General features: G+C 40.5%; 1 protein-coding gene across 1 annotated transcript; it reads left to right on the plus strand.

Moving 5' to 3' along the window:
• The first annotated feature begins 494 nt into the window (after positions 1 to 494).
• On the plus strand, positions 495 to 66,016 carry LOC149321489 (protein Wnt-7a). The gene is made up of 4 exons (XM_089523090.1): positions 495 to 658; positions 3,135 to 3,361; positions 32,147 to 32,418; positions 63,587 to 66,016. The coding sequence occupies exons 1-4, from the start codon at positions 588 to 590 to the stop codon at positions 64,064 to 64,066; spliced, it is 1,050 nt and encodes a 349-aa protein (XP_089379216.1). The 5' UTR covers positions 495 to 587; the 3' UTR covers positions 64,067 to 66,016.
• Positions 66,017 to 144,179: the final 78,163 nt, after the last annotated feature.

The raw sequence follows: 144,179 nt of genomic DNA on the forward strand, positions 1-144,179 counted from the left end.
ATAAGCAGAAGAAGCGAGAGAGAGGGAGAGCCTGATAGTAGTAAGCTTGAACCTGAGGGGAAACCTTTCTTCTTCTGCTGCTGCTGCTGCTGGTGCTGCGCCTGGCGCGAGGGGAGCGCGAGCGTTAAGCGGCGAGCCCCGCACAGCCCCCTGGGCGCTCTGGCAAGGGCTGCGTGTGACCGGCATACCAATCCGGAGTAGAGAGGCAGGGCAGAGAGAGAGAGAGAGAGAGAGAGAGAGAGAGAGAGAGACCCAGTGGAGGGCTCGGGTGCTGCTCTCTCGGGATTTACAAACACCCACAACGCAGGAGGCACGCTCCGGGTGCCCGCTTGGCTCTGCGCTCTTTTGACCCAGGCATTGCTGCCCAGCAGCGCACAAAGGAGGAGGAGGACGAGGAGGAGGAGGAGGAGGAGGAGGCAAGAAGAGAAGGAGGACGCGGTGGAGCAGGAGGAAGGAGAGGAGGAGGAGGAGGAGGAGTGGGGGGCTCCCAAAGAGTCATTTGGGAGCTGGATTCTAGATATCTATATCTACATCTATAAAGACACCGTTTCGCATGTTGATCTGAAACCCGACAACCACCGAGGAATATGAACAGGAAAACCAGGCGCTGGATATTCCACATCTTGTTGAGTCTAGGGATTGTCTATATCAAAATTGGGTAAGTCTCTCTCTCTCTCTCTCTCTCTCTCTCTTTCTCTCTCTCCGGTTGCCCCCGGCTTTTAAACGTAAACACGCGGCGCCCAACCTGTCCAGACCTGTTCGTCTTTTCCATCAACTTGGGGACAAAGTCGGAAAGAGGCTCTTCTTCTGGCTTTTATTTTCAGGAAAAACAAAAAACAAAATCCGAGCTAAGATTTATAGCCCCCCCTGACCTTCCCCTCCTGGCTGGTGCCTAGTTCCAATTAAATGCAAAGTGGGTTTTTTGTTTTGAGGGGGTGCGAAACCCTTTGGCTGGGGAGAGAGTCCTGCCGGAATAGCAACCCTCTAAGCGCTGCTTTCGAGGACCAGGGGCGCTTGGGTGGGCGGACGGACGGACGGACGGAGTAGGGGACAGGCAGTTTTGGGGTCGAGCGCTGCCTCCCTCTGCTCCTCTCCCGCCTCCTTCTGTTAAAGGCGGCTGGGGAGGGTCTGCAACTTCACACCCCTGCTCTAGACCGGCTTTCTGTTGTTGGGAGTTTCATATATTTATTTATTCTCGCTCTCTCTAGATAGATAGATAGATAGATAGATAGATAGATAGATAGATGTGTGTGTGTGTGTGTATTAGGTGATGGAGGTGGGGAATAGATTCATGTCCTCGCTGCTTAATACGGGCTCCACTTCAGGAGCGTGGCAAGAGCACTCTGCATATCCTCGCAGGCACCTTGAGTTTTAGACTGGCTTCTTACACAAAGGTGATGGTGTGGCCCTGGGAGTGTCTAGAGCACTCTGCACATGCTCGCAGCAGGCCCCGTGGGCTGGCGGACGAGGCAGAGGCGTCCGGAGCTCCCAGAGCCAGCGGGGCCTTCGGAGGGGCGCACCTGTGTGGAGCCGCTCTCTCTGCGGGTTGCCAGCATCGGCTGCAAGCCTCAAAGCCTCAACCGGAGGAAACGTTGCCCCGCTCGGCCCGCGCTGGCTGGTGAAGCTCCCTCTCCAGGACCTCGTGCCGCAGGGCCCATCGGGCGCAGTAGTGGCTCCAGTGTGGGACTACCGGCAGCCTTGCCCAAGGCTAGTGATGCTTCCATGGGCTGAGTCGGGATTTAAACCCTGGCTGCCAGAGAGAGATGCTCAAACCACTTCGTTGTGCTGGCTTTTGGGGCTTAACATTGCAGCGGCCATGCAGCCTGTAAGAGCTAGCTGGTTTGAGTGTTGGACTACGACTTTGGAGACCAGGGTTCAAATCCTATTCAGCCGTGGAAGCCCATTGGGTGACTTTGGGCAAGCCACACTCTCTCAGCCTCCTCAGGGGCAGGCAATGGCAACCCTCCTCTGAACAAATCTCGCCTCCTCCCAATAAAAGAACCCCATGATCTGGTGGCTTTAGGGTCACCATAAAACGACTGGAAGGCACCCAGCGGCGACCCTAACTCCAGCGCCCATTAACGCGTTAGTTATCCAAAACGTTTTAGGAGGAGATGCGGCTGGGAGAAAGGCAGGTGCAAGTTGGGTTGTAAAGGGGGCAAAAGCGCCTCGTGCGCAGGGAGGGCGCAGGCGGATGCCCCAAAGTGTCTGTCTACTTGCCTCTCTTTTTGGGAGGCTCTCTTGGTTCCTTACAAAGATGTAAGAGGGATCCGCGACCACTTGACCAGGCTTTGGCATCTCTCCTCTTTCCGCCGGCGGAGGAAAACGATGTTTTTGGTTCCTCTGGAGTATATGCCACCTGACATTATGACCAAACAGCAGGATGGGCGCCGGGGGGAGGGAAACTGCGGGGGGGGGAGGAGTAGCTTTGGGGAAACTACAACTTCCCAGAGACCTTATCTGTTGTGTCTGCCCCCAAGACATTTCCATCTTATGGCGACCCTATCTATCATGGGGGTTTCTTGGCAAGACTGGTTCGGAGGAGGCTTGCCCTTGCCTTCTTCCCCTGAGGAGGCTGAGAGAGTGTGACTTGCCCTAGATCACCCAGTGGGTGCTGGTTGGGCAACCCCAGGAGATGTAGTCTTCAGAAAGGAATTTCCTGAAGTTCTTGGGGGAAAGAAAGGCAAGATGAGCGCGTTCTTCTCTGATTCTTTGACTGAACTCTTGGGAGGCGGGGAGGGAAACAGGTGTCAGTCAGAACTTCCAGAAGAACGGTACAGCAGTCTCTCGAACAGGGGTTCCCAAACTTTGGTCCTCCAAGTTTTTTTGGACTTCAGCTCCCAGAAGCCCCATCCAGGTTGGTCAACTGTCAGTAATTCTGGGAGCTGAAGCCCAAAACATCTGGAGGACCCAAGTCTGGAATCGCTGCTCTAGAAGAAACTTCTGTCCCTCCTTTTTGGACAGATCAAGAGAGATGCAGGAGACCAAAAAGGCACCCACCTGCCACCAGTGTGTTGGTGTCTTGTTGTTTTTGTTCCCGAAGATCATGGTGGTCTGATCTACTTATTTATTTGTTTGTTTATTCTTCATGCTCTCCAACGTGCCTCCCTTCTTCTTTTTGTCCTCTTCGGCAGGGGTCTTTCCTCCGTGGTGGCTCTGGGAGCCAGCATCATCTGCAACAAGATCCCGGGCTTAGCGCCTCGTCAGAGGGCCATCTGCCAGAGCAGGCCCGATGCCATCATCGTGATCGGAGAAGGCTCTCAAATGGGCATCAACGAGTGCCAGTTCCAGTTCCGCAACGGGCGCTGGAACTGCTCCGCCCTGGGAGAGAGGACCGTCTTTGGAAAAGAGCTGAAAGTGGGTATGTTACTTCTTGACTCTCTCATCTGGTGGTGCCGCCATTGCTGCTGCTGCTGCTTTTGCCAGAGTTTTTGGGAGCCTGAGCTTCAGGGAGGGATTTCCAAACGAGGAGGGACAAGGGATGCAGTGGCATCTGTGGGACACTGCAGAGGAAAGTCATTTATTTCTCATACTTTTAGAGCCCAAGCTGTAAAAGGACCTGGCCTTCCTTTTTAACCTTCAAGGTAGGGGAGGCTGAGAGCCAAAGATCACCCACTGAACTTTATGGTGGCTGCAAGGATTCGAACCTGGGCCTTCCCAGCCCTGGTTCAACTCTCTTAACTCAGGAATGGGCAAACTGCTCCATTCATTTTGTGGTCCAGACTCCCCAAACCATCCTGGCCATGAAGAGGGATGCATTCCCTTTCCCAGAAGCCTTGCAGGCTTCAAAAAGTCTGCTTTTCAAAACCAGATATGCACTTTGAGGCTTTTTGGTGGCATTTTTGAGCTTGGAGGTTCCCAGTGGTAGAAAGCTTGACTACAAATCCACAGCAGTTGCCACTATCCCAAACTTAGTGGAAGTCAAGGAAGACCCTATGTAAACATCTCCTTCCCTATGGAACATGGGAAGCTTTAGGGCCTTATATTAATCTATTTAGAGTATTTGTACTCTGCTCTTCAGCCACAAAGGCTCTCAGAGCGGCTGACAGATTGTCAAGTTGACAGTTCCCTGCCCTTAGGTTTACAATCTAAAAAGACATGGCATAAAAGGAGAAGGCCTTATCCTTAGTGTGCAGCTCTGACTTTAAATATAGGTCTGATTAAAATGTTGGTTTTGGTGCCCTGATGCTCTAAAGGTGGGGCTTAAAAGCCCTAAAGGCACCATTTCCCATCTTGGATGCTAAGTACAGACAGCCCTGGTTGTATTTGGATGGGAGACCAAGTATGTATACCAGGTGCTGTCAGCTATATTTCAGAGGGAGGAACTGGCAAAACCACCTCGGAGTACCTTGTTATAAGTTGAGAGGCATTTTGAAAGTAATCATCCCAAGTCTTTGTTTTCTGTTAGTAGCAGAGTGCCATTTGCATATCTTAAATTGCTTAAATTCCTTCCTCCAGTTTTCACACCTCCTTCTTCCATATCTAATCCTGCTTTACATATGATATCTTCAGTGCAGGAGTTAAACAGATAAAATGCAGTCTTGCTCGATCCCCTTGCCAACTGGAAACCATTCATTTTCTCAGTATTCTGTCTTGATAGTAGCCTTTTGTCCTGAGTACAGGACAATCAAATGTTGTGACACACCCATTTCTTTAAAAGTCATCCATCGTCTTTCATGATCTACACAATCAAAGGCTTTGTTATAATCTATAATGCACAGTGATTTTCTTCGGAAATTCTTTAATGCGCTCCATTATGCAAAGTATGCTTGTAATATGATTCCTAGTGCCTCTTCTTTTCCTGTTTTGTTTTCTATATTGGGTGACAGATTTTAGTTAGGACTCAAGTAGATTCTTTCTCTGTAGCTTGAAGCAACACTGTTGGTATGCTATCTTTTTCTGGAGATTTATTTATTTTTTCCACATGCCCTGAAAGCAGCTTCCACTTCACTTTCTAAAACTGTAGGTTCATCTTCAAATGATTCTTCCTTGAATGAAGCTGTCATCCTTTAATCGATTGTATATGATTCTTCAGAGTATCATTTTCAATGTCCTTTTATTTCTACTTGGTCATGTAATAAATGAATCTGCATGGTGCAGTGGTTGGAGCATTGGACTATGGTTCTGGAGATCAGCGTTTCAATCCTGGCTCAGCCATGGAATTTCATTGGGTGACCATGGGCAAGTCACACTCTCTCAGCCTCACAGGAGGCAATGGCAAACCCCCTCTGAACAAATTCTGCTAAGAAAATCCTTTCATAGGGTCACCTTATGGCCACCATAAATTGGAAACATGTTCAAGGCACACAGTAACAACAACATGTAACGCATTCGCCTGCTGATTGTACAGCATCCCTACTCTTGGTACAAATTTCCTTTGATTTCTCAGATGTTGTGGAAGAGGTCTCTCATTCTTTCTTTTTTGTTGTCACCTTCTATTTCTTTGCAGTAATTATGATAGTTTAATAATAATAAGAATAACCACTGTAACAATATATTATAGTTATATAATACATTATAAATAATTATATGATTTCAACCATATTAGTCTCTTAAAAGGATATTCCCCATGATAGTGACTCAGTGTCTTTGTAACTATATGATTATGCTGGCTTTCACTGTATCTTTATCTTCTACCTCTCCGTTTAATTTGTAAGAAATATGATTTTATAATGTCATGACTATGAATGAGGGGAAACTCTTAATATCCCAGTCATTGTGTGCTTGCCATCGGAAAACATTTTCTGTATTTGTTGCCATTTCTGAAGACAAGAAGACATGTTAAAGGCTGTGTTCCAGGCATGTGATCATATGGTACTTTTTAATCCACCATCAAAATTGTGATGTATAATGGCATGAATTCCACTTTCAGAGGTGTGGAATGCATTGCATCTATAACTCCAGACCTGGGGATTTTTTGGAAGCAAGCCAATCCAAGTTCAAAGACTCTTCAGGAGTGAAGGAGCCTTGTCAGAGTTCTCTGGTAGCCTCAGGACAGAATGAGAAAATGACACTAAGAGACAGGTGTGCCCAAGGCACATCTGGGCAGGGCTCCTTGATTTGTTGAAAGTGCTTACCCAGAGACCCATCTAGTTTTAAACTGTCTGTACTTAAACGTGAATCAAAGTCAGTAGATGGTTGATCTAAAATAATTATGGACTCAATGCACTTGAGAACAGTCTTTTTTTTTTTTTTAAATAAAAAACCCCAAAGAAAGCAAGTAACAAAGAAAAGGACTTCTGTTGTTTCAGCTTCTTACTTTTTTCTTTGAAAGTGTAACAAGCAGGTAGCTCTTTTTAATGTAACAGAATGACAGGAAAAGTGCGGGATCTTCAGAATTTTTGAAAATCAGGCATTATTTTTCAAGCATTTTATTCCACAGCAAAGGCATACATACAAAATGTAAAGAGGGGTGCCAAGGAAACTCTCCCCTGATTTAATAATATTTTTAGTAAGAATAATGTCCGGATTATGTGTCACAATGGTGTGTGTGTGTGTGTAAGATACTACTTATATGTTTCAGACCATATGTGGTTATAGTTATGCTAGTTGTAATCACTAGGTAGGTTTACTGTAAATTGAAGAAAACAAACCAGGAACCATCTCCTAGCTTCGGCTTGCTTCCTCTTTGCCATCTTGATCATAATCTGATATTGTATGACCACATGTGTCCCGGTTTTCATTCATGAAATGTTACAAGGTATGAGTCTACCTATTCATTTTGCAATTGCTTATAGCTGGACAACAGTCATATGGCCTTCCAAGAGAAATGCTGTGTCCAAGAACAGCCTAAATGTATTACAAAAGCATAGCATCCTATTGTTTCAGGGGGAAAAAAGGGTTCAGAAGGGTTTGCCCTGTTACTGAGAATCACAGACACACTGGCTTTTGTACATGTATATAAATCTTCTTTTAGTATTTCTGACAGCACCTCGGGAAAAGCCTTGAAATGGTTCTGAACATGCCTGCAAGAGGCTTGGGTGCAGCTAGGAGCGAGAAAGTGCCCCTACTATCCTCTGAAACTATCAACTAATCAGCCTGTGTAACTGACTTAGGTCTTCCATAGTGACTTAATCAAAGAAACATTGCCCTGCTGCAGTTGCTAAAGCTTGGGAACTCATATTAATGTAAATACTTTCTGAAATAGAGATTTTTGATATATACTTATATAAAGTAATACTTTAACCAACTGGTTTATCTTGAGGTAAGTTTGCTACTAGAAGTTTCTCCATAGTGCTCCTAATATATACACATGCACGTAGACACAGACATAGGCACACACACACACACACATATATATCTCCAATCTTATAACACTAGAAACTTCCTGTAGCAAACTTACCTCAAGATAAAACAGCTGATTAAAGTATTACTTGGATACTTGTCATGGTACTCCTTTTGTTTTAAGAACTATTACTTAATCATGTATTTGAATAATGGCTTTTGTAATGCTTTCTCACTTTTCTTTAACTCAATCAAGTAATCAGAGTCCAAGTAAAGTTTCTGATGACATGCAGGTCCATGCTCCATGTGAAGTCAGACTCTCTGCTACATTGATCCAGGGCTTTGTTGGGCAGGCACTTCCAGGCATCTTCAAACAGAACATTTTCTTTCTTTCATATCCAAGATGGAACCAATATTCAATGTTTCAGGCTCAGAGCTTCCCTCTTTGCTTGTTGTTGTGAAAGCCCAAGTAGACATTATGCTAGGTTGGAAGATACACATTTTATATGCAACCCCCCCCCCCCACCCATCAACTAGTTGGCAAAAAACAACAACCATCCAACACACTCACTGGGATCCTAAAGTCACATCCCCTGCAGGGTGAAGTCCACCTTCTCAGGAAGTGTAATTGTTTGACATCAGAGGTATAGGAGAGAATGTTTCTCTTGTGGGTGTATCCATCATAGGGCTATGTATCATAGTGACTAGAACTATCCTCTTGGGATTTATGGAGTGCCCATCTCCCACTAGACCTGCTCAATATAAACATTGCAGCTGGTCTAATGCTACGTGGTTGGAACACTAACCTTTCTTTTCTGTAAATATGGTGTAACAATGAAATTATATTATTTGTTTTTTCAAGCTTCACGAGAATTAATTTCAGCTATGTTGTTGAATAACAATGCACGGTCTGAGCTTTAGTTCCTCTGAAATCAATGAAGCATTAGGAATGACTCATGTAAATCCCATTGATTTCAGTTGGACTGAAGCATGATTTATTTTGAATCTAACCCTTTTTGCATGAAATAAAAAATAAACACAACAAAAAGTTTTCAGATACAAAGACTTTGTTGTACCTTCCTCATCCACATGCCTAAAATTTGTTGCCTCTGACCTGATGAAGTCTAAAATAGTAATCTCTCTAGTAGGGTTTGTGCTAATTAGACTGCAAAAATAGATACAGGTCTGTCATGTTTCATTCACACATATAAATAATATTTGCACATGTGTGTGCATATGTGCCTTCAAGTTGCCTGTCAATTTTTAGGGTAATCTCATGGATTTCACTGGGTTTTCTCAGACAAGAAATAATCAGTGGTTTTGCCAGTTCTGTCTCCTGAAATATAGCATACATCACTGGGTATTCATTGGCAGTGTCCCATAATTGCATACCTATAATTGATTTCTTAAGATGTATGCTCAGTACACTATTACAGCAATTTCCTGGCCTCATTCTATGGAATCTTGGGATTTGTCATATCATAAGGTGTTTAGATTTTTCTGCCAGAGAACTCTAATTCTATAGTTTAAGGTGCATACTAGAGAATTCTAAATATTTCACTAAACTACTGATCCCAGGATTTCATAGGATAGAGCTATGGGGGTTAAAGTGGTTTCAGACTGTCAGAACTATACAGTGTGGATACACCTTTAATACCCTTTGAAATTCTCACAGGTTCCAAACTTCTTCTATTTTTTGCTTTTTGGTTGGTCTTATAAAGGTATCACTATTTTGTGAATTTTGAATATAAACAGTAGAAACAATTGTCTTCATTGTTAACTTCAGATATCAGTGAAGGAATCAAAAGTAAATGAGACTCAGCACAAGTGGAGTAGGAGAAACCAAGAGAGTAGGAGTTAGGATATTTCTCAAAGAATAAATTAGTAAGTAGTTTTAGCAGTGTAGAGTAAGAATACTGCTGATGTAACTTGTGTTTACATTTTGTCTTATTAGTGAGAGTATAAGAAATAGGATCTCCCAGATCTGAAGTGATAGGATGAAAAATGCACCTGGAAAACAAACAACAATCAAGAATACAGCAGAATATTAGTTATGAAAATTAAGTTATTTTGCACTTCTTTCAGCTATGAAATGGTGCAGCATACAGCAATACAATATAGCTTACATTTTACAAAGATGGCTGGAAAACCAGTAAAGTTCCAGTCTCTAAATATGCACATTTCATGCATATTAATATGACAGACAGATTCAATGCCCATAGTTAGGATGAGCCTTTATATCCTAGGGCATGCAACTTATGGCCCTTTTGGTGGTACCCACATACCCTGTTGACATATTCACCCACCCTCATTTGTGGCAAATGAAGGCTAATTTCATCCCTATGTCAATATATAGACAGCTCTTTTCCCACTGTTGTTAGCAGTGAGGGAAACAGTAGTCTATGGTCCCTTTCACATTACATGATTATAGCACTTTTATACCATTTTTAACTGCTACAACTACTATGGCATCCTGAGATTTTCAGCTTAATTCTTCACCAGAGCGCTCTTGTGTCTCACCAAACTACAAACACAAACAGGATTCAATAGGATGCCATCATGGCAACCAAGATGGAATCATAGTGCTATAAATGGGTAGTCTAAACGGGCTCTTTGTCAGGTTGCTGAAGTGTTGTTGCATACTAGCATTTGTCATCTCATGTATACCACCTCCAGTACTATTGTAAAATTTCCCAGATAAGAGATGCCAGCCAACAAGCAACATGAAGTTGTTAGTGTAAAGATAGAGTTTTCTGGGAGTTTCTCCCACAGAAGTCCCATTGAAAAGAAGGAATGTAACTTGAGTATAGTCCATTTTGTGGCTCCCTTTCATTTCATTAAGACTAACTAGGTGAAGAGAATTTCCCACTGAGGAGGTACTCCAAATCCCTTTGACATGAAAAATTTTAATTGTTCAGAATTTAAAATAAGGCAATTGTATAATTTCCCCTGCTCTAATCACAGTCATTTGAGTATGATTAGCATCTGAAGCAATTAATATTACGAGCAGTATCTCCTAACTTGGCTCCTTCCAGATGTGTTGTACTACACCTCTCATCTTCCCCAGGTGCAAGGTATTTTTTTAAAGAAATTGTTTCTGAGTGTCCATTTTCTTATTCAAATGGTTTACAAGTGGAAGCTTCTCTGCATACAACTGAAAAAAGAAACAAGATGTTTGCAAATACATTTATGCACATTTTATCCTAGCATAAAATGACAAAGAAATGCAGTAGCACCTTTGAGACTAGCAGGGAAGAATTTAGTACTGTCACTTAAAAAAATACTTTGTCTAGCTAGTATGGCAATGCAACCCCCACCATCCAAATCCCAAGAGTTTCCCAAGATTTATAGTCAAGCATATCTGGAAGGCACTGATTGTATTTTTTAGCCATGCTCTCTTGGAACAGTATAGACCGCCATCTTGAGGGGGAGAGAAGCAGGCCAGCAACAACAGGCCTCTGCCTGCCAAGAAGACAAGCCCTCCTCCTGACCACCATCTTGCTTGTCTTATTGCATGTTGTTGTTATGATGTCTTAATTTTTATTGATTCTGTGAACCGCTTTGATCACCTCAGAAAAGCGGTATAAAAATAAAACATATTATATATTATTATAGAAAGCTATAGATCCACCATTCCAATTTCTCATAATCAGTTAGGCCACAAATCTGATTTGCATAAGGTTAGTAATTTCAGTTTGCGTCTGAAGCTACTCTAATGTGCTGACTCTGAAATGAGGATATTGCAAAAAGACGACTTTACTAAAGCATATTACTGTTATTCTGCAGTGGAAGAAATGCAGGAAGCATACTAACCACATTGAAGGGTATTTTGTTCTTGGTTTACAAGGATTCACCTACATAACTTTAGTGCCTCACCAGACTACCAATAACAGAATTCCATAGGATGGAACCATGATAATTAAATTGAATTTATAGTGCTATATTTGTATAATGTGAAGGAGCCCTATTGACTGGATTCAGGAGAATAAATCCAAGAATATGTACTAGTCATGATCCCTAATGTCCTCTGAGATTTAGGTGCCAGCAACTACATGGGGTGGCCATTGTATTTAAACCCTGTTGTGCTCTAGAGGAATCTGGGAGTTGTATTACTACTGCTGCTACTACTCCCTTTCTGGAAGCAGACTGTTTCAGAAAGCATCATGAGTGTGGGTACGAGGAAATAGACAGAGGCAGGAATTGGTGAATTAATGGCACATCAAGGTTTACAGTAGCAGAAGGGGAGAGGAAAGAACTGGACCCCATGAATCGAAATCTCTTGAGTTGGCATTATGGACTTGGATCTGATTCATATTCATATACTTATTATTTTAACAAACAGCATCAAAGATCTCCAGTTGATGAGGCTAAACAAGCATTATAATATATACCAAAATCCTTTTAAAAGAAGAAAGAAAGAAAATAAATAAAACCAATTATTAGAAGTTACTAAACTATTAAAACAAGTTATTCTCTTATCTTAAGAATTTTGCATTAGGATAGCTGCCCTCTATAAGGAAGCTGAGTGACTGAGCACATGATTTATATACAGAAGGTCAAACATCAAATTTCTAGCATCTCCAGTTTTAAGAAAGAATTAGGCAGAAGATGACAGGGAAAACCTTTACCCAAGAATCTGGAGAACTGCTGGCAGTTAGAATAGACTGAACTAGCTTAGACTGAATAGCAGTCTGACCTAGTATAAAATATCTTTCTTTTCATAGCCATGTTAGTCTGGAAAATAAGTATGCAAAGGGATCTTGTAGCACCTTTGAGATGAAAAGAAAGAAGTTGGTAGCATGAGCGTCCTTAGACTTGAGCCTATTTCCTCTGATGCATGTTTGCAAACATGCATCAGAGGAAGTAGGCTCCAATCTATGAAAGCTCATGTTCTAACTCAAAAAAAGAACTTCTTTCTTTCAGTTAGTCTCAAAGGTGCTATATTATCCCTTTGTATACTGATGGCTTTCTGTGTTATTCATAATAATAAAAGAGGACATATATTTCTCTGTCGGAACTGTACCATAAAGAACATGAAACTTAGTTGCATGAAGCAAGGCATGCCATATTAACATAACTTTACAACTCTTTACAGGGATTGATTGGTTGTAAAAATATATTATATAATGTAATTTAATTTAAATGTGTTTGTACATATAAAGCCTGCAGTATCATCTTCAGTCACTAGGTAGTACACTTCCTTAAGCAGTACATATCTTTTAAATCAGTACAGTTTTAAGCCAGGGGGAGTGGAATGAAGGACTGATTCTGGAATGGATATGGGGTGGACATAGGCTGTTAGTTTGCATGCCAGTTAGGTGATTAACTTCTTATGGATTTTACTTTGAACTTTAAAAGAGCTTATTCAAGGTGTTTGGCCTTATTTGGAGGATAGGTTTCAGCACTTTGCATAGCCCCTTTAAAATTCAGATGAAAGCCCAGAGTGGATTCTCCGCCTCAAGCCATGATGTCACCAGTGACTATGTCTTCACTCAAAACATGTGAGAACACCGTGTCCTGTTCTGGCATGTAGGTACCTTTTTTGAAGGATCACAATAAGGACTATTCCAAGCCATGCAAAGGTAGATACTTTCACTAGTAATGAATAACTAAGATAAAAGAGGACACCATAGTGCATAGAGAAGAATCTTTAGTATATGTAGTATCCATACGTTTATTGGTGTACACATATTACAGGCATAACTAGGACACAATGAAGTGATACTGGAGCTCTCTGGTGTGGTGGTGCTCGTGAACCAACTGTATGATTTGCCTCTGATGGAGATTTATTTTGACCAGGCAGGCCCAGCTCCATCAGGGCTAGCCTGAAGAAGAAGAGCCCTCCCTCCAGTCCATCTGCCTTGGTCCAGGCCTCAGAGGGAGAGAAGTACCACTGGACCTCATCCCCTCCCCCTCTCCCCATTTCCTTCTCCTTTTGTGTCATGTCTTTTTAGATTCGAAGCCTGAGGGCAGGGAATCGTCTATTATCCCCTCTGTTGTAAGCCGCCCAGATTCCCAGTGATTGGGCAGCATATAAATAAATCCTATTATTATTATTATTATTATTGGTGTCATAGACAGTCATAATGACTAATGAAATGTCCCTGTAATCCTTAGGACTGCTCTTGAACTCTTGGGAGATTTTTAGCCTAATCCAAAATACAGTTTAACTGATGTATTGCTTCCATAGCCATAGCCACTTCAGTGCAATTTGAATAGATTTGAATCCAAGTATTTATGACCATCCATACTTAATGAAATCTCCTATGTGCGCACATGACTTTGGCTTACAGTTTAAATCACCCCCCCCCCCCCAGTGTTGGGTGTATAATCTTCACTAATTTAATTTATTCTTTTAAAATAGTATATGTAATGTTATTTTAAATCTAATGGTCCATCATAAGAAGGGTAATAATGGTTTGTGGCAATATCAGTGTGGTTTTAATCTTTCACTGCTGTAAATGATTCTATCAGATTTACAGAAATATGGGGCATGTGAATATCTGGTCCAATTAATTAGAAGTGATTTTGATGATATTCTAACTTGAAATTACACAACGGAATTCTTTCAGCAAAATACTATATGGTAATCCCATTACAATTTGAATGGGCATGGGACATGAATTTTATTAGAATGGTTGACCAACTGTGTGGTTGGGTGACTCATTTATTAAAGAAATCATAACTGTCAGTCACCATCAAAGGTTGATGGACTCCACTTTGAGATGATTCACACAGAGTTGACTTATTGCACATTGAAACCTGGCATGAAAATAATTAGTCTGTATACAGCTCTGGAGACCAGAGTTTAATGCCATGAAACTCACTGGGTGACCTTGTGCAAGTCACATGCTCTCAGCCTCAGATGAAGGCAATGGCAAATCTCTGAACAAATCTTGCCAAGAAAACCCCATGATAGGTTCATCTTAGGGTTGCCATAAAACAGAAATGACTTTAGGCAGCAGCAGCAGCAGCAACAACATCAACAATCTTAAGTTTCATACAGAAATAGTCACTGATCACATGGCTGCTAATACATGTCACATCAGTGGAAGAACATGAGGAAAGGTTGGCCATTTATTTGAACTGAATGCAATAATCTCAATCCACTCTAAACAAAGTAAAATGAAGTTCCTGGGACCAAGCCATGCTCTTAGAATGGAAATGCCACCCTCCCCTCTCCCCCCTGCAAAAAAAAAAAAAAAAAAAAAAAAAAAAAAAAAAAAAAAGAAGGAAGAAGGAAGAAGGAAGATAAGTGGAAAATGTTTATTGTCATGGAATGTGTATTGATACATTAACATTGCAACAATAGTGTATTATATATATTATATGAAACTACAATGTCAGTACAGATGTACATTTGAATAATAATAATAATAATAATAATAATACTAATACTAATAATAATAGAGTGGGGAGAAGGGAAATGCCACCAGAGAGATGGAGTACAATATTGTACTACAAAGATGAGATGGTTTCTGGGAATTAGAGTGGTGTCTTCCATGTGTCTTTCACTCAGGGTTTTCCATGTTGGTGGTGGCATTGATTTCACTCAGGGTTTAGGCTAACCATAAAAGGAGCTGTTGAAGGTTCTGGGCCCTAGCCCCCAAATGGTTTCAGCACCTTGGATAGCTTTGATTGGTGCAAATAACATTTATTTCCAGAGGGCATTTCACTGTCTTTTGTTCCTTCTTTGACAGTACAGTAGAAAATAAGCATAGAACCCTGTATCACCTTTCACTACACTTCACTTTATGTATGCTTAGCTAAGTATCAGAGGTGCTAAGGAACCCTTTTAGTGAATTGCAAAGATGTGTATCAGGACACTGGCAAGAATGCCCAATGTACCTTGGGACTGATGTGCACAGGTACACAATGCACAGAGCTACATGATGTGCATCAGTGATCTATATGCATTGGTGCATTAACCACATCACTGTGTGATATGAATCGATGCATGCTGCACATTAGTGCATGATGTCAATTCGTGAACAATGCACATTCTTATGCAGTGAACATCAGCACACCATCCACATTGGTGTATGATGCACATTGGGCAACTTGCTAATTCAGCTACCTAGTAATGTAACAGCAGCTCTCTGTTGGAGCATGTCCAGAGCAGGGTGACCCAAAAGGTGAAAGATCTGGAAACTGTGCTCTATGAGGAGTGGCTTAGGGAGCTGAGTATGTTTAGCTAGGAGTAGAGAAGGTTAAAAGGTGACAAGATAGCCATGTTTAAATATTTGAAGGGGTGTTATATTGAGGATGGAGCTAGATTGTTTTCTGCTGCTCCAGAGAATATAACCCAGAGCAATGGATGCAAGCTACAGAAAAAGAGATTCCACCCAAACATTAGGAGGAATTGTCTGACAGTAAGAACTATTCAACAGTGGAATATGCTGCCTTGGAGTGTGGTGGAGTCTCTTCAGAGGTTTTTAAACAGAGGCTGGATGCCCATCTGTCAGGCGTGCTTTGATTCTATGCTGCTGCTTCCTGCATGGCAGGAGATTGGACTGGATGGCCCTTATGGTCTAGTCCAACTCTATGATTCCACGATTCTAGTTTTCTACTGGATACAAACATTACAAAACTACTCAGTTCTAATTGCCATGTACCTAAGTCCAATTATGAAGATGCAAAGCTGGTCAATAATTTTAATATTCAGTCCCCATGCAGTTTGAATGGGTTTTATAATTTAATAAAATAGAAAGAAGAATATTATTAGTCACCAAAGGAAGAATACGTCACTATCTAATTATTAGGATGCATTCTCAAATTGCAGCATTTCAAGGGGAACCATACTCTCTTGACAGAATGTTTTTTTCTCCTGAAACTGAACATAGAACAGCATCAGATGTGAAATCAGAACCTGGTTCTTCATTTTGACAAAATTTTATATACAGGGACATCTGTTTAGTCCCTTCAGCCCCTCTACTTTGTTCTTGTGACCATCATCTGCTATAAGGTATGACCACTGAAATGGCTTCACATTGCATCATTGGCTTTTCTTGGTGATGGTGACTTTTCTGCAGTCAGCTTTCAAAGAAGCTACATGGGGGTCACTCATAGAAAACAAGTTAGATCAACCTCACTTGCCCTACATTTGTGTTATTTCTGTGTTTAAATTATGGGGAGGGGGCTGAGGCCTTTTTCAAGAGGGGGGGTTTCAGCTGTTTTAAGAAGGCTGCCATGTAGTATGTGTTACGGCTAAATTTTCTGGAAGGCATGTGAATTTCCAGAGCCTGGAGTAGTTACTTTTTAAAGTCTATGATCTGCAGAATCTCTTTGAATTTGTGTATTGGGAAATTCTAAGCATTTTTGTCTAGAAAAGTAAACTTTTTCAAAGATCTCCCACACCGTTCCCTTCAAAATTTGAGCCCTGTAGTACTAGAAACTCCACCGGAACAGAAGGAGTTGGAAAGAGCCAAACATATTTCTATTCCATCACAAGACTGGGATCTATGAATGCTAAGGTTGAGGAACAAGCAATATACAAATGAAATTGAAAACAAAACAAAATAAAACTTTAACTGGTGTTTCACTGCAATGCAACTACAAAAAGTTGAGATTTGATATGCAAACTGGCTGCATGAATTCTCCTTTAAGTATAATATGCTCACACTGTGTAGATTTATTTTCAGAGCAGAATAGTGTTGTTTTTAGAAAATGAACACTAATTATGTTTTCTCCAGAGCTTTTGGAAATGCTTTTTTAAAGCAACAACTTCCAGAATCCACTTCTGCCTAGCCAGTGGATTCTGGTAGTATCTAAAGTGGTTTTGACCTCAGTGGAATCTGTATAGGGATGTAAATAATTTATGTATATGGCATTTTGTATCTACAGAAATAGAGGCACAGAAAACTTGTATTTTTTTTCCTTTTTTTCCTTTTTTGTTTTAATTTGTTTTTGTTTTTTTGGTAGGCAAGAAAGTTTTCTTGCAAAAGCAGAGGCTAGGCTGGAAATTTGGCACTGTGTATCTAAAAGCCAACATGACGTTTTACGCCAAAGAGTCAATCTTCCCAGGCAGTGGCTGTCATAGTTAGATAAAAATATTGCCCTAAGGTCACTTTTGCAGGAATTCTCATTTCATACCTGCCTTCAAATGTATCTTGTGAGTACATGTTTTAGAGAAACAAAAAGATTACATTACACTATGTTAGAGGGGTTAGGAGATCTCTTTCATGCCTGCAAAAGTTATACTTATAGCTCTCTCTAAAAGAAAAAGAAAGTACAGTACAAACAATAACAGCAGCAGCAGTGTTCTGACACAGTGTCATGGAGGAGTCAAGAGGTATACTGGAGAAGCCATTTTCCTGAAGTGGAAAATAATAGTTTGTGATTATTTATGTTTTAGAAACAGAACAGCTTTAAAAAGATTAAGTGTTCAGTACAGACGGTTACATTTACATCACAATGCAGAGAGACAGTGTGGTGAAGTGTGGTGAACTAGGCGTTCTGGAGACCAGGATTTGAATGCCTGTTCCGCTATGGAAAATTACTGGTTAATCATGGCAAGTCACACTTTCTCAACCTAAAAGCAAGAAGCTAATGGCAAATCCTTTCTGAAAAACTGTGCCAAAAAAACATCTAGAATAGGCTTGCCATTACCTTGGGTCAACTTAGATGCACAGAACAACAAACATTACTATATTATGCCTGTTGACTCAGAAGTAAGTTCCACTGTATTGAATAGGATTTACTCTCTTTAGGACTGCACATTTGAAATGAATGGTTGTAAACATGTGAAACTCTATGCTAGATTGTGACCATTGTCTTTGGCATTGTACCTTACATTTCCCTTCTGATTTTGCATTGTTGCCATTTTTCCTGAAGGGTTGTAAATGGGAAAATTTAGATTCATGCATTGAGATTTACAAAGCAGGCAACAGTTGCATGGCTAATATTTCTGAAAGGTAGCATATCTCACTGAGAACTGTTCTTCTATTTGATTCTACAAGCTGCAAAACAGACTCCCCACCTCATGTAGTGATTTCAGTGACATCATGTAATGAGTGTTCTGCACCTTGTAGGACCTGACTATTTATCAGAGCAATGGGCATTTTGTATAACTTCCAAGGCCACCATTTTTTACTGTGCTGGCTTTGCTTAATGACCATGTCTGGAATGGATGATGGAAGAGAAAGAGAGAGATACAGATAATGTGGGAAAAGAAAGGTTTTCATCTCCAGTTTGCTCTCTATGAATTATGACTTATATAGAGATGTGAAATAATGTACTTTATGGCACATAACTGGCAAGCTCTGCTGGATTTTCCATCTTTTTATTTTCACAATCAATGTATAATTCAGCACATGTCTCTTTAGATAACTCCCTCTCTGACCTCTTGGCTTTAAACAGCAGAAAATACAACACATGTTTTCCAGAGAGATAATTACAAATTTGTCTCTTTCTTTAATAAAATTCCCAGAATATCTCATCTATGACACAGCTGCTTCAGTGATGCTAAATATTTTCTAAGCCCCATGTCTACTGTGATAGCAGTTGTGCTACTTAGCAACAATACTCCCCCCTCCTTTCATTTCTCTTTTCATAATTGAGACTTGTCTGTACAAGGCCCCAGTAAGGCTATTTCCCAGTCAATCCTTTGTATGTTTTTTTTTAATGTCTGGAAATTCAGTAGAACGTATCCCCAATTTTTACTGAAACTGGGGTGGATGGAGGGGTGGGGAAGCCAGTACAAGTTACTGGGCCCTTCAGCCTGAAAAGGGGCCCTTGGCCTATGTTCCATGTGTTCTTCTTTCTCTTTCAGTATTTGTTGATTATTCTTGACATAATTATAAAATAAATGAAATTCAAAGAAAACAATAATGATATACAAAATTCTGTGTTACATGGCATAAACTATTTTTTATTGTCTACCCTTGCTGCAAGAAAGGGCAGAACTGAGGCCCAAGTGAGAGAAAGGGAGCGGTGGGTCAGCAAAGGAACACAGTCAGGCCTTTTGGCAACCAACAAGGAACATGAAGATGTTAGTGTAAACATAGCTTTCGGGCGGGTTACGGGGTTGAGACGGCCATGGTCGCCTTGGTTGATGATCTCCGTCTGGGCATCGACAGGGGAAGCGTGTCCCTGTTGGTGCTCTTGGACATCTCAGCGGCTTTCGATACCATAGACCATGGTATCCTTCTGGAACGCCTGGCAGAGGTGGGAATCGGGGGCACTGCGCTCCAGTGGTTCCGGTCCTACCTCTCTGGGAGGTTCCAGATGGTGCAGCTGGGAGACGTGTGCTCCGATAAGAGGGCCCTCACAACTGGGGTCCCTCAAGGAGCCATTCTGTCTCCCATGCTATTTAACATTTACATGAAACCACTGGGAGAGATCATCCGGAGACATGGGGCGCGGGGTTATCAGTACGCTGACACCCAGATAGTCTTCTCTATGTCTCCGACTGATGCAGTGACCGAGGATGGCGTCTCTCCTCTCGTGGCATGCCTGGAGTCAGTAATGGGCTGGATGAGGAAAAACCGACTCAGCCTGAATCCAGAGAAAACGGAGGTACTCGTGATAGGTTCCCCTGGTCCAGGAATGGCGGTGGTTCCACCTGTCCTGAACGGGATCACGCTTCCTGTGAAGGACTCCGTGCGCAGTCTGGGGGTGCTTCTTGATTCGTCGCTTCACCTAACATCTCAGGTGAATGCGACGGTCAGGAAATCTGTTATCAGCTTCGGCTCATTCGCCAGCTGCGCCCATACCTGGCCCAGAGGGACCTTGAAACGGTGGTACATGCTCTGGTAACCTCTAGATTGGATTTCTGCAATGCGCTCTACATGGGGCAACCCTTGTATCACACTCGGAAGCTACAGTTGGTACAGAATATGGCGGCCAGGCTGGTCACTGGTACTTCCAGGACCAGCCATATTACACCAGTGCTTGAAGAGCTGCACTGGTTGCCTATTCGCTTCCGGGCACAGTACAAGGTGTTGGTGATTACCTATAAAGCCCTACATGGCTTGGGCCCAGGATACCTGAAGGACCGCCTCTCCCCATACATTCCGCCCTGCACCCTCAGAACTTCTGGGCAGCAATTACTTAAGGTCCCTGGGGACAAATTCTCTTTATTATTATTTTATTATTATAGAGTTTGCTGGGAATTTCTCTCATAGAAATCCCATTGAAATGAAAGAGTTTTGTGGGAGGAGCAAACAAAAGGGGTAGGTGGGAGGGTGACATCAGAAGAAGTCACTGGTGAAATATGAGACCTCAAATGACGGTTGCAGCTGGGAAGAGAGACCTAGAAGGGATCCCAACATGGCCTCAGCTGCCTGGAGAAGAAGAAGCAACAATAGCAGCACCTCAGACTCCATGACTTAAAAGTTAAAGGTTTTGCCTTGACATGAACTGTAGGAGGTGGTGCTTATCTCCATTACTAAGCTAAAGAGCCAGCATTGTCCAAAAGACATCTCCCTGGTCATGTGGCCAGCCTGACTGCATGGAACATTGTTACCTTCCCACCAAAGTGGCACCTATTTATCTACTTGCATTTGCATGCTTTTGAACTGCTAGGTTGGCAGAAGCTAAGACTAGTGATGGGAACTTACTCCATCATGTGGCACTTGGGCCTTGAACTGCCAACCTTCTGATCTTACAATCATCAGAAATGGCATCTTAACCACTAAGCCACTGTATCCTGACTTAGACACTCACAATTCTTCACCAACTCCTCTGCATGTGAGAACAGCTCCTGAACATCTTTTGGCTGCTCTGCCACATCACCAAGGGACATGTGATGTGGCAGAAGCAGACTCTGAGTGCAGACCAAAGAATGATATTAGCCAAGTGGCTAGTGGGAAATGGACTATCTGTGCTTCCTCCCCCAAAGACTGAATAGACTTTGTGAAAACTTCTGTCCTCCAGTTTTTTCACTGTGGCCCAAATCAGTGGCTCTGATTGAAATGAGCAGGATTTGTTTGAAAATGCTGTAGATATGGCTATAATTTGGCTGCAAATCTCTATTATATGTAAACATTTAATCCATATTTATCTAAAGAGCCAAATTCATAGAAAGAACTGAGGAGAGTGATGTAGTGTTGAACTTCAAATTCCCACATGGCCATGAAGCTTTGGGTGAGTCTGTCTCTCAACTTAACCCATCTCACAGGGTAGTTGTGAGAATAAAAATGGGGTGGAAGACTCTGTAAGCCTCTAGGCTGCCTTGAGCTGCTTAGAGGAGTGGTGGAATGTAAATATGTATAGCAATAGTAGCAGCAGCAGTAGTATTATACTTGCTTCTCTTGGCTCCACCCTCCCCCTTTTTGGTCATGTTTTTAAGTGATGAACAATTTTGTTCATGCTGGAAAAGTTTTACATGCTTGGCTTGTATATTAGCATGGAACTCAGTTGCACTGTTATTTTTAAGGTAGATCTCATACAACATGACTGTAGAATCTTCATGTGGTTCAAGGAGGATGGACAAGCAAGAGCTTAGGTTGGATCAGCCAGGGCAAGAAATTAAAATTGGATATGGCTAGCAAACTGAGACTTAGGCGGGTTACAGACCGCCCGTTTGGGGCGGGCTGCACCCGCCCCTTTCCCCAGTGTATCGGGGCCTCAGCTGCCAGACCAGCAGCCTCCGAGGCCCCGATCCGCTGCTTTGCAGGCTGTGGGGAAGCGGCAAAAGGCCGCTTCCCCGCAGCCTGAAAAGGGGTGTCCTTGGGGCTTCAAGCCCCAAGGACACCCCGCGGGGGCGGGGAGGAGGAGAAAAGGGCCGCTTGGCCCCTTTCTCCCTTGCTTCGCTGGGCTCAGCCATCTGAAGGTTGCGCCCAGTGATGCAAAGTGGCGCTACAAACCAGGAAGGAGCTCCGAAATGGAGCTCCTTCCTGCTCTGCGCTAAGGGCGCACTAAGCGCCCTGGCGCAGAGCAAGGACGTCACATCTGCGCCGCCCCGTATAGAGGCGGCGCGGTCGTGATGTCCTCATGGTGGCGGCCGTGTGGAACGGCTGCTGCCATTTTGTACACGCAGAGTGCGCACTAGGGTTAGGGGGGTGCGGAAGCACCGCCCATTTCTAACCCTAGTACGCGCTCCGTGCGTACTTTCCTGCCCGTTTGTAACGGGCCTTAGTCAGTCCAGAAAACACAGAGGTGATGTTGGCCTGCAGCTAAACTAATTGAAGATTGGAAGCGTGGCCTTTTTGTTACAGGGTGCACTCTGTTTGTCTCATCATCACTCTGGCCACATACCCTCCCTTAAGCTCCCCAGAAAGCCAAAGCCCTTTATTTGACAAGAAAGCATTCTGAGGAATGGTCATGTCAATTAGTAGGCTCCAATGGTGGAGAAGTTTAGTGTGTTTCCCAATGCCCAAAGAGGGTAGAAGTGCCATCAACTCTAAGTGGTTTGCAGGGGCAGCTAGTGGCTCTCATGTCAGAAGGGTGGTCAATCCACTATGGGGTTTATTATGAACTTTAAATGCACTATTAAAGGTGCTGCACTATATTTCCACAATAGTTTATTATCTTGGATAGTTCCTTTAAGGTTCATACTAAAACCAGAGTGGATTAACTACTCCATTGACATAGATGTCTCCTGCCACTGCTGTTGATTCATCTATGACAGTGTAGTTCTTTTCAGACACCAGATCTTCATCCAGATTTCCACCCTCTTCCTCCACCATTTTTCTTATTCTCCTCTCTCCTCTTGCCTGCTGTTTGTGGGCATAAGAAGCAATGGAATAATGGCAAGGGAGGAAAAATGTCTACAGCCAATATTTATGCCTTGAAATATTTTAAGGTGTTGAATTTATGTTTTTGGAAAAGTCATGCTTTTAGACTACAGCAAGCAAAGTAAAAATAAAAATAAAAATGAACATTTCCAAGTTAGGAGTGAATTACAATTTGTTTAATTATTTCTGATTGCTTTTCAAATAGCTAGGTTTATAACTTAGTGCTGGGCCTGTTGCTGAATATATTGTGGATTTCTTTTGTTGATGTGTCCTGGGGAAAAGGAGATTGATTGCGGATAATAGACAAAGTAGGAATTTATTGCAGCCCTTACCCTTTCCATCTCTTGAAAATTTCTTTTAGATTACAGCCTTGGGGCTCTTGTTGTTTTGAATTTTGGGGGCTTCTCTGACATCTTTATGACATTTAAGCATTTTATCTGCTTATGCCTTGAGCATTCAGATAAAGTGGGATGTGAAACTTTTAATAACAGGAGACCCAGCAACTATGGTGAAACTGACCACCTGTCTAAGGAAAGGCAGGCAATTAGTGAACAACTTCTTATGAAAAGAATGCTTGTTTGGAATGTACAAAGATGCATAATATTAACTCTTGCATTAGTGACTTTGTTACATGACTGAGAGTCAGTGGGGTGAAGTGGTAGGAGTTTTGGACTAGGTCTCCAGGAGACCAGGGTTCAAATCTGTACTCTGCAATGGAAACCCACTGGGTGACCTCTCAGCTTCAGAGGAATGATCTGACAACCCCCCCCCCCTCTACCCCCAACAAATCTTGCCAAGAAAACCCTGTGATAGGTTTGCCTTAGGGTCGCCAAAAGTCAGAAACAACTTGAAGACACAGAACAATAAACAAAATCAGTAATAAAACTTTACATAAATATGGCAACTTCTTTAACAGACAGTGCAATCCAATACCTGTCTACTTGGAAGTAAGCCACAATGAGTTTAGTGGGCATTTCATCCAACTACACATTTGTAGGAATGCAAGTATGACAATATAATCTTCAACACATTGTTTTGGGACTAAATCTTCTGAACAGCAAGGAACATTTTCAGTAAAATTTAAATAATAGCAGTCTGTACCTTAAAAAAAATCAATGACAGTGCATATATTTCAGGGATTCTCAATTTACATCACAATAATTTTGTGTGGTTCTCTGCTCAGCAACTCACAGGTGGCTTCAGAAAGTCAGTGCTTCTCATTGTAATTTAAGTGACTTATACTCATATCACTAGTTCACAAAGATGGCATAAGAACATAAAATACATATATAACAAATCCATAACTAAGAGCTCTGCAGGATCAGTGTACCCTGGCTTACCCAAACTAGGTATTTCCCTGATGTTTCTTCATTCTCTGCCAAGGTTTATCAGTAGATAAGAGTTGTAGTCCAGAACATTTAGACAGCAATAGATTAAACATCCTGCTTCCTTCAGGGATCAGTCTGATTCCTCTGAGAACCCACACAGAAAAGCATGAAAGTAACAGTTCTCCTGTGGTGGTGCCCCTTATTAACAGCGGCATATTTTCTTTGAAGATGGAGCTTCCACTGAACCACGATGACTGATAGTCATTGACATACTCACTATGAATTCATCTAACCCCATGTCAGACAAATGTTAAATGTGTTGTATAAAGTTAGTAACATCAATATCATCAACAGAAGAAGCTAACTAAGAACAGCAGCAACCATCTAAACAATGATTATAATCACTTTGGAGGGTAGCAAATTCTTGTTCAAGCAGGGCTGGCCTTTATATCTATAGGCTTGGAGGTGCTCGCCACTTTTTGTGGCCAGTTTTCCTGCAGCTGCTCTGTGTTGCATAGGAGCCATCCAGGTGCTGGACCTGTTCCTGGCAAAGATTCAGGCCTGTGAGGGCTGTTGTAGAAACAGGGGAGTTTATCAGACAAGGGAAATTGGAAGTATAATCCAATGGCAATCTGAACGCAATCATGGGGTTTAATGTTATTGCGTGATAACCCACTACATGCAAATTCGGGCAATGAGAAGTCAGTCTGAACGCAATCATGTGGTTTCACGTTATTGCGTGATAGAATGCCACACGCAAATTCAGGCAATGGCATGCTATTTTCGGGCAATGGGAAGCCAGTTCGAATGCAATGCGCATTCACATAATTGCACTAAACTAGCAACTTTAAGTGAATGTGTTCTAGCCCCACTTTCTTTTCATTCAAATTTAAGCAAAATTCCTCCTGTTTGATAAACTCCAGGAACAGCTACAAGAGTAGAAGCCATAACATTGAGAGGAGGCTCACAGTCTTGGAAGCAATCATGCATCCTGTATGATGTTGTGGCTAGAGTATTGGCCCAGGAGTTGGGAGGGGGAGCTTTTAAGTTCTACTGAGCTATGAAATTCAAAGAACCAATCAGTCTCTCTTAGAGGTGTTACAAGGCTAACATGGAGGTGAGAGCAGCATGTACTCCATGTACTCTTGGAAGAAAAGGTGGGGTATAAATGTGATGAAAAAAATAAATAAGTAATGCATACATTAATTAGGTGTAAAATGAAGAGCTATTTTTTTCTGTCTGTCCTGAATTTTCTGCAAAATGATGTTCCTAGTCTTAATTTTTCCCTGAGAATGTACTGTTTTTTTATTTTTCGAATAATGTTTTAATTGAATTGATCATTTAATGCTTTTAAAAATTTCTGTAGCATATACTGTTTTAGCCATGTTGTTTCAATTTACACTGTAATTTAGTTTGGTTCCCATATTGGGAGAAAGACAGGATATCAATCAATCAATCAATCAGTCAATCAGTCAATCAAATAATACTGAGAGCAAAGCCATTTGATCTACATGTTAGCTTAAAATCACTTGAGGTGGACACTCCTTAAAATATTCTTTATAATTATGATTTGCATTGTTAATGGAATGTAACTTCTGGAAGGCATTCTTTTCCCTCTTATCAGGTATAAACAAAATTTAAAGATATAGCCGTGTCAATCTGTAGAAGCAGTATGTTGGAAGATCTTGTAGCACCTTTGAGACTAACTGAAAGAAAGAAATTGGCAGCATGACCTTTCATAGACTAAAGTCTACTTCCTCAGATGCAACAGGTATAAACAGTGAGGCTAGGCATAATGGTGTGTTCCTGGGGATTGTTTTTATTTTAGAACTCTTTTCACTCTGGAGATCCAACCAATGGAAGGGGTTTTCAGAAGGGTTTTGGCAGCCACAGATTAAATAAGAAATGCTTCACCAATATTTAAAAACATACAGGCCCAAATCCAATTGATCATCCCAGCTAGAGTAGCAGAATCATAGGATCATAGATTCTCAGAGTTGGAAGGGGCTACAAGGGCCATCTAGTCAAACCCACTTCCATGCAAGAATTTGACATTAAAGCACTCTTAAGAAATACTCATCTAATCTCTGTTTAAAGATCTCCAAAGAAGGAAAGTCCACCACCCTCTAAAGTAGTTTGAGGCAAAGTAGATCCAATTAATTGTTACATGAGAAAGCAACACTTAGGTAAATCTAATTGATTCAATAGGTCTGCTGTAGTTTGATTGGCAGTTCAGTTTGGGCCACACTGAAGTAAAATTTGAGATCAGATTAAGTTAACTGTGATACTGAACAAAAGTACAATAATATTAACAATATAAATTATTATTATTATTAATAACAACAATAACAGTAAATAATACCAATAAAATTATAAGCCCTTGAAGTGCCCTCCAATAATTTTTCCGCACAGTTTTGTCTCCTCTTCATGCTCTTCTGTCTTGTGTGCTATTGCTGGCGATAGCTGTTGTATCTACAAAATACCCTGGATTATAGCTCATATTTCAGAGTAAACAATGTTTTCAAGGGTAAAACTAATATGTTGGATGCAAGAGGATAGTCAATGAAATAAGAAAGCTGAATTTAAAGTACCAGTGCCAGATAATTTTCTACTTAATTTACATTCTAAAGAACAAATGTGATCATGCTCTAAATCATGAGTCACTGTGTTTTTAAATTTAATGAGGCAGGAGTATGATGTTTGATCAATAGGATATCAAGCTTTTTATAACTCTGGTGTGGTAAATTGCCTTGGAGTCTTGTCTTTTCATTGTCCTTTCCCTTGTCCTTCAATACCAGAGAGTTTTTACTAAAGGAGAAAGCATATGGATCTTTCTCTGTTAAAGGAATATCATTTAATGTAGAAAAGTGAAAGGTAGCCCAAGTAGCTAATCAGAGCTCAGAAAAGTCACTTTTTGGGCTAGAACTCCCATACTGGGAGATTCTGTGAATTATAATAAATAAAAACATTACTTTTCCAAACTCTGGTCAAAAATGGAACCACTAGTGCTCTTTGGAAATGTGGTCTGAATGGTAGGATATGACAGGAAGGGTGTGGTACAGAGGATATGTAGTTAAATGACAACAGCAAACCCTGGCCTCTATTGGTAAGCATCACATTATACTCTTGCTGGGCTAATGAATGTGAAGACCATAAACGGAAGCCTATTCTAGAGCAGCCCAGTTCATTACAGACTGTGATGAACCCATCTTTCTTCTTTCCCCTGCTAGAACTGTCTCTGAACAAAGAACATGGCCAAGCATGGCCAAGAAACTAAAGGAACCCAAATCTGCATTTCTACACATTCCAGGTTGACACTCTTCCTTCACCACTCCCCATGATCCATGCTTATGTTAAATAGGTCATCCTCAGTCTGTAGTGGTAAATTTTGAAGTATAGGTGGTCATCATGACTGTCCCATTGCCACGCCTTCAAGGAGAGTGCAAAAATATAGGGTAACTGTGCCAGGGCCCATTTTAATACATTAGTACTATAAGTTTTCATCTCTTAATTTAGAATGTCTTTTGTTAAGCTATTTGTTTTTAGTTGTCCATTCAGGAATGATCTATCATAAATTAATTTGAAATTATAACAGAGATACATCATGCTAATATATTATTCCTAAGAGAATCACCCCATGGCTATTGTGAGGTTTGTACCTACACCAAGAAAAAACAGAGACTTGTAGAGTGGTGGATGTTGGCAGACAACTTCAAATCATTCTTCTATGCTCCTGCTTTGATCCCTTGAGCTTAACTAGTCCTTCTGGGCTATTGACTGTCCTGATTGAATTTTCCTCTTGAAATCCCCAGTTTAAAAAAAAAAAATGGGCCTTTGAGATCTTCCCTTGTCTTTATATCGATGACAAAAAGGCAGCACTGGCTAAGCTGTGCACAGAAGTAGTGATAAATACCTACAAACAAAGGCAGCTCATTTTCTCCTTTCATGCTCATATTGCCTGCATTGCCCTTGAGGTAAAATTCCAGATAACCAAATTCAGGAGTGGAATTAGAATTGTGAAACTGGAGGGAACAGAAAGCATGTGGAAGGACTTGGAGAGGACAGCAGAGTAGTCATCGCATCAAGAATTACTGGTTGGCAGCCTTGATGGCTCAAGTCCATTCACGTGTGCTCAAAAGCTGTGTTCACTGTGTTCGGTGATGCTTCCTTTCAAGGCACAGCCAAACTTTCAAAGCAGTATCCATCCTACTGCAAGAACAGAAAAGTTAAATGTCTACAATTGCCAGCAACAACAGGATTGTTAGGTAGTGTTAGATCTTGAAGGAGCTATCCAAGGTACTATACCCTATCAGACTAAAATCTGCAGCACACTCACAGCCCCACTGACATTGGAATCACCACCCACCACTGCAACACTACAGTACAAAATGCATTCTCTTCCTGTCCACTTAATGGTCACCTCAACATTCTCAACAGACCCTGAGGTCTCACCCACCACAGCAATAAAAGTAGCTTAAAAACTGCAGTTATACCTCAAAAGAGGTGGTGGGACCTTGAGTGAAGTTTTCTTGGCAAGATTTATTCAGAGGGGGTTTGCAATTGTCTTTTTTTAGAGGCTGAAAGAATGCTTGTTTCTCAAGGTCACCCAGTGGATTTCCATAGCTGACTGGGATTCACGAGTTGATTCAGAAGTCCTAGCTTCAGTATTGGCTTCAGTTGTATTTCTCCACTGCAGCCACTAGAATTGGACTATCCAAATATGCTAAGCAGCCTTCCCCCTATGGGTCACTTGCAAGCTACCATGAGTGGGAATGATGAGGGAAGCCAACACATCTGGAGGGTACTGGGTTGGTAAAGAACAATAAGAGTTTAGGGGTAATAACTGGACATACTGTAAGATGTAAAATTTGTTCAGAGTCCCTTATAGAAGAGCAATCTTTTTCTAGGTAGCTTGTAATAAAATGAGAAGGTTATCTTTTGTGGTGGGAAGTGGAACAAACAGGATATAATAAACAAGATATTAAATAATACAGACTCATGTTATCTTTAATGGTATGAATACGTTACAGTCACTGCCAATGTAAATGGCAAAACCTTCACTCTCTCTGAAGTCATAACCTGTAAAGTCTGTGTGACATCCTGATGAGATGAAATATGGCAATTAAAAATTCATACATTTAGACCTTTTTCACTTACTGTAGTTTAAGTTACTCTTACATTATATTTATGGTAAAGCAGCTCATGGAAAGTTTAATATTAGTAGAGTTCCTATATATTTCAAAAGTCCAAGATTCTTATGTCTATAAGCAGTTATATAAATGTAAAACACTAAACATTAAGAAGAGTATACAGTTCTATTAATACATATCCTGCAGCTAAGTGGCCATGAAGGGTAACTATTAGCTGATTTTGTTGATGTCATCCTTGAATCCATTATGCTACAAGCTATTTGTGGCATTTGATAAGGAAGTAGATATTTTCAGTAAAATAACCACTAAGAGGCAAGTATTAATATATAGATCGCTTGTGGGGAGTGATTCTGCTGAGAATACAATGCTTGAGGCTTAAATTCTAAACAAACATGCCTGTGATCAAGTCTTGTTGAACTCAGTGGCTTCTTTCTGAGTAGACATGTACAGGATTGAAGTGCATTGGGACGGTTTATCAGAGATACCCATTATTTCAGGTATATGTATCTAAATGTTGTTACAGTAGGGGCTAGGTACTAAGATGGGGGTGGTGAATTGATTGTCTTCTAAATATTGCTGGACTATAATTTCCACCAAGCCTGATCAAAGCCCACACTGGCTGGAGCTGAGGGGAACTGGGAATCCAATAAGTTTTGGAAGGCCATAAGTTACCCTCTTACAGAGTTTTGCCTAAGAGTTAACAGAAAAGGTAGGTTTCCAGAAGAGATTTGCTGGAAGTAAGGGAGATGGCATTGTATAGGTGTCCTAGGAGGCAATGCAGAGAGCGTAGCAAGGGAGAAAAGCCAGAATAGCCCTAGGAAATAGGAAACCTATAGATGGCTAAAGGGGGGTGGAAGTGGATGAACAAAGACCCTGGGAAAGGATCTGACTGGCTATAATGGTAGGGAAATATTGGAAGAGGGCCTCTTTTTTTTAAAAGTAAGCATTATGTCAGGGACGTAGCTAGGATTTTAGGAAGGGGGGGGGGTCCAGACTAAGCGCCACTATTATAATGGGGCTTGGGTGCGGCGGCACAGCAGCACACACCATTCATTTTTCTAATGGAAGGGGGGGGTCTGGACCCCAAGAACCCACACCTTGGCTACGTCCCTGATTATGTGTTGTTCTCATATAGGCAGGAAGCCAGTGTAGGGATCTAAGGAGTATGATGTGTAGTCAGAATATGAGAGACGTGAATCATTTGGGCAAGAGTGTGAGGATTCAAGGTGAGTCAATTCAAGGTTGACTGTGGTCCAAAACACACTGCAGAAATAATCCAGTTTGAGACTACTTTAACTGCCCTGGCTGAGTGCTGGGTAATCCTGGTATTGTCATTTATTTTGGCACCAGAGCTCTCTGACAGAGAAGACTAAGTGTCTCACAAAACTACAGTTCCTAGAGTTCCCTAGCATTGAGCCAGGGCAGTTAAAGGGTTCTCAGACAGGATTAGTTATGCAGTCTGTTTTGGACCTGCATCAGTCAGTTCTTATACAATTAACTGGTATAGGCTGGAAAGGAATATATTCACCCATTGTATCATGACCAGAAGATCTTACCTTAGCCATGTGCTAATGCATATTATACACATATCAACTACAAATAAATATTTTGGGGTGGCAGTCAGAATAACAACAAAAGATGGCCAAGATCCAGCACTAAATCTAATGGAGTATAAAGTCCCCCTAGTGTTTTCTGTGCTGGATTTCCTGGTTCCTTGGTCATGAGACACAACTTGATGGTGCCAGGGTGCATCCCTATGGACAGTTAGGTACTGAGTACTTCCTTGCACAATGAACATAAAAGCACAAGTGCTTGCATAATCTGAGCTCCAAGGCCGTTGTCCCAGTTTATCCATGCATGTATCAGCAAAAGGTTTCTGGCCCATGTGCCTTTCTTTTTAGAGGGCAGTCTTTTAACTGAAAGGTGGTTTGTCTGATGGTGGCCTTTTATACGAATGCAGCCTCTGTTTGAAAAGTTGTCCAGTATAAGTCCAGGAAGGAGAGCAAGAACATTAAAGTTGATCATCAACATACAAATAGATCTTATAGCACTTTGTAACTAACTGAAAAAAAGAATCTACTTCTTCAGATGCATGGGATGGGTCATGCTACCAGCTTCTTTCTTTCAGTTAGTCTGAAAGGTGCTACAAAATGCCTTTGCATACTAATTTTACAGATTAATATGGCTATGATTTAGAATTCTTGACCATCAACAGTAATTACATAGATGGGAAACTCAGCAGGCAGCACACATGTCACTCGGTGAGAGTCTTCTGCTCTGTTATAGGAGGTCCTTGATTACTTTTTAAATCTGAATAATTATTTCTAAAGGTACATCTAAAGAGAATTATTTGCACATGCAAACTGTATGCAATTTATGTCCCTTTTTGTCCTCTTCTTTGGTCCTGCTTGCATGGCAACCCTGTGTGAAACTAAAGTATAGTAAGAGCAGCCTTGCTTGCATCATTAAGTACTGACTACTTGACTTTTAGTTTGGTAAATTCAAGCACATGGACATAGCCAAATGTGTTGCCTTCACTACAACATGTGTACTGATTCTTTGAGGAGTGCTTGAGCATCCACAAGAGACTAGTATTCCAAAGTATCAGGAAATGCTAATGCTTGCATACCTATAGCATGAATAACCTTGCAACATTTCCATTACACAGAATTGCACAAGTTGTTGGTTCCACCACCCCATCCCACCCCACCCCACCTCTTTCCTCCAAATGTCCAATCCTTGACTGAGCAATGTGTCCTAATTTCAGGGAGCAGAGAAGCAGCATTCACCTATGCCATCATTGCTGCTGGAGTAGCACATGCGATCACTGCTGCCTGCACCCAGGGGAACTTGAGCGACTGTGGCTGTGACAAGGAAAAACAGGGACAGTATCACAAAGACGAAGGATGGAAATGGGGAGGCTGCTCCGCAGACATCCGATATGGAATAGGATTCGCCAAAGTGTTTGTGGATGCAAGGGAGATTAAACAGAATGCCAGGACCCTCATGAACTTGCACAACAACGAGGCGGGGCGAAAGGTAGGCACCTGTGCTCACCTCCTCAGGTGGCCATCCTATATCTCTACAGCAACTTGTATGCACATTTTCTTTCACAGTAATGCCATTTTTCAACTCCTGGCTATGAACATTTGGACAGCATGATCAGACAGATTATCCTTCTGGCAAATATTTGTCCAGACCAGCACTTCACAGTAATAAAACATAAAGTAAAAACTAAGAAGGCATAATGAAAGCATTTTAAGGTTAAATGTGTGGTATTGTGGATGCTGACATCTGGGTAAATGCATCTTAATTTGCCTGATATAGGTGACCGGCAGGATTTTCTTCCCCCAAATGTGGCAAAGACTGGTACCATATCTGTGCCCTTTGCTACCACTGTTTCTTTCTTTCCTGGAAACTCACCTTTGGCTTGCAGCCATTAGCTCACAGAATGACACAAGTTCACAGGCCACCACTGATCTAGATTAAAAGGCACAAGGCAATTCTCACATTGTAGGAAACTCCTGAGCTAGCCTTTACAACATCCGTTCAGGGTGGCAGGTATTGGCTTACATGATTTTTCTGCCCATCTAATGTGCTAACCCTCAAAAGATCAATAATTAGTTATTTTCTCTCCCAGTAGTGTTTGCTCTCCTGGACGTGGGGGTGGAAGGGATCTCTTTTGTGGGAAATTAAGCATTGTGAGTCCTTTCTGTATTCAAACATTATTAATCTTTTGTCATCATACATGATAAATGGAAGCTCAAGTGCCATGTATCATTGCAGGCTTTCTTTATCTGTAAGTCAGAAATCTCTGGTAGGTAACTTTTTCTGTAAAGGGTAAGTGCTGTATTTTTGTTAGCTATCACAATGCCATTTACTTGCTAGAATGTTTTTTCTATCTGTAAATAGAAAGTTCACTTTGGCAGATTTGGATTGGAAGGGCAGGGTGGTGGCTGTTGTTAGTAATTGTTCTTGGCAAGATTTGTTCAGAGGAGGTTTGCCTTCCTCTGAGTCTGAGAGAGTGTAACTTGCAAAGATTTACCAGTGAATTCCAAGGCTGAGCAGGGATTTGGACCCTGGTTTCCAGAGTTGTAGTCCAGTGCTGAAATTACTATGCTATGCTGGCTCTCATGTGGTGGGACTTGTTAGTCTTACAATAATATTAGGTGATCTTCAGGAACCAAGAGCTCCAGCACATCTTGAAATTTAGAAAGCCTAGTTCTCTAGTACATTTATCACATGATCAGATAGGTGGAAGCAGTTTCTTTTCTTTTCTTTTAAAGCTATAGTCATTCTGGTATCTGCCAAACTGTACTGCAGGTATTAGGTTTCAGTGAACAGTTATACTGATGATAGATATTGCTGCTTAATATGCTAGAATATCTTTATCATGAGGTTTAATCATGGATTGCTGCTGTTGTGAATGGTTACTATGGCGGGATACAGACCGCCCAAAGCGGGTGGTCTCCCGCCACCCTAGTTTGCTCCGCAGGAAGCCGCAGCCTCCAGACCGCGGGGCTTCCCCGCAGAGCAAAAAGAACCCTTAAAAATCAGGTTCTTTATGCAGCGCCATTGTGATGCCACAATGTGCCAATGGTGCACTTGCGGCATCACAATGGCGCTGGGATGTGTGGATGCTAAGCGTCCGCCACGTCAAAATGGTGGCACCCATGTGTACTGGGTGCCGCCATTTTTACGTACAGCTTATGTACTAGGGTTGCGGGGCGTATATAAGCAGTGCCCCGAGGCAACCCTAGTACGTATGCAGGCCGGCGCTTTTGCCGGTCTGTACAGCACCTATGTTTATTTTCTTGGAGGCTATAGTTAACACTGGCTACTAGTGATGACTGTGGGATATTCCAGTAAGATATTCCAGAACACATTACACATGGATAGACTGCATAAAGGAAGCTATGGCTCTGAGTCTGCAAGACCTGAGCAGGGCTGTTGGTGACAGGGTGACTTGGAGGTCTCTTATTCAAAAGCTCATCATATGTTGAAGTTGACTTGATGGAAGTTAACAACAACAAATAGTGGAGACAATATTCTTTTGCTTTTGCACTCACTCATGCCCATAGTCTTCCCTCAGATAGCTGGATGGTCCCTGTGGAAGTTGAATGATGGGCTAGACAGGGGTTAGGTCTGATATGCTGTGGTTGTTCTTATGCTCTTATGTTTTACATGTATTTAAACTTTAATGAAACTACTAGTTGATGTATTTTTTTTTTGCATTTAACTTGCATCTGACCTCTCTATTGATGTGTCCCCACCTCACCACCAAGTTCAAACAATAATTCATGAAAGCTCATACAGATGTTATGCTTATATACTTATAACAAATAAATTTACAGTAGTACAAAAATCTTTGTTGCTCTTGTTATCTACATTTATGTACATACAGTTGGCTCTTTATATCCATGGATTCTTTATCTACAGATTTGAACATCCATGGCTTGAAAATATTTAAAAAGCATATACATACCAAAAAGCAAACACTGATTTTGTCATTTTATAAGGGAAACCTTATCTATCTATTGTATTAATGGGACCTGAACACCCACAGAATTTGGTATCCACAGGGGGTCCTGGAACCAAACTCCAGCAGATACCAAGGGCCCATTGTATTTGTTGTTGTTGTGTGCCTTCAAGTCATTTCTGATTTATGGCAACCATATCACAGGGTTTTCTTGGCAAGATTTGTTCAGAGGAGGTTTGCCATTGCTTTTCCCTGAGGTTGAGGGAGTGTGATGTGCACAATATCACCCAGTGGGTTTCATGGCTGAATGAGGATTCAAACCCTGGTCTCCAGAGGTGTAGTCCAACACTTAACCACCACACCACGTGTACCTGTTAATTAAGGAGAATACTTCATCTGATGAAGGGGAATCTAATTTATGAATGCTTAACAATAAATTTGTCCAGGGGTACAGCCTAGTGTTCAGGGGCAAGCAATAGAAAGCCCTTTTTGCTCCACAGGTCCCCCCTAGCCTGAAGGAATGAGCTGGTCAGTCTACTGGAAATTCCCCAAGGGCTCACCTGCTGCTATTGAAATGAGGGAGGCAAGATGAAGACGTCTACCCAAAGGGGACAGGAAGGAAGAGTGGTGCTGGGAAACAGTCAACACCAAGAACAATAGCATAGTGGACAGGAGTATGTGGGTGGACAATTTTAAGCTGGGCAGAGCCTGGAGCAGAACAGGTGGTGCCCGGTGGCTCTTTTGGCTTGCAATGCAGATGGCATCATGCTGTCCAGTACAGCCTAGTTATGCCCCCAAATCTTTTAGGCCTTCAGTTGACAAAATACACTTTTGTCTTTAATCCAATGTGACTTAGTGGACATTGGCTAGTATCAATGATACTTTTGTTCCTCCTTCCCCTGTGATCAAGTACACTGCCCCCCCCCCCCAAATTCTCTGTAGGGTCTCTAAGTTTCCTTCCACTGGTTTTGAGTATTTACAGGGTTTATAGAGGGAGGAGGAACCCCCTCCTCTTCTGGTCTTGCTCACAATACCATTTTCATATGTAGAATGATAACTCCAGATCTCGCCGTTGGTCAGTTTTGGTGCAACAGATTTAACCCAACTGTTCCTATTGAAACTCTGCACAGGTTTTGCTGGTGAAGTGTTTAGGTCTTATTTTTGTAGCCCAGATGCCTTGGGTTGTCCTTTACATACAGAAATGATCTCCCTAATAGCTGGTCTGAAAAGCAAAATATTAATGTTTTTGAGCTTCTCGTTTTGATTGATTTAAAGACAATTTTAATAACTTCTATGCTGCTCCAAAACATTGGATCAGAAGACTGAATTCAGGCTTTTTGAAGTGGGAAGGAATGATCATACCCAATCAAATCTGAAGGGTCATGTCTATTATGCCAATTAAACATAATTGTAGGCAGTAATTAAATCATAGATGTGCCAACTATTTGTGATACCCGAGTAAGGTTTTTGTTTAGTTTTGCATATAGCAAGTAATAGATGCATAATAAGTAGTCTGGTTTACTTTGAACTGGGCTGGTGTACTGCTTCCTTGGATTCAATTTATAAATGAATCCCTATTTATAAATGGGACCAATTTATAAATGAACACAATAATAAAAGTTCAAACAATGTGCATGCATGCACACACACACACACACACACACACACACTCACAGAGCAATAATATTGCATATTTTATACTGAACCCAGAACATTTAGAGTCTCCAAAAGTTCCATGAACCTCACAAAGTACCAGTGTAGGACTGATTTACAGAAAATTTTGTTGCTGAAAAATCATGGGAACTAACTTCAAAGCTCTAAATAAAAATAAAGAAATAAAACATACAAATGCAAAACTTCTGTAGGGAATGTACTCTTCTTCCATCCCTCCCAAATCCATACATAAAGATCATATCACCTCTTTTAAGTTTAATTTCTTATTCCTGAAAAACACAGCTGCTCTCTGCTCCAACTCTCTCTTGTACCCAGTGTGCCAGAACCAAAACATATGCAGGATGCCCTGGCATCACATAATGAAGTTTTTAGATCTCTGAACTGAAGGATAAATGCATAGTACTGATAACATTGCCTATCAATAATAATTGTTCCATCTGATTTCTGATTTCTGAATATATCAAGCTTCATTGCATTCATATAACTAACTGTACATGTGCATGCACGTGTCTTCAAGTGGCCTGTCAACTTATGGCAACCCCATGAATTTCACAGTTTTTAAAGGCAAGGAATACTCAGAGATGGTTTTGCCAGGTCTTTGCTCTGAAGTATAGTCTACAGTACTTGGCATTTGTTGGCAGTTTCCCATCCAAGTACTATCCAAGGCTGACTCTACATAGCTTCCAAGATCAGATGGGTCTGGGTGCCTTTAGAGTATTTAGGCTGGCTATATGCATGGAGATAATTCAAGGACTCTAGCACACTTACAAAATGGATTAATACATGAAAGGCTTTATTAACTGACCAAAAGGTACTCACAGAATTATTTTGGATGTGACCTTTCTGATGATAAGCAGAAGTGCAAATAATTTGCATTTTCTGGTCCTTTCCATCTCTATATTATCTGCAACTCTAACCTTTTCACAATTTTACCCACTAACGTGCTGTCTGGTCATGTGTAATTTGTTTCCCATCATTAAATGGGATCATTTAGCTCTTAGGGTGGGCACAGGAAAAATTGTATTTGGGGTAAGATGGAGATTCAAGAGGACAAGAATTATTTGTTTTACCTTACCTTGTATTCCCCTCCCTCCCTGATGTGACATCTAGAGCCGTAAATGCAGTTTGAATTTGCCATTATATTTCAAAGGTCTTGTTTATATTTCATATTTCATTGTGTCCTAGTAAAAGTCTGTAACATGTAAATGCTTGTCTCGTTAGAGTTTCAGATCATCCTGAACAATTGGAGCTGAGGGTGTAAAAGCAAAACTCTTTCTCTGGCTTCATATACTTGGAAGCCAATCTGGCCTAAATCCAATTTATTGCTAGTAGAGTGAAAACGCTTGCTAGTAGAAACACAGTGGATTATATCTTTGCACAAATTATTGTCCAAAACACCTGCACACTTGGCAACCAGATATAAAATAGATAGAGCAAAGTGGTTGCACAAACAGTTGTGCATCTGGTTGTAAACACTGGTTGTACAACTCTTTTGCACAATTAGTTATGCAGACTTTAGCACAAAAAACCCTATATTGGATCTCACCCTTGTACTAGTTTTGAAACTGTTCAACTGCAAGCACAAACATCCTTGCATTTGTCTAATGACAGAAGTGAACACTGCCAGGAGCTCTATAATGCACACAGGTGTTTTTATATGGTTAAGAAATACAGTAGAAGCATGACAAAGCATGAAGTGCTTCAGTTTATAGAGGCATAAAGTGCTCCACTTCTTTGAAGTGAATGAGAAGATTCTGCATGCAATAGACCTTACCCCAACACCACCTGTTTTAAGAGTCAGAATGATGTATAACAAGTGCATGTGTGGTGTGTGCCTTCAAGTTGTTTCTGACTTATGATGACTCTAAAGCAAACATGTGACAGGGTTTTCTTTGCAAGATTTTTTGGTGTGGGTTGGCTTTGAGGCTGAGAGTGTGACTTGCCCAAGGCTACCCAGTGGATTTCCATGGCTGGGTGAGGATTTGAACCCTGGTTGCCAGAGCTTTATCATGCTGGCTCTTAGTGCTTAATATTACAGTGTTCATAAAGTGTGTGAGAGCCAGTATGGTGTAATGGTTTGAGTGTTCAACCAGGACTCTGGAGACCAAGGTTTGATTTCTTGCTCGGCAATGAAACCCACTGGGTGACCTTGCATGAGAGACATGTTTTCAGCCTCAGGGGATGGCAATGGCAAACCTCCTCTGAACAAATTTTGCCAAACAAATCCCATGATAGGTTTACCTTTGGGTTGCCATAGGTCATAAACAACTTGAAGGCACTCAGCAGAAACAAGTATAAAACCTGTATATATATGAAACATTGTTCTCCTCCCTCCCCTTGACTGAGTGAATATATAGAGTGAATATGTAGAGTGGGAGATAGGAACAAACTAAGAATTATGAATGCAATAGTACAACAGCTTGTGTGGAAAGATAAAGAAAATTACTACAATGACTAATGCAGAAAAACAGAAGACAACAACAAAAAGGGAATAACAAGAGATCTATTTCACAAGATCTGGTAAATCAAAGGAAAATTGAAACTAAGGACTGACATGCACTATGAGAATAAAAATAACATAATTCAAGACCAGGAGGGAATAAAAAGACGTTGGATGCAATACACAGAAGAATTATACACAAGAGATGACAAAATGAAGGACACATGGAATGAAGAGCCAAATTCTAAAAAGAGAGGTGGAAACTGCAATAAGAGAAATAGTGAAAAACAAATCACCAGGAACATATTCCAAATGAACTGCTGCAATCCACATTGTCAGAGTCAACTCTAGCACTAACCAACATATGACAACAGATATGGAAAACAAAACGATGGCCAACAGATTGGAAGCGATCAATATACATATCCATCCACAAAAAGAGAGACACAAGAGACTGCAGCAACTATAGGACCATAGCACTGACCTCCTATGCAAACAAAATCATGCTCAAAACTCTGCAACATAGACTCCAACCATACATGGAGACAGAAATCCCAGAGGTTCAAGCAGGATTCAGGAAAGGAAGAGGCACTAGGGACCACACTGCAAACATAAGATGGCTGATGGAGCTCACCAGGGAATTCCAATAGAAAATCAAAATGTGCTTTATAGACTATAGCAAAGCCTTTGACTGCATAGGTCATGAAAGGCTATGGAATGACTTAAAGACATGGGAGTGCCAACACATCTGATAGTCCTAATGGGGAATCTGTACTCAGGACAAGAGGCTACTGTCAGAACAGAACATGGAAAGACAGAATTGTTTCAATTGGGAAAGGGGTCAGACAAGGCTGTATCCTTTCACCCTATCTGTTCAACTTGTATGCAGAACATATAATGAGAAAATCAGGCTTGGACACAGAAGAAGGAGGAGTGAAAATAGGAGGAAGGATTATCAACAATCTAAGATATGCAGATGACACCATAGTACTAGCAGAAAACCCCACAGACTTGGAACACCTACTAAGGAAGATAAAAGAAGAAAGTGCAAAGGCAGGCTTAATGTTGAACATAAAGAAAACCAAAACAATGACCACCAATGACTTTCATGAATTCAACCTAGACAATGAAGAAATAGAAGTAGTAAAAAAATGCCCATTCCCGGGATCAAACATTGATAGAAGTGGGGATTGCAGTTAGGAAACCAGAAGAAGATTAAGAATGGAGAGGGTAGCCATGAAAGAACTAGAAAAGGTTCTAAAATACAAAGATATATACAACTGAGCACAAAAGTTAGAAATATACAAACCATTGTATTTCCTATTACTATGTATGGACATGAGAGCTGGACAGTTAAGAAAGATGATAGGAAGAAAATCAATTCATTTGAGATGTGGTGCTGGAGAAGAGTGCTGAGGATCCCATGGAGAGCCAAAAGGACAAACAAAAGAACATATCAAGCTGGAAACCTCCCTGGAAGCCAAGATGACCAAACTGGCCATCTTGGCTCTCGTAATTTGGACACCTCATGAGAAGGAAGGACTCAATGGAAAAGACAATAATGCTGGGAAAGGTGGAGTGAAGTAGGAACAGAGGAAGGCCACATTCTAGATGGATGGACTCTGGTAAGGAGGTCACAGGTATGGGGTTGCAGGAATTAAGCAGAGCAGTGGAGGACAGAGGGTCTTGGTGTTGTCTTATTCATAGGGTCACCATAAATTGAGATTGACTCGAGGGCAGTTAACATAATCTGTATTTCACCAGCTGGCTATGCTCCTGATGCTTGGGGCCACCCTTTCACCCAATGGCTGTTCACTTGTCTTTAGTTATTTATGCCATTATAACTCTCTTTTACCCAGTGAGCTCAAGGCAGTGTACATTTATATCTTCACAACTCAACTGAGAGAGAATGGCTAGCCCAGGGTCCTCCAGTGTGCACAATTGCTAAGTGAGGACTTCAGCTTGGGCTTCCTGAATCCTAGTCCAACATTTTTAAATATTACACCATGCTGATTCTCCTTAAACTAGAGAAATGAGTGTGAACCTACCTGCCTGAAATGCACAATTAGGAACTTCTTTGCACAAATGCTGAACGTTCAACTGCTAGTAAATACAAGCAGTAGCACGTTGACATCATGGATCATAGTCAGGGAGTGCAATCTCACTATCCTATCATGTGTTCACTGGGTGTTCATGTGTGTATACAACTACTGGTTGTATATATTAGTTATTGCAGGTTTTAATGTAGCATTCTGAATACATAGTGTGGCTGACATAGATTTGAGTGGGCCTATTAGTATAACATGTGAAGAAATTAACTATATCTTGGAAGGAAGGAAGAAATCAGCTCCAGGTCACAAAACACATTGCAGACTCACTCCATTCTTATGAAAAAGTGTTCATACTGGCATTTATTTCAAAGACATTATGCAGATGCACAACATGATGATGGAACTAGCTCCAAGGCCCTCGGTATGCACTCAACACTAATAAGCTAGGCATGAAAGTTTTCACTTTGTTGGCAGTATTAGCAGGACAGATAGTGCAAGTGCTGACTTTAGACCTCTACTATTTTCCCAACAGGCACAGAAACTATTTTGATGTGGAGATCTTTACATGCCTGTCCAATGTAGAACCAATGAACTACTTTTGGAGCGCTGCCAGAGTCTGTTGGCTCTGTGGTTTAGCAGAGGGTGATGATGACGACGATGATGATGATTCATATTTACTTATATCTGACTTTCTTCCAGTATAGGGATTCAAGGTGGCTAACAATCAATTTAAAACAATACAATTTAAAAATAATACAAAAACATTAAAAAGCATAAATAAAAAGTTAAAAACAATGTTAAAAACAATTTAAAATGTTTAAACAGTTATTCATTAAAATATTAAAATGTATTAAAAACTATATACCAACTTTGCATACAATATACAAACCTTGCACAATATTTCAAAGCCCAATTGTTGTCATTTTAAAAGCTTGATGGCACAAAAATGCTTTTTCCTGCTGCCAAAAGGAGAATAGGGATAGGGCCATCCTGGTCTTTCTAGGGAAGAAATTCCAGGGCCTGGGAGCAGCCAGCAAGAAGAAAAAGATATGATTGGAGCTATATGGATAGGTGAAAGAATAACAGGTAAATAAAAGGATTGAATATGGATGTTATTTCCAATATATTCTTACAGAATTTAGGCATTTGTGAGAGCCACCATTGTGTTTGCTCATATATGATAAAACTTCAGAATACGAAAACTCATATGTTTTGTTACAAGACCAATTTTCTATAACATCATCTACTTTCCTAACTTTCAATTAAAGAGGGAGTGACTGTTTAAATGAGTGCAGCAAGTAGTGGCTTCCAAGACAATGAGGTGGTAAATCTGCTCTGGGATTCAGTCCAAACTATCCAGGAGCTATCCAAGATGCTAAATCTGTTTTGGATAGTTCATTTAAAGTTCCTACTAAAAGCTGGATTACAACCTCATTGACATGGAAGCTACCAGCTGTCACTGTGAGAGGAGAGGGATAAGGATGGTGGGGCAGGGAGTTTGGGTGAACATAAGGCTCCATCTGCACAGAGAATCTTCCTTTTTCTGCAATCATATTATAACAGCAATCCTCCTCCTCCTCCACTACCACCACCACTTAGGACAGGCTTGGGCCAAAAAAGGTCTTAACTTTAATGCACAGATTGAATCCAGGATCACCTTCCCTTTGGTTGATATAATAGCCATCTGTTCTATATGACAGAGTCATTTAGGACAGGAGGGCAACCCTGATTGTTGGCCATGGTGGCTGGGGCTTCTTAGAATTGTAGCCAAAACATCTGGAATATTAGAATATGTAGAAAGTCAACCTCACTGGCATGCCTGGAGTAAAGATTTACCCAGATTATGTGAGGGTAACTGAAATCATTATTCATCTCCAGCTCATACTGAACATTCTGGTCAGATAGACATTATCATGTCTCCAGTATTACATCATCAGTTTAGTTATCTGATGTTACCACCAACAGTGATTCTCTGAAGGAGCATGCTTTATTGGAGGTTTCTAGTTTGTTTGACTATGCTACTACTGATATACAGAACTACAGTACCCCAATATAATAATAATAATAATAATAATAATAATAATAATAATAATAAATTGTTTATTTATAAACCGCTTTTCCCAAGATCAAAGCAGTGTACAACATATCAATAAAAAACAATACCGTGAATAACATAGTAAGAATACACATTAATACAAATTAAATTCAAAATGTTAAGTAAAAAACGTATAATTTAACATCATTAAAATCCTAAATATCAGTACATCACAATCAATAGGGGGAAAACATTATTACAAGGAATTGGGAGGGTAGGCTTGTAGGAAGAGATGGGTTTTTAATGCCTTTTTAAAGGCTTCAACCATTCCACTAAGGCGGATCTCCTCAGGTAAGGCATTCCAAAGAGAAGGCGCTACTGCTGTGAAGGCCCTTTGCTGGGTAGTCGCCAATCTCACCTTAGGATAACTGAGTAGTAATTTACCAGTTGTTCTGAGAGTGCGGGGTGGATTATGCAGGGAGAGGCATTCCCTTAAGTAACCCGGGCCCAAGCCATTTATGCCTTTCACTGTCCTTCCCATAGAGTTTATATCCTTAAATTGAAGTATATCATTGGTCTTCTGCTGTCAGTGTTTCTATTATGTCCACTTGAACTCCCTTCTTGTACTGGAGGCATCTAGCACTAGCATTTAAACACATATACAGGATGTCCCTCTTAAAATGTCTTTGGTATATACATTCCTCCTTTGGATTTTTCTGGATCCCTGTCCATTTAGACTTTTGGCTGCCATATTCCACTGAACCTTTGTGGATGACTTCATCAGAACCATATGTTTCCATCAAATTGGGAGTGGAATGCTGGTAGCATGCACCTCTATCACAAACCTCTGTCTCACACAGTGTCTCCATGTCATCACACTGGTGTCAACAAAATGAATTTGTTCCTTGAGCACTAGGAGCAAATTGCATCAAGCAAATGGGGATAAGCTGGTTGAGTAAAATGCTATATATATACACACACACACACACACACACACACACACACACACACACACTCAAGGTCCTAGGTTCAATCCCTATCATCTCCATGTAGGTTTAGAATAATTCATGCCTATAACCCCTGAGAGCCATTGCCAGTGAATGATAGGGATAAGCTAGATGGATGCAATGGAAGTGTAAGGCATCTTTCTTTACTGCTGTGGCCTCAGCCCAGTTGGCAGATTGTTGTTCATGCTATGTGTGATACACAGGGCATATGTCCTCACACCCCAGATAGTTTTCTACCTTCTTAACTTTTTTGCGTGGCTATTTACATGTTTTTCTAGCCACAAAAGATGACTTCTTTACAGTTTTAGGAGGGACATCTTTTGTGGATTGGCACACAGGTTCGCATGGTGACTATTGCATGATAAGATGTTCCATTTTGGTTACTGTTTGTTTTGTGTCTGACCTTTCCCCCATAAGAATCTAATTCTGGTATTTCTGAGAGTTTTTATTGGAAATTCTGCCACATTCAGAATCTGCCTTCTCTTTCACATTTTTCTTTCTCGCCTTGCCTCCTGCTCCTACCAGATTCTACCTAAGACCAGCCATTTAAAAGTCACACTCATAGTTAACAATATACAACACAGTGCAATTCTCTGCCACAAGGTGGCTGCTTGAAAGTCACTTTGTGGTTGAGAAATGCTCCTGTCTGGTCTTTAGCAAAGTCACCCCCCTGTTTGTTTATTTTTTGCTGAGGCCCTGTGACTATAGCAGAGGAAGTCTGTTATTTATGAGTTATATGAGAGAAAACAGCAATGCATTTTCAGACAGTGAATAGGAAAGGGCGTGTAAAAGCTGGAACCTTTCAAGGAACAGTCTTTTAATTGTGACTTGAAAGAAATTATTGAATTGTACTTTCTCCTGCTTTCTCTTTAGTGACATTGAAATTCACTGAATGGCATTTTGCATCAGCATTACATCATATTAAATATAATGCCACATTATGAGTCATTCTTATAAATCATGACACAGCCTGCATTAGAAGGCTCTTGCAACCAAGGGCATATCAAGGTGGCTTTTTATTTGATGTGTCTCTTCACAGAGGAACATAGGTGTGCTGACTTAGTAATCCTATCATGTCCTCCATAAGGAAGCACTTTACTTTTCCTTCAGCACTTCAGTTGAAATCTGAGGTATGAAGCAGTGCAGAACAAATACAACAAAGAATGTCTTGTGTAGCTATCAGAGATGAGGTCATAACTTAGAAAATGAATACACTGATTGTAAAGGAGATGGAAGTAAGATCAGTAGAGGTATCTGCACTTTCTAAACTATTGTAAAGTTATGACTTTATACTGAGTTAGAGGTTCAATTATCTCAATGTTGTCTATAGTGACTGGCAGAAGCTTTCCAGTGTTTGAGATAGGATCTATTCCCATCCATACCTGGTGACCTTGTGCATGTAAACTTCTGTCCCTAAGCTACAGTCTTTCTCCTCTTCTCATTGGATGCTTTTTCATTTTGGTTTGTTTGGTTTTTGCTCATGAAGCACTGAATCTGATAAATAGATGTACAGTCATCCCTCCATATTTGCGGCTTTTATTATTCATGGATTTCATTAATATGTTCTCTCTAGGACTGTTTAGGTCGTCCAGTGCAACTCTGTGGTCAAATTTAACTAAAAGTTGCACTGAAAGACCATTTGTAGCTACTCCAGTGCCATTCTATGGTCAGTGTGTGTTGGACATTGACCACAGAGTTGCACTGGAGGACCTAGAGATATGGTTTTTCCCATATTCACAGGGGTCTTGTTCCTCTAACCCTAGCGAATATGGAGGGACAACTGTATATCATTACAGATTCTAGGAATGATTATTAATAGTGTTGCCAAACTAAAAATTATAGAAGGCTCCTGTAACTTTAATGGTTGTGCAGAAGAGGGCATTTCAGCAGATGATGTTTGTCATACAACCAGATAAAACAACACCTGCTGATATCCCCCTCCCCCATTAAAGGCACAACAGTTCTCTCCAGTTTTTACTCTGGCAACCCTATTCATTCATATCTGCTTACCATACTTCTAGAAGGAATCTCTAGTATCCGTATGTCATCCTTTTCAGTTCAGCTTGTTTTATAAAACAAGTTACACTGCTGTTCTCTATAAATTGACTTGGACTTTGGTGGTCCCAACCCAACAATCTGGGGTTCCCCAGTTGGTATACCCTTTCCTTATGATACCATTATTTGAAAGGTTCCCTGTTTTTGTACAGAATGGGTTGAGATAGTGTCATGTAGTGATCTGAGTGTTGGACTAGGACTGCAGAAGGCCAGGGTCTGAATCCCCACTCAGCCATAGAAACCTGGGTTATCTTGGGGAAGTCACAGTCTCTCAGACTCAGAGGAAGACAAACCCCTGCTGAACAAATCTTTCAAGAAAACCCTGTGATAGGTTCACAGGGATGCCATGAGAAATGAAGGATGCCAGATTGAAGGCATACAGCAAAAGACTTAAATGCTAAAATCCCAAGGCTTAGTTACTGGCAGTAACAGCTTTAAAATGAAATATGTTGGCACTCTTGGTCTCATTGGGGTTCAGTCTCTGAGAACTTCTCTGAAATTGAATTTGGCTGTCAGGTTGAAAGAGGCTCCTTATTCCTGATGCAACATTATGTGCCAAGGGCTTCTGTGCAACTCAGCTGTACCAGTACTTTTAGCAGCAGCAGAACAAATCAGTGAGGATAATACAAGGAGGTTGAAGATAAACCGAAAAATTAGATAAACGGCCAGGCTTTCAAAGGATTTCCAAATGGCTGTATACTATAGCTCCTGACTGATTCTGCTCCTAGAATTTTTCCCCCTAAATTGTATGAAATCTACCAAGGGGAAGGCCTATATCTGTTATTTACACTGAATACTGTCTCTAACCTAGTACATCCAAGTTAATTTCATCAGAAATGAGACTGTACATATTTCCCCATCCCACTTTTGTTTTTAGAGTCAAGCAAATTGATTGCAGTGTGATGGGGATCTACCATTGTAATAATAGAAAATAATTCATTCTGTCCTCAGAAGTACATAGGGAAAAAAGAAATGTTAATAATGAACAGTCGCTATGCTGGAATATGTTTGTGGAAAATTCATTTTGTACACGAACAAGCCTTAGTCTGGCCTTCAAGTCAGAGAGCTTTGAACAGAGAAAATCTGATGTACAAGCTGGTAATCAAAAATATGTGCTATAACATACAGCTATGGCAAGTTATGCCAGCAAACATTTTTTTAAAAAAATAAACAAAAATACTTTAAATGCCCTCACGTGTCTGAAACTTTTGAAAATTACCATAGACTCCAGGAAGTCTAGAAGAACATCCTACTGTTGAATAATTAAAAACTGACTGAGGCTGCTCTGATACCTCAGGAATCAAATGATATTATGGTATCAACAGCAAAGCCATCTAGGCCTTGAAGCTCAGGTGTTAATTGTGCCATTTAAAATGTTTTCTGACTTGGCTGTTGTTTGATTAACATTGCTGATCTTTGTTTGAAAGCCTTCAGGTTTTTGGCCACTGTCCAATGAAGCGGTGCTTTTGTGTATGGAGAACTGCTTATGAAGCCAGAGGTTTATTCCAAACTCTCACGTGCAGCCACTGCTATTACTGAAGAGACTGAGCCCAAATGTCAGAGTCTGGGGTCCAAAACACACTGCAGAAAAAATCCAGTTTGAGACTGTTTTAACTGCCCTGGCTCAGTGTTAGAGAATCCTGGCAACTGTAGTTTATTGTGGCACCAAAACTCTGACAGAGGAGGCTAAATATCTCACAAAACTATGGTTCCTAGAATTCCCTAGCATTGAGACAGGGCAGTTAAAGTGGTCTCAAACTGGATTATTACTTCCGTGGGCTTTGGACCCTGATCCCATTCTGGAAGAAAGGTGGGGAAATAAATAAATATACATATATATACATAAGTAGACCCTTCCAACAATGTGTGTGCAATTATTCTCTAGCTTTCCATACAGCATTTTGATCTTTTTAAAAACAATGCTACACTGAAAACAGACAAAGGAGCTAGATTTTCATCGTTCCTGTTTTGGCAAAAGTGACTCTTCCTTGCTAGTTCTACCTGGCCCCTTAACTAAGTGTATGTGCTCACAAATTATGGGCTGACTGAAGTACTGTATATATGAAAATAATCAGGCCAAACTCTAGATAATCTTTAGACATGCTTAATCTCCATGCAGATCAGCTCATGTTAGCTCATATTTCTCTTTCCTGTTTGTATCTCGTATTTGATAAAGTGTCATTGGTTTCAAGTAGCCCTCTTGTAGCTCTAAAACTTATATGTCCATGGCTGTAACTAGAACACAGAAAAGTTAATGTGGATATTTTCAAAATCAAGAAAAATATATTCTGCATCTCTTTACAATAAATATTTAGCATAGTCTTTATATGTGTCTCATTTGGAAAGATGAATAAACAATATACATTCAGAGATTTCAGTGCTGGAGAAGCTATTTTTTCATAATAATTTATAGTAATATGTAACGAGTTAACAATTCATTGCTATTACAATTTCTAAAAACAATAGTGATTCTACATTGCTCATTATAATACTTATTGGCTTAAAAATACATTAAGGTTGATACCCCATGTTGCCTAGTGTAGTGTAAGAGGTCATCAGGTAGACCCCATTATGGTTCCCCATTCATCACCCCAGGATTCACAGTTTTGCTGTGATAGCCCCCCAGAATGGCCATCCTGTGTCTGGCAGACTGAGCAGGATTTGGAAGAGCATCTGGCTAGGCCTCATAACCAAACACAGCCTAATAACATCTTCCCACTGGACTGGAGTATAGGCAAATGCTTCTCTTCTCCCACCCTTCATTTCCGACTTGCTACAAAATGGCTGTTCAGGGTGGCTCTTGCAGAAAAAAAAAATGCATTCTTGAGGGTAGGGCTTTAATCATTATAGGAGCTGGAAGAAAATACCAATCTCTGAGATGACTAAAAACAATATTCACAATCATAAGGTGGACTTAGATGTTACTAATAGGATGCTGCCCTAGGACTGATAAGATTAAACTTGAAAGATTTTGCTCAAATTTTCTCTTAAAAATCTCCTTAAAAGATAATATTATAAGTAAGTAAAGTTATTACTCAAAACACATATAAGCGCACACACACTCTGTTCCCACTTGTTATGTTGCTTTGAAATATATATTCAAAATGATCGCATTGTCCCCTTAACATCGGGATAATTCATTAAAAGTAACTATGCCACTTACAACCTCCTGCTTCCAATTTTAAGAATATCTTTGGATCCTTGGTATCTGCTGGGGTTTGGATAGGTATTCTGTCCCCCTCCCTTTCAAACCAAGATCCATGTGCTCAAGTCCCATTATATACAATGGCATAGTAAATTGTGTCCCTTATATAAAATGGCAACATGAAGGTTTGCTTTTTGGATTTTTTAAAAAACATTTTCAACCTGCAGATGGTGAAATATGTGTATGCAGAATCTGTGGATATGTGGGGTCAAAGGTTTCAAGATTCTAGCATAGAATTTTTTTTCCAGTGGCTTGAAGTAGTTTAGCACTTCCTTTCTTCTTCATTCTCCCATCTGAAATATGGGAAATAATAATACTGATTTACCTTGCGGGGTGCTTATAAGAATGCCAAGTAAGTAATGCACAGTGGCAGCTGGTGGCTTCCATCTCAGTGGGGGAGTAAGTCCATTCTATGGGTTAGCCTGAACTTTACAGGAGCTAGCCCAGGTGCTGAACTCATCTGGGAACTGAATTCAGCACTTTGGACACTACATTTCACATTAAAAGCTGGAACAGATTCTTCACCCTCACTGACATGAAAACGCCTAGCTGCTGATTGTAATAACAAAAATTGTATGAATAGGCATAGATTTATACATTACATTCCTCAATGAATACATATCTGTAAACTGTTTACAGAACCTAAGCAGAGCAGTGGAGGACAGGGAGTCTTGGAGATGTCTCATCCACAGGGTTGTCATGGGTTGAGATTGACTTGAGAGCAGTTAACAACAAACAACAAAACTGTGCTTTACTGGTTCTTCTAGTATGTGAGTTTAGTTAAAAAAGCTAGTGCTCAGACACTTTTGTACCAATTCAGGTAGAACTTCTTATTAATTTTGAATGAGGAGAAATGATTTGTCTGTTTGAGATTAACTCATCTGTAATGACCAAATCAGTTAAACAGCCAAGTAAAACAGCTTTAGCGATATGTGACATATTGTAACTAGCAATTCTTTTGATTATTTTGCAAGGCTGTTCCGTAAAATAAAGTGTTAATGGGCAGTTCAATCAAAAAACTGTTCCTGGAGCTTGATATGTCTAGCATCTACCTTTCTAGAGATTTGTCTCACACTACTTGGAGTCCAGTGTCAGTGAAATAAAACCTTATGAAAGTTGGCTTTCAGGGTGATAAGGAACAATAAAACAAAATAAATAAAACAAGAAGACTGCTATCCCATTGGCTATAATTGAGTTACCAATGGTGTTCAATCCCTTCCCCCCATTTTTGCTGTGTGTGATGAAGAATTGCTTGAGTCTGAGGCTTCATTATACCTTGTTTTGAGTACATTTATTAAAATAAATGGGAAAAATTGTTAATGGAAATTAATTTTCATGAATTTTTCATGAACTCTTTTTACATTCCTGTATATAGAATGTTTCTTCACTGACAATGAGGAGTACAAAGGAAGAGAGATGAAGGGAGTAAAAACTACAAGATTAGGAATAGAGCTGTTTTTGTAACTCAGACTTTTCCCTGGACCATACATCCTGGCATGGCATATCTCAACTGCTGACTCTGCCCACACATTCATCTAGGTAATGTCATCACAAGACCTATGGCATCACCCACAATATTAGGGAGGCCTTCACATGCTCTTCCTCCAATGTGATTTATGCCATACTATGTCATCAATGCCCATCATTTCTCTACATCAGGCAAACAGGCCAATTCCTGTGCCGGAGGATAAATGGACATAAACCAGACATTAGGAATAGGAATACACAAAAACCAGTTGGAAAACATTTCAGTCTCCCTGGGCATTCCATCTCAGACCTCAGAATGGCAGTCCTTGAACAAAACAACTACAAAGGTAGATTGGAAAGAAAAATAGCAGAATTGGAGTTCATCCACAGACTACCATTTTTCAGCAATGAACTGAACAAAGATGATGGCTTCCTGGCTCACTACACACATTTCAACACTATCTGACCCCCATCCTCATCGGGGCATCCTGCATTTATCTATTCTCTTCACCACTGGCTAGTTCCATTTCCAAACTGGATTTGCCACTCCATCTCCATGCACAAAGGCTAGTTCCCAATGCCTTTGTTCACAAATGACCATTGTTAACACTGGACTTGCCACTTCATTTCCATACACAAAGGATTTGTAATTTGAATTGACATTTTCACATACCAATTGCATATATATGTTTGTCCCTGGCTTCAACTCCACCAAATGCATCTGAGGAAGTAGAATGAAATCTATAAAAGTGCATACTGCCAATTTCTTTCAGTTAGTCTCAAAGGTGCTATATCATCAGGGGCTGTCCTTGTAATATCAGCTTTCTAACAACATCAGGACTGGGTCCCCTGTGATATCACAAGAGATCATCCCTAGGTCTCAGGTTTTGGCTCTAAAATATCAGGGCTTGGGATACCCCTGAATTGCTAATTCTAAAGATAAGACATGTTTAATAGTTCATTTCTTCCCATCATGGATTTTTTGCTGAATAACCTTTCCCATGGCATCTGCTTACCTCTGCTTTCTCTGTCATTTCTTTTCCTGAAGAAATATTGTATCCTGTGTACTTTATTGTACTCTTGCACAATGTGACTTTTTGATTTTGCAAAATTACAACCATTTTCAGTCAAATTATTACAGGAAATCTGATCCTCCAGGCTTACCAAGCAAGTCTCTGGGAAAGATAAGACATCCTCAATGTCACAGCACAACTCCCATGGCTGCTGCCTTGTTTTGGGGTGGGTGGGGTAGGAAGTCAAGCTGGACCTTCCAGTGTTGATTTCATCTGTGTATAAGCAAAACTTAGAAAGGAAAAGAAGAGAAAAGAATACCAGGCTAATAATAATTAATTTTTGGAAGAACTGATTTTTTTCCCCTCAAAAGAAGAAATCTCTCCTTCTCGCTGAGGCAAGAAACTGAGTCCAATGTTGCAAATGTCTTGCAGTTTCACTTGATTATGCATTGTGGGAATATTGCATTATAGTTTGCAGATTTTCCAGATTGTAATAGTATTGATTTCTCTTCTTTAGGGAACAGGTTTAAGTCTGAATTTTAAAGGAGCTATCCAAAGTGCTGAATCTGTTTTGGGAATAGAGCTCAGAACCTTGAAAAACTTCTTTAATGTCTGATTAAAACACACAACTTATTCGGTATGATATAGAGGCCATAATCCACCCAGATACAATGGATGGGATCCAGAACTGTGTGAAGTGGAACTCTTCAAACCAGATAGAAGAAAGACGGACAGATTTTTGCTTATTGCGCCCTTCCCAATGCAGTCTCCTGACCCTCTAGGAGGGAGACTCTGTTGGTGCCCAGTACCTTTTGGCACTAGAAGCAGCCTTGCTGTTTAAGGAGAGTCAACACTGGCTGCACTCCAAGACCCAGGAAACTTGATGTCATCTTCAAGACCACATATGAAGCCACCACACACAGAATTCATAGTATTGTTTACTTTCACTGGTAACAGCTCCACACTGTCAAAGGTGGGCACTTGAGAGATCTTTTAGCTGGAAATATCAGGGCTTGAAACTGGGACTTTTTGGATAAACCCTCTTGGCTTTCTGAAAACAGCAGCACACACAGATCTCCATCCCATTCCTACACTCGGGTACAAATTTACTGGGCAGAAAGATGTGAATCAGTGTAGGGACAGGTGCAGCTGAGAAACTCTATTGGTTATTAAGCCTAGAATAGTTCTTTATAAGGAGATTAAGGTGGCCCCACATCTCAAGGAGGCCTCTTCTGCAAAAATGACATTACCTTCCAGATCACTCACATGGCCTATTTGTGCTGAGCCTTCTCACTTGATAGGTTGCAATGGGAGTGCCTCTATAGTTAGCTCAGGGTGAGAATTATACAGTCCTCCAGATGTTGTTGATGTGCTAGTACCAGCAGCCCTAGCTAGCATAGTCAATGGTAAGCAATACTGGGAACTGCAGTAGGACAACTTTGGGGGAGCTGCATGATTCTTACCCCTTATATTTTCTGCTAAAATTTCTCCCAAATAACCTTCACATTTTCATCCTGAGTAGTTAAAAGAGTATTTGTGAATATTTCAAAAAGTCTAACCAGTAATTCCCAAGAGTGACTCCAGACCATTTATACAGGATGTGTAAATTAAAACATTGTTGTTGTCTATGAGGCTGCTATAACAGTTTCTGGAAGAGTGGGTGTTACAGCATCTGTCTATTTTATAGGTAAGGTTGGCTTATGGATGTGCTGAGTTCAAAATTTTGCTAGGTCATAGCTACAGAATAAATTTCCACAGGGTTCGAAATGGTTTAACATATCACTTTACATTATATTTTAGGAGCTAGGGTATTGCAATGGTTAGAGTGTTGGACTAGGACTCTGGGAGACCTGGGTTCAAATCTCTGTTTAGCCATGGAAACTTTTTTACTCTTTTACCCTTATAGAAAGGGAAAGACCTCTGAAATAATCTTGCCAAGATAGAGTCACCATAACTCAGAGGTATACACAGTACCTGAGTGTTAGATACTTAAAGGTATGTAACAACCACAGATGTATTATTTTCCTCAGAAAAGCTAGAAAACTGAAATTCTGAATATTTCTGGGGCACAGAGAGGTATCAGTACAGTCACATAGGAGTCATTTGGAGGGAAACCTATGCATGTTTTTGTAGATGTTGGATAGACCTCTCTGGACGTAATGGTATTTTGCTCACTAGACCTTATTGTCTAGGAAAAAAAATATTTTGTCAAGGGATTCTCTTCTACAAGTGGAAGAACTTTTTTCATGAAAGAGATGGGAACAGTTTCTATGGGAAGACATCAGGGAATATGGGTGGTCTTTTGGGGTCAAATTTCTCTCCCCCAACCACAAAGCATCCCATGCTATATCCCATACTATTCCAGAAAACCCCATCTGTCAAGGAACCTTCTTAGGGAGCTGCAGCAAGGAGGAGGAATTGATGGAAATTACATCCCACCTCCATTTTCCTCTGAAACATCCTATGAGCTGAGTTCCACTTACTGGAATTCTGGATCCAAGCCAATACGTCTGCAATATGTGTTGACGATAAGAATCCTAATTTAACTTAACAAGTTAACAGCAACCTGATATAAGTCAATGTTTTGTTGGTACTTGCTGTAAGAAATGACAGCTCCTAAAAATATTTTCAGAATATTTTTCCTTAGGGGATGTGTAATACTATAGAATGTCACTGAAGTAAATGAAAATTACTAGTTCATAAGCATATGAAAGGCTGCTTATTTTATAAAACAGCATGTGTGGAATATTCAGAAGTGGCATAGATTTGCTATGCACTAAGAGTACAACTTAAAACAGAAAACCCATGGTATAAAGCAAAGCGTTTCCAAATGCCCACTGGGAAAAAAAAGTATTTACTTTATGGTGGAAAGAGGGAGTCGGCTTAGCCTTCTGAAGAAGAGAAGTCCAGGATGTAGGAACAGCCACAGAGAAGGCCCTTTCTCATGTGTCTGTGAAGGTGGTGAGACTGAGAAAAGTGTCTTAGAGTTTGGGGAAGCTCATGTGGGAAGATATAGTTCTTTCACCTCTGAATCACCTGGGTCTACTTTCTCCCATGAATCACCTGGATCTACTCTTTGCAAATATCTCCTTGCACACATGTGTTAGCAGCGCCCAGCATGGTCATGCACTGATATGTGGCATACTGTAGATCAGCATCTCTTGTATTGAGGAGTTGTGCCAACTAAAACATGACAAATATTTTTACAACTCTTTTTTTAAATTCCCTGATGTCTTCCCATAGAAACTGTTCCCATCTCTTTCATGAAAAAAATGATTTTTTTAAAATGAAAGAAAGGGCCTGGAACTCTATCCTATTGTGTTCAGTTTGCCTCCACTAAGCCAGTACAAAAATGTAAATGACAATAAAGAATAGCCATTGCAAATAGTATGGTATGTGGAAAACAGGCTAGGTTTTCCTATTTTGTGTGCTTCCAGATGGAGTGCTCCTCATCCTAACAATTAAAAGGCATAGTAGTGATTTGAATGTTGGGCTAAGACTGTGGAGATGATGGTTCGAATCCCCACCCAGCCATGGAAACATACTGGGTGAAGGCACACAATAATAACAACATTTATATAGTTATTCCCTATTTTAATCCTTAAAATGGAATTAATGGTGAAAAATAAAGGGAAAGTTACAAGTGAGGGACAATGGCCCATAAACCCCTGTAAATTTTTATACCCTCCAATTTTGCCAATTTGGCAGGGACAGTCACAATTAATTAATTAATTAATTAATTAATTAACCAATCAATCCCAGTTAGTTAAAGTCTTCATTTCTCTCTCCTCCTTTTGTCCTCAACTTATTTCCATTAGTTAAAATTAAGTTCAAATTTCAAAAGAGGTTAACAGTCAGTTCACTCAGTGCCTGTGTGGGGAGAGTAACAGAGGGGTGAAATCTTACCTTTTCCATTAGGCTCAGGCAAAAGCATACTGCTGCAGCATCTCCTAGCTTGTGTGTTCCTCTGAATGTGTTCTGGAAGTGTTGAACTATGATTCCCATAGTTTTTAAATGCTCATTACTGAAGGGTTTCAAAGCAAAATGTAGCAATTATGGTGCTATCAGTTCTTTCAAGAATTTAGAGAATATAGGTATCTGTGTGCATATGCCTTCAATTTGTTTGATGACTTTTGGGAATCCCATGAATTTCACAGGGTTTTCTTAGGTAAGAAATACACAGAGGTGGTTTTGGCCAGTTCCTTCCTCTGAAATCTAGCCTATAGTACCAGGTATTTATTGGCAGTCTCCCATCCAAGTATTAACCAGGGCTGACTCTACTTAGCGTCCAAGATCAAATGGGGTCTGACACCTTTAGGACATTTAAGCTATTATAAAGGATATATAAGCAAGGTTTAACTGTATCAGAATTTGGAATAGTAGAGACAATTTCCTTTCTAGTCCCAGTTTTGTTTCTGCTAGGGCAGTGGTGGAGAACCTATGGCATGAGTGCCAGAGGTGGCACTCAGAGCCCTCTCTGTGGGTACACACGCCATAGCCCCAGCACAGAGTTTGCCAGAGGTTGTTACTAGAAAACCAGAGGGATGTGGAACTTTGTGATAAATAAGTGAGTTTTGGGTTGCAGTTTGGGCACTCGGTCTCTAAAACGTTTGCCATCACTGTGCTAGGGTGTACGCGCACCATGAGAATGGTGCATGCCATATTTTACTGTGGGTGTTAGATACTGGTATGCTTTTAATTGCAGGATTATATTACCTGTGGCAAAATAGTCAGGTCATTCAGGCTCTGACGGGACCTTGCAGGCAGCAGCAATACTGTGTTATCTGTGCATTTGCGTCAAATTGCAGCTCGATATTCCAGCTCGGTTGGTTTGCAGTCTTAAACACATACACATTACTGGGACTTAACCATGTTGGACACAGGAAGACATACTTCCAAGTAAATGCACATACCATTGTGCTGTTGTCACCAGTCTCTTCCAAACTAGCATGAGTACCCCAAAACTTGCTTCGAGGCTGCATGTGTCTCCACCAAGGCTCTCTTTGCATTCTTGACCCTTTCCATCCTTCTTCTGATGGAAATAAAAGGTTAAGGAGATTCTTGCAGAGGCTTTTATCCCCCCTCTAGGTGTGGGATGCAAGCACAAAGGGACGGATTGTATCGCATAGTGCCATCCCAGGGCAGTACTCATCCGGTACCCAATCTGGGCTACTCCTGGACCTTTTAAAGAATGGAATTTTCCTGTCCTTTAAAAGGTGTGGGAGAAGCCTGGGTCGATACAGGATGACCACTGCCTGGGGATGGGACTATGCAATAGAATCTGTACCTGTGAGTTTACCTAGCATGGGAATAAATGCTGGTGCAATAATCTCCTAATTCTCACTCTTGGAAGCCTCTTATGTAGGTTGCTATTTCCCCTTTGTAGTGTAATACTTACTTTTTCAAAATTAGAAGTAGACTTCTGCCCACTTCCAGTTGTGTGGTGTTTTCTTCTCAGTTGAATTTTGGGAGTTTTGTAGTTCCTAGAGCAGTGGTTCTCAACCTTTCTAATGCCACAACCCTTACACAGTTCCTCATGTGGTGACCCCCAACTGATGGTTTCGGTTCCTAAGACCACTGGAATGATAGAATCATAGAATTATAGAGTTGGAGGAGACCGCAAGGGCCATCCAGTCCAACCCCCTGCCATGCATATTTTCCGATGGTCTTAGGCAACCCCAAAGGGCTTGCGACCCACAGGTTGAGAATCACTGTCCTAGAGGATCCTAGGGCACAAAATTCTCCCCTGGAGGTGTCAAAGTTGCTCATCCTTGGAATAGCATGTGTGACAGAGCAAAGCATGGAAATAGTACTTTTTTTAGACTATCACTCACAGAATCCCCCAAATAGCATCGCCACTGAAGTCTAAAAGATAGCTTCTTCACTCTTGGTCACAGAATTATATATAAAAAATACTATCCAAAAGCTAAATAATAATAGTGAAGAGGAGAAGTTTTTTTTTTTTTTGGTCTGTTTAGAAGTATTGGCTAATGTGTTTTCTCACTGGTAAATGTGATCACTGCTTGCCTGGAAGCCAGAAATATTATGTTTAGTTATTTTACATCTGACCTTTTTCAATGAGAGAAATGTTTACTCCAGGAGTGGAGGGGACAAAAATAGGAAGAAATGCACTGATAGGAGAATGTTTAAAATAGGAAGATGTGAAGAATATGTTTTTAAAACAATTTTATCTCCTGGATCTCAGGACACACAGTCTGCCAACCAAGCTCAGATGACATCCTGTTAAGTGGAAATTCTGGGTCACAAAACAGGCACCCACACTACCAGTAATCTATAGTTTGCCTCCATAAAAGTCAGAATAAATGATCAATATAAAAAACAAAATTAAACAAAAATGGGCACAGAAACTTGTGCCCACCCCTGATTTAGACAGGGCAGGTTTCAAAGCTGGTTCCAGCTGGCATCCAAGATACATCACAGAGAACAGTAAGCTCAACACATGTCACAAGTCCTTTCAGCTGTTGATCCATTATAGTAGCTTACTCAGCTCTTTCCAATGGAGCTGTTTATTCCCGCCATGCTCACTGTCTTTCCACTGACTGAATTGGAACTTGGACACTCTAAAATGTAGACTGCTCTGAATAAAGCCACAAAGTTAGCCAGAGTACAAAACTGCTGGGAAAGGCTGGCATTTACATTTCAGGGTAATTTATACCAACCTAATTTATATCTGGCTCTTTGGGCCAGAGCAGGCAAGTAAAAAAGAGTGGCCTGAGTGTGCACTGCCTGGAAGCGGGTCCAAACTTTGCCTACTGCACAGCCAGCTCTGAATATGGGCCGTGGACACAGGGCCCAACCTATGGTGCCAGGAGCTGAATTATCCGGACAGAAAGATCTGAAACAGAGAAGGGGAGACATCAGAAAAGGGGCAGGAAAGGGTGGTTTAGAGCAAAATACTGATTATTATTATTACTATTATATTGATTACTGCCACTCTATTACATTTCATTTCATTGGGCTATATTATAATATATTAGGCTATATAATCTATATATAATTGATCCGAAGGGAGAAGCGGGAGATATAAATAAAAATTATTATTATTATTATTATTATTATTATTATTATTATTAATCTGATGGGAATTAAGAATTAATTTATGAATCTTGTGGATGAACTAATGGAAATTTGAAAGGAGATGATGAATTAAGGAAATGTCAACTGGATGATTTGACTTGACCTAGACAGGTTTGGATTGATTACTTACTAATCCACTGAGGAACCCAAATATTTAATGGAGTTGATTTGATTAAATAGTATAGGGTGGAATTTAACAAATGAGAATAGAAGGTTTGGTCTGGAATTAAGTGTTATACTGACTGAATTGAGTGAACTATTAGGGCCAATTGATAATAAATCAAAATTTGATTTGATTGATTGAATCAACTAATTAATTAATCTATTGATTATTGATGATTTAAATAAATTTGATTAATTTTTTTTTTTAGATTTTTGAGCATATAGGTGAAAGTGATTGATTAACCAAGGGATTTGATTGATTAAGGGATCTGAGAGGAAGGAATACACCTACAGTAGACCCTTGTAATACGCTGGGGTTTGGTTCCAGGATCCCTTATGGATAACAAAATCCATGTATGCTCCACTCCCATTAAATATAATGACATAGCAAAATGGTGTCCCTTGTAAAAAATGGAAAATCAAAGTTTGATATTTGAAATTTATACTTTTTTGGAACATTTTCAAACTGTGGATGCTTGAATCCGTGTATAAGAAGGGCCGACTGTATAAGGAAAAGGTGAGAAGGTGAATATATATATATATATAGGTAGGAGAAGGAAATTAGAATTAAATCATTGCAAAACAGTAATTAATGGCAGTAATCAATAGTAACTAATAGCAATTAATAGGAATGAGCTAAGATGGCTACAGGGACAAAGATTCAAATTGCAAAGACCCAACAAGTGAGTCAAAGGAGTCCATTGCTAGAGCAGCTGAAGAACTCGGATGCTAATCTGGTAGTTTTAGAGGAGATTTACCACATTGCCACACTACATTATTATACTGCTGCTATTCCACTTTTACTCCGGCTCTGGCTGCCTTCTCTTGCATTTTGGGGCTTGCAGTTCAGTGAGGCCTAAGAGCTCTCTGGATGAGAATTCTAAATGCCTCTCCTTAAACTGCAAATCCCAGAATGCAACAGGAGGCAGGCACAGCAGTTGAAGTGAAATAGTAGCACTATAAGAGTGTAGTGCAGTAATCTAGTAAGAAGCTCAGACAAGACAACAGCTCCTTTCTGTTCTGGTCCAAAGGACTGGAGTGTGGCTTTGGTGTAGTTTTGGGCCACTTTGGAAGTGCCATTTGTATGAACGTCATACTTCCAAAGCATCTGGAAGCAGCTTCATTTGTCCCATCTGTTCGGGGCAAGCCATACCTGCCCTGCCTACTAGACTAATTCCAGAAGTCTACAGGTTGATGGACTCTTACTGCTATGGCCCACAGTTTTGCTTTTTGGCACAGTTAAATGGCTCTCTCTTCTTGACCAGCCGGTTGAACTCTGGCAAACTGGTTGAAATTGTGCATTTTCTTTTCTAAGACTTGTGGTGATGACAAAGGTATACACTATCCCAGCTCCCACATATTCTGGAGAGTTGCTAATTTCTTCTTGTAAGGAAGTATCCCAGATTCATGCAGGAGAAGCAAATCTGGATTGGACTCTAGTCTCTGAAAATGTATGAGGTAATATATTTGGTTTTTAGGTGCAACACCTCTCTTGGCTATTTTTGGATATATCATTTTCCATGTACTTGCAATGGGATCTATACAGAAGAGTCATTGGCTGATTCACTGGAAAGTTATTTTCAAAAGATACTTTAGATTTCCAGACAAGTATTATTGAAGATGTTTCAATGGAACAGAAAAATTAAAAACATTAAAATCTTATTTAAAAATATTTTTAGACCAAGAAATATTTCTTCTAACACCGTTTTTTTTAAATGGACTGAGTTATCCTAAAACCATCTATAACAAGAATGGGAATTCCAATTCAACACAATTCCTACTTCTGATCTATAGAATTATGGCTGCTATGTATCTTCCTACAGTGCATGGCTGAGGGTCATCTTTCACATGCTGTTGGATTGCAGTTTCCATCAATCCTAGCCAACATAGCCAATTATGAAGGATGATAGGAATTTACATCTAACAATTACACCCCTGACCACCCCCCCCCCATCCATGCTACAATGCACTACTGGCTACCACATATTCCTAGTTTTTGAGACATTGCAGAAATAATCCCATTTGAGGCTACTTTAAATGCCCTGCCTCAATGCAATGGAATTGTGGGAAGTGTAGTTTTGTAAGACATTTAGCTTCTCTGTCAGAGAACTCCAGTGCCACAATAAACTACAATTCCCAGGATTCCCTAACAGAGCCAGAGGAGTTAAAGTGGTCTCAAACTGGGTTATTTCTGCAGTGTGTTTTGAACCTTAGACATTGCTTCATTATGTATACTTGATGTAGACAAATGTTTCTTTTATCTATAGAAAGACTGATGCTGCTTTTTCAAAACCTCAAGCTCTGCAGACAGTGTTTCTCATTCCTCCCTCACACTGTCCCTGGATTTAGTCCAGAGTTGTGCTGTCTCTGACCCATTAGGTGTAATAGTGCAAATCTATTCTTTACATTAACTTATGGGGATGTTCTTCAGGTTGTATTTTGACATGGTGCTTAGTTTAATTTTCATCTTTAGCTTTCTTCTAATTTTTGATATTAGCAGTTGAGTACAACAATCTGATCCTGGTCTTGTTTTTGCAGAGAGTGGAGCTTTTCCCTCTTTTGCTTCTGATTGTCTATTTAATTTCCATATTAATCATCAGGTGATGTCCAAGTAAACAGTCACCTCTTTGATTGCTTGAAGAGCATGTTTGAACTGAACAAACTTTGATTTTGTTCTCTTTCCTACTTTTACATTTTAATTACCTATGCTTAACAAGAAGTCCTGTTTTTTTTAATGTCTAATTTACAATCAATATAAATCAAACAACAAATCCTGTTTTGGTATGTGATCAATTTCCTCCTGGACTCCAGCATAGAATCTTTCTTCTTCTGTAGTTGGGGCATAATTTTGTATTATGGTTATACTGATGAGTTTTTCTGAAGTCTTACTGACATGATTTGGTCAGACTTTGCATTATTTTCTTTGACTGCTTTTGATACATCTCTCTTCACTTTTCTTATGTCTTTGCACTATGCTTTCTGTTTTAGTTTTTGCAAGCCACCTTAATTTCTAGGTTTGTGTACAAGGTTGGATGTAAACAGTGGCGTCCTGAACTGTGGTGTCACCTGGTGTGGAGGGTGGGGCTACTGGGCATGGCAAGAGTGGGGCTTCAGAACTGGAAGGGGTAGGGCTTCCACAAGGAGGTGGGGGGCTCCGTCAGGGCGAGTGCACTCGCACCCCCTGCCTCTCCTTGCCATGTCTTGGTTTTCATCAGGGGAGCACTGAGCTGCAGCAAGGGTATGTGTGTGCGTGTGTACTCGGCTCAGCTCCTTGACGCAGCCTGGTTCTCCCCTAAGGAAAACTAAGCTGTGACAAGGAGCTGGGCTGAGCATGTCTGCCCCACCTCCACCCCTACTTGCCATGGCCCAGTTCTCCCTTGAGGAAAACCAAAACGTGGCAAGGAGGCAGGCTGAGCATGTGTGCCCCCCTTGCCCCTACTTGTCGTGGCAAGGTGGTGTGGGATGTGTGCATGCACTTGGCCTGGCTCATTGCCACAGTCCAGTTCTCCTGAGGAAAACTGAGTCATGGCAGGGGGGTGGGCAACCAGGTATCACCCCCCTCCGTGGTCTCACCCAGTGCAAGGTGCACCCATCTCGGCCCCACAGCGAGGCTACTGAATGTAAATAAAGTGATAATAAGAATAAGAGCATGTCAAACTGTCCAATAATATGTCGCTGATTTCTAGATTCTTGGATAGATTCATTGATGATCCACTCAGTAATTGTTTGTAGACTGAGAAACTGCTGATGATGGCTAAGAACATAGTCTTTTTAGCTACAAATACATAACTAACGCTGCATCCACAGTGCAGAAATAATCCAGTTTGACACCACTTTAACTGCCATGGCTCAATGCTATGGAATTCTGGGAACTGTAGTTTTGTGAGTTATTTAGCTTTCTCTGTCAGAGAGCTCTGGTGCCACAACAAACTACAAATCCCAGAATTCCATAGCATTGAGCCATGACAGTTAAAGTGGTGTTAAACTGGATTATTTCTGCACTGTGGATGCAGCCTAAGTCACATCTCCTGACCTGACTCTTGAGACCTATGTTAACAGCCAGCAGCTGCAATGAGCAATGCAGATCTGTTCTGCTGTCAATCAGGGTGCAGCAAAGTGATGTTTTCAACTGCCTTCTTCTAGCAAGCAAAACTGAACAATGAGAAGCAAGACTCTCATCATAATTCCTCATTACACTACAGATTGCTGGTGGGAGTGGGCTAGAAATGTCATCAGCGCAGCTTGTAGATGGTATGTTAGGTTTTGGGCGATATTTACAATTGTGGTGATACTGGCACAATCATGAATACTTAGTATTAGTGAAAACAGAGCAGTTATGGATTATTGATCCTAGGTTATTATGTTACAACTGCAATACAGGGTTATCAGCAAATAATAATAATAATAATAATAATAATAATAATAATAATAATTGCAGATTCTGAAATAGTTTAGGTATCCCCTTTACTTCTCCTTCTTCTCGTGTTTTACTTGCAACATTCTCTCTTCTTTTCCATCTAGATCCTTGAAGAGAACATGAAGTTGGAATGCAAGTGCCATGGCGTGTCAGGATCTTGTACCACGAAAACATGCTGGACAACTCTTCCTAAATTCAGGGAGCTGGGCTACATCCTTAAGGACAAATATAATGAAGCTGTTCAAGTGGAACCAGTGAGGGCAAGTCGTAATAAGCGTCCCACATTTCTGAAGATAAAGAAACCACTCTCCTACCGTAAACCTATGGATACAGATTTAGTGTACATAGAGAAATCACCTAACTACTGTGAAGAAGATCCTGTCACTGGCAGTGTGGGAACACAAGGCCGGATGTGCAACAAAACAGCCCAACAGACCAATGGCTGTGACCTGATGTGTTGTGGCCGAGGGTATAATACCCACCAATATTCACGAGTGTGGCAGTGCAACTGTAAATTTCATTGGTGCTGTTATGTTAAATGTAATACATGCAGTGAACGAACAGAAGTGTACACCTGTAAATGAAAGTGTGGCTTGGGAGGGGGAGCTGATAACCCTGGAAGAAACACATTTTTGTTTTGCACATAAGCTCAGTGTACCTACACAAGACTGTAGTAAAGACCCACTCTTCTTCCCAAAAGAAAAGCCAGCAAATGGATCTCATCTTACTCTCTTAACTTATCAACATTTTTGTGGATATCCATCAAAGACTTAGAGGAATAGTCCAACAGTTGCAGCAGACTTCTAAAAGAAAAAAGAAAAAGAGAGAGAAACACCATCTCATTCAAAACAAATGGCGGGTGGGAAATGTTCTTAAATAATCTGGGCTTTCAAAGTATAATTTATTGACTGCCTTAGGTGAAGAGAGGAGGAGAGTACATATCAAAATATTGGCCAATGCGGGACTTTGGGACTGAATGAAAGAGACTGAAATACACAGGCCATCATGCATAACAAGAGGGCTGGAGAAAACAAACAATACTTTAACATGATCTTTGCACAGGAAAGGGTGACAATGCGCCAGTGTGAATTTCAATTTAAAGAGTGTGGATTATGCAGATTTAGGGATTCCTTCACTTGTGAAAAGCTTCTGAGGGTCCTTTCTGGCCTTTCCATTCCCCCCTCCCCCAAGTCAGTCTGTCTGCTACTGCGAGTAGAATTGTTGTGTTTTCCATATAAACACTGGTTTATCTGCCTTTTATTATTGTTTTTGTCGTGCTGCAGATCTTAGCACAGGGATTTGGAATGTCTGGGCATAATAATAATAATAGCAATATTTAACAATTTATCCAGATAAAACTAATATTAATTTATTTAATGAAAAAATAATTCTACCAACATTTTTGGAACCACTCTGCAAGTAAACTGGATAGCCTGCTTTTTTGTGGAATAATTTTGTAGATATGAAAACTGTGGGAGGATGGGGAAACCCTTGAGTTGTATATATTGTTGTTTACTTAGATATTTCTACTAGTTGTAATTGCAGGACATTTTCCTACAGTAATAGATATTAAGTACAAAAGCAGGCATCTTTATATATATATATATATATATTGTTTTTGCTCTTTGCTGCTAGTTGTCTGGAATCTCAAACAGATACTCATCTTTGCATAGTTATCAGTACATAATCTTTCCACATTTTTTTTAAAAAGGAGCATTAGAAAAATCCAGCTGGGAATAATGCATCACAACATATAAATGCAAAACTCCAGACAAGTTTCCATCTTTGGAAAAATGAACCATAGGATAAAAGAATATATTTTCTAAGAGACTATTTTTATATGAATATTTTATTTATACTATATCTGCTTGTATAATTCTGTAACCTGTACTTTTTCTCAAAACAGGCACATGATTTGTAATTCTTAGGCTATTTAACAGATAAAGGCTGATTGCTTTGTTGAAATGAAAGTAGCAAGCTGGATCCATTCAGTTGCTACAAGTGGATGTACAAAATACAGAGTGAATTTTCTCTCCGGATGTATGTACAAAGTGGCTCTTTTCGTGCTGTTCAATTTGCAGAATATGCAGAACAAGAACAGGGTATGTAGCATCAGTTTTGTCACATGGCTTGAATTCATGGTTGGAATTAACTGGATGCTCCTTTATCCCATTCAGGAAAAAAAAAAAATCTGAATTAGCTTCCCAGATGCGTCAGTCATTAAACTGTGGCATTATGACTAGCAAATGTGCTGTGTGTGCTGTCAGTTAAACCTCTATATTGTGCTACTGTCAAATTTGATTTTATCACTGCAAGACTGTAGACTATGACTGTAAAAACTAGCATGACATGCACAGCCTGATTCTCATAGATAAGACACAATGCTTACGGGTTTTGTCCAACTGGTTTTTGCTATTTGCCTTCCTCTTCCCCTTGCCAAAAAACCCTTAGCTAAAAAGATCAACTCATCTTTAGATAAGCTTTCAATAATCCATTTTTCCCTTCCTTCTTTTGTACCATTCAGTTTCTACACTTTGGCATTTCCTTTCTTATCCCTAAGATTTTATCCTACAATTATGTTCAATTAAAGAGTTTGCTTTTGTGAAATCACTGTGATCGTTCTGCCAGCATTGTTAGGATTTGATCCCCACATTTACCATTACCATTTCTGCCTAAACTGTGTCACATTCTGGAACCAGGCTTCCATACTATAGGAGTAACAACCCAGGAAACCTGGATCCCATGGACAGCATTTGATTTCATTACCAGCTTTTTGCAGAAGACACTTACCTATGTTGTTCTGCGGGGGCAAGCTCTTTTAATTGGGTGGATACTTGGCTGTCTGTACATTCCATAGGTGAAAAAGCAAGAACATTTTTTTTTTGTCTTATGCATGAGAGCTATCACGGGGATCAAGAGATCTAAATCCAATGACTAGTCCTAGTACACCTAATAAATCAGTGAGGTTTATCTAGAATAGATGTTGACTTCAGCAGTTTACTCTGTGTGCCTACTCAAGTGGATTTAGAATTTTGAGTCCCAAGTCTAAGACATATGTGCACATGGAGGGGCTGTCCTGGTGATTTCCTTTTCTGGCTACAGTCTCTCACACCATATCAAATCCTGCTTTGTTTGGTCCTTACCTTTCAAGAACATTGCTTTTGCTATGTAGGTGTGGTGGAGGAAAGACAATTGGTGTTCCATATGGTGCACTTTAGATCTTGGATTCTCTTTTTGGGATTTCTAGGAAAGACAGGCCTTGGCTGTTAGTGACATAGATGCAAACTGTTATGATGCATCTCAAGGCTATAAGAAAGGGTAGATTGTGAAGTATCTATCCATATCTGTATCTAATCATAAATAGATAGACAGATGGATAGATATAGCTATGTAAACATATTATGAACTGTATCATATGTTTCACATACCCTCCAACTATCCAGATTTGGCAGGGATTGTCCCAATTAATCTTCTGTTGTCTCTTTTTAAACTACTGTACTTTTAAAATGTTCCTGTTTCTCTCTCCTCCTCCTCCCACTTTCCTTTTTTGTCATCATTTTTGGAGATTATGACATGAGCCCCCATTATTGCTGCAAATGTGTTAATGAAAAAAAAAAATGCAACCACACCATTTTAGGAAGAGTAGTCCCTGTCACGTGTGTCTGCAAGCACTGTAGGAGCCATTTGCAGTCTGGAACTTTGTTTCTAGCATGCTTCTTAACCTCCTCCTTCCTCCCCTGTTGCTTTGCCAGCATGCCTTTCAAATTTTTAAAACTGCTTATTTTTCTCTTTGTAAAACATTTTACGCATTATGGCAACACAATTGAGGTGGGGAGGAAATAAAACAAAATAAAGGTTTTATTAAAAAGGAAACAGGCTGCTTGGGAATTTTGGGGGTATGGGGTGAAGAGGGAGAGAGGGGAAACTGATACCACGTGACTGCCCAAGGCTGGGATTGAAACTCAGACACCTGCCTAGATCCCAGAAGGGAGAGGCAGGATATAAATAAATATTTTATTATTATTATTATTTTATTATTATCACACACAAATCTTGTTCTATAGCAGCAATATTGGCAGCAAGTGATGAGGAAGTCCATCAGCGAAAAGGTGTGCGATAGTCATTGATGGAGGACAGTTCAGCCATGGCATCATCTGATAAGGTTCAGCCATACATGTGTCTATTCTGCTTTACTTTCACTTTTTAGTATAATCGGATAATCTCCTGAGTTTGCTGAGTTCAATGTGCAAAAGTAGTTTGCACTCAAATCAGCAAAGGGAGGAGGGATATATGCTTTTGCTTTTCATCAGGTTCAGGCAAAGCAAACTACCTGAAATATTCAGCCTCTCATAGCTGGTTTGTTCTTCCTCATTAACCTTTGCCATCTTGACCATGCTGTGATGTTGGCTGGCCACATGTATCCTGGTTTTTGTCTGTGAAATGTGTTCACTATTCTTCTTGGCTTTACTTTGCGAACGAAGATTCAGGAAGGATTCATCTGCGCTTTCTACAAGCGCGTTGATGATGTTGCAATGGATTTTTCTGGTGGAGTGCAGCATGCACAGAACTGGCTTCACCCTTTAAACCAGAGGTTCGACTGCTGAGGCCTTGACAAGCATGGACGGTGGCAGCGAGGTCCTCGGGTCGTAGGTTTGATTAGAGTTTCCTTCTCTTAGATGGTTGACCTTACAGGGTTAGATGAGCACCATCTGCCCGGGTTTGGGATTAGTGTTTTCCTTCTCCTAGGATGGTTGCCATAAGGCTAGAGAGCCCATCCTGCCCTTTGGCGCTTTTGGTCAGACCCTTCGGTTGTGACTTGCCTGGCATGGGAGGCCCTGCCAGTGACTATTATACCACTGCCAGCATAGCTCACAACTTCATTAGGGTACGCAAGCCTCTCCCCCACACAGTCAGAGCATAGCTGGAGGGGAATAGGAGGCCGTAAGATGACAGTTAAGGAGGGAGGAGCCTCTTCCTTCAGGCTACCCCTGATAGAGCTGGGTCTGCCTGATCACTCCCTCTCAGGCCGGAAGATGAATGTTCACTATTAACAGATATGACAACCTGTACTCCATCACACAAAGTAAGTTCAGTGAGATTTTGCTATAAATTAGCACACCTAGGACTTGAGTGACAGTGGAGACACAAGTTTTGAGATCATCCCATCTCATATGTCGAATATAACCTAATATTTCCAAGTTTATGTAAATTCATTTCAAAAACACACTTTTCAAAGCATCTCTCTTGCCCTGAAATTCCCTTTCCTTGACTGTGGACTGGAGAAGAAGGGCCACGGCCAGAGCCTGCTCAGGATCAGAGCCTGAGAACTGGGATCCCTAATCAAGACAGGATTCATAACAGGATTGCCATGGTGCAAAAGTGGACAGAACACATGTACATCAAGGATAAGGGAAAGAAATGAGAGATTACAGGCAACATCATCAAAGGGGCAGGGCTCTTGACTTTTTAATAACTTTAAGGGATACAGAACTTCCCAGGTAGGATTTTGCTGTGACAAAGAAAATAGGAAGGGAATTGCCCAAAGTAAGACAGCCAACAGCGAGTAGAAATCCAAGAAATCCAAGGGAATCTTCACTTATCATGCTAAAGTTTTTAAGTGATGGGATTTCTTCCCTTTCTGGAATATGCTTACCCTCTCTATTGGAAGATGTGACTTGCAGACTGTAGTGGAAATTGAAAAGGGTCAACTTCTCCAGCACAAAGATTCATAATTGGATTTAGCCAATAATGTCACATTTTATATTACTATTTACTGCATTCCCTTCAGTTTCAAACATGCTGCCCCGGATGCACAGAGAAAGAACACTCCCTGGATTACTAAATATCCAGGATAGTGACAGGTTTATAATTCATGTACAAAATATACTTTGAGGAATATATAACCCTCATATTTCTAAACTTGTTGTGTTAATAGAAATTGATAATCTTTTTTTTAACTGGAAAATTAACTGCACAGTGGACAACATAAGGTTTAATAATACAGGTAATTGATTGACTGCGAGTTGATTGCTGTACAATATACAGTATGCAATGGACTTGATAAAATGGACACATCACATTCAAGAACTTTGCTGTTATTCATAGACTTCAGAAAATTCCGACTGTTATGTTTGCAGTAAGTTTTACTTTACAAAATCATTCTGTAAAATTATTGCTTTTTGTATTCCTTGACATATTGCTGATACATAGGGTACAACTAGCACACTAACACTTAAAGATCTGGTTTCCTTAGACAGATTTATTTGTAACAATAAAGAAGTGGATGAACAAAGAAAAGCCATTTTGAGAAAATTCACAGTAGACTAGGAAAATTGCATAGGTTGCTACATAAATTTTGCAATAATTTACATTCTGGAAATATGCTTGAACTCAAGTAGCACGTTGGAAAGCATGGTCTTAAATTGTGCCTACATTTGTCCCAGAATACTATCTCTTCACTTGCTTCAACTAGTTTACAAGTACTCCTTTTAATTTATGCTGTAAGGTGAATGCACTACATTTCTTACTAAGGTCAGTCAAGTACCTGAATTGGATGTTCTGAATGAGATGAAGAATAAACAGGAGGAAGAAGTACTGGTTATGGTTTTGTGAATTTTTCTCTTCCTCCAACTGACCATTCTTCGTCTCTCTGAGCCAGAGATGGAGATTGAGTGGCCTTGAAGTTTACAATTCTCAGCAGTAGTTATAGGAGTATGCATGATAATGATTTATGGGTGCTATAGTTCAGCAATATCAAGAGGGTACACATTCTTCAAGTGTGCCCTAGATTTCCTTCATTAAGATCAGCAAAGTAGAAATTGATGCTACAGTCTTAAAGGTATTTGCCAGAAATTCTGAGGACTCCATAGGGAAGTCTTCCCTCCTCCCTGCAACCCAAAGTAAAGAATATGGTGCATTATTGTACCATTGGGATAGTTTTTCAAAGAAAATCTGGAACAAAGTACCTGACCATATCACAGAGAAATGTTTTTTTACATGCACACACACTGCCAGAAACATTCAGTGTGTGTTCCAATAGTAACTCTGGACATGTACAAATTAAAAGTAAATAGAATGTGGGGAGGAATTTTGTCTTAAAGATATGCATGGCACCGGCTGCAAAGCTCACATATAGGCTTATACCAGTGTAACCTTGGTTATATTCTGTACGGAGGGAATTTGCTTCACTGCCAGGATGCCTATCAACTATAATTACATTAAGGTTATTATCAAGAACCATAATTCAGATGCTCCCATGATAACTTGGACCTGGAATTCACAAATAAATTTGCTCTAGTCATTGTGGGCTCTTCTCCCACTAACCCAGACTGGATTCACAAGTACTGCTGGCCAGGTGGCATGCATGTAGACAACTCATGTCTAGACTCACTCCATACTGAGACCATCTGAAGAAGAGAGTGTAGGAGACAAGCTAGCTCCCAACAGATGATTGATGTTACCATTCTGATCAGGTTTTGGTGATCTATGCATATAAGTGGAGTGAAACTCAGGTCCCAAGCAGACTGGCAGTAAGCGCTCACTTGGGGGTGGCATGGGTTTAGATGATGCACACCAAATTGAAACACTATGGCAGCATGGCGTTTATACGCTGCATGCTGGCAGGAGCACCACAAAGCTGTGGTGGTGGCTGAAAGGGCACATGTGGTTGCCACGCCTACAATCTGGTGCTCAAAGGGGTTTTAGGGGCTGTTTGTTTTGGCCCTTAGTGTTCAGTGATCAGGACCATTTGATTTCAAAAGGTGTTCCCAACTGATTCCTGAATCCATTAAGGATTATACTGTTAAGGATGCCAGCAAAACTGTATGTTTACATTTGAAAAATATTTATTCTTTTATTGTTCAAAAATCATATTAAAACAAACCAAGGGGATTTTTTTTAAAAAATGTAAAATTAATTAATTAAAATTAATAAATTGGCAAACAATAAACTGAAAATACAACAAGGACAAACAGCTTATGCATAAACAAGCCCTTGTCCCCCAACCCTTGTCCCCAGCCTAGCTGCCCCACAGGAGACAGCCAGGGTGGGGAAGAGGAGGGAAGGCAAGCACTAGCCATCCCAAGCCTCATCCCCAGCCCCACTGTCTCCCGAGGGGACATTCAGACTGAAGAGGGGGAGGAAGGGTGCCGAGACCGTCCTCAACTTCTTCTTCTTCTTCATTTTATTTTCTTATATCCCACCTTTCTCCCAATATAGGGACTTATCCACAGGTCTTATAAAACCCCATAATTTTGCCCCCAAAACTTGCTGTTGACTTATACATGATGTTGACTTATAGTCAAATATATATGGTATGTATTATAATCCAGCCTGAATAAAACTGTTTTTGTTTGCCGAGGAAAGGAAAGCAGGGAGGGGGGCCAGCCTATATTGAAAGGTATAATTTTAGTTTTGTTACTTGTTTGTCACAACTATTGCCATTAAATTCAGTGGTATACAGGGATTACAATTTATGAGTAACATGAGTACTCAAAACACTACTAAGGTTTCTGTATGGTGTGGCATGAGAGGAGGTCAGTAGGGGGGTGACACTGTGAGTTAGCATCAGGTGACATGGCTCATAATGATGCCACTGCTCTCACCAAAATCATATCTATCTTATTGTCCTGATGTTCTCTTGATTACTTCTCATCCCATCTTTTTTCTTACAAGCCCTTTGAAACATGATAGAAAGATTTTAGAAAACCTGAAACTGATGAAAAGGATAGATTGAGACAGAAATTTTTAGTGTTTGATGATACCTCATTCTAAATCTGTGGATTTTCTCATTCATTGGTTCCAATGTTAAATTTTAAACTGCAGAAAGAAGAGAGCTCAGTGGCACACCTGGAGCATGCCTGGTTTGGGGTAAGAGTGGGTGGGAATTTGGTTTGGGGTAAGAGGAGGTATTTATTCTGGTAGGAAGAATGTAACTGGAGCCCTGCTTCCTGCTTCAGACAGCTGCTCCAGAAAGATGCTGTGGCTAATTGTACTGAAACCCTCCAAGAAAGTCACAATGATCAGCAAAATGGTCTAGCTGTTCCCCATGTTCTTCTCCTGACAAAGGTCACAGCAACAACAAACAAACAAAAATCTGAAACCAGATTTGAAATGACTCAAATGAATGGAGTTCACGCAGCCTAGTTATTCTGCTGCTGCCTTAATAGGTAACATCAGTTTACTGTATATTCCTTCAAATGGAATGGCAAGGACTCAGGCCAGTGCAGTCCTTTCCTCGTGAATAATGCGTATCATTCTATGTAAGTAGAATAATAAAACTTCAAAGCAATATAATCCAATAGAGAATAGACACAGTGTATCCATTGTGTTTTGCTCACTGATAGTGTGCATTTCAAGATATGGGGCCAGGGGGGAGGAATGCCTGCCCCTGACAAATACAGGAGCTTTCATTTATACCAGCTGAAATTCATTTTGTCAGTTCTGGTCAATTTCTTTGCTCCCACAAATTTAGAAGTGGATTACCAATTAAGAGAATGCTTCCTCCTGCTCCCAATAGAAAGCAAAAAGGCAACAAGCCATAAATAAATCTATTGAACACAGTAGATTAAAACTTAAAACATCATCCTAAGGAAACTGAAGTCCTACTCTGAATGCACCATGACTCCTAACCCTGCTGTTTAATAATAGTATTATTCAGCATAATTCACTTATAATCCATTTAACATAAGGCATGCACAACACTCATGAAATTGGACTTAAAGCAAGTAACATGGCAGCATGAATTGAAAAACTTGGCTAAATGTGGTGTTTTGATGTAGTCTGTGAGCCTTAAAAACGTACCATCTTCCAAAGACAACTATGAATATTAATTTAAAAGGATTCAAAGCCTACTGTTTTTAAGAGCAGAGCTGATTAAAGAGACGTATTTACACAATCTAATACAAATAAGGCAGATTTTACATGCTACTGGTTCTGGCCACAAGTTTACCAGCCAGCATTTATATGCAGCACATGCCAATGGGTAGCTTACATTATTTATCCCTGTACTTGGATTTTATCAAACATTATGACCCTCTTGGCATAGAGTCAGCCTAAAGAACTCTCTCTCTCTCTCTCTTGATCTTTCTCTCTCAGTTTTCACAACACAGAGATCTCTAATTGGCTACTAAGGAATGCTGAGTTCAAGGCAAAGTATGGTGTTCCCTTACTCTGAATGCATATAATATCAAAGCAGAAATAAAGCAGAACATTTGACAAACAAAAGATGAACAGCTTGCAGCAAATAAGGCTCAGAGAAACGAAGGCATGTTTTTGTTTGTTGCAAGCAGGGGGGTGGGAATTGTGTTTTCTAGAAAAGTTGCCAAAGCCTCTCAGCCTGCCAATTCTCTCACCCTTATCAGTTCAGAAAAGATTCTTTTCTACCAGCAAGTTTATGGTGGGTGACGAAACCTTCAGCTTTGAGAAAACAGGAGATTCTGTACACTGTGTACTCCTGGAAATGCCCCAAAGTGAAATGCTCTGAGAAAAAAAGCTAACTACTGTCATGTATCATTGGGCAGACTATTCAGGGGTACCTCACTGAGGTACCCCACTCATATTTTTGTTAACCATGACACTTATGGCCAACCACAGCTATTCTCCTCCAAGAAGAGAGTGAAGTCATCCTCTCCCTTATGCCTCTAAAACAAAAATCACTCAAGGCCCAAAGCAGATAAATGGCTGAGGCTAATGGGATACAAATAGTAACATGCATATCAGAAACATCACTTTCTATATTATGTAATATACTCTTAAATAATACTTATATGGTGCAATCATATATACAATGAATGCCATATGAATGAATGTGTGCGCATAAATATATATATATATATATATATATACACACACACACACACACACACACATACAGTGCACATATGTACACATGATCACAGAGTAGTCTCTGACAATGCTGGCTCTTCTGCTTCGGGTCACTTTGGAGGTATGCTGTTTAAATGACACTCGCATTTTAAGAGGCCAGAAGCTGCTCCAAAGCTGCTCTCCAGTCCTTAGTACTGGAACATGGCTTTGGCACGGCTTCCAGACTCTTAGGACGCATGCAGCATTTAAACAGCATACCTCCAAAGTGACCCGAAGCAGCTTTATTTTGGCCTGTCTGTACAGTCCCAGAGAAGAGCATCTCCTCTATGGTCGGACATGACTTGACAACCTTGTAAATGGGGAATACCTTTTCCTTTACATGTATTATATACAGAATATATACAATATTATATATAATTACAGACAAATACATAGTAAGGTAGGTGGGACCTTGTAGCAAACTCTGCAATCCCCTTTCCCACCACCATTCCCTTCTCCTTTTGTGTCGTGTCTTTTAGATTGTAAGCCTGAGGGCAGGGAACCATCTAATTAAAAATAATAATTGTAAGATAGATAGATAGATAGATAGATAGATAGATAGATAGAGTATGCACATTACTTATACAATCGATACAGAAAGTCATGAAAAACCACTTATTTCATTCAGTACTATGGCTCATTATTTTGAAGCATATCTTCTCAAAGACTAAACATTTTCATTTTTGCCTTTGAAAGCACTCTGATATCTATAGGAAGCTAAATAATTGGCCTAATAAAAATGGCATGCGTCTAGCAGGGCATTGGATCTGCCAGTTCTTCTTCTACCAGCTCTGCCAAACCAAACAAGCTACCTGAGAATTTTTTTTTTGGGGGGGGAATTGGTATAAATGTGAATTGTCTGGTTTCTCTTCAGATCGTATAATAATAATAATAATAATAATAATAATAATAATAATAATAAATTTTATTTCTACCCCGCCCTTCCATAGGTATGATCAGGGCGGCTTACAAAATTATTAAAACATTCCAATACAAGATAAAAAATACAATATAACAGTTAAAAACATTAGTACAAAAACGGGAACAGGAAGACAATAAAATATACATGTCAGGGGCAAGGAGAAGAGAGAAGGAGTTTACAATGGTCCGGGGTCGAAAGGGAAAAGGAGAGCAGGAAAATAAACAGACAGTCTAAGGTGGGAAGGCCAGCCGGAATAGATATGTTTTCAGCTGTGTCTTAAAGACAGCTAATGAGGCGGCGGAGCGAAGCTCTGCAGGGAGCTTATTCCAGAGAGACGGGGCAGCAGTAGTAAAAGCCCTCTGTGAGGTCCGCATCAAGTTGGACCTAGGGACCTCCAACAATTTGGTCCCGGAAGTTCTGAGCGTGCGAGGCGGATTATGTGGGGAGAGGCGGTCCTCCAAGTACCCTGGGCCCAAGCCATTTAGGGCTTTATAGGTCAAAACCAACACCTTGTATTGAGCTCGGAAGCAAATAGGCAGCCAATGAAGATCTTTTAAAATAGGTGTTATATGGTCCGACCTGGAGCTACCAGCGACCAGTCTGGCTGCCATGTTCTGCACCAATTGCAGCTTCCGGGTTTGGTACAAGGGTTGCCCCATGTAGAGCGCATTGCAGAAGTCTAATCGAGAGGTTACCAAAGCATGTACAACAGATTCAAGGTCCTTTCGGTCCAGGTAGGGACGCAGCTGGCGTATCAGCCGTAGCTGATAACAAGCACTCCTGACCGTCGCATCCACCTGAGAAGTTAGCTGGAGCGACGAATCAAGGAGTACTCCCAAGATGCGCACCGAGTCCTTCAGGGGGAGCGTGACCCCATTCAGGACTGGGTGACAGATCTCACCACCCGATACCGGGGAACCTATCACCAGTACTTCCGTTTTCCCTGGATTCACACTGAGTTTGTTCTCCCTCATCCAGCCCATTACCGACGCCAAGCAGGCATCTAGAGGAGAGATGCCATCCTTAGTTACTGCATCAGTCGGAGACATAGAGAAAATTGTCTGGGTGTCATCAGCGTACTGATAACACCGCGCCCCATGTCTCCGGATGATCTCTCCCAGCGGCTTCATGTAAATGTTGAATAGCATAGGGGACAAAATCGCTCCCTGAGGGACACCAGATGTCAGGGCCCTCCTATCGGAGCGACAGTCCCCCAGCTCCACCATCTGGGATCTGCCCGAGAGGTAGGAACGGAACCACTGCAAAGCAGTGCCCCCAATTCCCAACTCCCTCAGGCGTCCCAGAAGGATACCATGGTCGATGGTATCGAAGGCCGCTGAGATGTCCAGAAGCACTAACAGGGACACGCTCCCCCTGTCCATGCCCAGACGGAGGTCATCAACTAAGGCGACCATGGCAGTCTCAACTCCATAGCCAGCCCAGAAGCCGGTTTGAAATGGGTCCAGAAAATCGGTGTCATCCAACTGAAGCTGGAAGGCGACTGCTCTCTCGATCACCTTCCCCAAAAAAGGCAGCAGCGAGATGGGTCTATAGTTATTATGAAGCAGGGGGTCTAAGGAGGGCTTCTTTAGCAGGGGTTTAACCACTGCTGATTTTAATTTAGCTGGAAACTGACCCTCACTTAGAGATGTGTTGATTATGCGGTGTAACATAAGTCGCACCGCATCTCCCCCCTGAGCTGCCAGCCATGAGGGACAGGGATCAAGAGAGCAAGTCGTCCTCCTAACACTTTGGAGGATCTTGTCCACTTCATCGGTACTAACAAACTCAAAGTGATCCAGTATAACAGTGACCACGGACGCTTCGGACACCTCTCCTGTATGATCTGCATAAGTACTGGCGTCGAGATCAGCCCTTATCCGAGAGATTTTATCCGCAAAGAAGTTGTTAAAAACGTCGCAGCAGGCTTTAGATGACTCCAAAATAGGGCTCAGGGTGGGAGGAAGCCGAGTTAGCTCCCTCACAACCCTGAACAGCTCTGCCGGACGCGACTCTGCGGACGCAATACGTGCAGCATAGAAAGAATTCTTTGCTGCACGTATTGCCACTCCATAGGCTCTTAAATGAGAGCGAAGGAGTGTCCTGTCAGACAAGCGCTGATGTCTTCGCCATTTGTGCTCTAGTCGTTGCGCGACCCGCTTCCTTTCCCTGAGATCTTCCGTATACCAGGGTTGTTTATTGGAAGCAGGCCGGAAAGGACGCTTGGGAGCGATACTGTGTATAGCCCTAGAGAGATAAGTATCCCAGATGTCGGTTAGGGCATCAACAGAATCGCCGTCAGAGCCAGTCGTATATCCCTCTAGGGCTTCTTGGAACCTTATGGGTTCCATCAGCCTTCGAGGGTGGACCATCCTAATAGGTCCGCCACCCCCGGGGGGGTTAATGGTAGAAGCCTTGATTCTAGCCTCAACCAGGAAATGATCCGTCCATGACAAGGGAGAGACACTAGAGATCTCAACCCACGGAACCTCCATATCCGTACTAAAGATCACATCAAGAGTATTACCAGCACAATGTGTTGGCCCTGAAACTAATTGAGACAGGCCCATGGCTGTCATGGTAGTCATGAACTCCCGAGCTGCACCTGTTGGAATATCACTGGCCTCGAAAGGGATGTTGAGGTCCCCCAGGACAAGAAGCCTAGGGGACTCCAACACCAGCTCCGAGACCAGCTGTGTCAGCTCGCCCAGGGAGTCTGTTAGCGCACGGGGTGGCCGGTAGACCAACAGAATCCCTAGACTGTCTCTAGCCTTCAGGGACAGGTAAATACATTCGATGTGATCTGTTTTCCGGACTGGGATCCTGGTTAAGGAGAGGGTGTTTTTATGGACCAAGGCAATACCACCCCCCCGCCCACCTAACCTGATCTGGTCCTTAACTGAGTACCCGGCTGGAAGGGCCTGGGCCCACACTGCCTCGCTCTCAGGCCCCAGCCAGGTCTCAGTAATGCACGCCAGGTCGCAGTTTTTATCCTGCAAAAGTCATACACAATGTGGGTCTTATTTTTTATAGACCTGGTGTTGCATAGGAGCAGAAACAGGGTTTGTGGTACGACTGGGCTGACCCTCAGGCCTCTTTGGTTAGGAAAGTGGAAGGAAGGAGAGATAGGTATCACACATCGATCTCTCCTTCCATTTATACACCTATCCACATTCCTACCGCCATACCTCCCCATGCCCCGCACAATCTCAATTGGGGCTCCCATCACATATGCATCCGCCACCATAGCTGGCCACCCATATCCCATTCCCACCCCCAACTCTAATAATAACAAAAAAACCCAGTAACAGCAAAGGAAGACAGCAAAAGATGTCATTCCTAAAAATACAGACTAATCTATAAATCTTTAGCCTTTTAATATTTAATTCTTTGTGTCCAATCTGTTTAATTTTAGCATTAAAGGTTTTTGCTATAGAGATGCAGAATGGAACTGAAAGTCAAAATAAATGGTTTACCAGGTGGTTTCTTAAAATTAGAAATCATGACCTAAGGCTGTGTCTCATTTTCTTATCAGTGTAGCACTTCCTCTTGCTAGGAAGTTCTCGTACATCATCAATAGAACCACCTAGTAAGTAGTTCTGAATTTACCTCCATGCAGGGACTGCATCCTACCCTTAGGTAGGTGGGACCTTGTAGCAAACTCTGCAATCCACAGTTAAATGCCAGTAAGGACTTGCACCAAAAGATGAACCCAACAAGGATAAATTGGAAGCAGTCATAGAACAGGGCCAAGGTAAAAAACAAACTCAAACCCCAGAGTTTTACCAAAGTCTAAGGTAAGCCAAAATGAAAGTAATCCAAAATTAAAGTCAAGTAACATGTCAGGGTCGAAACCGTCTAATTCTGAACAGCATCCAAGAGATGAAGTCAAAGATAAGCCAAGGTTAGGCACTAGCAGATCAAGTGGAATCTGAATAGTAGGCAGGATCTGGTGATCAGAAGATCTATTGCCTTACATAACTTCACATATACTTAATTATTTGGCAGAGATGCCAAGAAACTCTGTTAGTGAATTGTAAAGATGTGTAACAGGATACTTTAGAGTGTCCCAATGTGCACTGACATGCTAGCCAGTGTCCCAATGCCCATTGGGACTGGTGACCATTGGTCCAACTGCATATCTGTCCTGTTGTGCATCAGGCACTGGCTTCCCTATGTAATAATGTATCATCAACCCTATGTTGGATGTGGATGTTACAGAACTGTCCAATTCTAATACCCCTAAACTTAAGTCCACTTACGAAGATTTAGGTCCCCAACAAGATTTCAGCCTTTGTGCTTGGAGGCCCATTCTGCATACTGAACTCCTCTTTGGCAGACATTTTGACAGCTGGTTTCCAGGGGAGGAGGAATCTTTACTTCCCTATTCATGGGAAACTGCTACTGCTGAGAAGTCTTCCCTCTTTAATAGTAGCAGCCTAGCCCTTCACCTAATAGTCTCCGACCAAACCCATGACTTTTATATTGTCAGAAACTGAAAAGGGACCCAGCCTCCTTTTATGAGTCCAGTGCCAAACTGTCTCCACCTATTTATAGCCTACTGTACTCCTGATGCTCTTGGATCTGTGGGAGATGGTCAGGTCTTCTCCATCCTTAGGTTCTGTGGCCTCAGACACATACTCATTGGAGCAATCAAGTTGTTGTCAGAAAGTATTACATACTTTTCAGTGTGGCACTGCCACAATACATAATAGGCAAACACAATGGGGTAATTTATTCGGGATAACTGTACTCCATCTAAGGATAAGTGGTGAGACTCCCAGAAAAAGAGACTGGCAAAACAAACTGAACATTTTTTGTGGTAGTCGGGGCACAGGGAGAGTTAGAAAGGCATTTTATCTAACTATTCTCATTCCTTTTGTACAAAATATGGGCACCAGTCAGATTATTTCAATGCTTGCCTATGTCTAATTGCATGTTTAATGAACTGAATTCAGATTTAATGCTGGAGAGGAAAACTTCTTAGAATATATATTGTGTTTATTTAGGCCAGACCCATTTGAATGAAAGTACAAAATCAATCAAAGCCTAAAGGAAGCTGGCAAAAAGTCAGTGCCTTAGCAAGTTCGTTGCCTCCTCCATGGGAAAAGCTAGTGGCAGCTGACTGGTGCATTCTTAACATTAGTCGCATAACACCAATTTATTTCATAACGAGAAGAGTAAAGGTGATGCACAGCCTCTAATTGATGACTGTGGCACCAACGTTGTCATTTTGATGACTTGTTTGGGCAGGAGGAGTGGCAGTATCTGGGTGATAGATTGTTCTCTCTTTATCCGGCCACAATGACATCTGCTTTATTCACAGATCAGCCACCAGTTGCTACAACAACGCCAGTGTGCTTTAGAAAATGTTGTTGAACTGCTGAGAGAATCTTGGCTTCCCATTAGCAAAATGTTAACTATGCATAACCAAAGAGTGTTTGGTTTTTGTTGTCAAAGGGGGAGTCAATGCTGGGCAATAAGTAAGAATGTTTGGGGGGGGGGGAGAGAAAAAGAATTTACATTCAAAAAGTAAAGGAGAGTGGGGTTAACCCATGATATTGCCATGATTCAAAAAACACTCCCCAAGAATTCATTAGGAAGGTCAGGAAAGAAGAGAGAAGATATAAGGAGATTAAAACAGAAAGAACAAGTAAGCCTTCCAGGGAGGAGCTTCTTGTCTACAGCATGAGAGGCCAAGGATTCTGCCCTCCATTTTCACTGGGAGCTTGTTTCTGCTAATACGGCTTTCCTTCCCTCTCAGCAATTATCCAGTTTCAGATTTGTAATTTGACAAAAGGTTGTATGGACAAAGTTATGCGGTTGCCATAGAACTTCTCTTGCCATTTGCTCATAGCAAGGATAGTCAACATCCTTTCAAGCTCTTTCCTTCCAAACCACGATCAATTACAATGAAATACCAAATCTGGTGGAACTGGCACAAATGAGAGGTGATTCATATGGGAGCAGAGGGCATATTAGGAAGTGGATGAAACATAGAAGAACCATGAAGCTCACTCAGCCTGGTAGAGCTCCTAGGGGAAGGTCTCTAGGCACTGTTTCCTCTCCCCCATCTCCTCTAGCAGATACAAAGAGAGGCAAAAGACTATGAAATACTGAGATTTACAGATTTAGAGCCTCTGAGAGAAGCAAAGAACTCTGGTTCCAGTGATGATATGTGTACTAGGAACGATTTCAGACACACAAAATGTCTGAATCAAATAATAGATAGATCACAGCACAATCCCCAAAGGCTGGAACATGTCACATTATCTATGGTACTGTACTGATTCCTAGATTCTTGGGTGTAAACCAAATAACTGATAATCCAAAATTCCAGCTGGTAATACCTGATATAATCATAATCATATGCCACATGCAAACAAAACAAAGCACCTCATATTCCCTTAAAATAACAAACTTTTTAACTTCATGGTTAAAACGGACGTCTCCTTCTCTATTGGTTACCACCTTGTTTGCAGTTTCTTCCCATTTGTTGCCTTCCTAAACATATACAATCGCTCCTCCATTTTCATGAACTTGGAGTCTGCATCCCTCACCCATCTGCGGGTGGCAAATGGAGGGGAACAAAATTGGGTATGCACCGCCATTCAAGCCAATGAACAGATCCCCCATAAAAACGGAGGGGGAGATCTGTTCATTGACTGCTCCTTTGAAAACTGCAACTGCAGTGATTACAGTACTTACAATCCAATATGCATGGGTTATTTTATTTTACTTAAATATCTATTAATCTTGTTTTGGGGGTGGAGACCCCAGGGCTCACAAGCAATATGAAACACATCTTTTTAAAAAAAATCTTTAAAAACACATAAAAAGTAATTTTAGAAGTCAATTTTTAAAAATGAGTTTTCAAAGCCAAAGGCCTTGTGGAATAATACAGTCTATGGGGTTGGAGTTGGGGTATGTGGGCTGGGAGATGGCATAATTGGCACTAAAGCCTGTCTCAGTTGCCCATCCCTACTTTAGATTATCTTTGTTGTTTTTGTTGTGTGCCTTCAAATCATTTCCAACTTATGGTGACCCGATCATGGGGTGTTCTTGTCAAGATTTGTTCAGAGGTTTGCTGTTGCCTTCCCCTGAGGCTGAGAGCATATGACATGTCCAAGGTCACACAGGGGGTTTCATGGCCAAGCTGGGAATTGAACCCTGGCCTGTAGAGTTGTAGTCCAACTCTCAAATCACTGTACCATGTTGGCTTTCTTAGATTATGCTGCAATGTCAGAATGCTCACATCTTTCCAGTGGCCTGTTGGGCTCCTGCCACCAGGGTGGAAAGAAGGAGGAGTGATATTTGGCACTCCTTTACTTCTATTTTTGAAAACATATTTTACTCTCATTTTTTTAGAGCTGGTCTAGTGTTCTCCAGAATCACTGGATCATAGTGGAGACTATGGATTTGGTTGGGAGAGATCAGTGCCTTTGATATTAGTGAGGTGGCGATTCTGTTCCTGGTTTTAGTTTGAACTTTAAAAGAGCTACTCAAAGTATTCAATATATTAGATATAGAACTTTGGATAGCTTCTTTACAATTTGGACCAAAACCTGGGGTAGTTTCACTGTTCCATCCCCATTGGAGCCACCCAGCTTCACTGCTTTGAATGCTAGAAAGGCTTTGGCTTCCAGCTTGAAGGTCCCAGTCTATCTTCATTTTAATGTTTTCATCACTGGAGCTTTAAGAACAATGGCTCTTTTTCCAAGAACAAGGAAGGGGAAATTCAAGATCCAGTGACACTTTTTCAGGTTGGAGCTCCTTCTACCTCTACAACTTTCCTTCAAATCTTGGATGTGAAGATCGCCATCCCATGGTCCATATGACTACAGTAATGTATATACTGTAATATTTAAAAAGATTTCGGTTTCACCATTCTAGTGTTTATTCACTATTCAGTGTGCATGCCAGCTAGTTATGTACCTCAGTAAGAAAAAAAAATGCACGTTGTTTACAGCACACTCTGAAAGTTAAGAAAACTTTGTAAATGGTGGAGGATGGCATTTAGTTGGCATATTGCACTGTTATGAAATTTGACCACATGATAGGCGTTTCAACAGTATTTCAAGAGGGCACCAAGATTTGTCATGATGCAAATGACACATTTTATAAGGATGAAAGGAAAGTTGTAGAGGTGGGAGAATCTCCTGATGTCTTTCAAGATGCTGGACTCCCAACAAAGTAAATACATTTTCATTATTTATCCATTGACGTCTAACACACTGATTTCTTTTGTTGTTTGTATGACTAGAACATGTCAAACATAATGCATGCCAACTTCTGTAGTTTGCTATTTTAAATTAATTACATGTATTATTTTTTGAAAATTATGTATTTCCTTACTAGGAAACTATGGATAACATCTTAATGTGCTAGTGACAGAATTGCTCGACAGTTATATTTACAAACATAAATTTCCTTACCTATTTTTCCCCAGTACGTGTGTACACCTGGAATTAGACAGAAGTTAATGATTTACGTTGGACACAGATGACAGCTGCTTTTGTTGGAGCTGTGCTATAAGTTAGCGTCTGCTCCTATGCCCTGTTGGGTCAAGACAACACATCAGTCAAGTGAGCCACTTAAGTATATTATTTAGCACTTAAACCTATGTTTAAGAGCTATATGTGACTACTTCCTTGAGTCAACATTCCATTACATCACCAGTTCTGATTCTTCTTGTTTTCTTTTTGAAGATTTAACATTGACTAGATTCAGACAGTAGCTACACATGGGGTGTGCCAATATTACCAACATTTGCGTACAGTTTCTCAGCCCTAATGCAATAAAAATCACTCACCATTGGATAACATGCCTTAATACACATGTTGCATGATGATCATCCATCTCTATCTCCTGTGAAGGCCCATGGTCCTTTGAAAACAGAACATTGTAGTAAAGACAATGCATCCTCACTCTGCCGTCTTATGCAGCAGCTCTAGGCAGATGGTTAACTGTAAAACTAGTAGTTCTCTAGGAACATGGCTGTGTGTGGAATCCAACAGATGGGAAGGCAGAGGGCAGTGGTGTCACTAGAGGCGTGCAGGGGAATAAGGACTGGAACAGGTAACCTAAATGTGATGACACCACTGCTCCTCACACATCTGCCTTTTAACAGAAACAGGCCGAGGCATTCACCTGTATTCCATTAAAATGCTGAAGAGATGGTGTGAGTGTGGTGAGACTCAGTGGGAGGAGAAAGGAAGGGCCCAGGGTTTTTTTTAAACAACAATTAAAATTTCAAATTTCAAAAATGTTATTAGTTTTAATTTTTAATTTTTTTAAACATCATTACCAAATGTTCACTTTAAGCACACAAAACTATGTATATGTAAATAAATTTAGGCTGCATATATGATATTGCAATTTAAAAGTATAATTTTAATCGTACCAGTTGTTTAAGACACAACTTTCACCGTTACATTCATTGATATATGAGAATTATGATTTATGAGTAACATTAGTAAATAATAATAATAATTAAGGATTCTGTATGGTTTGTTATAGGAGGAGGTTAATGTGGGGTGACACCATGAATTACCACACCAGGTGACCCCAGCCTTAGCAATGCCACTGGCAGAGGGAAGGGAGGTATTTCTCAAACTTCAGCTCTTCAAATGTCATTCTAACTTTTCAGATTATAAAGGTTTAAATAAACTGCCAGGATAAAATGTGTCTGGATGGACACAACACTAATCACACAGCCTTATTTATGTCTATTGAGAAATAATCCATGCTAAATTCAATAAGGTTTATGTCCAGGCATGTGTATATAGGTTTATATTCTAAGACAGTTACCAGGATCATGATAGCTCAGGCATCATTGTGAAGATGAACAATGTAGGTGGCTGGATAGGCTACAAATTTCCCTAACATCCTCATCATTCTTCACTCCATTTCAGTTTCTGAAGGAGGTTACATGAATGTGCTTAGCAGTCTCCATGAGCTCTTTCACAGTACTTAGTTGTAGCAGTATGATTTTAAGTGCCATGGCAACATCCTGTGGAATTCTGGGATTTTCAGTTTAGGAAGAGGTATTTAGAATTCTGTACCAGACAGCTGTAGTGCCCCACCAAAATAAAAATTCCAGGATCCAATAGGATCAGCACATGGCAATTAAAGTAGACTCATGGTGCTATAATTGTATAGTGTGATAGGACTCCATCTATTCAGGAACCCCATTCACTAAGTATTCTGACTCATAGATAAGCATTTAAGCATACTTACCAGAAGATTTGAGATGATAATCTTGAGAGGGTCACACTAAATGTGAACAGGTTGCTGCAAAACAACAGGTACAATATAACATAAGGTTGGTGCAGGCAGAGATACTTACAAATGCCCCCTTCATTTTCTGTCCCCACTGTTAACCCTCATACATTTGTGTCAGTGGCATCACTAGGGTTGGTGTCACCTCCCCATTGACTGTCTCCCATACTGCACCAAACAGAATCCTAAGCAATGCTTTTTGTACTAATGTTATGCAGAAATTGTGATTCGTGTATAACTCTGAATGTAATGGTAATAGTTCTGACATAAATAATAATAAAAAATTAAAATTATATCTTTAAATTACAACACCATACAAACAGCCTAAATGTGTTTACACATAACTAGGTTAATGTGGTAGTAAGATGTGATTTTTTTTAAAAAAGAATATTTTATTTTATTTTTAAATTTAAAAAATAACATTTTTTTTAATTAAAAAAACACAATTGTTTCAAACTCGGGGCCTCTCTTTCCTCCTCCCACTGGGCCTTGCCCCACTCACAGCATCTTACCATTTTAAAGGGACACAGGTGAATGCCACAGCCCATTTCTGCCAAAAGGCAGATGTCTGGGGAGCAATGGTGCCACCCCCCCCCCTTAGGGTGTCACTTAGTGTGGTCCGCATCCCCTGCATCCCCTAGTGACACCCCCGATTTGTGTTACTGCCTATATGTGGCTAGTATCTTGATTCAGATCTTAAAATACAGAATCTGTAGATATTAAAGAGGGAGAAGAATAGGAAGAGATGGGGGGGGGGGGGAGCTGTGCAAACATTCTAAAAAAATTATCATGGGCAAACACTGCTTTGTCTTCAGTTCATTCACATATGCCTGTGCAAGCTCTATGCATGTTAAAGCATCAAATATAGAATATCTGAGGATGAGGAAGAAAGAAGCTGGATGTTGAACTGGCTATTGTGAAAGAGATCTAAGAGAAATAAACTGGATCATGTTTAGTGAGGGGGAAACTGCCATGATGGAAAATGCAATACATTATTAGCTCTTAAATTATCTGTCAAGGAAAAGCTATTTCTATTGAAAGGTACTTGATCTCCTACACAGGAACTGGAAAGAGACTGAGGTGGGACCAGGAAAGAAGACAGGATGAAAATACAGCTGGAAGGGTGACAATACTGGCCTTACCAAGAATAAAAGAATGGAAAAATGGAAGAATTCCAGACCACAGCACATTAAAAAGAATGCAACACAATTTGCTGGTCAACTGGTTATTGGAATTTGCATTCAGTCCCCCTGTGTGGGGAGACAAATGCCAAAAACATCAAAGGAATGTATTACAGAGCTCATGGTGCAGTGCTTCAAGGAACCAGGGTTTGAATCTTTGTACAGCCATGGAAACCCTTTGCATGATCTTGGGCAAGTCAAACTCTCACAGTCTCAGAGGAAGGCAAAAGCAAACTCCCACTGAACAAATCTTGCTAAGAAAATCCCATGAGAGGTTCACCTAAGGGTCACCATAGGTCAGAAATGACCTGAAGGTGCCCACCAGCAATATAGAGGCGATCATTTACTAAAGAAAAACCAGCACTTAGAAAGATAGTTTTTAAAAGTGCAGGCATACTTCAGTGAATGAAGCCTTTCACAGTAAAGCCCCCCCCCCCATTTTTTAACAAAGTCTTTTTACATGCACCCAGCTCTATTTTCCTCTTTACCCTCTGCCTAGATGGAAAATTTTCAGCATCCTCAGCATTGGGAAGATGGTGAAGGAGGTATGGAGAACCAAAGATTTTTGATGTCAGAGTGCAGCAGTGTGCTGGAGATAAGCAGTGCAATGAACAAAGCTTGAACTGGGAAAGAGTGGGATTCTGCTCAAACTGATCCTACTGTACCCAGGTGTACCTTATAACAGGTAAGGAAAAAAGCAGCTGCCACCAGAATCCCCTACTGAGTATATATGAACAGCAAAACAGAGTGAAAAGGGGAAAGCAAATTACTCACCCTTACCAGCTACATCCAACATGTTTAAAAAATAGATAAAAGCACCAAAGTTTGACTACTAAAATGGAAATAATATTTTTATAATGTTTTAATGAATTTCTTTTACATATTTTTAACTTTATGGGTAATTTAAAGTGAGGAACAGATTGCTAGGACTTTTTATTTTATTTTATTTTATTGTTTCTAATGACTTTATTTTAAATATTTTAATTTTATAGGTAATTTAATGATATTTTAATATTTTAATATGTTTTTATTTGTAACCTTGTATTTTATTTGTAACCTGTAAATGCTTTCAATTGTTCTTTATTTTTGAAAGTCTCAGTATTGGGGAGAAAGGACAGCAATAAAAAGAACTAAAATATCATTTCCTTGAACAAAATTACTAACTGAAGAGAATAAAGAGCTTAGCTTGTTTTAACAGAGGGTAATGACATACTTTTCACAGTGTCTATGCAAAACAGAATCATCTGTTAAATCTAGTTCACTAAGAATAAAATGTTCCTTCTTCCAAGCAGTAGAGCAAGATCAATAGAGCTCTTGTGTCATATGCTTTTCTAATATGCCCAAGCCATGGTGATATCTCAACCGTACATTGTTAGTTGGTGGCTTTCATGGCTAGTATTAATCAAGGAGGACCTGTAACAATGTACGGTTGAGGCATCACCAAGGCTTGGGCATATTAGAAAAGTATGTGACACAAGAGCTCTATTGCCAGTTACCCATGCTTTTTCTCAGAATACTCTATTCCAGCCCCCAGTCCTTCTCTATAACAACCAGGCAGCATTTCATGGCTCCTGAATTTGTTCATTTGGCTGTTTAGCGCATGGGTGGGCAATCCAGGGGCTGCACAAATAGGCCAATGTGGCTAGTCATGTCTACAGAGGCTTTGGGGTGCTATTGACCAGTGTGGGAAATTGTTGGGAGCGTAAGTGAAATGGAATTCAGTGTGGGTGCATCTCTCCATAGCCCTGGGATACTGTTCCAAATCCTGGAAGTTGTTCACCTGTACTCTAGCTGTCTCATATATTTTTACAATGCTACAAATTGTGGGGCTGATCTCCCCTGAAGCCTACTAATACCTCCCTCTTGCGGCAGTGGGTTTTCGGCCTTTTTGAGGCATGGCACATGAGAATGATGCACCATCTAATTTCTGTGAAGCTGGTGCATGTGTAGTCAGCCATGTGGCTTCCTGGTGGCATGGGGGTGGTGTCAGAGCATGCGGCATCTAAATGCCATGCTCAGATGCTGCCCCCAAGCCAGCACAAAGGGGCAGTCTGCTTTGCCCCTAGGTATTTCTATTCAAGTGTGCATTACTAGTGCTTAAGATGTAAATACATGTTTAAAATACTGTTTCTCCTACTCAGTTTAAAGAGTGAGAAGCAATGATGCTAAAAATTCAACTTGCCTGATAAAATAAAATCAAATTTTCATAAAAGTTAGAGTTTATTTTGACTGCATGCATACATTTATTATGGAGCCATGATTCTTAAACTGAATGCCCAGTGTGGAGGATGTGAAGCCAGTATGGAAAGGTGCATGGGTCTTGATAGAAAATAAAAAGTGTAACAGGAATGTATATTAGGAAAGTGGTTTGTATCAAAATACAATACTGTTATGCTACAAAGGATTGTCAGAGTGAAAACTGGAGAGGACTCCTGCATCTTTGATGGTTGTGCAGAAGAAGGAATTTCTGTAGGTATTGCTTGTCATGCAACTAGATAACAAGCAACAGTTGCTGAAAATCCTTCATCTACATAACCATTAAATGTATGGGAGCTGTCTTCAGTTTTCACTCTGACAACACTAGGTAGCCTAAAAATTTTGGATTTTGCTATAAACCACTTTCCTTAACTACGCTTCTGTTACACCTTTTCTTTTCTGATATGTTGGACAAGCTCATGCAAGTATGATTAACTTGCTGGATTAAGTGCAGTTGTTGAAAACCAGCCTAGGTAGACACTCAACCGTTTAACTAGGTTATGGTTTACAACAAACAGAAATAACTAAATTTAACTGTGAGCAAATACACATTGTAGACCTTTCAAAACTGCACCTTAAAGGGATTTCTGAAATGTGTATGATTGCTATTTTCCATAAAGGACTAACTGCTAGTTTCAGAGTTGTCAAGTCAGGATTATTCTAGGCCCTGAGATTTCAGAGGCCAAATCTGAGCACTAGGGATAACCACTTGTGATGTCACAGTGTGAAGGCCACAGTGATATCATTAAACACAAGAAACAACACATCAGCAATACTTGCACACAGTATGCCATTTAAACAAAGAAACAAAAAGTCCAACAAATGAAGAAAATAGACATACACACACTTTTCAAGGCAGCACACTCACTCTGAGATTCCATCCCCTTGCCCTGAGAACTAGGGAAAAGGGGACAGGCCCTGGGAGTCATGCAGGCCTTGAAACCTGACAACCTTAGTTGTTTACACATTCCATAGGGAGCTGAGGACAAATCTGCCCTGGTGGCACAGTGGTGAAATGCCTGTACTGCAGCCACTCACTCAAAACCACAAAGTTGCGAGTTCAAGACCAGCAAAAGGGCTCAAGCTTGACTCAGGCTTGCATCCTTCCGAGGTCGCTAAAATGAGTACCCAGATTGTTGGGGGCAAATTAGCTTACAGTTGTAAACCACTTAGACACTGCTTAGGCGGTATGAAGCGGTATATAAATGAAGTTTGTTTGTTTGTTTGTTTGTTGTGTCCCTTCAAGTTACTTCCGATTAATGGCGACCCTAAGGTGAACATATCATGGGGTTTTCTTAGTAAGTTTCTTCAGAGAGGGTTTGTCATTGCCATCCAATGAGGCTGTAAGAGTGTGCCTTGCCCAAGGCCATGGCTGAGCTGGGATTTGAACCCTAATCTCCAGTGTCATATTTCTAATGCTCACATCACTGCACTGCATTGGCTCTTGAAAAGAATTTAGCACCTGTGGAAAAAAACTGACAAAAATGAAAAGCTATGAGAAATTGATGTTTATAAATACCACTTGGCAGAAGCCTAACTATTTGGAATTGGCCTTCCTTTATGGCTGTAAAGATGAGTCAGGTAGAATGGCCACAATACAGGCAAGGAAGAGTTTAAGCCCAGTTACCAAAGCAACCAGGACGGACACACACACACACACACACACTATAGATGGAAGTCTTGGAGTTTCAGGTGGGGGAGACAGAGTAAAGGATGATGATGAGGAGAAAGCAGTGTTGTATATTGCCTTTACCGAGGTTTGGGCCCTCTGCCAGTCTGTGATCTCTAGCAGGTGCCCAACAATGCTGACCACTGATGCTGAGCCTGGCAGAAAGCCAGTCACTTCAGATTAATTGGGCTGTGTGACTGAGTCTGTCTGAAGGAAGAGGTCACTTGCTTTCCTTTCCTCTCCCGTTGCTATATCTACTATGACCCTCAATGCCTCATCTCACCGGAAGTGTCTTTTCCTTTGCAGCTTGCATTCTTACTAATTTAATTAAGAGCTATCATCGGCACTTGGAAAAATAACCTTTTATGGACTACAGTAAGGCCAATAATCATTCTTGGCTGCGGGATTCTGGGAGCTGTGATCCAAAACTATAAATCTTCTGTGTTCTGCCTGTAGTATTTTTTTTTAAAGTGGAGCTTCAGTATACCTGAAGAGATGATCCATGAATGTTTTAAAACCAAATCAAGGAAAACTACCAGATCAACAATCCAGATAAATGGGAGATCTTGGATTAAACCCAAAATAGTTTTATTTATTTCAGTGAGACTTGTCTAAGGTAAACACATTTGTTGCTGTGTGTCTCCAAGTCATTTTTTTTTTTATTTATGGAGACCCTATGGCAACCCTATCATTCTTGGCAAGTTTCTTCAGAGGGGGATGCCATTGCCTTCCTCTGAGGCCGAGAGTGGGTTTTTATAAAGTTTGAGAAGGGAATTGAACTCAGATTTCCAGAGTTGTATTCTGACACTCAAACCATGTCAGACACCATACTGGCTCTCTACAGAATCCTTAAAAAATTGTGTTTCCATATGTGAGAAACAAAATAGCCAGAACAAATTGTAATTGTTGAAATGACAGTGTTAGCCCAAAATACTTTGTTGCCTGCTGGGGAAATCACTTTAAATGTCCTGCTGCACCATACAGATACCAGTCTCTGCCTCAGGACTTTATCACACCGCATCTGGTGCTTGATTCACATCTTCCAAATTTGAGCCAAAACTTGCAGGGCCTGAATTCAACACTGGAAACAATGGGAAGCTGTTTTGAGGGGAAAGTCCGTGCGATAAAATCAGCCTAACTTCTGGATTTGGCTCAAATTCAGAAGAGGTAAGTTGGGCACTGGAGGTAGTGCAATAAAGTCATATGTCTATTCTCTCACTAAGACTACTGCTTTTTCTCCCGCTGTATGGCAGTCTGCCTCAGGAAGGTGAAAAGCTGCTACTTTCCTCCTACTTCTGTCTTTGAGGTCTTCCTTGCTGTGCTAAATGTATCATGTGAAACAGAAGATCCAAGAGCTGCTGACAGGATAGGAGTCTTGAGATAAATGGGCAGATAGTAACATGACTCAATATAAATCTTCATTCTGTTTTCCTATAGCAATCAGAAGTTTTACATGCTCACTTGCTAGACTCTGCTCCGAAGCATTTTCTGAACCCCATTTTTTAGACAAAGGTGAAATAAAAATCAATTAGAAATAAAGAAATCTGTGTGTGTGTGTGTGTGTGTGTGTGTGCACGTGCACATGTGAGTGTATATAATATACATGTATTTGAAATATTTATGTCCCACCCCAAAATCTCTGAAAGCAGTGTTGTGTGCCTTTAAGTTGTTTCCAAATTATGGTGACCCTAAGGTCCTGTCATGGTGTTTTCTTAGCATGATTTCTTCAGAGGGGTTTTGCCTTTGTCTTCCTCTGAGGCAGAGAGTGTGTGAGTTGCTCAAGGTCACTCAATCCATGGCTGAGCAAGGATTCAAACCCCAGTCTCCAGAGTCCTAGTCCTATGTTCAAATCATGACACCACACTGATTCTCATAACAGTGTAAATAGTTAATTCAATAGTCTTTGGTCTCATGTTTCCAACTGACACATAGGGGAAAGTAATTGGGAAGAAGAAAAAAAAGGTGAGCAGCTCTCATCCACTCACTCTGAACTAGAGCTCTTTAGTGGAGACTTTGCTCACCAAACTACAAATCCGAGGATTTCGTAAAGTAGAACCATGGGACCTCAAGTGATATCAAATAACTTTGGCTATGGAGACACACTCTTGGTCTGAGCAGGTCAGTTCTTCTCACATCTAGTGTGCTTCCCACTGACCTCAGCTCACATGGCAATGGTTCATTCATCCTAGAAAGCTCTGGGATTTTTGAATAATTTATTTTTAAAAATCTATAATCTGTTTGTTTGTCCATCCATCCATCCACCCAATCCATCCATCCATCCATCCACTCACCCATCTACCTGGAAGTCTCTCAAGTATAAAGTAGCCACTACCATATGGTACTATTTATTTTCAAGATAGTAGACATTCAACTGGGAAGCTTTCTGGTTGGAGGGGATGCTTGTTGTTGTTGTTGTTGTTGTTGTTGTTGTTAGCTGCCCTTGAGTCGATTCCGACTCATGGCGATCTCATAAATGAGACATCTCCATGAATCCTATCCTCCACTGCCCTTCCCAGATCCTGAAAGCCCTTGCCCACAGCCTCCCTGATTGAGTAGTTTGTGGCTTTCCTCTCTTTTTTCTACCCTCTACCTTTCCTAGCATTATTATTTTTTTCTAGTCATCCATGCCTTCTCATTATGTGGCTAAAGTACAATAGTCTCAACTTGGTCATTTTTGCTTCCAAGGAGAGCCCTGGTCTGATCTGTTCAAAAACCCATTTGTTTGTCTTCTTGGCTGTCCATGGTATCCTAAGTACTCTTCTCCAGCACCAATTTCAAATGAGTTGATTTTTTTCCCTGTCTGCCTCCTTCACTATCCAGTTCTCACATCTGTACATGGTAACTGGGAATACAATGGCCTGAATGATTCTGACTTTAGTGCTCGGTTGTATGTCTTTGCTCTTCAGTAGCTTTTCCACTTCTTTCATAGCAGCCCTTCCCATTCCTAGTCTTCTTATTTCTTGATGATTAGTATTTAGGAAAACAAGGAGGGAGTGTAATCTTCATTAGCATCATTCTCTATGTGCAAAGCACCTCTTCTCACTATTGCTAATTTATATGAGAGGTAATTCATTCACAGCATAGGGGAAATATAGGGAGAAGGATGAATATGCCCCTATTTCCTCAGACATGGGGATGTGTTCCGTCTTCTTCCACACAATGTAGTGAAGGTCATATGAGGCTTTTTGCCCTTTGATCCATGCTGCTATGCAAATTATCTGGTTGGCCATGTGGTGTTTTGACATCACAACATTTACAACTTGGCTTGGATAGGAAGCAACTCCTATTTTAAAAAATAAGATGAAGTGGGAATTCAGTGACAATTAACATCCACAAGCAGACACAAGAAAGTACACAGTTGGAGCTCCTGCAGCCTTGGACAAAATCTGGTAAAGTCTTACCTGCAATAGAGCCCACTAGTGACATTTGTGTCTCTAGCAAAATTCTGCCCAGCCAGTTAAAAACAAAATAATCGGAAAGACGTTATACTATTTATTAGCTCCAAATGAGACAACCATGTTTTAATGGCTGTTGCCCAAAACCTCATGATGCAGACTATCACGTCTTAAAGATTTAATTATCAAACAGGAAGTGGCCTTTATTGTCATCTTTTATTTGGCAAGGAGAAAAGTTGCAGTCTGAATCATCGCTGCCAATGACGTGGCAGCCAATGGTGATCAGTGTGAAGTTCCACAAATTTACCAACAAAATAAAAATGAGGTCAGATTTTGAAAGCCTGCTTGGCAAAGTAATGCATGTGAATCTTAAATGCCTACCCGGGTGATCTGAACAGGAAGATAAATTCATAGCAATTAGATGAGCTGTTCTTAGCCTTTTAGGGCCATGCTGCAATTTTTTACCCCCCAAAAGCCAAGGCAGTGTCAAAAACTCATCACTCTTTCTCCACTTGCTTTGAGACATGAGTTGTATAGAGTTTCAGCTCTTAATGAGCAATGCTAGCCATTGTGTAGGTCTCTTCCTTTCCTTCCAATAAGAAAATAAATTCAACCCAATGAAAATCTAAACTATTTTAACTGTTCTTTTTCATAATCTTGAAGTATGCTTCTGTTGAAAAGTGAAAAAGTGAGAACACTATGAATGGTTACCTTAAAAATATTTTTGAAAACTTTCAAGATTGAAAAAGCTACCAGTTGTCCTCCTCCACCCACAAAAGAGCATCCTAGTAAACAGCATCAGCTACTTAAGAGAGTAACATCTTTTTCACATGAGGTAATGAAAACTCTGTTTTTTCATCAGTTGGTGATGAAGATTTGAGAAGATAATATCATGCAGTAGTAGTTGCAAAGTCAGTACCCAGGCCTTCACAAGGAGTCTTCGGATGTTCCTGAAGTAAAAAGGTGGCCTCAGGGCATTGACAGGAGAAGACTTTGTGACAACATGTCTTCAGATCAATGTGTGCCTTTCCCATGGGAAACATCCTAGTGTTCCAAAGGTTGTTGAGACCTCTTAAAAACATGCCTGGCTCCAGATATCACAATATGAAAAAATGAAATCCCATATTCACCATGGGGGAGGGGGTATAGGGTATGCTAATAGACCACCCATGCATATGAGGTACTGCATTTCAGTGGAAGGAACTGGCAAAACCACCTCTGAGTATTCCTTGCCCAGGAAAACCCTATGAAATTAATGGGGGTCATCATAAGACAACAAGTGACTTGATGGCATGCATGCATCCGCACGCATGCATACGCACACACACACTTATTCAACAGGTATAAACATGTATAAATAATTACACTAACACTAACACAAGTGTGGACTTTATATAAGCAGTGAATGAGCTGGAAGTCCACGTGTTACAGGTGACACTCAGAGTGGCTTTTTTGAAAGGGATGGAGTGGAATGGGCTACCCTAACTACTTCATTGAACATTAGAGGCAAGAATAGGAAGCAAAAGAAGAAGCTACTGCTGGCCAACCTAGGCTAAAGCTAGTGAACAAAGGCAGCACAATTCTTTAATATATGGACCCTTTCACATTACAGAGTTTATAGCATTATGATTCCATTTTAACTACCATGGTTGCATCCTAGAGAATCCTGGAGTTTGTGGTTTGTTGAGATGCCAGATTTCTCTGGGAGAGAAATCTAAATCCCTCTCCCAAAACGGTGAGTCCCAGGATTGCCTGGGATGTTGCCATAGCACTATGTGGAAACATAGTGCTGTGATTGTATAGTGTGAAAAGGCCCTCTGTTGAGTCTTAGCAAGATGTTACATTGCTCACTTAGAGGGGGGAGTGTTTCCTCTTACCTTTTACTGATATTTGAGGGAGCCAGGGGTTTTTATTGTTGTTTTCTGATCTATTTTGAAAGTTTTAAACAGGGTTGTGTGTAATGGGGCAGCCATTTCTTCCAGTCTACAGCTGTAAACAGCAGAGCAACATGATGCCTGGACTGCATTGGCTGTTGGACACACTTCAGAGTGCCTAAAACAGAGGTGAGAACTGTGTGGCCCTCCAGATATTTTTGGACTGCTGATGACACTCATCTCTACTTCTTGCAGTTCAGGTTCTGGACTAGTGCCTGGATACCACAAATGTGCCTATGATATAACAAAACTCAAAGTCCACTAAACAGTGATCCCTTTATTGGATCAACTAAAAAAGCACAAAATACATCATGCAAGCTGTCAAAACTTCACTGGCTTCTTCAGCAGGCAAAGGCATTAAAAATCATTCAGGAGAAGAAGAAAAATGATGTTGCCATAGGCCTACATTTTGTCTTAAGATGTTCTACATGTATGAGTTAAGATGGTCTAGAGTAGCAGATCCCAATCTGTGCTCCAAGGAGCCCTCAGGGCTCTGCGTACACTTCCCAGATACTCCATGGCCACTCCACAAAAATAAAAGAAATAAAAATTGAATGAAATTAAACAATAAGAATATATTTTATATATATTGTACTCTTAAACATCATTAACTTGTAAGACATAGGGTAGACCTCTTAGGGGCTCTGCCATAGAAATAAGAGCTCCGCTAGTCAAAAAGTTTGGAAACCCTTGGTCTAGAGGGATATCAGTGCAGGCAGAGGCCACTTTTTTAAAGCCATGTAGGACAAGGAAAATTTCAACTCCATTAATAATTGAAAAGTTGAAATTTGATTACTTGGATTTTACTGCTCTGTTTCCCAATCCCCTCATTTTTTCCCATCTCCTATGTGATTTTTTTACACAGGTTTGTCCTGGCTGTAGTAGTTCATACACTAGTATCTTTCTGGTTTGATTAGTACAATGCCCTGTACCTAGGGAGGTTCTTGAAGATGACTTGGAAGCTATAGATTGTGCAGCTTGCAGCAGATGACTACTAATTAGCACATCTTACAGAAACCAAATGACATCAGCCTAAACGTAATCGCCCTGACTGCCAATCTGAATTCAAGGCCTGTCATAATGTTTGGAGGATTGCTGCCACGGGGGACAGTGAAGGCTGTTCCCAATGGCACTGTGGCCACATACATGCACTGCCATTGGGGATAACATGGGCTTGCCTTCTGCTGATGCTTGAATCTGAGGGTGGCAAATCTGTGGATACTGAGGGTCGACTGTTTAGTCATGTAAATACTATTTCTGGTAAATTTTGGAGGGCCAACAGGAAAAGCAGATTTACAGAGGAGCATCTATGATCAGCTTTACAGATAACAGTTCTTATTTCAAAGGGATGCTTTGTAGGGGTCATGTTTATTGTGAAATGAATGTCAAAATTAATTTTCTATTAAATACAGTCTTGATAGTAGCAGAAAACAATAAACACAAATGCTTCCTAGAATTCTTCTCATAGCTGTAAAGGTTGGTATCCTTACATCACAAAGGAAAAATGTCATTTTTTTTCCTTAGAGCTTTTGGGTCCCATGAATTTAATACAAATCTGTTCATGTGCATGGTTTGAAATTCACTTAAATTGCTTTAACTGATTTTAAACTGTTTTCACTTGTCATATTTAAAATCGTTTTACTATTTTAATTTTTTAAAAGCTGTCAGTCTCATGTTATTGTACACCACCTTGAGATCTTTGCATGTGTGTGTGTATGTGCCTTCAAGTTACCTGTTGATTTATGGCAACCCCTTGGATTTCATAGGTTTTTCTTAGATAAGGAATACTCAAGGTGTTTCCTCTGAAATACAGCCTACAGCACCTGATATTTGTTGATGGTCTCCCATCCAGGTACTATTCCTGGATGAGCCAGCTTAGCTTCCAAGATCTGGTGCCTTTAGGGTATTTGCATATAGGGGGTTATAAATATTTAAACAAACAGATAAGCAAATAGAAATTGCTTAAAAAAACAATAAGTTAGCAACACATTGAGTTGCCTATGCAGTTGTAAATCAGTCATAAAATCATCCTGATTGTTATGATGAAGAGAATGTTGTCATTGGCTGATAAACATTTACCACATTTTAGTTCTCTGCTTTCAGAACATTGCAAATCAACAGAAGCATTCAATGAAAGTAGCCACTACAGTAATTTATGGCCAGATGTGAAAAGAGGATGTGTTAATATATGCAGCAGGATTTGAAGGAAAATAGAAAGGGAAAGAAAATCACCCAGACAAATATCTTGAATGCATCCTGTCCTAGTGTCTCATTGCACCTGGCAAATCTGCAAACTAAAGCAAACAAATGTGGGAGCTAAGTTCATATTTCTGGAGCAAAGAAAATAAGGCAATTCCCCTCATCTCTCATTCTAAGTTTGCGTTATTCTACTTTCCCAGGGATATTCCATTTTAGTTGTTACTGTCCTTCACAATGATTGTTTAGACAGCTTGCAGGGCAATGGTATTTTTGAATTGAAAATGTCACATAAAAATGCATCTTGTGTCTATTGTTCTTGTACACAAAACTGAATAAAACGATAAACGTTCCATAAAAGTAACATTTTGTTCTTGCTTTCACCATATATTCTGCATCACTTAAGCAAATATTTTTAGTAAATATAGTATCCTCCTGAAATGCTTAAAGTGCCAGGATTATTATACTAAAATCAAAAAGTCAAATGGTAAGATCACAACCATACATGTTTGGAAATGGTCTCCATCCAGAGTGAAAGTCAACAGAGCCACTTTTTACATGCATTTACAACTCTAGCAATGATAGTGTCACTTTCATGTGCTCATGTGTTAAAAACTGGCACATTTTATATTTTATTATAAACACAGACGGGATGTTTTATTTTAATACAACTGACCTTGTCCCAAATCAGAACATAACTATCCCTTGTTTTTCCACATTTTCCCAAATATTGTATTCTTCAATCAAAAGTATGTTAAAATAGATCCAGAAATACACAGAGACAAAAGAGAGCCGGTGTGGTGGTCTGAACATTGGGCTACGACTCTGGAGATCCGGGTTTTGATTCCCACTGATTGACCTTGGGCAAGTCACACAGGCTCAGCACTAGAAAAAAAAAACTATAACAGGGTAGCCTTAGGGTTGCCATATGTTGGAAATTACTTGAGGACACACAACCACTTTGTCATTGTGTGCAAAAAGCATATTTTAGCAGAAAGTGCTTTTCAAAAGGGGTATTTAGGAGAATCTCCATACAAATATACACATTCTTTGTGAGTGTGTGGACTGGTGCACATGAAACAGGATGTAAGAAACTTGTGCTTAGAAAAAATGTGTAATTATAGAAATAAAATAAGTCAGATTTGTCACCCCCTTATTATGAGTAATATAGCTTATAGAATTAAAATTATTTAGTTCAGGAGCAACTGTATAAAGATAAGATGTTTATGGGTGAAGTACATTTTCAAACTAGAACAACAAGGTCTTCCTATCCCATAATAACAGTCATGAGTACAGCTTTTGATGCATTGCTGCTCATCAGCCACAACAGCCCAAAAACAACAGAAGAGGAAAATGGAATCTGAGCCTTGTCTCCTGAGGGTCAGTGGTACAACTGCCAATGGGACTAAATGGAGGCCAAAAGTATCTCCCATTTCCTTTCTGGCCACTAAGAGCTGCTCCGCAGGAGTGGGGATAGAGCAGAGTACAGATTTGTTGAACAGAGAGTTGCAGAGAAAAAGTCATGATCAGTGCCAAGTAAACAATCCCAAAAGGAAAAGGGACAAGGAAACAAACTATATCACTTCCACTTGTTTGGCCAAATGATTAAAATCTCCTGCATAAAATATACCAGATTTGTTCCTTAATAGATTCTCATTTTACATTCTAATAAGCCTAAGGGAAAAGCCTTCTGGTTTCAAAATAGTGGTCATTTTAAACTGTACCCAGTTATATGGGATAAATTAAAAATAGCATAAAGGAATAATATCATGGGCCTGCCTGTATTTTACTTTGGTGTGCTGGAAATCTATGAAGGACCCACAGCAAAAACTGTGTGCATGTGAACATACCCATTTCTTGTGAATATCATAATACTATTGAAACTTATTGCAAAAAAGATAGCACCTAGTACTTAACCAATGCTGTTCAAATGATTCTGAATTATGTACAGATCCATATGAAGGTATATGTATGCATGACAATTACATGGGGTTGCAACTTATCTATTCAGTCCCCAATGTCGTTATTAATAGTTTACATTTTTTAATTAATTTTCTTAATGGTTTTTAGATCCACTTACACTGTTGATCTTCATGACTATGATGTTTGCAGCAGATCCATTCTTTAAACCAGGCCAGGTTTGGTGAAATATCCTAGACTAGGTATAGACATTCACCCCAGCTTTTCTGTTGCATGTCTGGGAAAGCTGGAACAGTTGGCCTGTGAGCTTGGACAGAGAAGAAACTATAGAACTGTGTCTTTTAAGTATCTGAAGAACCAACAGTTTTACTTCTAAGGACTCAGGCCTCTAAGCACAACAGTGACATCACTGGCATTGGATTTTAAGAAGGGATTGACTAACAGTATCTTTTACTAACAGCTACAGCTGGAACCCCAAATGACATTATTTCCAGTTTTGCTGTTTCAAAGTGTAGCAGGAGTACATAATGTCTGATTCAATGCAGGAATGAATATGAAATATTCCTTGCATGTAGAAAATAAACCATCCTAGTGCTGCCATGGGTGGCTTTGGGGAGTGGACATCTTTGTGGATACAAAAGGACACAAGGCCAGCATAGAGTGTGTCACAGTGCAGCTGGCCATGGCGAAGATCATGGGGATGCATCCCATTTCTTGCTTGATCCACCCTGCTGCTCCTTGTCCAGTGTTGGTCACTTCAGGATAAGTTAGAAAATTTCTCCAGGCTTTTCCAGTCCCCCCTCTTTTTGCTTACTTTGCACTGTATCTTGAGGAATTTGGACATTGGTTTTGGGTCGTGCATATAAACAGGTGGTTATTATATCCCTCTCTGTTCCTAAAATTGGGACAGAAAGCAGCTTACAATTAAAAAGTCCAAAACAGTTAAAAACATACAAAAAATGAGCATTAAAACAGAACTGAACTTATACAGTTATTAAATCAAATCACACAATATATAATAAAATTAAATTGAAAGGATAAAACCTCTTAAAAACAATTGCTAAAACATTATAGCAACCCCTAGTCTGTTCTTTAAAATCCTTCTGTTTTAAAAGCCTGTCAGAATAAAAAGGTTCTAGCCTGTCACCAGAAAGCCAGCAAGGAGGGGGGCATTTTGGCTCCCCTGCAAAGGGAGTTCAAGAGTCTAGGGGCAGCCCGTGAGAAAACCCTCTCTCACCCAAACATGCTTGTGATGGTGATGGGACAGAGAGAAGAGTGTCTTCTGATGATGGAGATGATCACACACAGCTTTTTCTGCCCCCCCCCCCCCCCCGACAGGATACCCAAGCATTTAACTGTCAATAATTGATCTTACTGCATTTTCCTGTGGCTGGGTGTATGCAATCAGTATGCAGCCTCTATGCAACCTGGGCTTATGCCATGGCTTTTCAAGAATGGGATTTTCTCATCCTTGAAAAACTGCAGGATAAGCCCAGGTTCATACAGACTGCATATGGGCTGCATGCGGTAAGATCCAGTATTGACAGTTAAATGCATGTGTGTCCCATCTGGGAAAAGACAGAATAAGGTGTGTGTGTTAATAATAATAATAATAATAATAATAATAATAATAATAATAATAAATTTATTTATACTCCACCTCTCCAATGAGATCGAGGCAGCTTACAACATTAAAATATAAATGCAATAACATCTCCCATAAATCCACCCATCCATCCACCATAAACCGAAAATTAATAAAATTAACCATAATAAGCAATACAATTAAAATTGTTAAAACAAAGCAAACAGGGTAGTCAATGGGAGGCGACTGAGATCCATCTTGACCACTTTTTTGAAGCAGTCAAGATTAGTAATATGCTGGATCTCCTCTGGCAGGCCATTCCATAACCTGGGAGCAGCAGACAAAAATGCCCTCTGGGTAACTGCAGCCAACTTAGTTTTTGCTGTCTGCGGTAAATTTTTCTGCAGTGAGTGTGAGTGCGACCTGAGTGCGAGGGGTGGATTGTATGGTAGAAGGTGATCCCGCAGATAAGCTGGGCCCAAGCCATGAAGGGCTTTAAAGATCATAACCAACACCTTGTACTGTGCCCGGAAACTAATCTCCAGTCTCAGAGCTGGTCCATACAGGGAGCTAAGGTCTGCTAGATAGCCTGGACCTGAGCCATTCATGGCTTTATAGGCAGTCAGGGGAGAAGGAACCTGGTGAGCACTGACAGGCACCACTTGCGGAAAGGGCAGGTCTTTGGAATTGACCCTTCTGGTTGTGGGAGCCCAAGGATAGGGAAAGAGACTTCTCTTGGGGCTTGAAGGAGGTTCGGCCTTGCTTAAATTTTGCAGGACTTGTGTGAAGGGTTTCTTCTGTTTGGTCTCCCTTTAATCAGGGTAGGCTGCGAAGGAATCCAGTACCATGGAGTGCTCCTGGGGCTCAGATACTTCACCCAATGGTGTGGTGGTGGAGATTTAGGACTAGCCTCCAAACTCATCAAATTCCACATCAGGTGTCCCCTCCTCCACTGACAATTATAGGTCAATGTCACAAAATTAAATAGGTTAAATAAAGTGGTCCTTATTCATCTCATACCAGACTCATGTCTGGTTTCTTTATTTCCAGAGTGGGCCAGCAATATGACTCAACAAAGAAAGGGGTCAAAGCCCTTGCCCTCTCTATTATGCTAGTTATGCATTATAACAGGTCTCCTCTAGGTGTTTTGTACTGCAGTTCCCATAACCCCACATCATCATTTACTATGTTGGCTAAGTTTGTAGGAGCTGTAATTCAAACTCTGGGAGCATCAATGGCTTCCTGCCATTGCATTTTAGGGAATATGTGGTATCTCCAGTGGCAGCCTGAGAGTATATAGCACAGTGCGAGATACATGACATGGAGCCATCCAGTTTAATTTTAAGACACACAATGCATTTAAAATATATTGATTTCTAACACAGACATATGTTTTGCCAGGTATAGCTTGTATACATGCATGGGCATGCACACAAGCCATCACCTGCATCTATGAGGAGAGACACATGTTCTCTGCTTAGCTCAGCTGTCTCCCATCTAGCCATCTGTCTTGTCTCAGTACAATAATTTACTCACAGTTTCATAGAATCATAGAATTTTAGAATTGAGCCATCAAATCCAACTTCCTGCCATGCAGAAATACACAGCTAAAGCACTTCGGAAAGAGACCCATTCAGCTTCTGTTTAAAGACCTCCAGAGTGTCCACAACCCTTCAAGGCACTCTATTCCACCTTCAAATATCTCTTACAGCTTTCTGATTGATTGGCCATCCCACCTCTTTGTTTGGCTATATTCCTTACAGTAGCATCTCTGAGTTTGCATGGATTTTTCCAGGATAATGTACTGTTTTGAACTATCATTGTAATACAAAGTATAGGAATACCTCAGTTAACAAAGCTTCTGGTAAAGAAGCTCCTTTTTACAAAATCTTTTTATGGGAATCCAGGTCAGCTCCCCCTTTCTTGTCTTCTGTCTAGATGGAAAGGTTTTGTTGTTGTTGCTGTTGGATCACTGACATTGGGAGGAAAGTAAAGGAGGGCTGGAGAAAGGCACACTTTCAGTGTTGGGTTGCAGCATCATGTGTGCAGTAAACAATGCTATAAAGTTAGAATGGGATTCTGTTCTAGGTGATCCTACTTTAGCTAGGTGTTCTTATGTACAACAGGCAAGATAAAGAGCTGCTGTTAGAATCACTTACGGAGTGGGTGTGAAGAGCAAAACAGAAAGAAAAGGAAAAAGCAGATTAGCTACCTCACCAACTACTCTAGAATGTTGTAAAAGCATAGCTCTATATGTTTTTCCACCAAAACGAAAATCTGAAAGGAAAAAAAATTATCCCAACATGCATTTGAAGGAAGCTTTCAAATGTGATCCCTAGAAAATTCAAAGTATTTTTGTTTACTTATGCAAGGTGTACCTGGTTGTTTCATTTCATAGGTTTATACTATTAGTTTTGAATAAAAGGTTTGGTGGAGCGTGCTGAATTCCCCCCCCCCCCTTTTGTTGTGTAGGAACCTACCCCTGTTCTTTCTATCTTATTTTTATCTCTGGTATTAAAGTTTTTGTTAAAGTACAGAAATGTATCAACTTTGTTAACAGAGGCACACCTGTATCAGAGCTGTCTCTAGGCCCAGAGCAAAACATCATATTTCAGTGCTTTACCCAAAACTAATATTTTATGATATACAAACACAGTTATAATAAATTGATAACAGACAAGTGCATATCTTTTAAAATATTTATCTCAATGTTGGTAACAGGCATTACACAATAAAAATAAATGTAGATGTATTAAAAAGAAACCCGAAACACATAGATTATTCCAATGCATATGATAATATGCAAAAAGCATTGCTTAAAATTGGTAATTACCATGTGCATGTAATATATTAATATTGGTAGACAGTATCTTTTAAAGGTGTGAATATGATTACAAGAAAACCATATACATTTGTGAGAAAAAGAAAAATATAAAAAATAAACGCTTGAACTTAAGACTCAGTTTTGAAATTTATTCTCTGAGCTTTCAAATCATAAGAAAAGTCCTTCTGGATCCGATGAAAAGCCTACTCTTTCCAATATTCTGTTCATAACTGAGGTCAATGAGTGCCTATCACAAGGTTTTCAACATGATGTGGACGCAGCTACACGTTTTGTCCTCCAGTTTACAGATATTAATATACAGGGGCACTCTACTTCTGAGATGGTAAGTAATAGCTATAGACAGTCCCAGATTCCATGAATTTATCTAATGTCCTTTGAAAGCAATTCATGTTACAGCTATCATTATATCTTGAGGTGCATTAAATTCCAGAATTCAACTCTGTGGTATGAATTTGCTATCATTCAGTTTCACTGAATTACTCTGGATTCTAGTACAGTATTATGAGAACATGTGAGAGATAGATAGGCTTTCCCACACAGGCTGGATGGCCATCTGTCGGGGATGCTTTGATTTAGATTTCCTGCATGGCAGGGGATTGGACTGGATGGCCCTTGTGGTCTCTTCCAACTCTATGATTCTATGATACCATTCATCATTTTATACACCTTCAACATATCTCCCCAGACTCATCTTTTTAATAGCCCCAAACTTCATAATCTTTCCCCTCGGGGCAGTTGCTCCAGTCCTTTGACCATTTTGGGCCCCATTCCCACCCCATCCATTTGCACTGGATGGAACTGGGCAGATTCAGATCCCGCCCTCCTCTCAAATCCCTCCGGAAGCAAGTGCCCACTAGAAATTTACCTCAATCAGGGTAATTTAACCCTGAATTCCATTGCAGCTCTTGTGGAGAGTTCACATTTGCAGAACCGGTTTAAAATGAAGGCACCTTTGCTGTCAATCAAATTCAGTTCCTCTTTCGTCAAGGTGACGTTTCCTACAGCAGCTGGGCAATCGGAAGTGTGCTTCTCCCCTCCTCTTTAAAAAACAACAACAAGCGGCAGTACGTGCATATTTTGTCAAATTTAAAAACCTCCAGGTGTGTGTGTGTGTTGTGTGTATTTGGCTCACTACAGATTATGGATCTTCCCCTGCCTCCGTTTTCAACCCCAAAATTCAATCTAATGCCATCTCTGCTTCCTCCCTCCTTGCCACCCCAGAATGCCTCATACACACACAATAATAATAATAATAATAATAATAATAAATTCATCACCCCAAATGGCATCTCTGCATCCTTTGCTTTCCCTCAGCCACCCCAGAATTCCTTACAGACAGTAGCAAAAGCATTCTGTATCAATTTGCCAAACTGAAAGAGAAACATTTGTAACATTCGCATATAAAAAATAATTAAAAGCCTCTTGCAGCACAAGCACACACACACATTCAATTCCAGGAGCAAGGAAATGAAAGGGAAATGTAGCAGAAGAAGACACATTCTATCTATATATGTTATCACTCTGTAGCAAAAAACGTTCACATAGTTTGTCAAAAAATAAAATAAAAATAAAAAATAAAGAGAGAAAGCTGCCTGGTGTGAGAGGGAGACTTGTTCCGTTGTATGCCCTTCCTCTGTCCTAATTCCCTTGACCCTTCACCCTGCTCCTTCTTCCTCCTCCTGCACGATTCTGCCCTTCATGACCCCCTTCTTTCTCCGGCTTCTTTTTCCTCTTCCTCGTTCTCCTCCTCCTCCTCCTCCTCCTCCTCCACCCGATGAAGGGGAGGCATGTTCTGCCCTCTGCCCTCCCTCTAACCTAAATCCCTTCCCTGAACTTGCCCAGATCATGATCGGGGACAAGTTCATATTCACTGGACCCATTTTTTTAAAAAAAAGATACAGCTTTTACCCTGCTTTCAAAACACCCGTGCCAAGGGGCATTTGCCCCTGAACAGGCGTGGAAGCCTCGGATTCAATTGTGAATGGATCGGGGCCAATATGAACTTCCTGTGGTTAATTCAGTTTCTGATCTGGGGTAAAAGGTAGTCTGAATGGCCCCTTGGTTACCTTTTTCTTTCAGACATGTTGATCAGAACTGCACATAGTGTTCTAAATGTGATGGATTTGAATAAGATTACTATGGCATTGAAAAGAACCAGAATATTAAGTATACCAGTTGGAGTGCTATTCTGGGACAATAGGGTTTGAATTCCCTCTTGATCATGGAAACCCACTGGTGATGTTGAGCAAGTCATTTTCAGTCTCAGTGGAATGGTAAAGACAAACTCCTTCTGAACAAATCTTGCCAAGAAACCCTCTGATTGGTCCACCATAGGGTTGCCATGATCAGAAATGACTTCAAGGCACACAACAACAAACAATATTGGAAGTTTCCCCCCCATTTTTTCCAATTCTTTATTAATTATGCTAAGCATGAAATACCTTTTGATAATAGAACTTGTGCAGTGGATCAACATGTTCATCAAGCTATCAACCACAACCACAAAATCTCTTCCTTAGTCAGTTATTGCCAATTCAGATCCCATCAGTGTAGAGGTGAAATGGGTGTGTATGTGTCTTAACATATACCATTCCACACTTGCTTGCATTGAATCTCATTTACCATTTTACTGTCTATTTTTCCAACTTGATTAAACTCTTTGGATTGCTTCACCCCCTTAAATAATTTAATGTCTTCTACAAACCTACCTGCCTCCCTACATAGTCCTCATTCATATTAGTTTTGATGTGCCCTTGATAAAATAGCCTTGCTAGCTTTGCTTGGCCCATGCTAATACCCTAGTTAGACAGTGTGGTGTAGTGGTTTGGTCATTGGACTATGACTTTGGAGATCAAGGGTAAATTCTCTGCTTAGCTATGGAAACCCAGACCTTGGGTGAGTCATACATTCTCAGCCACAGAAAACCTTGTGATAGGTTCACTTTAGCATCTCCATAAGTATGAAATTACATGAAGTCAAACAACAACCACCACAATAAATCCCACCCGTGCAAAGTAATTTGGGATGGCTTTGTCTTATATGAGCAGTTAATATCCATTTTATTTACAAAAGACCCACTCATGGAGGAAATGAAAATTAATAGAAATGATTTGCTGACATGCATCATTTTTGTTTTGTTTTTGGACTCTCCTTGGTAGACTGGATATTGGACCTACAGGTTACAATTATATAATCTCATTTCTCCTTTTTCAGAACGAATGCATCTTGTACTGATATTGTATCACATAGAATGTATGACCTCTAAACTAGTATAATCAATAAACAATAGCAGAAGAGTACTATATGTAGCTACATCAGAAATAGGTATTCAGTCAATTTGACATGTCTGTCATTTTCTCCAGTAGAGAACTGATAAGTGCAGTCCCAAACCTGAAAGGTATCATTGTTTAAAAGCAATTGAAATGATAAGATTTGAAATCCTACAGAAACTTGTGTCCAGGCTGCATTACTGGACACAGAAAAAAAGTGGACTAAAATGGCAAATTACTTACTTGGCAAATACAGAAACATAACCCAAGCCTCTGCCAGCTCCCAGACCCAGGTTTACTAAGGCAATGGAACAAAGGCCTTTCAGAGGCAGTGTAATTTAGGCTATCTGAGTGAGCAAGAATGGTCAGGTGTATAAAGAGGCCTCATGGAACACTAAACAGAGAGAAATTCACATGGAGTAAGTGAAGCACTTTGCTGGCATGTGGACATAGGTTCCAGGGGCTATTCCCAATACAGAAGACAATCACTGGCAGGTAATAAAGGAGGCATTTATGTGATATGTCAGCGGTTAGTGCAAAGCTTAAAAGAAATGAGATCATGTGGCAAGATAGCATTCTCTGCCTTTCCCTGAGGGGAAGAAGCATTACTGTTATTACTATAAGCCATTGTTAATGCTACTTCTTTGAAATAAAATGTGACACAGTATTGTCAGCTGATACTTGTGCGATCCTAGCTATCATAAATTGTGGTTTTCTAGAATATTAATCTCTGGTTACACTGTGCAGCTACCAGGCTGACACTGAGCACAGATGTTAAAGAAGTATTTCTGGAAAGGGTAAAAGTAATTTCTGGAAAGGTAAAATCAGTTCCTTTTGTTTTGATTTTTTTTAAAATGCAAAACTATAAAACATACTTGCTTCCTGTAGCCCCCAAACTCACTGTAGCCTCCAAACGCATTAGTGACACCTTGCAAAACATCAGTTACATGAAATTAATTCCTTTTGCTATTACTGAATTAAAATAAATTACATTGATTGTAATGCAAGGAGGCATGAATGCTCTCCTTTTACAATGCAATTGTTTACTAACTTTTGTAGCTACAGGTTGTATGCTGCCTCACTGCTTAGGCATGTTTTGTACTATAGGACAATAGACTGTAACATTCTGATGGCACAAAAGTCATTCCAAACATAGTTATTATGAAGAAAGTTTTTCTTTTTATTTTGTTTTTTAGGGAAAAGGTTTTAAAAGTCTATTTCTCCCCTGCTGGAATTAACAGGCATGCAAGTGCCTAACTGTGAAATTCTATATCTTTCTACTTAGAAGTAAATCCCATTGTATTTAATCAATATACCTCTGGTAAGTGGTTCATGATTGCAGCTTAAGTTTGTCACAATCAAAGACTTTTTATGCCTGTTAATTTCAGTAACACTGGTGTAAGTGTAACACGACAATCCTACACATGTTTGCTTAGAAGTAAATCCCATTGTATTTAATGAATATATTCTTTGCTGGCTAGCAAACAAATTCATAGTTAAGAATCAAGTGTTAGTTCACAGATGGTTGAAATATGTCTTTCTTGAGAATAAGCTCCAGAGGAATGGATGCAAGCTCCAGGAAAAGAGATTCCACCTCAACATTAGTAAGAACTTCCTGACAGTAAGGGCTGTTCGACAGTGGAACAAACTCACTCCGAGTGTAATGGAGTCTCCTTCTTTGGGGGTCTTTAAGCAGAGGCTGGATGGCCATGTGTTGGGGATGCTTTGATTTAGATTTCCTGCACGGCAGGGGGTTGGACTGGATGGCCCTTGCGGTCTCTTCCAACTCTATGATTCCATGATTTAAGTATAAAAGATTTTAAACGCTTAAGCACAAACCCACACACCCAATGGAAAAAAAATATAGGATGTGCCCATTTTAAAAGACATTTTAAATATCCTTTCTCAACAAGTGAGGTCAGGTGACTAAGACCTGCTTGATTTTTTTTCCAGTTAGCAGAAGGATAGTAATGAGGGATCCAGTCTGGAAGCATGGTCATCTGGGTTACACTACTTTTGATATTTTCCATATGGGCATTCATAGCCTCATCATACCTTGTTGTAGTACAAGCCACAAACTGTACAAGATGCAAACCAACTATAATTGCTGCATACTAGGGAGACTACTATGCACAGTTTTAAAACATGATTACACCTGGATAAAAGTAGCTTTGGTGACCCTGAGTGCACAGTGACACCTCTGACTCATAGTTGCTGCAACCCCCAAACACATTTAGGGCATCCCTTTTCACTGATGGGGAAAACCTGTCAATGAGTGCTCTGTAATGCAAGTCCCCCCTACAAAACATTTCTCCCAAGGAAGTCACCTTATCCGTAGTCATGTGGTGCCAGCGTGCCTTCTTCTCCCCATCCCCTTTGCACTCGCTATTTCCAAGCAGCCTGATTGCCTTTATTTTTTCCCCTATTTCTTTTCTTATTCTTTTAAAAACTTTTTTACTGACATCACTGTAGCAGAGCTCCAGAACTGTGTGAGTTAGAAGAAAAATAATAAATAAATAAAAAGGAAATAAAAATACCAAAAGGTATGGTGTAGGGCACAAGGCAGGGGGTGGGGTTGAAAGGGACTCTGGAAGAGACTGTGATGGCAGAAGCATCCCCAATTGTGTAATTCCAAAGTTGTGTGATAGCTGAGCTCTTGAATGCAGTATGTTTCCATTTCTTTTACACTGATATGTTTGGTGCGAGAATGAGGCTTGTGCAGTAAAGTTATAGGAAGTACAAGTGGATAAATGGGATAGGTATAGTCACTAGGTTGTTTGTTTAATTTTTGTCTTTCAATTGACAAAGTATACATGATCTTAATAATTGGGTATATCCTCCCCCCCTCGGGGTAATTGACAGTCACCAAGTTCAGGACATCTCAGTTCAGGCCATAATATATTGTATCAGAACATACCCTTCCACTGGCAGACTGAACACTGCTAACAGAATGGATTTCCTCTTCCTCATGCAGCATCCCAAGACTCCTCAGATTTGCAGGGGTTGAAAGGTTGGTATTGGGACAGAAAGCAGAAATCATGTTGCATGAGCTGAAGTTCAGTTGAGTAACACTGAATGGAGTCTGTTCCTTCTGCAGTTTCATTTGCAAAATGTATTAGATAATTAAAAATATCCAGATATAATTTTTCTTCCATCTGACACATTAGATATTTTATTTTCTGTTCCTTACACAGGACTAGTAATATAGAGCATCTAGCATGATAAACTTTGTTAAACTTTTGTTTTTGAGTAAATAGATTTGATTTGATGCAAAGAATCTATCTGGTGAAGTGAAAGGCTGTCCAAATTCCAAAATGAGTGACAACAGTTTTAAAATGATGATTCTAGTAGTGAGATTCCTGGTTTCTGCTTATGCTTCAAAGTTGCCATTTTGGAAACTGGAATGTTTTCAACAGTTAAAAAAAGTGCAGTAGGATGGAATAGGATGTCCTTTCATTTTGTTTGGTAGACATCCATTCTGTAGTTTCAAGTTAGACAGTTAAGAAAATCCCAGTTTTACTTGCTGGATATAGAACTGCGAGTAATGTTATCCAGCGTGGATGATTTTTTGGCTGTGAAAATCAGGTGGTAGGAAGGATCTCTTGAGTAAGTGGTAGAAGCCATCCAAAGTTCAGAGTAAAAATGAATGAACACTGCCTGACCTACAGTGCTATCAAAACTGGATACTGGATACAGAGGTCTTCAAATGGAAACTGGAGCTTTCCCCCTAATTCTAAAATATATTTTAAGCTGGTTCATCTGAAGGTGGTTAAGTGAAACTGTCTTTTTAATTTTGGGGTGAAATAGACTGGTGGAAGGGCTGGCTTGAAGCCGCCCCTTCTGGAGCCAGACTGGGGTGACAGCAATTGCACACCACAGCCCCAATACACCTTGAAGCCACCCGAAAAAGGAGTGGCAAATAGTTGCTCCTTTTTCAGGCAGCAAAAAGACAGCTTTTCATTAAATTATTATTCTATATGACTATTTCACATTGTTTTCTCATCCTCAGATCATAATCATAAATTTGTTAAAATCTGAGTGTTAGCACCAGCAATCCTTGAAATTTGACTCACATGGATTCCATGTGAAATGGACCCACATCTTCAGGAAAAAAAAGGCAAAATTTGCTAACAGTTCACAAATGTGCACAAAAATATTGACAATGTCAACCTAAGCCTGCAAATTATGTCAAGATCAGTTCATAATAGTGCACTCAAGATTTAAAAATTGAAGAAACCCAAAGTGATTGGAAATTTAAAACTTTATTATGACCTTCATTTAGTTCCATTGGAAAACACACTGTTGATGGCATCTTGTTTATTAATGCCATCTAGAACTGAAAGTTGTTGACAACATGTAGGTAGATCTAATTGATTCATTTATGCCCAAAACACAGAGGCCAAATAATGTGGGTTTCCACCACTTTGGGGGAGTGGCGTTCAGATGATGCATGCCCCCAAAGCAGCCAGAAGCTGCTCTGGATCCATGATCTGGTCCTTTGGACTGGATCAAAAAGGAGTGGATATAATCTGGTGAAAGTGTTGTTTACATATCGGAACCATACTGTGGGCTTTTTTGGTGCTATTTCCAGGGCTTGCTTTTCAAAGTGTTCCATGTAAAAGTTTGCTATCACAGGGCTCAGAGGACTTCCCATGGCTAGCCCATCTCTCTGCTCATAGAATCTTCCATTGTCCCACTGGAAGTAATTTGTGGTGAGACCATCTTTGAACCCAGTTGTGATGTCTTTTGGAAAAAATTGTCAGATAAGTGCCATGGTGTCCATTATGGGGACTTGGGTGAACAAGGAGACCACATCAAAGCTGATTAGCATACCTCCGGGTCTGAGTTCGAGGTTGTTGATTTTCTTCTATGAAGTGAGCTGAATCCTTGATGGACAGGAGAGACCTTCTCCTAGCCATAGGAGTCTACTGCATACCATGCAGCTGCAGACAAGTCTATATAGGGACCACCAAATGCAGAGTTCAAACATGATTTAAAAAACCATGAGAGACACTGCAGACTGGTTCAGCCAGAAAAATCAGCAGTAGCAGACTATGTTATAAACCATCCCAGGTTTACCCTATATGGGTTTGTAATTGTGTGGCCAGAAACTTGGCCAAGTCATATATGGGGGATCCAATGGCACTCACTACGGGTTAGAGTGGAATGGAATCCTTGCAGATCTTGGGAAGTCCATAACGCAATAGCCCAGCATGACTGAAGCAGTCCAGCATATCATCAATCTCGGCCTGGTGAATGGCACATCTGAAGGGGTGTCATGCAACCAATGTACAGCAAGGTTCCGCCTTGAAGCTGCCATAGGGAAAGGAACCAGTAGGTGCAGCCGGCCAGCAAAGGCATTAGATCCGCAAAAAATACACATTGTTGCTGCTTAACCTGGACCTGTAGTAAAACAAACTGCAAAATGGCAAATAGAACAGCTAACAGGCAGAAAAGCTACAAACTGCCCAAATACACACTGGAGATATGTGTGTGTGTGTGTGTGTGAGAGAGAGAGAGGGGGGGGCAGATTTAAGACAGCAGGACACCAGTCATGGAAAATTAGGGAAGGAACACAGAGACGAATAAACTGGAGGCGAGAGCCGCAGTTCCAGTACGATGCTAATTGAGAGCAAGGCCAGCTCCCGAGCTGGGAGGATGGGTAGGGCATGGAGCCTTAGAGGACTGAGCTGGGGGAAAAGCATGAGGGCAGGATAACCTGGCATGAGAGCCTCTGCAGGAGGCACAGAGGTGGTCAAACCTGCACTGCGTGCGTAAACACTTTCCCACGTTGAAATCCCGGCATACTAGGCCCAAGCTATCAGGAGGGGCTGAGCCAGCACGGGAGGCATGCGGCACTGTTTGTGTGCCAACTTCCAAAAGCCAAATTTCGGTGTGTAGCTGGTCCCAGCGCTCTTTGGAATTTTGGGAAGCATGCTGCCAAAACGCTGTATCATACGCAATGGCTGCCGAATCACCGGCAAACTCTCTGGCCCTAAGGACATGTAGCAAATGGCTATCAAGCTGCCAAGCCCGTTCAGGGAAGGCCATAGCAATGACTGCCCTGAAAATGGTGAAACCTTCCAGCCAATTATCAAAATTATGATCGACTGGAGGGGAAAGGGAACCCTTCTTTTTACCTCTAGAGGAGGTGACCACTAAAGCAGCTTGACCTGACGGTGGAACCAAACCAAAAACATCAACAAAACAGCCCCTAAGAATAAGCTTTCTAATTTTGTGGGGTAAATGAGAGCCAGCAGGGCGCTCACCTGGAGCACAAACAGTAAACCCTTGTAGTTGCTGGTCGACCCAAACCACCTGAAGACTGGGTCACCAGGTATGCCGCTTGATGGCCCAACACGGCAAGCCTGGGGCCATGGCATGTTCAACCCAAAAGTCATCTCTGCCAGTATGTAATGATGAGTTGACAGCATTGTGAGCATGTTGAGCAGCTTGTGAGGAACGAGCCTGTCGAAGTCTTTTCTTGGCCCCGCGTTTCTTTTTGCGGCGTCTACGTCTGTTGGCAATACCCATGCTGTCAGTCGCATCACCGTCCGAAGTGGAAGATGACGATGAAGTCGAGCTGGAGCTGGAGGACGACATGACTCTCGAAGGCCTTGCTGTCGCAGGAGTCTTGTCACAGGCTGTCGGAAGTGTTTGGATAGAAGCTGCAGCTCTAGAATTGGCAACCGCCAAAAGCGAAGGAGCTTCTGTGGCATGCCGGTGGCCGGGCGTGGTGGCTTTTGCAATCAGCTCGGCAATGGAATGAGACAGATTTGACAGTGCCGATTGGGACAAAAAGGGGACAACTGGCGATGGCCTGTCACGAGAAGATCTGGATGGAGTATCTTTCCTGGAACCCAAGTCTGGCGTGGTCCCAAGGGAAGGAGTGGAACTAGAATCCAAGGCCGGTGCTGGTTCGTGTCACCTAGATTGACCAGGTGAGACCTCAATAGTTGAGGCAGAAGATACCTTAGGGAGCACAGCTTTGTTAGGCATGATGACAGAAAGCACAGTCAGCTTAATTGACAGTCAGTAAAGAAAAACAAACTAATAAGAAATTTTGTGGCTGAAAGAGTGTGACTAGGCAGAGAAAGTGCAACCACTACACAAAAAGGCCCAGCAGGATTGTGGCCCCTTGAAGAGGGAGAGCCACAAAACAAGGAAGGAAGAGTAACAACAACAAAATTAAATACTCCCTGGCTGGGTCCAAAAAGGAGGTGAGGGGGAGAGCCTGGCCCCAAAATGGCAGCCGCAGCCTGCTCTCCCCAAAGACGTGGTGGGGGGAGGGGCAAGAAACCCCCCACCCACCAGACACTGGGCCACTCGGGACTCTGGCCCCAAATCAGGGAGGAGGGGGCAAGCCCCTTGTGCTTGCCTCCTGAATACTCGGCTCTGCTCTGCAGCAGAGCCGAGCCAGAATGGTGCTGTTGGAGGACGGCACATGGCCTTATATAGGCCCTTTACAAAGGTGGGGGCCTGGAGGGGAGCTGCCCCGCCCCCAGGAGCAGCCAGCCAATTGGCTGCCCTGGAGGACTGGGGCAACCATAGAGAGGGACTATCCGCCTCTGTGTCGCTCTGGAGGTGGAAGTCCCTCCCTTTCCCCTCCCAGCCGGCCAATCAGAGGCCAGCATGCCCCAGCAAGGCATGCTGGGGTGCACCGATCCTGTGGTGCCTGGCCGTGGCAGCAACGCAGCCTGCCCGGGAGTTGGGCGGCCACCTTTACTGTTGTACTCCTGCCTTGATCCGCAGGGAGAGGCAGGAAATATATAAATAAAAACTATTATTATTATTATTATTATTATTATTATTACAATTATTACTATTATTATTATTAAAATTCTACTACAAAACCTGCTCTTGAGCAGTTTTTGGTGGCAGAAAGTGCTACAGAAGGGAGAGGGTGAAAAGAGCTACTGTGTCCTCTTGGATTTAGGATTTGTAATGTTTAACAAGCCAAAATGCAAAAGTCTTCTAGGATATTTAAATCCAAAGACCCTTTGAAAGAGAAATGTTTAACCATAAAATTGAAAGTCCAATAAGGAAAAGGCAGAGCAGAGCTTTCTGGGAAGGCAGCTCCAAAGATTGGGATCTCATATGAGCTAGCACAAATTGATAAACGGAGCTAGGATTTTGACAGAAGTACAGGGTGGATTTATTCCATAGCAAAGATGGAATATTAATTGTGACTAAATTAGAACCATGAGTCTGGAAAAATATCACCGCTTGCCAAATTGGTTAGGGAAACATATGAAGATTGTGAGTTACAAGGACAGTTGCTATTAGGTACAGAGGGATGCTCAGAGGATGAGCTTGAAATATATGAGCTTTAAACAGAGACAAAATTCATTTGGCAGGTTGTCTAGATAAAATATCTGTCAGGTCTAACATCTCCTCACCTCAGCCAAACTGTATACTTTCCAAAGCCTTGGTCTAAAATATTTGACAATTCATAATTGCCAAATATATATATGACAGATAGCTCTGATAAGAAAAGGCTGTTCTCTAGTGCTGTATATTAATCAGGAGAGCATTTCAACTTTCATTGCACATGTGTTAAAATCCCCAAACACGGGTGTTGAATGATATATTATACTCAGTGTCAGGGAAAGAAAGCCAAAGAGCAAGTGCATGAGTACTGTAATCTCATCGTTATCTCTTGACATGGAACCTTATATCATAAAAAAGGATAACATTTATAGTGGGATCAATTTGTTTCCAATTTCTCCCATATGCAATTTCATGAAGAAAAACTGCATCAATCACAAAATAACTGCAGTACTATAGCTGTAGTCAACCTAAAACAGATAGCAATGATATATACCTAACTGTGCATTAGATACCCACCAAATAATATACTCCATGAGCACATTTTAATTATTATAAGAAAACTCATCTTTCTTCATTTCATTGTTGATTGATTGATATAGTAACCTCAGTATTCAAGATACAAATTAAGCACAGAGTTAAAGAGCAGGGTACTGAAACCAGTTGTAAATAGGAAAAAGAGTGTCCAGTCATTTCAATTTAACATGCTCAGTCTGTTAAATGTTTACTTACACTGTGGCATAGGATACATGGGAACCAGGGGTTGTGCCAAAATCTTCCTGGAAAAAGGTGGGTTTTGAGGAGAGATTTGAAAGGAATGAATGAGGTGGCATCACACACATGTTTGAAAACCTCTAACAATGTTTTATTATCCTAGAAAGGATTAGAGAAATGTATTCCTCTCTGTTTTTGAAACACTGCAATTTATGTTATAATGGACTATAAGTGGGTTCCGTTTCTCTGTTGTCAACACTGCCAGTCATTCAGAGAGTAAATCTTATTTGCAAAGGTATCCATTTCAGTAGTCCTAAGCGTTTTTATCAACCATTGCTTAATTGCAGGTAAAGTTGCTGATTTCAGAGGCAGGCATGGACAATCTTAGGAACTAGAAAAAGATTTATAAGTAGTAATTTGGTGAACAGATGATAAATGTTCTCAGTGTAATTCAATGGCCAGTGATCATTTCCTCCATGTTTCAATGAAGTTTTGGCAGAAAAGACTAAAATCCTACAAGCACTGGGAATAAGTCTCAGTGAAATCAAAAATAGACTTGAACAGAACTACATTGCACACATTTTTTTTTACAATCTCCACTAAAATAAAATTAGAAGATTATAATACAAATTATTGAAACATTTATTTTTCTCTAACAAGAATTATAATACTGTATAGCCAAGTTATTATTAATAATACTGCTCCATTTATGCTGTTAGAAAAATCAGCTGAGAACAATATATTTTAAATGTATTCATTTTATTCTTTTATATTACTTTCCTCTTTTGTGTGTCTTTCAATGTAATCTGCTTTCTTTCTGCTTGTCCTTATGTTATAACAACATATTTAAAAACAGGACAGATTAAAAACTATACATGTTTCAACAAAAAGTATAAATATAAACATTATTTAGAAAATAAACAAGTAATGATGACGATGATGATGATGATATCTTATCCACCTCCCACTTCTCTCCATAGATTGAGGCAAGGAACAACAATAATTAACAGACAAATAAGTTAAAAACATTGGTTAAAACACACATCAGTTAAAAGAACAAACAAGAGGTACACATATTAAAACAATCCACATTTAAAATTCAGAATTTAAAATCATCTGAATAAGTCTGCTGGAAGAAATTGTTCTTTAATGCTCCTTTGAGTTCAGACAATATATTCAGATGTCAAATCTCTTCTGGCAGGTCATTCCACAGTCTAGGGGTGGCTGAAGAAAAAGTCCTCTGGCTGACAGTCCCTCCAGAAGATCTCAGAGCTCTACTGGATTCATAAATGGAGATACAGTCCTTCAGACAGCCTAAACCCAAACCATATATGACATTATAGGTCAAAGCCTGCACATACTTGGAAACAGACTGACAGCCAGTGGAGCTGTTGCAACAAGGGAGATATATGCTCTCTGTAGCATGTCCCCATTAACAATCTGGCTTCAGCTTCTTGGGCCACTTGGTGTTTCTGAGAATTTTTCCAAAGTAGTGCCACATAGACTGCATTATGGTAATCCAAAGGACATATAATTAAGGCACACATTACCATGGTCAGATCCAACTTCTCCAGGATGTGTGTGTCCAGTATAGTGGGGGATTATTTATTTATTTATTCCTTCATTTGGCTTTAGATCCTGCCTTTCTCCTTATACCCAAAACAGTCTACAACATTTAAAAATCAAGGTATTGTTAAAACATTATTTATACATTTTTTGAAAAAACAAAATACAACTAAAATCAAGATTAAAAAAATATAAAAACATTGATCATGACAAAACAAAAATCCCAGCCCTACCACAAACTCTTTTGGTTACATAGATTTTCAACCAAAGGGCTGCCTGAATAAAAAGTTCGGTCAGCTGGTGAAAGGAAAGGAGATGGAGGCCAATTGGACCACTTTTCCTTGCATTCTTTTATTGTCTGAATTGTTAAAATGGTCTAAGGAAATTCAGATGCCTTTGAACACAGTTCAGGCTCAATTCAGACTGACCTGATTGGTATCCTATTTGATTCAGCTTGATCCGGATTGGTTTGAATGGTTTAACAGTTGCACAGCTCTACTCAGAAGTAAGTCCCATGTATTCCACCAAAGCTTTTTTCCCCAGGCAATTGCTTTACAGGATTACAGCTTCAGCTGCTAAGTCTTAATTCAAATATCACTGATAGGAGTGCAGTTTCAGCATATCTAATGTCTTTGAGTTTGCAGTTCACCTGTGTATATGTACAGTCTTGATTCCCCCCACTCCTCTTTACTATTGGCTCCTGTGCATACTGAAGTGAAATAAAAGTAGCACAGCAATAATCCTTTGTTGTTCAGCAATGCAGTCATGATATTAACTGTTTGCAGACTGGCAGAATTTTATTTACTGCAAACATTCTTTTCAACTGCATAAAATATTCAGATAAAGAAAGAAATTCTCACTGAATTAAAAATCAGTCAGATCTTAACATTCTGAATTCTAAGCTTACAGTTAATAAAACATTTCATAATTTTAAATCTTAAAACCAGCTAATTTTAAAGAAGATTACAGTTAGAATGCAGACTCATTTAGCAAGAGACTCCTTGTCTCCTGCTGCATAAGTACTTTCAATTTGGGGCGAATAACTCATTTTGTGGTCAATTATCTTTCTCTAGAGTCCCCAGCAGCAGTTCATGTACAAAAACCTTGTGGATTTATTAAGGTTACACTGTACTGAGCCTGAAGTACCTAAGCCAGTGCTCTGGCAGTTAATAGTCCACCTAACATAATTACTGAGAAAGCTATGTGGGCAAAACACATACAGATCGCTTCCCACTAAATAAAATCGACTAAATTTAAGTGGATGCATCTAAGATTAGAATCACTCTGAAGCTGCCTGCAGATCAAGGATACCGTTTTGCAATCTAAATAGTCTTAGATGCGTTCTCAACCACACTTGTCACCTTTCATTGATTTCCCCCCCTTCTGTTTGTTCAATTGCTCAGCCTAAAATCTTTTTTTAATTATAATTTTGAGAGGACAGATATATTTGGAAATAAGATATTTTAAAGACTTGAGAGATAGGTAGTTTGATCCTAAGGAAAGTGCAGTGCAACAAGACAACAAAGGGTTTTGTGACAACTTAAAGGTTAACAGAAGCTCCTTTAGATTGCAGCTCATCTTTAAATGCACGGAACATTGCCTCTGTTAACAGATATTGACATACGTACATATTAAGATGGGGATGAAAGTGGGATGTGGGGAAAAATAATTGTAAAGGGTAAAAACATTGATGACTGCCAGAGCAGATTAACAAAGAGTAGCAGGGAAGCCCCGAAACAAGGGGCATTACTAGGGAGTGTGTGGAAACATCTGCCTTTGGGTCGAAATGGGCTGCAAAAATGGGTGTTCACCTGTGTCCCTTTAAAATGCCAAATTGATGGTGTGCATGGGGCAAGTTTCAGTGGGAGGAGAAAGGAGAGGCCCAAGTCTTAAAAAAAATTAAACATTTAAAATTTAATTAAAGGTGACACTTTTTTTAATTCTTTAAACTTTTCTTTAAAACATTATATCTTACCATGTTTTCACCTTAATCTCATGAAACTAGGTACATGTAAATAAATTTAGGGTGTGTATGGTGTAATTTAAAGGCATAATTTTAATTTTGCTAGTTGTTTTGTCACAATTATTGCCATTACATTTAGTGATATACAGGAATTATGATTTATGAGGAACATCAGTACAAAAAAACCATGACTAAGGATTCTGTATATTGTGGAGTGGTAGGAGGTCACTGGGGGAATGACACCATGAGTGACTGCGTTACGTGATGCCAACCCGAATGATGCCTCTGCCAGAAACTATTGCAGAACAGATGGTGTGAACTAAATACTGTTGGCCCTCTGTATCCATGGATTCCTTATCTAAGGATTCAGGCACCCAATGCTTGAATTTTTTTAAAAAAATAAATAAATGTAAATTCCAAAAAGCAAACCTTGAATTTGTCATTATATATAAGGGATTTCTTTAGGATCAAGCTACCCATCTCTCAGGTCTTTGAAATATCTCATTTCCAAATATATCTGTCCTCTCAAAATTCTAGTTAATGAGTGTGGTGAAACAAGCAAACAGAAAGTCACCATGATGCAAACCAGGAATGAGTGAGTTCTGAAATGCAAAGATTGCCAACTGTAATATGAAAAGCTATTGCTTTCCTAAGAGTCCACTAACAAATCTCATAACAATAATCAATGAGTTCTCAAATCTGCTTCTGTAGTATCCTCTGATATTGTGATTTATTAGCTTTGGTAGTTCTTGAACAAAGCAAGGAGGTATCTCACCTTGAAACTGTGGAGGGAAGGACTACTACTACTAAGTTCATGAGCTGTCTGTGCTTATTAGTTACACAGACAATGTTTCCTAGAATCTTGATGAACATGTTTAATCTAAAAATGTATCTCTTACTTTCATGTTTTTCAGTTTACTGAGTTTACAGTAAACTGGAAGTACAAGAAAGTAACAGTGTAATCTTATACATGTCTACTCAGAAAAAATCCCACTGAGTTTAACTGGACTTCCGTGTCCAGTGTGTATTGTTGCTTTCCCCCCAAACTGGGTCCTTCCAGATGTTCAGCACCCACAAGCCCTGGCCAGAATGTTCACTGATCAGGAATGCTGGGATGTGCAGTCCAAAACATCTGGAGGCTGCACTGTTGAGCAAGGCTGGTATATAAGATTTCAGGGTGAGTCTAGCTGATGACAGTAAATCAAAATAATATGATGTTAACTAGCTGGTAGCAATTATCTAAATTTAAAATATCACTGTGTATATAATTTCCCCATTCAGTCCACTGGTGTGGGACTCACAACAGAGCACATAATACATCAAATTGCTACTCTCAGGGTAGTAGGATAGCCCTATTATATCAATAGGATTTATATAAGTGTTGATTTACCATTCAATAATTGATTTAGTGTGTCTCCTCTAATTAGAAGTAGACATTGGATTCAGGCCTTTGTTTGCCTTACTTATGTGCCACAGCTTCTCATCCAACCAAAAGCTTCCTTCCATGTACTCACAGAATATGGCCAATTTGTAGTGATAATTATGATCAAGTACCATGTCCTGAATGTGCTTGGAACGATAAAGATGGTGCAGTGGTACTACATTTATATCTTCATTAAAATATACTTATTTTTTTAAAAAAAGAAACGCAATGCAGCTTGACAAAATATTCATAAAATACAACGGACCTAGAATAAAAAAACCAAACCAGTTCAAATTACTGAAACTATTTTTCTAACATATATCTAGGAGCAGGATGAAACACTCCAGCATAAAAACCAGGGAAAAATACTGTAACTCTAATCCTCCCCCAGAGTTGTCTTGTGTCTGCCATTGGTTCCAAAAGACTGACTTGCAATAGGACTCAGAGCAGAATCCCACCTATTGCCCTATTCAGGTCACAAGTGAATAGGTCTGATTGCAGAGAGCAGCACCAGTGGTCTTTGAACGTCTCTGTAGGTCAGCCCTGATATTGTGCCTGCACAGCAGTTTATACCAACACATTAGAGAGTAAATTGTTCCCATTACCAGCAGCCTGGATAATTCAGCTCAGTGCTATGAGCTGGTGAAGTCAGCCATTCAAACAAATCAGTCATCCACATAAACACATGTTGTTGTCTCCCCACAAATTTGTCCCCTTAACCCTCTCTAGTACCTATACATATGTATGTTAAGTACGGATGTATCCATTCATTCTTGCATCTTTCTAAGAAAGAATACAACAATCAAATGAAGGTAAAAGTTGCCTTAACTAAAACCAAGACAATCTGTATTTAATTTTATTATTGATTATCTATTAATCTATTATTTAATCTTATACAAAATCATCACCATTATTGAATTGCTTGAGATAACACAAATATAGTTTGGCAGCTACCCTCCTTGCACATAGATATAATTGGCGCTGTCAGTTCTTAAAATGAAATGTAGTTAACGTTACACATTCTAAAGACAGAATTACTTAATTGTCATTACTAATTAGTCAACCTCTTTGATGGAATTCATAATGATATCTATGTTATGTTTATATAATTTGTGCATTTCTGGGCTTCTCACATTTGTGTAATATTTCTTTTTACTACAGCACTGCTCCTGTCCTTCTGGCTTCTTTTAGCATCTAAAGACAATCTTTTAAAAGCAAACCCATTTTATATATTTCAGATAGTTCATACTTTTCCAAAGCAAGCCCTGAGGAAAATAGCCTTGGGTTGTTTTTTAAAAATATCTAAAGTAGATGGCTTGGTCCTCAGCAAAGTCTTGTGTTAGCTGCCTTGTTCTGCCTTTGAATCCTCTTAGGAAAGTCAGGGATACCCACAAACAATAGAATTAAAAATCTGTCTTTAGGACTGGCAAACCATTCAGAGTTCTGTCTAGCTGCTTAGCATAGACTAGGCTAGGCCTCAATAAAAGAATAGCCTTCCAAAGAAGCAATAATTTTCAGATTGTTGTGTACAATGCAGTGATAAAGCTCCCTGTCACATTTTTCTTCCCAGTTACTGAAGGTCCCATTCAGATGAATTGTCACAGCTTCTTCAATCCAAACAAGTACCCTTCCGGCCTTGTTTGCATTAAAATGTGATAAAACTAAAGGTGACTTTAGCACAGCTGTGCAGAAAACTGGATTAGGTCAAAGTGACAGAGTTTGTTAGGACTCACCACAAAGGTGGTTCAAGATTTGTCTAGAGTGCTAATGTGGGAGAAGCAGAGGTTTCTTAAACCCAGACATTTGTAATAAGGCTACAAACAAAAAAAGATAGTTTTTTCTTTCATCCACACATAGTTACCAGTGGCAGCCAGCTTGTTGACCTGTTGTCACACAAAAATTTGGAATGGCAGAGCCATAACAAAGTGCCTTATAGTTTCTGTCATTCCCCCTCCCCTTTGTGCGTGGAGCACCACTGTCAAGAAGCAAAACCACCCGAAAGGCCAAGGTCCAGGCACCCTTGACAGCTTGCTTTTTTAAAAAGGCTGCTCAGAGATAGAGGTTGGCTTTGGATTACTTTCAGGAGTTTTTGAAATGTGATTTAAAACTTTGTTGGACAGAGAAGTAAGCAAACAGCATTTTGCTTGCTCACGATGAATTATTGATAGCTAGCCTTTCAGCAAGATGGCATTTTCACCTCAGAATCGTTTGATCTCCAATTTCTGTGATCTCAGGAGAAAGGAAGGCCCTCCCCTCCAAGGAAATGGCATCTTCTGTATGCCATCTGCTGGCACAAGATAGAGGGTAGAATGAAATTACATTTATCCCCCCTTTGGGAAACTAGATTTCACTGGAGGAATAGTGACATCAGAGGAATAGTGTCACAATCAAAGCTGTGAAAAGTTACTTTTTGTGGACAAATCCTCCTAGTATCCCTCAGTCAGCATAAGCATTGGGTATTTTGGGAGTTGCCATTCAAAAATGTAGCTTTTCCACGTTCTGATCATGATGTGTTTGGCTACTGAGCAATTTGTCACTATACAGTGCATTGCTATACAATGACTTGTGACTTTATACATCAGGACTGTGCAGAGGTTATGCCAAAATGCTTTTGATGTTACGCAGCGCATGAGGCAACACGTCAGCGTTTGGCACTAGATTTTCCACCTTCGTGACTGTAGTCAGCAGCTTGTGAGCTGGAGAAACGCCTCTCCCTTTCTCAATGAGCAAAGAGACACTGCAAACTTCTCTCAGATGAGGCTTTTATTCTTAGACGAGGTTCCACTGTGTACAATATATATATTGACGCCATCCACCATCCACACTAGTAATAACCCTCTCTGAGTCAAATGCTGGTCACTAGCAAAGGCTCCGTGAGGCCTACTAGGTCTTGCCTCTCCTTCTAGTGACACAAAGGATCCAGCCACCCTCCTGAGTGACCTTTCAGACTGGCAGCATCCTACAGTACTTTACAGCACTTGTTGAATATCTTTTGATGCCACTTCCTGTTTAAATGCCTAATCATTATGGCTCACAGTAACCCTTTAATGCTTGGTTACTATTAAAACCCACATTGTACATTTTCCTTCTGACTCTACATCCCAACAAGTTATGTGTATGAGTGAAGCTGCTTTCCTTTCTAGAACCCTCAACCAGCATGGCCACTCGGAGATACATACTAACTTTTGGGAGATGCATACTCACTAATATTTCACAGATTAAAACTGGGACATGTGTGGCCCAAGCAAAAGTGGAGTATGGTAAAGATGGCAAACATTATAAATGAGGGAGAACATACAAGCTAGGGCAGGCTGTAGCAGTTTGGTTTTTTGTCTAAACCTACTGAGAAGAGCAAGACTCTGTTCCTTCCTGTCTTTTAGTCCTGCTGAATTAATTTAGTACAAACTATATTTGCTTAGAGCTCAGTTTGCACAATTCATGTAAATGGAGACAAAGGGAGAAAGTAGGATGAGAAGAGACAGTAGGAAGGAATAGAGATGTAATCCAAAAAGTAAGTTTTCCAAGTTCTGGTTATGGTGCTTTCATATTATGCACAAATGACATGCACCTGTATGAAGGCACTGTGTCTTTATTTTGTTCTTCCTTTCACCCAAGTGACAAAAGAAGCTGAGTTTGGGGGAAACACATTTTCCTCTGTAATCTTGTTCCCAGAGTAGATGTGAGGACATAGGCTATTAAGGCTGGCCTGGGGGCAGAGTCAGGGTGTTGCATCCAGATGCACCATCGGCATGCGCCCAGGGCACTATGACACCATGCGCCACTCCGCACGGTACATGGCATCATGGAGCTCCTCTGGCGCTACGTCCAAATGTCACAGCACCGAAGGAGCGCTGCATAGCCACAGAGCCCCAGCTATGGCACTCTTCTGAGGGCGCCAAAAAAGCCACTTTTTGTGGCTCCTTTTCTCGCCTTCAAAATTGGGGCTACAGCGTGCAGTTGGCGCGGCCCCTATCCGGTGCAAAAAGAGCTGGATGCAGGCCGCCCCTTAGGAGCAGTTTGTAGAGCCCCAAAGTCTGGATTTGTGGCAGGATGTTGTCCTTGTATTACCATCCATGCTCTCTATCCTTTTGTGAGTAGTTGTTTACAATTTGGAGGCTGTCTGTAGGCCAATAAAAGCCTGTGGCCCAGAGTTTGTGAAGGGCTAAATGATGAAAAAGAAACATTAAAAGTAAATGGCTTCAATTATGTGCATGAGACTTGTATCCTGGCTTGATCCAAACCATTTTGCTACCATTTTGCATAATTGCAAAAGGCATCTCCTGCCATTCAGCCCAGTCAAGTTGCACTTTCTGTGGCTCCTTTTTGCGCCCTGGAAAGGCCAGATCGGCGCTGTGGTGTGCGGTTGCTGCAGCCCTGATCCAGCGAAGATGGAGGCAGCTGAAGGCTGCCCCTTAGGGGCAGTCTGCATAACCTCTTAATTACATAGCACATCATATAGCAAGTTTGTGCAAGAGGCATTGTATTACAGATTTCTCCAGGCAAAGTGTTCAGTATCAGACAATAGAGAGATTTGATCAGTATCATCTGAAATATTTTCTGTTCTTCTCATTCTCTTTATGAGTTCATCTTCTCTACACCAATTACCATTTTTTGGGAAGCATATATGCTAAGAAAATAAAATAAATGAAATGACAACAAGCCTTTGTTGTCTCTTGCCTGCTAATGTGAGTTCCTAGGTGAGCAGCATACATGAGATCTAATCATGCTGAGATAACTTTCTAGCTTTCCAACCCCAAGGCAAAGGGCTTTTTCATAGCCAAAGAACAGTGCTGTTTCAGTGGGATCAAGGCTGAGTATGTACTTGAGAGGTATGTCAGCAGTGGAAGTGAAATTCTATACATATCTACTCAGAAGTCACACAGACTGAGTTCAGCAGGACTTACTGCCAGGTAAGTGTGTATAAATTGCACCCTTAAGGTGTAAATGTAACAAAATGCACTGACAAGCCAATGTGTGCATAGGAGGCCAGTATCCAAAGGGAAATAGAAAAAGGATTCATGGACAGCTTCTGCATTTACTCTCCTCCTACTGCAACTTTCCAATATTACATTGGGCCTGTATGCATTAAAATATGAGGCTTCAGATCATCTGTTTGTCAGCACTTTTCAAAAACCCAAAAGATGTTCAGCTTGTGAGTCACATTTCCATTTGCTTTCCTTCTTATAATGTCCATCTTCAATTTTAATCTGAAGATTGTCATATACTTGCCTAGGAGAGTCACTAAAAGGCAAGCACTCTCCACCCTGCTGTTGCTGCTGCTGCCGCCTGGTTGTGCTTTACTTGTGGAATTGTGGCGGAAAAATCTATCTCTTTGCCACCAACTGCGAATCAGTAGACTCTGCCAGCATGTTCCACATATCCCAGCTGTAGAGTTGAAGGAGCTGGCAGATAAAAGCAGGAATCTACCACCGTCAGTTTTGCTGTCAAAGGGGGCAATGAAACGGAGAGAGGGTGTGCCCCTTTGAGGGAATGCAAGGCCAAGGGCATGTCATGCTGTTTGAAAGGAGAAAGGGGCTGCATACTGTTAATTTGTACTTTACCATTACAACCAGTCTATTATAGGAAGGAGAGATGGTGAATCTGAGGGGGCAGCAATTACAGTTGTAAATGACATACAGGGGAGGCAATTATACTTTAATTGAAGGAACAGGTACAGGGTACTTACTGTCCCTAAACTCAACCAACCTGGATAGACTTGGCAACAGAACCCCGGAGTTGAAAATGCTGCTGGTGAATGCTACAACAGTGAATAGGAAGACAAGTGCAATGCAGGACTTTGATTTGGATAAACATGCTGGCCTAGCATGTATTACATAGACTTGGTGGGTTGAGATGGATGTTCCCCAGCGTTCTCTGTTCAGCAGCAGGCAAGAGCTAAGGATCAAGGAGATGGAGTTGCAACAGTCTATTGAAATTCCATCCCCTTGACTATTGTGCCATATCTCACAGTTTTCTAGGTTCAGGTGTGTTCACCTGAAGCTGGGTGGTCAGGACAGATTAGATTAAATCATATACTACCCACCCCACTGCTCAACAGTTCCCCTTCCTGAGCTAGTAAGGGTGGTGTCAGAGTTGGTGGTGGAATCCTCTCATCCTGTATTGCTGGGTGTAGCGAGGTGGTGCCCTTAAGAGAGAGGGCTGAAGGGGCTAATGAAGGTCAGGTGGAGCGGGAAAGGGAGGAGGCGGAGCAAGGGGCAGGAGGAGCCAGTCCTGGGGAAATAAGAGCAGGAGCAAGGCGACCGGGAGGAGGAACACGTGGCGGAAGAGGAGGATGGGGAGTTGCGGTCGGAGAAGGGAGAGCGGAGGTAAAACGCAAGCTGATAAGAGACGGGGGGCCCGCAATATTACAGACCAGGTCTGGGGGGCGACGGAAGGGACCCCATGAGGAAGTTGCCCTACGCGACCCACGAGTAGAAGGGGAGTTTCCCTTCCCGGACGCGGAGAGTTGGGGTGTAGGAAGAGAGGACCCTCTGGAAGGGGCGTGGTGGGACCCCAAGGGAGAGCAGTGGCAGACGGGTCCTGAACCCCGGGAGAAAGAGAAGGCCGACCTCGAACCCCTGGAGAAGCATTCTGGAGGAAAACCCTCCCAAAGAAGCCGAGAGGCCGAGAAGGACGCCTAAAGGAGGAAAAGCAGCTGCTTGCATCTTACCAGGACTTATAGGCGGGATACAGACCGCCACTTTGCCATTTGCTCCGCGAGGGAGCCGCAGCAGCCAAACTGCGCGGCTCCCGCGCGGAGCAAAAAAGAAGCTCCATTTCGGAGCTTCTTTCTGCGGCGTCTTTATGACGTCGCGAGGCGCCGCTGGCGCATTCGCGACATCATAGGCGCCGCGACACGTCTGGACGCTATGCGTCCAGTACGTAAACATGGCGGCCCCCATGTGGAAGGGGCGCCGCCATGTTGTACGTATTCTATACGTACTAGGGTTAGGGGGATGCGGAAGCACCGCCCCTTCCTAACCCTAGTACGTATAGAAGACGTACTATATGGCGGTTTGTATCCCGCCATAGTTTTCTTTCAGGCTGGGACCCAGCCCATGGTTATATAGTTTGGGAAAAGTTGGAGACTGTTATTAAAAGTTTGGTTTGTCTGCAACGTGCCTGCAAGTTTGTTTCCGCCACTAGGCTTATTAAGAGGGAGGAGCCCAAGAGGTACACTCATTATGCAGCCGGCTACCCCAGCCCCGCCCACACTGGGGGACTTCAACATCCATGCTGAGACTGCCCTTTTGGGAGTGGCTCAGGACTTCCAGCCTGCCATAACAACCATGGGTCAATCCTAAGTGGTATCTGTCCCTACTCATGGTGCTGAGAACTCTCTGGACTTTGTTTTCTATACTGGGTGGTTTGAGTGTGATCCGGGAATGGAGGGACTCTCTATAGTTCTGTTTTCATGAACAGATCACCACCTGGGCTCTTGCTGGGATTTTGAACCTCTGTAGGAATGGAGGACCCATGATCCAGATGGATTCCTGATGGTTCTTGTGGAGTTTCCTGCTGCTTTGACAGACAATCCTGTCAAAGCCCTGGGATGCAAAAATGGCCAGGATGGTGGGCACAATCACTTCCAAGTGTTTGCACTTACAAAGAGGAGCGAAGCGTCCCTCCAAGTTTTCCAGAGAGGTGGTAGCAATGAACCAAGTCAGAAGGTGACTAGAGCAATATTGGCAGAAAGCTTGGAGTGGGTCCAGTTTAATTCAAGCTAAAGCTTATCTGAAGGCCTTCTCTGGGGCAATATAGGCAGCAAAGGCACATTTCTTTTCTGCCTCTATTACATCTGTAAGCTGAGCTTTTTTCACGTGGTCAGGGGTCTTTTGTACACAAGCCCAAACAAGGAAATCAAACCACTGAACAGTCTGATGCAAACAACCTTCTCGGCACTTTGCAGATAAAATCGCTCATATCTGCTCTGACTTGGATGCTGTAATTGATACAGATCCACTGGATGTAACTTTGGCCCCTTTTTGTCCAGTGACAGTGGATACCTTTTAATTTATGCAACCCATAGCTGTGGACAGGATTTCTTGGAGAGGTGAGACCCTATGCCAGTAGGACAGATTCCTGCTTTTCCTGGCTTATTAGAAAAGGTAGAGGGAGACTGACTGAGTGGATAAAAAAAAGTAAGGCGGAGTTCCTGCTTGTCTGAAGGAGGCTGCTAAAACCATTCTTTAAAAAAGCCTTCCCTGGATCCCATCATTGTGGATAATTATCAGTGAGTCTAGAATATTCCATTTTTGGCAAGGTTCTGGATAGGCTGACCGTATTTCCTTGAGACAGAAACAGGACGTTGGGAAAGCAAAAACGGGATAGTTTTATGTAATATTCCATACTGTGAAAAAGGAAGATAACAAAAGTTTTATTACATGAACATTTTGAGCTAATAATTATTCTTCAGTGACAGAACTCATACAAAAATTTAAGTAAATGTAGAGGGGGAATGTTTTGCACCCCTCTAGCCAGTTCTACTTAGCAATCTGGCTTCAGACCTGAACTTCCAGGTTCAGACATGAATCCAAGAGCACACCCAAGCTGTAGATCTGTGTCTTCAGGGGGAGAGTAACACCATCCAGTACAGTGAAGGAGTGAAAAGACAGGCCCAACGGGATCTTTAGTTGGAGATCCTACACTGAGTAGGAGGTTGGCCTTGATGGCCCTTGAGGCCCCTTCCAGCTCTATGATTCTATGGCGGGTTCCACACCACCAAAAAGTACATGCTCGGCACATACTAGGTTTAGGAAGGGGCATCCTTTCCAGATGCCCCTAACCCTAGTATGTGCCGAGCATGTACAAAATGGCGGAGCCCATTCTACATGGGCGCTGCCATTTTGATGTAGCGGACGCTTAGCGTCCGCACATGGCAGCATGGAAATGATGCTACACGTGCGCGATTGGCACCTTGCAGTGTCATAACCGTGCCGCAAAAAGAACTCGCTTTTTGCGGGTTCTTTTTGCTGCACCAGGGAATCATGCAGTTTGGGGCTGTGATTCCCTGGCGCAGCAAACGCCGGCACCAGCAGACCGCCCTTTTGGACTGCCTGTAAAGTGTTCAAGACTCTAATAAAATCTTCCCAAGTATCATATCTCATTTCCTTTTCTTTTACCTGTACTAGCCATCCTCTTTGTATGCCGACCATTCCAATGCAATATTTCTGATCCAGGGAGCAGTCGCATTTGTATAGTGGAATACCACTAGACTATTCTTAAGGGTTGAGTTTAGATGGAGTTTCATATCCAGCTGGTTCCATGCATATGGTTCTTCCTTCCCAAAATTGCATCATCCAGAAGGTGATAGAAACTACCTGGAGTCCCACCTACATACAGTGTTGTTGATTCATATCATATATTTGATGAATGAAAACCAGGATACATGTGGCCAAACAATATCAGTGTGTGGTCAGGATGGCAAGAGTTATCAATGAGGAAGAACACAAAAGCTAGAAGAGGCTGCAACAGTTTGCTTTTACCTGAGTGAATTGAGAAAGGTAAGGCGAGTTAATTGAGTACAAGCTATTTTTGTATGTTGAATGCAGTTTGCAACAAATCAAGTATGCTGAGGACAAAGGGGAAAGGTGGGATGAGAAGAGATAATGGAACATTCTAGCAGCAACTGAAAAAGAGATACAACATAGGCTTAATTGAGACAATCCTTGCCAAAATGTGATAATTTATTTCCAGATGACTATGCAGGCACTAGGGTTGGCATCACCAGGTGCAGAAACTCATGGTGTCCTCCATCAATTGGCCTCCTCCCATACCACACCATACAGAATCTTTAGTCATGTTTTTTGTACTACTGTTTCCCATAAATCATGATTTCCATATTTCACTGTACAGTACAGTTGTGACATAATAACTAGAAAAGTTAAAATTGTATCTCTAAATTACAATATCATATCTACAGCCTAAATGTATTTACATGTACATAGTTTCATGTGGTTAAAGTGACAATTTGGCAAGATGTAATTTTTAAAAAAAATTCAAAAGAATACTTTAATTTTTTAAATTTAAAGTATTTTTAATTTTAAAATTTAATTACTTTTAAATTTAATTTTTTAAAATTTAAATTTAAATTGTAAAATTGTTTTTAAAATCTAGGGCCTCTCCTTTCTCCTCCCACTGAACCTCACCCCACTCACCCCATCTCTTCAGTGCTTTAAAGGGACACAGGCAAACACCACAGCCCACTTCTGCAAAACAAAACAAAAACAGATATTTGGGGAGCAGTGGTATCACCCCTCTGTTAGAGTGTCACGTGGTGCAGCCAATATCAGCCGCACCCACTAGTGGCGCCCCTGTGTGCAGCACCGGTGCAGAAAGTCTTGCTGCTGAATTTGTTTCTTACTCTGACACTGCAGATTGCTGAAGATGAGACTAATTATTATGTTATGATCCCTCTTCTGTGGAAGGCAGCTTATCTGTGATATTTATTTCCCAGATTGTTCTGTTGTCCTAATATTATATCTTTATAGAGGCTAAGATAATATGTACCTAGCACTGGAAAAGAGTGAAGGGAGTCAAGAATGGTATCTACTACTTTAAAGAAAAAATACAAATATATTCATGCTCACTGCTTGTATCATGATTCCCTCTATACGGTATAATCTTTTGGCCAAATGCAGTTCATCATACACAAAGGTATTCAGCCTTGAAAACAAAGGTAAAACGTTCAAAGCAATATAGGGCAGGTTTAGCCACCCAATTCCCATTAAGAATAGTGACTCACTCAGCTAAATCACTTGATGTTGCTTTGAAAATTTACCTTAAGGGGTTATTCTCCCCTTGATACAGGAGGGATTTATAAGTCATGCTACTATGTTAATGGATCTTGAGGTTGTCTCTCTTCTGTTCACTGATCAGAGAATAGGGTTTTTTGGGTAATTTTTGACTGGTAATTTTTTAAGTCTTGAAATCAAATGGCTGTTTGGCTTTAGGGAAAGGAGGATCAACAGGCTCAGAAGGTGTTTGTCTTGAAATGTTTCCTCCCCCTTCGCTGAAAGGCTATCAAGCTTACATCCTTTATATGCTATGTGTTGGATTTATAAGTTCAAGAAATAGACATAAAAAGAAATTCCAATTCTTATTAGTTAATCATATTTTGAAAATCAACTTGCACAATGAAGATAAATCATAAATGGCTTGCTTTTAAAATACATCCCTGTGGCCCATTGCTTCATTTGGAGTCATCTTTCTTGAATGTTTCTCTTGATAGCGCTGGGAGCTGTATAAAAGGGATTCTAATAAAAAATAGTTCTGAAAGAGATTATAGGTGCTATAGGTGCTAAACAGTGATGGGTTAATCACATTCTATCTACTTTGTGTCAGTTTTACATGTATACATCCTAAAACCATTCCAGCGAAAGTCTGTCAGTCAGTGAGTTTCTTTAAAGGCACAAGGTTGCATATTTAGTTACATATAAACATTTTCATATAAAACATTTTGTGTATAACTTTCTTCAAGGTACAGTTTTTATATACCATTTTGAACCAAGAACTTTATCATGAAATTCAAAGAAGATATAATGTTTCATTAAAGTTTTTAACAAGAGTTTATGTATCAATAATCTTTTTCATTAGTTTTGTTTAACTAAACAGTAATTTGTGTGTCCATTATTAAATTAAATTAATTCATTATTTTTTTTACCTGTCCTAACATTTATCTATGAAAATATTAAATCCACATATTAATCAAGGAAGTACAAACTAAGTTGGCTCACCTAAGGCAGCCCAAATAAAATGCTCCTACTACTCAGTTATATCTGGCTTCTTATTCATTACAATTCTTTGTGAAGTGTAGCATGACCTTGATCCAAAAAGCATCTACACCTGATAAACCTCAAAATACCCAGGATCTGAATCATTCAGGCACTGTTAGCTTTTGAATAAATTATATCACCCGCCATTTAGCTGATTGTTTGGTAAAGTACAAATCTCTGGTACATTCCACTGCATTCACCTTTTATTCTGTTTGACTTGGCATGCACAGTCAAGTTAAACTTGCTGTGACCCATCAGATTTTCAAATCTTTGCTTTCACCCAGTAATAACAGGTAATGGCAATTGTTGATTATCCATGAAGTAAAATGGGGCTGGAAAGCTTTTATTTTCTACAGGGCAACATAACTAGCTCAGAGGGAAACACTGGAGGTTTCCAGATGGCACTGAATGAGAGAACTGCTTATCATTGTACTACCACTGGACACCTATGTCTTCCTGCCCAAGCCCAAGTAATGTAAACAGATGGCCCTGAAGGGGTGGCTTGCAGCTTGGGGCCATGACAGCAACACACCGTGGCCCCAATAGTAAAGAGCTGCTCCTTTTTGGTCAGCAAAAAGCCAGTTTTTCCTTCCCTGCCACAACCGGAAACCAGCTTTAAGGCATTCCAGTGGCATGTGGTGTATAAACACTATGCCACCAGAGCACCTTCAAGGCTTCAGTGTGGCTTCATGATGTGTGGTGTATAAATGCCACACTCTGAAGCAATCAGAAGTGCAAAAGGGCTGTCAATTTTGGCCCTAATTTAGCAGGGCTTTTCATTACATTAGATCTTTCCAACAATCTTAACATGCCTGTTCTATGACTAAGGCTGCAGTGTTAAGAGTGAGGAGCCCCATAGATGGTATACTCCAATACTGGAGGCGTCATGGAAAACAAACCCCATCAGCTTGTTGCTAACTCAAATCCTTTCAGGAGGGAGTTCTACAATCTGGGCACTACAACTCCCACTGATTTTAGTAGTATTACAGTGGACCCTTGTTATACGCTGGGGTTTGGTTCCAAGATCCCCGTGGATAACAAATTCCGTGGATGCTCAAGTTCCATTAAATATAATAACATAGCAAAATGGTGTCCCTTATAAAAAATGGAAAATCAAGGTTTGATATTTGAAATTTATACTTTTTTTGAACATTTTCAAACTGTGGATGCTTGAATCAGTGTATAAGAAATCTGTGTATAAGAAGGGCCGACTGTATACTAAGGACCCCATCACATGGGCTCATAACCCCAGGTTACCTTTCCCAAAGCTTTCGACTTCTAAAATTGGCCGCCGAATTGGCTTAGAGGACCCAGGCTACAGCCAGGACAGAAATTTGGTGGTGATTTCTTTGTGATAACACCTGGCTGCCTCATGGATTAGGACTGAAGTCAAGAAAGGCACACTGGGATTTAAACCCCATGCATTAGGGTCCTAAGTAAGACAAAGCATAGACCTAATCCAATAAATGGTTGAATTTTTAATTTGAAAACTGCCTTGAGAGTCCTCTTGGAAGACAAATGTGGGATGGATTTTTTTTTTTAAAATGTAATAATGTTTTTGCACAATTAATTGTTGCATCCTTATGATCAGTTATGATCACAGGGGAAAATGGAGTTTCTTTATGCTGTTTCTTGAATTTTCATTGTGATTGTTATTACTTAACAGTACAATAGGCAACAATCTTCCAGTTTGCCTAGGAGGCATTCTTACCTTTTGCCTGTCTGCAAAGGTGAGAAAATGCTTTTCTAGATAAATACAATGTAAGAATGATTACAATCTAGAGATTGTCTTTTGCAATGAAATTGTGCTTGGTGCAGTGTACACACTAAATGTATTACAGGGTTCAGTCTCAGCTATTTTAAATTACCATGATGATGATGGCAATCATTATGGTGATGATTTTAATAGGCAGCATATTGCTTCACATCTTGGAAAAGCAAAACAACAGCTTTAAAATGAACCAGGGTTGCCTTCTGCAGAAAGTGGGGAGTAAATAGAATAGCCATTGCACCTTGTGCCTTACATTGCACATTGTGACTGGCTGCTGTGAAAAGGGGAATATACTATGATAAGGAAATCCTGGACATTATTGCAAGCAAGGCTATTACTATAAGAACCATAACAAAACTCAGCTAATATTTATGAAAACTTATAGTTCATTAATTTTTATATTATAATGGAATTATAATTTTGTAAAATTGAGAAACATCATCATCACACTAGAAGCAGTAACATTCATCTGAGCAATCTATTGGCCCAAGGAGCTTCCTGGAAGCCCTCCTCCAACACACTGCAAAGAGCCAGAGTTTGACAACTAGACTGCAAAGTTTTCAGCAGAAACCAACCTCGAAAGGAGAAATTTGCAAGCACTCATGTCAGACGAAGGAATGTCATTAGGCCCAGAACAATATGACAAGTGTGTAAACAAATGAATAGTATAATTTTTAAAAGAGTTGCAAGACCCCACTTCAGATGTTGGAATAACTTTCAGGTTTAGAGACCTGCAATAGCCAAGGCACACACTCAATGCTTAAGCAAATGAACAACAACAACTCCTGGAAACACCTACTTCAAAGCATGGACTTTCCCAGACCCAGAGGCCTGTAGCAATGACTTAGCAAACAATTCAACCAAGGAAAAGGGTCCCTTTTTTCATTGAACAAAGTAATACACATTGACAACTATGCCTTCTATGACCATACAGCTTAAGGATAACTAATTGGGACTGTAAGACCTATGTCCACATCCTAGCCACAGAATGAGAAAACTATAGTACAGTAATCTGATTCAAGTTTAAGACTGTCTGTTCCTGTTTTACAGCAATCATAAACTTGAGTCAGATCACTATGGTGTACAGTCCTGAGGCTAGATGAAGCAAACCAATGTTCCTTTTGCAGCCCCAATCTACCCTGTATTCCTTGGACAGTCTTTTTTGGGGACATAAAAGTGCAATTTGCCTCTCATGGAAGCCTCCATGAACAGTGATAAACTTTTAACCACTTCTGGTTTCTTTTGGGTTTATTTTTGCTTATCACCTTTGGTTTTCTGTGCATGGTTCCCACGGGTCACAGGACAGAAAATAGACCCATGAATCTGTCAAAGTCAATCACAATTGCTATAATGATTGCTAAGCTAATACAGAAAATTATTTATATGCCCCAAACCATTAAAATGCAAAATATTATCTTTGGTGTTATACCTTAATACTATATACTATAATAATACTAATAATTATCTTATAGTACTATAAGATAAAAATAACAATAGTATGAACCAATATGGTGTAGTGGTTTGTGTATTGGATTAAGAGATAATAGTGCAAACCTACAGCGCTATATAAATAAAGCATAATAATAATAATAATAATAATAGTGCAGTTCCTTGGTCAACTATGGAAATCTGCTTGGTGACCTTGAGGAAATCCCACTTGCTAAGAGGAAGGGTATGGCAAGTCTCTTCTGAAGAACTCCTGCAAAGAAAACCCCATGAAGAGGTTACCATAAGTCAGAATTGACTTGAAGGCCTATGGCACACAAACACACAAAATACCAAGAGAGCAACTGGCTTCTATTTCATAAGTGGAGCTAAGGACCAATTGTCTCTAAGCATATCCATAAGGCTTTCCACATCTGATATTCTTTCTTAAGTCAGTTTGTGCAAGCTTGTCTATATCTACTCAGAGGCAAGCACCAGTAAGGTTTAGCCTGGAAAAATAGTTATAGGTTTACCCATCACAGCCCAATTACTGGATGCCCTCTATTCAACGATCTGTTTGGCACCAATGCTGGTGTCTTTCTGGCACCAAATAAAGCATGGCTCTTTATTAAAGTCTTTGAGTCTTAACTAATTTTATCCAATTTGCTCATGTGCTATAGCTTATATTATTTTAAATTGTCTTCACTGATTTTAAATTTTCTTGATTTAAGTGATAAATGGATTACTTTTCTTTTATAAAATTATTGCTATTGTTCTGAAGTGGTCCAAACTGATTGTATTATATGCCACTTTGAGATCCTCTGATTATAGAGCAGGATAAATTCTAATAAAACAAACACCCAACTAAATGGGTCACAGTCTGAGAGTCAAAGGTCCAATCCACACAGCAGAAATAATCCATCTTGACACTGCTTTAACTGCTGTGACTCAGTTCTCTGTGTGAGAGAACTGTGGTGCCATAATATACTACAATTCCCAGGATTCCCTAGCACGAAGCCAAGGCAACTAAAACAGTGCATCATCTGGACACAACGCCCCGACTCTGTTCCCAGGCCAGCCTTAATGGCTGGTCTGAAGGGGGCCTTAGTGAGAGACAAACAGGCTGAAAAGCAGTTAATAGTTAATACATCAGTTGGAGTTATTTTCATTTTTAGGAGGAAATACCAAATGGTTATATATTTTTTCAGGGTTTGCTCTTAAGTTGATGGCTTGGCGACCCAATGGAAATTCATGGAATTTACTTCCAGGTCAGTTTTTTAGGGTGGAATTCCAGATGCCAGACATTTACTAGGAAGTAAATTTCATTGACCTCACTGAGCATTACTTTCAAGAAATTCTGTTTCAGCAGAGGGTGCCAACTGGCAACTGATATTTTAGTAGCAGCATGAAAAATTGCATTCCTCACAGATGAGAGTGTTGCAGCTCCCAAGCACCTCTTAGTTTTTGTTGGTCGTAGCAGAATATTGGCTAGGTATTGTACTAGCCTCAGGTCAGTGCAAAAAGAGATTAATATCACACATGAAGAGGTAAGAGAATGAGTAGAAATGTATTCATGTGTTTGGAATTTCACCTTGTTTGATAAAGGTGGTCTCAAGTTTATGAACCAGTGAGATAAAAATATTGCAAGCTTTTTTAGATGCAAAGGAAAAAAAACAGGCAATAAATAAATAAATATTCACAAGGCAACCAAAGAAAGAAATTGCTGTTGAGGCAGATAAAATTATATAATTGCAGCTCCATTTAAAACAAAGTGGATGGTTCCTAAGGAGTTCAAATCTCACTATGTACGGAGTGACTGTGCTATTGCTGCTATATTATTATTATTATTATTATTATTATTATTATTATTATTATTATTATTGAATTTCAGGGTGATGTACAGTCAACACAATTCACAGCAATTCCAGATTAAAACAATAAAAAACCCTTAAATAAGATAAAAACATTAAATATAACAGGACCTTAAAAAAATTCTTACAAGGTGTGATAAAGTCACACAAGGCTAATTTTTTTTAAACTGTATGTACATTGAAAGTGAAGTCCCAAAGGTCCATGTCTTAACATGGTACCTGAAAGAAAATAATATTGATGCCAATTTGACACCTACAAATTTGGATGCAGGATCTGAGAAGGCTCTCTCCTATGTCCCCCTGCACTGCATTGCCACCCCTGTCACTCGTCAGACACAAAGGAGGGTCCCTACTGCAGGCTTCAGTCCTTGGGTTATCAATTGCATCAGGTGTTGGAGAGGATATTTGCTTTTTTGGACTATAGAATACCCCTGCTAGCATAGTTAAGGGGTTCTGGAAACTGTCATTCAAAAAAGTAATTATCTCTATTTTGGGCTTAAATCTCTCATCATCAACTTCAGCTTTCATGAACACCCTGCAAAAATAGCTTTAGGAAGAAATACTGTCCACTGTCAATACAATACAGTTTGTCCTAATACTAATTTTTGCATGAATATCCAATCTTTCCTCCAATGATCTCAAGGTGGTCAATGCACATGGCTCCACTTCAGCCCAGTATGTTCTCACAACAATACATGAGGCAGATGAAGCTGAGAGTCACATAACGCACTGGAAGCTTGGACCTGGATTTCCCATATCCCAGTCCTATATTGTAACCACCATACCATGCTGGCTCTTGAAAGGCTCAGCCTTTCCTCTGCCCTTCCTACATCTGCTCTTCTTGCCCCATGTTTCTATATCGTGGGTCCCATTGCACTCTTAGTATTGATAGGTCCAAATATTGTATTGACAGTGGACATCACAATGAGGGTGTCCTCAGTAAGGATCTAGATTACAAACCAGCCTTAACTTTTATCATAGCCCATCCAAATCCTTTCCACCAATAATTCACTCCCTCCTTTCTCTTAAGATCCACGTGTGATTCTGCTCTATTTTGCCTTTTCTCCTCCTTTCTTCGTATATCTATAGTATCAAAGTGTTTTGTTTGCAGCATTTCTTCTTCATCACAGAAGGCAATATGTACACAGAAAAATTCCTGCTGACTTACATAGAAGTTGTGTAAAGTAAGACTACTATGTTTATGCACATGACCCTTGTTTCAAAGTGGTGCCTAATTTCCTGATTTTGATTTGGACCTGATATAGATCAGATCAATACAAACCCAATCTGTTCTGATTCAACCATGAATCTGACCACAGTGATGACTGTGCCAGCCACCTGCACAGTTTTCTGGGTTTTAAAAACAGTTTTAAAAGCTGGTGTTGACTGCTCAGTCTTGGCAATTTACTTCACACTGTTCTTATCCTGGCATAGTGAGCCTAGACTCAGTCAGCTAAACTGTTAAAGGTTAACTAAGATATATGATAATCACTATTATAATGAAATGACAGCTTACTTGAAAAAAAGTAGTTCCAATTTTGTTTTATTCTATGGACAAATCAGCTGGTGAGATTCAGTGAAACAGCATAAGATAGTGGATGAGTGATGAGATATGCTTTATCAGCAGTTCAACAGATGAGATTACTCTGATGACCCATTGTTCCTCCTTGAGGCACATGTCTATCTGTGCTGCTGCTGGAAACTTCCTTTTCATGATCCCATGCATCCCTACAACATTTCTTCCAATGTTGTCTGCCTATGGAACTTTTCCCTGCTACCTGGCTTCTTGGACTTTTCTTCTGCCTCTGCCCTGAGCAACCCTACTTGGTGTTGCTTCTTAAACTGGTCTGGTGTTCTAAGGTGTTTTCAGAATCTCTGCTAATTTTCTGCCTACACTAAAAGAAAACAATAATCTTAGGATCTGTACCTACCATAATAAGGTGCCAGACAACACTCAGTGGTGACTCAATCTGCTTGCCTTTCACCTCCAGCCTACATATCAACAGTGATATGCAACTGGTGAACAGGGCAGAATAAGTCTTACTGCCTAAAACACAGAGAGCCAATAATGAGACAAATCAACAAGGAAGTCAAACAAGGAATTTGAAATATTCAGTAGGACCAACTCAGTTGACAGTTAACAGTTGCTCACCCATCAGTGTATCTCTTTTACATTCTGCTATTAACATAGGATGAAGAAATACTGGAAGAGATAATTGATTGCATACCTTCAATGACTTTACATAATCACACCCCATAAGCACTATGATTGGAAAATGTTGATGACATTCTTGTTCCAGATTGCATGCTAGAACTGTAAGTGAGCAATGCTTACCTCCCCTCATCCCTCCTCTGCATCACACTACCTCAGTGTTTTCCTTATATGGCCATTTTGGAAGTGCACTTTCTGTTTTCTCTTACTTATTTTTAATGTTTGGATGTCTGGATCATTTTGTGCTCATTCTGCTCTAGAATTAAATAAGATGGATCCATTGTGATGTGGCACTTCTATGAATGAGCCCAAATCACTCTGACTTAATTTTTCAAGATTTGTTTGAACTGGTTGTACAACTCTAATGAAAGCTATGCCAACCAGAATCCTCAGCTAATATGTTTAAAGTAGACACTTTACCAGAAGCGAACAATGTTGTATCTACGTGAAAATCCTAATGTAAAACCAAATGTAAAATATTCCACAAGCCAATCAATGGAGGCACATTGCCAAGCTGGGCAGAGAACTTGCCATTTGTCTTTGTTTAATGGATTTGCCAAGTCAACTTTAATAGTTTGGGTCAGGCTATTTAGCTTTCTTTTGCTGTGGTTACCAAACAGGCAAAGGAGGTGTTTTGAATTCATTTCCTCATTTATTGTATGTTGTTCAAAACAATTGTGAGGGGGCATTTGCTTTGAATAAGTCCTACTCTATGGGAGGTCTGATTTCAGATTTTTGCAACTTCCAGTTTCCAGTCTCCAACTTGCCAGTAGTCATTTTCAGTGAAGGTGTGCTGGTAGTGTATTAACTCCAATGTCTTGGACTTCAGTGAGATTATGGAAGGTAATGGTTCACATGACATCTTCATCTACCATCTATGATTCTTGCTAGTTTTTCTTTACATAGTTGTGTGCTGTCATGCATAATTTGTATGGAGCAGTTTTCCAGTGTGAACTAGCCAAAAAAGTATTACATGTTTCCTTCATAAATTCCAAAACTTGTTTTACAATGGTATGATACTAGCTGTTATCAGTTACCAAAACTATCAACTATTATCATTATTGTTATAAAATCATACAATCATAGAGTTGGAAGAGAACACAAGGGCCATCCAGTTCAACCCCCTGTAATGCAGGAATACACAATCAAAACACACCTGACAGATGGACATCCAGCATCTGCTTAAAAACTTCCAAAGAAGGAGACTCCACATCACTCTGAGATCCACTGTTGAACAGATCTTATCATGAGGAAGTTATTCCTAATGTTCCTGCAGCTTGAATCCATTGCTCAGTGTCTGAATCTCTGCAGTAACAGAAAACAAGCTTGCTCCATGCTCAATATGACATCCCTTCAAATATTTAAAGATGGCCATCATGTCAGCGCTTAACATTCAGCTGCACGCATTATCACTTCCACCCACCGCTCTGACTACATCTCTCCTGTGTTGTCATCCCTTCACTGGCTCGCTCTCCCTTTCCGCATTCAGTATAAGCTCCTGCTGTCGACATTTAAAGCCCTCCATGGGCTGGCCCCTCCTTACTTATCAGACCTTCTTTCTCCTCACCTTCCCACTCGGACCCTCCGTTCTGGTAGTCAAGGTCTGCTATCTCAGCCCAGGATTTCCTCTGCCCCATCCCGGATTCGCCCCTTTTCACTTGCTGCCCCTCACTCCTGGAACCTTCTTCCCCCACAAGCAAGAGCCATCACTTCTTTAACCAGCTTCAAAATGGAGTTGAAAACCATCCTGTTCAGAGAAGCCTTCCCAGGCATTGCATAATTGTCACTTACTATTTGATGTTCTTTTGGTGCCTGTTTATCAAACCATTTCCTGTATTCCTATGTACTGTATATGCATTATCCTACTTGAGAGTATGTATTTTCCCTGGAAAATGATTAACCATCTATTATGAAGCCAAGCCCTCCCTCCAGTCCATCTGCCTTGGTCCAGGCCTTGGAGGTAGAGAGGAACTGCTGGACCTCTTACCCTTTCCCTCCACCACTCCCTTCTCCTTCTGTATCATGTCTTTTTAGATTGTAAGCCCGAGAACCGTCTAACTAAAAAGATTGCATGTACAGCGCTGTGTAAATTTACAGCGCTTCATAAATAAAAGTTAATAATAATAATAATAATAATAATAATAATAATAATAATAATAATAATAATATTCTTTTAACATACCCAGCATGGTTTCCAGACCTTTCACTATTTTGGTTGCCCTCCTCTAGACCTTTTTCAGCTTGTCAACACCCTTCTTGAACTGTGGTGACCAGAAATGGCCACAGTATTCCAGGTGAGGTCAGACCAAAGCAGAATAGAGTTATACTATTACTTCCATTGATCATCATCATTGTCCTCATCTCAGTATATATGTAGTACTTTGAGGTGTTCAACATGCTTTACACACATGGCTTCAGTATACTTGCTTATTTGGTAAAGTAGATGTGTTATCTATATTCTTATGGCCAGGTCTAGGAGAAGGAGACAATATTACAAACACACATGATTTTTTTTAAAAGAAAGAAAATAAATGATTTTGTTCAAAGCCAACAGTATTAATTAGGCTCAGAAACAGAGTGCATGCCAGTGGAGCTGGCTTAGCAAGGGTATAATAGGATCATTGTATCATCTCATCAGTGGCATCAGTAGGATTGGTGTCACTTGGTGTGGTAATTCATGGTGTGCCCCCCCCCCCATTGACCTCATCTCATACCACACCATACAGAATCCTTAGTAATGTTTTTTGTACTCATGTTACTCATCAATCATAATTCTCATGCATCACTAAAAGTAATGGTAATAGATGTGACATAAACAACAAACAAAATTAACATTATAACTTTAAATTACAATATCACAGTGACAGCCTAAATGTATTTATATGTACATAGTTTCATGTAGTTAAAGTGAAAATTTGGTAGCATGTGATATTTTAAATTTTTTTTTTAAAAAAATAATTTTTATTTTAAAATTTATTTTTTTAAAAAACTGGGGCCCCTCCTTTCTCCTCCCACTGAGCCTGACACCATATCTTCATCATGTTAAAGGGATGCAGGCAAACACCATAGCCTGTTTCTGCCAAAAGGCAGATGTTTGGGCAGCAGTGATGCCCCTCCCCAGGGTGTTACCTGGTGCGGCCCACACCCCCTCACTTGCTAGTGATGGCACTGCATCTATTGCTGTTGAGTAATCCAAGCAGCTGCCCTCTGAAACTGACTGCTAGTTTTAAACAATATCAAAGGCACATATAATACAATTGCAGTATTTAAATCAGTATATATGTTCTGATCAACTCCTGGTCTGAATACTGAAATTGTATAGAATGAAGGAGCC

Source organism: Sceloporus occidentalis, unplaced genomic scaffold, assembly GCF_023333645.1.
Source record: "Sceloporus occidentalis isolate IW3139 unplaced genomic scaffold, rSceOcc1.0.p SCAF_1, whole genome shotgun sequence".
Taxonomy (NCBI): Eukaryota; Metazoa; Chordata; class Lepidosauria; order Squamata; family Phrynosomatidae; genus Sceloporus; species Sceloporus occidentalis.

Coding starts and splice junctions, on each gene's coding strand:
- LOC149321489 (XM_089523090.1), top strand. CDS start 588: ATGAACAGGAAAACCAGGCGCTGGATATTCCACATCTTGTTGAGTCTA. Junction 3,362..32,146: donor TGGAAAAGAGCTGAAAGTGG/GTATGTTACTTC, acceptor TCCTAATTTCAG/GGAGCAGAGAAGCAGCATTC. Junction 32,419..63,586: donor ACAACGAGGCGGGGCGAAAG/GTAGGCACCTGT, acceptor TTTTCCATCTAG/ATCCTTGAAGAGAACATGAA.